This window comes from Cricetulus griseus, chromosome 2 (assembly GCF_003668045.3).
Source record: "Cricetulus griseus strain 17A/GY chromosome 2, alternate assembly CriGri-PICRH-1.0, whole genome shotgun sequence".
Taxonomy (NCBI): domain Eukaryota; kingdom Metazoa; phylum Chordata; class Mammalia; order Rodentia; family Cricetidae; genus Cricetulus; species Cricetulus griseus.
This window is the reverse complement of record NC_048595.1, coordinates 424,419,422-424,563,600: the sequence shown is the minus strand read 5'-3', so window position 1 is coordinate 424,563,600 and position 144,179 is coordinate 424,419,422. Positions and strand designations below refer to the sequence as shown.

At 39.0% G+C, this 144,179-nt stretch overlaps 1 protein-coding gene and 1 pseudogene across 2 annotated transcripts; one reads left to right on the top strand and one right to left on the bottom strand.

Annotated features, from left to right (window-relative positions):
• The first annotated feature begins 28,634 nt into the window (after nucleotides 1-28,634).
• On the top strand, nucleotides 28,635-93,912 carry Bard1 (BRCA1 associated RING domain 1). 2 transcript variants are annotated; one of them, XM_027397154.2, is made up of 11 exons: nucleotides 28,635-28,919; nucleotides 41,389-41,445; nucleotides 42,772-42,920; nucleotides 48,155-49,092; nucleotides 55,479-55,559; nucleotides 57,030-57,202; nucleotides 66,149-66,257; nucleotides 72,318-72,450; nucleotides 73,071-73,163; nucleotides 91,258-91,355; nucleotides 92,724-93,912. In XM_027397154.2, exons 1-11 carry the CDS (start codon nucleotides 28,780-28,782, stop codon nucleotides 93,054-93,056), a joined length of 2,304 nt encoding a protein of 767 aa, XP_027252955.1. In that variant the 5' UTR covers nucleotides 28,635-28,779; the 3' UTR covers nucleotides 93,057-93,912. The 2 variants fall into 2 exon arrangements, with proteins under 2 accessions (XP_027252955.1, XP_035296912.1); XM_035441021.1 differs by lacking the exon at nucleotides 91,258-91,355 and having other exon boundaries at nucleotides 92,724-92,876.
• A 679-nt stretch (nucleotides 93,913-94,591) lies between these two features.
• LOC118238205 lies at nucleotides 94,592-95,941 on the bottom strand (annotated as a pseudogene).
• Nucleotides 95,942-144,179: the final 48,238 nt, after the last annotated feature.

Sequence of the window (144,179 nt, the reverse complement as noted above, 5' to 3'; positions counted from 1 at the left end):
TCATTCAAAGTTATCTTTTAAATATTAGTTTATTCTTATTTTATGTAAGTGTTGGCTTGCATATATGTATGTGACCACATGGGTGCCTGGTACCCACACTGGCTAGAATAGAGTGTTGGTTCCTCTGGAACTGGAGTTATGGGCAGTTGTGAGCTTCTTTGTAGGTGTTGGAAGCTGAACCCAGATCCTCTGCAAGAGCAGCAAGTACTTTTAATCACTTGAGGCATTTCTCCAGTCCCTCTTTCAAAGTTATCTTAAGCACAGAAGAGTAATACATTTATAAACAAGCACAAATGCTCAGTAGACTGTAGAACTGGGAGCTCAGTGATTGTGTTAAGGCAGAAAAGAAAATAGGTTCATAGCTGTGTGGCAGAACACTGTGAAACATTATTGCATTTGGAAATATTTTGCTAGTAGAAAGATATATATACACATATGCACACACACATACATATGTATACATATATACATATAGAACTGGAAAGAACCTTGCATATACTTTGTGCTCAAGAAATATTTACTGAATGAATGCATGTATGTGAAAAACATGGAATAACTGTAAGCACATGTGATCATGAAGAAGGTAAGTAAGTATGGCCCACTATCTATAGCTGTTCTAATCTGCCTTAGTTATTAGATGGACCCATTCTGAACTGGAGCAAAACCTAGATCCACTTTGTGTGCATTATCTAACCTGGGACAGCCAAGCAAAACCGTCTGCATGAGCTAGACAAGACACAAGCGAGCAAAGGGACTGGAGGGATAGACTGAGGATCTGGTAACTGGACCCAGCATGCCACAGCTCTTGCTGTCTATCACCACAAAGGGGATGAGCAGGGACAGGGACTGGGTGTATAAATTGTGCTTTATTCAGAGGGACAGCGATCTAAGAAGGCAGCAGATTAACATCTTTTAAAAAAAAACATAATTCTTTATTGATTCTTTGGAAATTTCACAAATTGCATTCCAGTCTCTCCATATCGTCCCCAACCCCTGCAGTATGCCCCCCAAATTAATTTAAAACAACAACAAAAGTACCCCCCAAACACTTCATTCCTCCATCTTTCCAATACTTCTGCATTCATTCCAGTGGCATGAGGAGCTGGGGTGTGTCTTGAAGTATACCTACCCCTTTTGTCCAATCAGCCGCACTGGCAAAATGTTCATTGCAATGAGTCATTGTTGAATTCAAAACCTCTGGTTTCTGGTACACCAACACTGGTCTGGGCCATTGTCCCGCGCAATAGTCTCGCCGGCAAGAATCACACAGGACATTCGGATCCTTCTGCAGGAAAGCTTTAATTCATCTTGAGAGGAGAGCATAAGCTTACCAGAGCGGAGACCCCGAGCCAAGAATCCCGTCCCCTAATAAAGGCTGGCAGCCCCGCCTGGGACGTGTCACCCTATGATTGGCTTCAGCTCCTCAGGCCATATGAGCCACGGAATAGGCAGAGATCAAGGAAATGGAAAATTACCCAGCACCTGCGAAATAATTTACATTCAGTGCCTGCAGGCACCATCATTGTAATGGAGAATGCAGGGACGGCTCCCTACAGGCCATCCTCAAAACTCCTCTGGGATATCCTATTGTTGCCCTGAGTCATGGAGATCTTGTGATTATCATTTGTCAGGACCAGTCCCTTTGTGCACTCTAGCAAGTCAAAGATGGGCAGCTATTAGGGTGGGCCAATCCAAGACCCAGGACTTGGGTCTGGGTAGTCGTTGAGCTGGTGGGTCGGTAGGGGCTATTGGGACCACCCCCTCAGGTGAGGGGCAAAGCCAGCGCTCTTAGGCCCATGACATCTGGCCAGCTCTCCATGCCTATGGCGTGGCAAGGGGCCTTCTCTCCCGAGTGCTGGGGTCAGCTCTCCCATGGCGGAAGGGGACGTGTGTGCCTGCTTTCCTGCTATAGTGTCCAGAGAGGGGCAGGGCTAGTGGGGGACAGGCCCAACTCAGCATGCCCCTGGATTTTAACATGCATGGTTCCTATGATCCTCTGTGGCAACATGAGCCATGGGCATCAGCCCAGACCCTGGCTGCTGTTGGGTCATAGACCCAAACACTGAGTGGCAATATAGCCCTCAGACACCAGCATGGCCCCAGGATACAGCCTAGACCCCGGACATCAGATTAATATCTTAAAATTCTGTTCCACATCTCAATGTCTGCTAGCAAACTTTATAGGGAATGAGAACAAAGACAGGGGATCATCCCACAGCTGATTGTTGCCACTCTGGTCCAGGTGGTCTGCCTGTCCCTGATATTCATGGTGTGGGTTCTGTTTGCATCTGTTTGCATCATTTGCATCTGTGCACTTTGGCTTCATTATCATCACTTCTTGTGCCATTGGGGTTACATCCTAGAGCCATTGAACATCGTGTTTCTCCAGTAGGGACACTTGGCTAGAGGTTAAACCACAACAAATTTTTAACAGTGGGTGAAAGCTGGGCTATTTACATGGTGTGTATACAGATTCCCTTCTACAATATGAAGTAAAATGTGTCTTTATCATGAAAAAGTGTCCCTGTCTGTCCCCTATCATTACCAACAATGCTTGGTACTAGACATATGTCAGGTTATGGATTTTTTTCAGATTTTGAAATACAAATGCATGAGCTATCTTGGGGGTGGGACCCAAGTCTAAGCATAGAAATTCATTGGTTCCATATGTACCAGATTGTCATACAATTAATAAAAAAATGTGAACTGCATTTTGACTATATCTTTTATATGAGGTCAGGTGTGGAATTTCCTACTTATGATGGTTTGTTGGTACTCAAATTTTTCAAAATTTGGAGCCTTTGAATCACCAGATCAGGGATGCTTAATCTGTATTGGGAGTGGTGAGTACAGAACAAAGTAGAGGCCACTTGCTTGGTCTCAAAGGGCAGGTTATCCTCAGTTTTAGCAGACAACTGCTATCATGCAATGAAGAATCCTGCTATGAAAGGACAGGAAAAAACACATAACAAAAACCCTATTAAGCATGACTAGATCCAGAGGGTTTTCGTTGTGGCTTTTTTTTGTTTGTTTTTTTCACTTCATGGGGCAAATAAACATATTGATTAGAATCTGACTCTTGGACTCTTAATTTTGACCTGGAACTTAATCTTTCTGGGTTTCCAATCACATAAAGGCGTGGATGATATATCAATGGTGTGTAAAGTAAATGCCACTGTGTGAGTGGTTTATAACGTTTTTCATTACAGCCCCTTTAAGAATCTGCAAGTGTGAGTGCTTTCCTTAAATCTCCTCAGTGACAGCATTTGGGATAAAATTTCAGATTGTCCACTGGATACCTTAGGGTTGTTAATAAACTTTAAGAATCACATGGACCAAGTCGAAGACTCCCTGTCTTAGTCTACTACAAAATTAAAATATAACAACGCCTATCTTTTTCTAATTGCCAGGAATTTTCAACCAAAGTCTGGGCTCAATTATAATAAATAATTAAAAATTTTAAATGTCTACTTTTTAGTTTGTTTTTTTTCTCCTTGGCCTTGATCATGTATTTTATTTCTTCTATTCCCTTAAATCATAACCCTTTCATTCCATTTATTGTTTTCTCCTTTATTGCTTGCATTTTTCTGTAGTCAGACGTCCATCCAAAATTAGTTAAGCAATAAATAAGTGAATAAATGAATAAGAAATGACAGTAAATTGCAATACAAGTAATAAAAACGTATTCATATAATTTTGTACCAAATAAAAAATGAAAATAACATGAGCCAGAGAACAGTTTGTCTCTAGGGTCCTTGTACCTCTCTCTTCCCCTGTTATTTTCTCTGTGGGTTTTCTATTAGCCCTCCTAACTGCTCCCATGCTACCTTAGCTCCACAGAGCGTGCCATGGCTGTTCACAACTCAAGTGTGTTGTCTTGCGGCAGCGATCTAGGTCACAAATCCATGCTGGGCCAACTTTCTTAGCCCCTTGTTGATTTCTTTCTCTTTCAGCCGAATTTCAGAAGCCCTTGCTAACTGTATGCCTCATTTCTGACCCTTGATCACATTCTGCATTGTATTGTCACTGCTCCACAACATGACTGTGCCATGGTACTACACGAAGCTTTTGTGTGTGTGTGTGTGTGTGTGTGTGTGTGTGTGTGTGTGTGTGTGTGTGTATGTATGTATATATGTATATATGTGTTGTGTTTTTTGAGACAGGGTTTCTCGGTAGCTTTGGAGCCTGTCTTGGATCCTGCTTTGTTAGACCAGGCTGGCCTCGAGCTCACAGAGATCCATCTGCATCTGCCTCCTAAGTGCTGGGATTAAGGGCATGTGCCACCACTGCCCCTCATTTATAAGCTTCATGGCACCTAGCAAAGTGGCGAGGCTGGATAATGGCTTGGTAGGCATAGATTAAGTTTGATTGAACTGCTTCTCACTGGGAGCTTCCCAATTTTCCAAATTATTATAATTGTTTCAAATAGGGCAAATCGTTTGATATAAATGTCAGTTTTTTAAAAAGCTTACGCCTGGTGATGCAATAAGAACATGGGAACCTAAAGGTATAGGCAGATGAAAGACATTCCTTTCTGGGAGCTGTAAGGGCTCACACTGTAAGGATTTGAGTGGACTCCAGGCATGATGAAATGAATACAGAGCACCAGGAGCTGTAGATTAAAGAGGGAATATGCTCTTTAATATAGACTAGTAAGGTGGGAGCTTATGGCTTCTGATAATTTACCAACCCATTTTACATTTTTATTAAACCCGTGCTGTTGGAGTAGAAGTTTATTAGGCTTTGGGTGTAGCCTGCTATTCACTGCAAAGCATAGCCTTCAAGTAAATGCTAATATGGCTTCTAAAGGTTAACGTTGCCAGTGTCAGATTTTTCTAGGCAGCAGTTTAAAAGGCTTGACATTTGCTGAGTAGCCTCTGAGAAACTGCCTCTTATTAAAAGTGTGCCTCCTCTTACAAAGCAGCACTTCCCGGGGCTAGCCTTCCTTCAGCTAACACCCAGTGTCTACCATATATGAGGCATACGAGGATGGGAAGAAAGAAGTTCCTGCCTTTATGTCAGTAGAGACAGTGAGACTGGACCATTAAAAGACAAACGCTTGCCTCTCTTCTTTCCTGCTGTTTACTGAAGAAACAAAGGACAAGTGCCATGAAACTGTGAAGGAAGTGTCCATGCCCATGAGAGGATCTGACCCAGGCAGTTTTTCTGGAGGATAGACTTATGATGACTTTTTGTTTGTTTGCTTTTTCTTTCTTGTGAGAGGGATTCTAGTGATGGAAGTCAAGGTGTGGCATAAACTGAGCATGTGCTCCATTCCTGAGCTGTATCCTTAATCCTTACATCTGGTTTCATGTTCTGCATCAGCATCATCAATAAATAATAGTCTATTATTTATTATTTCTTAAATTTTTATTTCTCCCTGGAGCTGGGGTTCCAAGCACACACTACCACACCCAGCATTTTTAGTGGGTTCTGGTGATCACACTCAGGTTTCCTCCATGTGAGGAAAGTGTTTTACCAACCAAGCTGTCTGCCCAGATCCATATCCTGAGTTCCATCAGGATCTTCCTTCTAAAATAATTTACAGAACATAGATAAGTGCAAAAGGTGTTACACAAAGTCTGGAAAAAATAGCTACTCACTTGAAAAAGAAAAGTCAGTCTCTGTCTATCTGTTGTTTTCTCTCTCTCTCTCGATTTCAATCTTCCCACCCTGCATACATGTGCACTCACTTACACACACACACACACACACACACACACACACACACACACACACACACACACTTAAAATAGAATAATTTAAACGTTAAAATTTTAGCCAGTTGAACAAGGGAGAGCACATTGACCCCAGATGCTGTCGGCGAGGCCAGTACAAGACTGATCCAGATCCCTGAACATGGATGTCAATAAGGAGGCCTCTGTACTCCAGGGAGCCTCTGGTGGTGGATTAGTATTTTTCCCTGGTGCAAGAAGGGACTTTGAGAGCTCATCCCACGTGAAGGGTTACACTCTGGCCCTGGACACATGGGGAAGGGCGCAGGACAGCACAGGAAGATTTGGTGGACTTTACAGAGCCCCCGTTGAGGGCCCTACCCTGCCTGGGGAGTGGTGGGTGGATGGGGTGGTGGGTAGGTTGGGGGTGGGGAAGGAGGGATGGGGGTGAGGGGAGGGAGAGGGAGAAGGGACTTACATGTGAAACAAGCTTGTTCCCTAACTGGAACTAGTAAATAAATTTAAAAAAAATTTAGCCTGGCAGTGGTGGTGCACGCCTTTAATCCCAGCACTTGGGAGGCAGAGGCAGTGGATCTCTGTGAGTTCGAGACCAGCTTGGTCTACAAGAGCTGGTTCCTCCAAAGTCATAGAGAAACCCTGTCTCAAAAAACAAAACAAAAAAAGTTAAAATTTTATACTTTCAAGTTGTTTTAGATTAGTAGTTTGGGACAAGGCATGGAGTAAATATATTTTTTCTAATAATCTACTTGGTTAAGATTCAAATACCAAATTTGCTGTCATCAGAAAACATGCCATTAAAAGAAAATCACAGCCTGGACAGTTATTTTGAGCACAGAAACAATTCCACTCCAGTCTAGCTTGATGACCCAAGGAATCTATTGGGTTTATGTAGGTTCACAGGAGCAGGTGTTTTCCAGAGACCTGCCTCAAATGCAGCTGTATCATCAGTCATGCTTCTCCAATGCCAACATGAGTAAGCACCCACAAAAACTGCATCCCCAGATCTCTCCACTCAACTTGCAGGGGCCTCCACTGACAGCAGCATCTCCTCTCTTGCAGTAATTGTTCACCACAACGAAAGCTAAATCAGTCGATTTAACAAAAACTGCTTTTCTCTCATTTTTAATGATATCCATTCATTGTAGTGTTGGGTTTTATGTAGGTCATTTATTTCAATTACATCATATATTTCTTTGCTTTTAAATCATAATTTGTATTTTTCAGACAGCTGTATATTGCCTTTAGGATGTGATAAAAAATTTTCCCATTCCTAATCTGAAATCCCTACTTAAAATGTCTTCATTTTTAGGGGAAAAGAGTATTAATAATATCCAAAGTTTATGCTATACATAAAATCCCACCACATTACAATGTGATTGGTTTCTCTAGCCCTAGGATACATGATACATAATTTAGAATAAAATCACAAATCCATCAACATAGATTGAGTCCAACTTTTCTTAATCTAGTTTATCAGATCCATTAGAAGCAAGATCATATTACCTGACCTCAGGCTCCCATTTCTTTTGTCTGCCTAGCCTCGCAGCATTAGTGAGGAAGCTGGGATTTCTTAACATCAATGTCCAGGATCTTTCCCCATGTATCTTAAAAGTTTGGATTTCACATTTTATCCCAACAAATGTAAATTCTAGTGGCTAGTCAGCTCTTTAGCAATAAGAATGACAGAGCCTCCCCAATGGGTCTTTGAATAACAGAACAGGACATCATCCAGGTATTGAAGGGTGACAACTTTATTCTTAAGCCTCACTGGAAAGAGTGAGGTCTACCAACCTGTAGTTTCAGCTTGTATTTCTGGTGCAGGTCAGCTGCACACTGGCTACCAAGTTGGATGCATGCTGAGGAAACACAGATCTTTCCCAATGCTTCATTTGTTTTTCAGCACTTGAGGTTTTGCTTCCAACCACTCATTCTCTCTGCGGCACATCTTGTGTTCACGGCTTGCTTTTCAACTGGGTTTTTTCCTCCCGTGGCTCTGTTGTTCCTCTTTCCACACTGGCAGCATTTCACCCATGGGCAAACTCGTCATGCTGGTGGCACAGCTTTGCATCCTCCTGCAGGAACAGCAGGTACCAAGTGAACAACTCTCTGTAAGGCACTGGCACATGTCTGAATATGAATCTCCTTCTGGCTTCCTGGAGGATTGCTGGCTGTGGTACCTTGTTCATTTGGACACCCCCTGTGCCAATATAGAACAGCTAGACAGAAGAGCAAGGTATCTCATGATTTCCATACCCAAATGCTAAATATTTGTCATGGGTACCCATGACACCAGCTACCCCCAAATGGTCACCACAATGAAGATCTAGTCAACCCAGGTCTGCCAGCTGCTACCAGCTTCTCCTCCTAACAGTGTTTATATTCTATAATCATGACCAAGGTACACACTTTGGATTCTGTGTCCTAAGTCACTGTGGCCTATTAGGAGGTGGTGGAAACTTGAAAAAATAAGGTTTACAGAGAAGATAGGTTGTCAGGTTGATTCCTTTGAAGGAATATTTGGAAGCTGGCTCATTCCTGTCTTTCTTACTTTCTGGTTGCCTTGAGGTAAACAGGTTTCCTCTCCCACACTCCTCCTTGTGATGCACTATGCTATCTAGCCTGTGTTCACAGCAACACCATCGAGAGACCATGGGATGAAAATTCTAAACTGAGCACCAAAATTATCCTTTCTTCCCTGTAAGTTGACTGTCTTAGTTATTTCACTATGGTGGTGGAAAGCTGACTAACACATTGTAGAGAAATGATCCATTGGAAAGCATAGAGGAACAGAATACTCTTTGGGGAAATTGCACAAAACCTTCAAATCTAATTGTTTGTCAGTCTAATAGCTTTAGAATAAATTTGAAAGGAAACAGGTTTAATACTTCAATGTCGATTTAAATAAGTACAAACATAGGAATAATCATAAACTCCTTATAAATTAAAATAAATGTACAAATAAATTATTGAATTAATTATAAAGTATACAATGAATGGAACTTTAGAAGAATGTGTTACTAGTTTGTTAAAAATATATATAGGGTGCTGGAGAGATGGCTCAGAGGTTGAGATCACTGGTTGCTCTTCCAGAAGTTGTGAGTTCAATTCCCAGCAACCACGTGGTGGCTCACAACCACATATAGTGAGATCTGGTGCCCTTTTCTGCCCCAAAGGCATACACGCAGGCTAAACACTGTATGCTTAACAAACAGATAAATCTTAAAAAAAGAAACCTATATAATAGGCTAGAAGGATATAGACAGCCAGCTTTCACATTTGTGGTATAACCTCAGTAAAAATGACACAGAAAATGCCATTCATACTAGTAGTAGTAATTTCGAGAATTTGCTTGTGAGTCGAAGACAAAAAAAAAAAAATAACTCTCATGCTTCATCAAATTTTTGCCAAAGTAATCCCTGACTGTCATCTTGATGAGGTAAAACACCACGTATTGTACTTTCTCAATTCTTGGAGCCAGTAGTACAAAATCAGTTTGTCTGGGTTGAATATATATATTCCAATATGTGTTGCCTGTACTCACTGGAGAGCATGGTCAAACTCCCCATGGCCAGTCCCTTAAAGAAAAATGTATCCTTCCCACCCCCATCACCACCAGAAGGCATCAACTATGAAGAGCTACACTTAAGTATCCTTATCACAATTTTTTAAAGTTCTCTTCCATGGCTCCCTGCCTAGTCTCCCTTCTTCCCCCCTCTCTCCCTCCCCCCTCCCTCCCTCCCTCCCTCCCTTCCTCTCTCTCTCTCTCTCTCTCTCTCTCTCTTTCTCTCTCTCTCTCTCTCTGTGTGTGTGTAAGGGGAAGGGATTGTCACAGAAGCTGTCTAAGTCTCTCATTCTCAACTGTGAGTCACCAATATTACTGCAAAAGAAGTCAGCAGCATCTCGGATCATGAACTTCTACAGGGTTTTGGTGGCAGCATCTTTTAATCTCTTCTCACCTCGTAGGATCTACTTTATTCTGTGTTTGTGAACAAATTCCTATTTCCCTCTTACAAGGACACTTGTGGTTGCATTCAGGACTCACTTCAAGCAATCAAGATGATCTCGTCCTCTCCAAATTTTAATGTAATTGCATAGTTATAATACTTTAACTATGTAAAATGATACTCAGGCTCCAGAGGTGAGGACCTGGCTGATTATTGTTTGGAGGCCATAATCTCCCTGGATCTGTGGCTGCTATGGTAAAAGATTTTTGAGTCCAGTGTGTTTGTATGTTCACTAAATATTTCCCATGATCTTCTTTTCTTTCTTCCTTCTTGGTTTTCTCAAGACAGGGTTTCTATGTGAAACAGTCCTGGCTTCCCTGGAACTGGCTTTGTAGACCGGGCTGGCCTTGAACTCACAGATATCCACCTGCCTCTGTCTCCTAAGTTCTAGGATTAAAGGTGTGTGCCGCCATGTCCAGCAAGATTTTCAAAAGTTCTATTACTGAGAAATTGAGTTTAGTTTGCTTTACTTCAGTATATAAGATGTGACTACACCATCGACACCGTTTGATATTGTGTGATGCTAACTATGTTTGCCCTTTCAGTGATCCATCCATACTCATTTCAATTGATTTTCCCAACTATCACACTATTAGCAGGCACTCACACCTGGCCTGGCAGTTGCAGAGAAGCACTACCCATGAATCCAGTTATGCTTAAAAGACTTGATACAGGAATGTCTTTCAGAAGGTTCTCAACAGGGTAGGCAGTTCTCAGACATGTACAGTCTACTTGCCAGTTTAATGGCATAATCTCTTCAGCAAATGAAGAGTGGATTTTATGATTCTGATACTGTGGAATCAACAGGGTCATTATATAGTTTCCAATTGACAAGATGAAACCAGAGGAGAATGCTCCAATGTAACAAGGCTAAAAGTATTGCTGGATGTTTAGTTGGGTTGGATAGAGAAAAGCAGTCCAAGAGTTGTTATATCTTTACTGGTTTTCTTGTATAAGTTCCTTCCCTTTATAAGAAGCAGGAGTGGGCCTCAACATAATTCAAGTAAAAGGGAACAGTATAGGAAAGATCAGTTATGCAAACAAATTAACTTGAAATATAGCAGGTGAGGAAGTAGAATGGAAACTGAATTTATAGGTATTTAAACTTCTCTCGGAAGTGGGAGCCATCTGTAAAATCCCAGGATCTATACCCATCTTTCAGACTCATCACCACAATGTGATGTCTGTTAGGAACTTCACTGCATTAGAGAGATGGAAAAAAATGAGAGATGATGTTTTCAATACTTACAGAGATTATTAAGAGGAAATACATAGGAGTTACCATGGTCTCTCATTTCCATCATTGATGTTCACACTCTTCTCATAAATTTAAAAAACCTGTTTGGGATCATTTTTAATCGTTGGGTGATTTTTATGCACTGCTAAGTTTCTGGGAACTTACAAATGTTTGATATGCATAAATTAAACTTAGAATGTAGCTGAGTTTATTGATGAATTCAGTACAAAGCAAGACTAATGATAATTGAGAATCATTTTAAGGCAACCTTGTTATTAATATCAATCCCTTGGCTTATCTTCAATAATAACTCTTTTTTCATGTTCATTAGTTGGGAGGAAATGACTATTACATGTAGGACACAGGCTATTTTGCCCTTTCAATACATGAATGTCAAAACTCTCATAGCCACTGCCCTATGGGATTTGATGGACATCTTCTGATATTGCTAGAGCATATGTGTGGCAAATAATAATGAAAAAATAAAGTACAAAAAAACAGATAAATTTTAAGGAGTGTCTCCTCTAGTCAAAGCAAATACATTTAAATATATCATCAGAACTATGAATGAAAAATAAATAAAATACAGTGTTCCAAAAAGAACACAATATGGATCAAACCTTAGAATATGTAAGTACTAGTGATACCACACAGCAAGCTTGTCCTATTCATTCATTTAGCAATTCCCTATTGGGCAACAACAGCTTGACTCTTAACAAACGATACTTAATTATTCATTTAAAAGACCTAAATTCAGTTCACATTTTTATCATGTATGATGGTTTGAAAAAAATGGCTTTCAAAGGGAGTGACACTGTTAAGAGGTGTGGCCTTGTTGGAGGAAGTATGTTACTGTTGAGGCTGGCTTTGAGGTCAACTTTTGCTCAAACTTCCCTCAGTAGGACTGTCAGTTGAATTCCTGTTGCCTCTTAGTCAAGATGTAGGACTCTCAGCTCCAGCACCTGCCTGCATGCCACCATGATCCCTGCAATGATGATAATGGGCTGAACCTCTAACACTGTTAAGTGAGCCCTCAATGAAGTGTTTTCATTTTTAAGAGTTGCCATGTTCATGATGTCTCTTCACAACAATAAAAACACAAACTTAGACAGAAGTTGGTTCCAGGAATGGGGTATTGCTATGAAAGACCAGACCATGTGTTTGTTTGGAGGAATTTGGAAATTGGTGCTTTGGGTTACCAAAGTAGAGGAATGCTTTAAGCACTGCTTAATGGGCCGTGCTAGTAGGAACATGGAAGACAGAGGTGCTAAGAGTTATTTGAACCGTCAGGGGCTCACTCAAGAGATTTCAGAGAAGAATTTAATATGTTGCCAAGAGATCATTCTTGTGATATTTTGGTGAAAGAAGTGCCTACCTTTTGCCCTGGTCCAAAGAGTCTGCCTAAAGCTAAAATGAAGAGTTTTGGATTAATCCTATTGACAGAAGAAATCTCAAAACAGCCTAGTATAGACTCTGTCATGTAGATATTAGTGGTAACTAATGAAAGGGAGAAAGCTGAGCAAGGAAAAATATTTGAGGAGAAAAAGGGCACCAGAAAGTGGAGTGAAGCTAAATCCTCTGCTCAGGGAGATAAAACAGATTTGCATGGAAAACTTAGGAAATTAGAAGTTCTCTGAGAAGGCTTTGAATTTGGCTTCAATAGAGAACAGTAAACATTTAGAGTAATGGTGAATCAAAGAATAAGTCTGAGTCTCTTAAGGGAGGAAAATTGTGGAAATGTGAAGAAATGGGAGAGAAAAGCTAGTTAGTAAAGATTGTCACTGTGGTGGTTTAAATGAGAATATTCCCATAGTCTTGAACATTTGAACACTTGATCCCCAGTTTGTGGTGCTGTTGGTGTTGGAGAGGCTTAGGAACTGTGCCTTGCTAGGGGAAGTATGTCACTGGGTGGGCTGGGAGCTTTGAGAGTGGAAACCCTCATCTACTCTACTTGCTTTCTCTGCTTCATGCTTGTGAGCTCTCAGCGTTCTGCTGTAGCCACCATACTTAATGTTTGCTGCCATACCTCACCACCATGGTGGACATTCATCCCTCTAAAACCATGAGCCAAAATAAACTTTTCTATAAGTTGCTGTGGTCATGATGTTTTAGCACAGCTACACAAAAGTAACTAATACAGTCTTATGGTGCTGTTTCCAAATTGATAGAGTCTAAATTTGTTAGGAAAAGGAACACTGGTGCAGGTTTGCATTTCCAGCCCTCATGGAGGTTAGCTACATTGGGGAGATCTTGTCTCAAAAACAAGAGAAAGTTAATAAAAAATAACTATCCATAGTGATCAACAATTGTACTTTCTAGTAAAGAGGGGAAGAGGTTACTCCTTTTTCTTTAAGGCTTGCTCATTAGCCAGACAGGAGGACAGAGAGTTTCTCTTTAATGTGCTCTTCTTAACTGCCTACATATTAAAATCATTACACCAAAGGTATATTTTGTAGGGTGGTGTATACTGGCCTCAAATAACCACAAACATAATTGCATTTCTTTTTTCGAGAGACAGGGTTTCTCTGTGTAGCTTTGGAGCCTATCCTGGCACTCGCTCTGGAGACCAGGGTGGCCTCAAACTCACAGAGATCCACCTGGGTCTGCCTCGAGAGTGCTGGGATTAAAAGCGTGTATTGCCACCACCACTACTGTATATCTTGAGGTTAAATTTTGAGATGAGCGATTGACTCGAAAAGACTAAGAACATATCCCCCGAATTTGTGAATGTACCTGAAGAGGTAAGAGGACAACTCTTTCGGAGCCACTTACCTCCTGACACCCAGTGTGATTGATTGCCCGACCTCCTGTCATCAGCACTTCAAGCAAGTGCCACTACCTAACTGCAGAGCTGTTTTACCAACCCAAGAGCTCTCTTCTTAAAAGCTATTGCGATAAGGGAATGTATTTTTAAGCAGATTTATGCATGAATGCATGTATATAGTGTTTGTTGTTGTTTTTCTGACAAGGCCTCACTCTATACCCCAGGCTAGTCCCAAACTCATAGAGACACTTTGCCTCAATCTGGTGTTGGGATTACAGGCACAGGCCACCATACTCAGTTCACATTACTTGGTAAAAATGTACACTGCAGAAATTGTTGAAAGATACTTTCTGAACAAAACAAAATTCATTTTCTACATGAAAACCAAGTTTTAACAAATCAAACCTAGCACAACACACGAAACCCCAGGAGGACCCTACTGTATTATTATTTTCCTCTATGTAAAAACAAATCTCCTTCACTCTGGATTTGAAACTTAATCTCTTCCCTATCCAATGTGCTTTTTAAAGAAAATTCTAAGTATCGGAGACTCCCACTGCTTGAATAAATTTTGATGTCTTCCTGTACTGAGTAATTGAAAAGAGGATATGATTGAATGACCTTGTTTATTATGATTCAGCCAAGGCCATACATAAGTGAGGAACAAGCCATATTGGTGCATTTGTTCCCAGTACATTCTAATGAACCATGGGTAATAATCACTTGATTGTTTGGATACTTCTTGTTCAAGTGAGCACTGAGCACACGATTAGGTTGAAGTCCATTCTTAAGGGGCTATCTGTATTTTAGAGTATACTTTCAGACACCCTATGGCTGATCTTAATGGAATGCTGTGGCCAGTAACAAAGATTCACATACAAAATATAAAATGATTACTCTCTGTAGAAACATGTTTTCATAAAGGATTTTATTACATTTCACTGGAACAGTTACTAGGTAAAGTATGGACTACTGTTTGTGACTAATTTTTTTTAATCAATAATTTCATGATATTTTAAATTTCGCACATACAGAACACATGTTTTTGAAGAAAGAATATTACATCTCACTAAAGTCCTATTGGAAATGAATTCATAATTTAAAGTTTCTTCCCCTTTTCTTCCAGTTCTTTGAATTAAAATACTGATTTTCTACAGAAATCTTTTATGTGTTATGGTATTTAAATTGATATTAAACCTCATAAAATAATGAGTATGATGTTTTTATTCCACCTTTCTTCTAGACATTTCAACAAACAAGCCATGTATATGAGGCTCCTTATGAAAAATAAGACATGGAACAAAATGTATAACTTCAGTAAAAATCTACCTTGAACATGGTTGTATTCTCTTTCCCCAAAAAGGGTATTGCCATTTCTGATTGGCAATATCATATTACTTTCTTAATCAAGGTAATATTTTTGTTGCCTTGACAAGACACAGAATTCCTGATTCATGTGATATAGAATGAGAGCAGCACAGTATATCATAACACTATATCGAAGCTGTTTCACAAACTTTCTGTCCTATTATAAACTGATTTTAAAGTACCCATGCTCTATGAAGGCAAAGTGCTTAAATATTACATAAACCTTATTTAGTGGTCTTCCTCACATCCTTCTCACATGGTTTAGACTTTCAAAATGTCTGACTGTCTGTACTAATTTCCCGAGTAAGTGAAAAGCCTCCCATGTTGGTAGATTCTGTTCCTCATTAGCCTTATTGACTAATAATGAATCAATTTAAACTTATACCCTTCTATGGCCACACCACCCTGAAACATGCCTGATCTCGTCTAATCTTATACCCTGTAGTGATACATCTGAATTCTGTATTGTAATATTCATATGCATTATGTCTTTGTGTGATATAGTGGTTTTGTTCTGTCATTACAGTTGGAAACTTAGAGAACAATGGAGAAATGCATCCTGATGTGAACTTGACAGCTAAAATGAAGACAGACTTTGCTTTATGAAGATGATGCTCTAAAAGGTCTGTATTGGTAGACTTCGTTTTCTACAGTTAATGGTGATCAGTGAGATCATCAGAAATGTATCCCACTTCTGAAAATAGAGGAGTAAAGTATTCTCATTTGTTCTTCATGTTCAGCAATGGGATAGGAAGGAAATGATTATTTTCTTTGGGATATAGTTGGTGAAAGAAAAGCAAGGGATGTAAATTCTGTGAGAACTTGGTTGGGTTACTCTTTCACTTTTATATGTCTGGCACCCACAGTAACACCAAAAATAAAAGACCCAGAGACAGATATCGGGGTTCAATCTGAAGACCAGGGAAGCAAAGCAGTCAAGCTACCAGAGAGCTCTTACCTATAACAATGCTGGGGTGTTCCTGTTCTCAACGTGGCTGGAGAATGAAGGCCTGACACTGACAATTTGCTCCTGTCTTATATACCTCCCTAATGCTGGGATTAAAGGTGTGTGATCTTAGATGCTGAGATCATCTATGTGTGAGCTGTTTCTCTTTAGGACTGGATTAATCTTGTGTAGATCTGGGTGGCCTTGGACTCAAAAAGATCTGTCTACCTCCTAATTCTGAATCCTAGGAGTAAAGGTGTGTACCACCATTTCCTAGTTTATGGCTGCTGGGATTAACGGTGTGTACCTGGATTCTATGGCTTGTGGCTGACTTTGTTTTCTGAATCCCTCAATATCCACCAATGACGAATTTAACCAGGTCCCCTATCCCCTTGTCTCCCTTCTGGAGAGTTTGAGGAAAAAGTGTGAGGTTGAAACTCTGAGAACTTGGTTGGTTCTCCCCATTCTAGGGTTACAGGGGCTTTTCAAAAACGGCCTCATCTCATTGACATAAACTCAGGTGTGGTTGAAAGGGGCTTATTAAATAGCAAAGATCTGTCTTTTATCTTGAAGTCCTTCAAGAACTGTTTAAGACCAGTATTTTAACAAAGGATACTTATTGTTCCAATCATTTAGACAATGATAAGGGTTAGAAGAGCTGAGATAGGAATAGGGCAATCCCCTCAAATATCTGTTACACTGTCATCGCACCATTCCAAAACTGGTGTCTTTAAACCAAGTAATACTTGAAAGGCAAGAAATACTCATTTTAAGCAATGCTTAACCTTTTTGAATAATTATAAAGTACTCAACATAATTGAGTTCATCAAGATTGCGTGTCTTTAGGCATGTTCAAGCTCTAATTTCATGTAAAGAGACATAGTATATAAATACCAGAAGAGGACATTAAGCTGTGGTTCTGTTTGATTCAAATCTAAATTTACTCCCCAAATAAGCGGATAAAATGACTATTTTAATTCAATATTTTTAAAACTTATTTTTAGAGGTGGTTCTTTCACTACATTATACGAATGTTGTATAATAAAAAATTACCTAAAGTCTGAGGATATTTCTACTTAAATTACAGGGCTTTTTTTTTTTTTTTGTCTGCAGTTCACCTAGTAGGATAGAAATAGTTAGATTTTGTGACTCTTGCACAATGCTTCAACTGTTTGTTCTGGCACCCTATAATTCAAAAAAGGAAATTTAATTCCTACTTGGAAATGAAATATAGAAATTTCAGGGCAAGCCGCATTATCTATTGATCACAATGGGAGTTGCACAAAACCTCCAGAGGCTTTTAAAAGGAGATATTTTTTTCTGAAGGCAATTGTACGCTGACAATTGAAGTTAATAATTTTGTTTTAACTTCACAAAGGTGGGGCTGGCTGAGGGCTTCTTATTTTAAGTTCGAACAAAGGGCAGGATAATAATCATCTCTGACACATATGGTTTACAGATGGCTTTTATATAAGGGATTCCTATTTGATCTTCATAGCAACCCGATGGGAAGGCATTATTATTTTCTTTGTTTTAGAGTTAACGAAAGGAAAGCAGCAGCTATAAGCTCTGAGGACAGGGCTAACTCCTTGTCACTCATTCACCTCTGCCCTAGCACCTTAATTAGCAGTGTTTTGCTTTTCTTGTTGCTGTGATAAAATAGGCTGACAGAAGCAACTTGAGGAAGAATGGATTTCTTTGGGCTCACAAATTCAAGGCTATATAAATCATCATGGAGAGGAAGTTGCCGTGGCAAAAGCAGCCACTAGTTACACCGTACCTCTAGTCAGATGGAGGAGAATGAAGAACGCCTGAGATCAGCTCACTTTCTCCTTTTCCTTGAACAGTCCAGGACTCTAGTCCAGGGAATGGTGCCACCCACAGTGGGCAGGTTAATCTAATGAAGACAGTCTCCCACAGGTGGCCCAGAAGCCCATCTCCCATGTAATTCTGGATTTCATCAACTGACAATACAGATGAACCATCACTCCAAGATCATTTGAGGCATGAGACTAGTTGAAAAATTAAACATTAAATGGCTTAACCACGGCAACAAATACAGCATACAGATGGGGTATGAACACACATCTTAGAGCTCCAAGAACACAGTCATAGGCTTTCTTTTCCTGTTCTCCAGTAGCCGTCTCTTGTTCCCATCTCCTGACACCACCATTGATACTCATAGCGTTTTTTTATAATACATCTAAAAATGCATCTTTCATCTTAGCTTTAAATACTCTTCACCACTAAAGATGAGTTAGAAAACAAAAGGTATTTTCCCTTTTTCTGACAATTCCTTGTTTTGATGATTATTATCACAACATCCACCTTTACCTATAGCCCTAAGCCAGTAAGATGTGGCAACATTTGGCATGAAGTCACTGAGTGTGAAAAGAAAAGATAGCATGGTTTGAAAAACAATCAGGTCCTATAGCACAGGCACAGGACTGTCATTTCTTGCCTCTGGCAGGATGATGTTATGGTGTTTGGGATGGGGTGGGAGGTGTCCTGAGATCTGGATGATAGAAATCTAACCAGTTCCGGAGCCGGAGCCTTTGACCATCTTGTTTCCAGCTGGGATAGGGGAATACGTATATGTGTTTATAACAGCAACAGCAGGAACAGAAACATAGATGGGTATGGTAGTGCAGAAACCTGCAAAGTTAGCACTAGAAAGACAGAGGCTAGAGGATCTTTGTGAGTTAAAACCAGTTCTGCTTATTGAGTTCCAGGCCAATGAGCTACATAGTAAGACCCTGTATGAAAATCAAACCAAATAAATAAAATACTCACTTAAAAAACAACAACAAGAGGCCTTTCTTACCCAGTTCTACTCAGTGAAAGATTGGATTTCAACAAGACTCTCCCCCTCCCTTCTCCCTTCTCCTTTCCCTTCTCTTTCTTCCTTTTGTTTCTTTTCCTATTCACTCTTCCTCTGTCCTTCCTTCTCTCTGCAGTATCTTAATGATTTACTTACAATGTGTGCAGTTATTTCTGCTTACACAAAAGGACCTATTGGAATATGAATTTCTTCACCCTATACTCAGTTCCACAGTTTACATGGCATTTTCCAAGGAAATGTTCCAGGTCTCACAAGTCTATGGATTTCAGGTTTGTTTCCATGAAGTACTTACGTGCCTTTTAAAAAGCATTATGTAATGAAGGGATGCTCTCTTGACCTGGACACATGGGGAAGGGCCTAGGCCTGGCCCAGGATGATGTGGTAGACTTTGGGGAGCCCCTTTTGAGGGCCTTACCCTGCCTGGGGAGTGGAGGGGGGATGGCTAGGGGCAGGTGGGATGTTGGGGGGAGGAGAGGAAGAGGGAGAAGGGATTGACATTTGAAGCAAGCTTGTTCCTAATTTGAACTAATAAAATTAAAAAAAAGCATTGTGAAATGAAAACTTGTTGTTCTTGCAGTCCTTAGATGTCTAACTCCTGAACTTTTATCAGACTGTGTTTTTTCTTTTTGTTTTGTTTTTTGAGACAGGGTTTCTCTGTGGCTTTGGAGCCTGTCCTAGCTCTTGTAGACCAGGCTGGTCTCGAACTCACAGAGATCCACCTGCCTCTGCCTCCCAAGTGCTGGGATTAAAGGAGTGTGCCACCAATGCCTGGCTTTTTTTTTTTTTTTTTTTTTTTTTTTTTTTTGCAGACAGTGTTTTTTTCATTGCAAGACTCCTTTCTTACCCTTTTCTCTTCCTTTTTCTCATGCCCCCAAACTGACTTTTCTCTCCTGGAATCATGGAAAATAGTGTAAACATTGCCCTTTGATGCTTTGGATTTTGCTAATATTTTTCCCTTAACCACATCAAGAATTTTCTCATGCCATTGCATCAAAGAAATTTGTTCTGGAATGTTCAGAAAATGCATTGTTTGTTTTTTTGATGGTGGGTGTCCATTTATAACCCAGGATGACCTTGAAGTCTCTATGTAGCTCTGGCTGGACTCTAACTCCTGATTCTTCTGCTTCAACTTCTGATTGCTGAGCTTGCAGTCTTATGCTACAAGGCCTTTAAAAGAAATGTTAAGCTGAGAGCTGGTGGCACAGACCTTTAATGCCAGCAATGGGGTGGCAGAGGCAAGCGGATCTCTGTGAGTTCGAGACCAGCCTGGTCTACAAGAGCTAGTTCCAGGCCAGCCTCCAAAGCCTCGGAGAAACTCTGTCTTGAAAAACAAAACAAAAAAAAACCAAAATAACAAACAAACAAACAAACAAAAAATGTTTAAGGGCAGTGGAGGACAGTCTACACAATGAGTTCCAGGTCAGCTAGGGCTGCATAATGAGACCTATCTGCAAAAGCAAAAATAAAAACTAAAACCCAAACTACATATGAATAAATAAATAAATGATTATTTTGGATGTAGCAATGTTTATCTCCCATCTCAGATGTCCGTGAGCTATTTTAGTTCTTTAATTTTGCTCTCTTTCCTTTGATTTGACTAGGCAGTTTTCTCTGAATACCTAAGCACCGAATTACCAACTCTCTCTGAGGGTGATACCTGAACAGACAAAAGCCTCAGCCATTAGTTGCTGATTCCTGGGAGCCTTCTCTGTAAAGGTGATATTTTCAGTGATTTCTCCCCAAATTTTAGCAGTTCCCTAATGCAACTAGTTGTGTGCTTACTATGGCCAGTACTATCTAATATGAAGTAGACTGAACTAAATGGATTGCTATTGTCTGACTTTTTTGGATTGTGGGGGAAATAAAAGCAGTCTGTGCATCAATTAAGGGTCTTGGCTCTTCAGTAAAATGGATGTAATGTTTTCCTGTCCTTTGTCTGTGGGGATGCTCACAATTTTGCCCCTCTGAAATAATCCTCCTCCTTCTACTATTTCAAACCACTCTATTTTCCCGACTTAAGCTTCCACTACCCCTCTCCACAAAGCTACCCACCAATTGTCACACCAATCTTAAGGCAATTTTAAACAGTCTTTCCCTTGTGCTCTACTGATACTTATATGTTACCCACCCCCAACACACAACTGAACAATAATATTATGCCACATACTATTTCCATTGCTTCCTTTGTTAGCCTTGTCAGTAACTAGGCAGCCCATTTTCTGCAAGGAGAGACTGTAAAAGTTCTGAGATGCTTTGTCTTATGGCAGCTCGATATCAGAGGCCTGACCCTGTCTGTGTGACTACAGAGGAGGGGAGGGGAGAGGAGGGAGTAAGAGGGGAGGAGAGAAGAGAGGCTGCGGTCAGGATGCAAAATATATCAATAAATTAATAATAAAAATTATACTAAAAAAACAAAGAAGTTCTGTAATGTACAATGCACAACTGTCTGGGAATTAATGGGCACTCTTAGTATTTCAATTTGGCCTTAAATGGCATCCTTTGAAGTTGAACTGAATTCAAGCTAGGTTACCAAGGTCTTGAAAGTCTGGGCTTTGGAGTCAGGGAGACCTGGATCTAGTGGCTGTGCTGTGCTGCGTGTAGGTTGTGCATCCCTGTGAAACTCACTAATCACTTAGGACCCTGTTTCCCCATCTGCCAAGAGGGATGATGATGGTACCCACACTATAGAGCAATGGTTCTCAACCTTCCTAACACTTCAAGCCTTCAACACAGTTCCTCATGTGGTGATCTGCCACCATAAAATTATTTCATTGCTACTTCATAACTGTAATTTTGCGAATGCAATGAATCACAGTGTAAGTATCTGATAATACAGGATAGCTGATATGTGATTCCCCAAGGGGGTTGCAACCCACAGGTTGAGAGCCACTGCTTAGAGGGACATAATTCATAATGAATTATACAGATTCTTCCTAGGGATTAAAATCAGTGGAATATGTATGTGTAGTTATGTGTTTGAGACAGGGCTTCTCTATTGCCCGGGCTCATCTCAGAAGTGTGGTCCTCCCGACTCACCTTTCCCAGTGTTGGGACTAAGAATGTATGTGAGCCGCCTAGTCCAGCTTTGTTTTAGGTTGTTTTGAGGCAGGACCTTGGAACACAGGCTGGTCTAGAATACTCTATGTTTTCCACTTTGATCTTAAACTCTTGATTTCCATCGCTCATCCTCTAGAGTAGCTCGGACTAGAGGAGTGCACAACACAGTGACTTCCTTTTTCCTTTTCTTATTAATTATTAACTAACTTGTTTAGTTTTAAAGAAAATAATGGGCTCATTATTTTATAGTTCTTGAATCTCGGCTTTACTATAGGGTTCTAAGTGCTAGGATGTGTCAATAGCATTATGATGCCAGCACTGTGCATGGGCTTTGCCATCCACATGCTGGGGATGAGACATTTTCTATTATTCATATTTCATATGGAAAAATACACAAGGCAGCATTTGAGGCAGTGTGAAAAGTTACTAAATAAAGGCATATGCAATAAGATCAGGGTGAGATTTAATGATCTCAGAAACAGTGATGAGATTTTAGGTAACTAAATTTTAATTCAGCTGCCTTCTAAAGTCTAAGTGCATTGCCTAATGGCTTTTAAAGGGCTCTACCAACACTAATGAAATGAACCTAATACAAACACGGCATCATCCCCCATATAGTATATGGGGATGGGGAATAATAGAGCTGAAATACACTTTATAGTTGATCACAACTTTTATGATAATGGTATATAGTCTCCATCTCTTATATATGGAACATACATTGTTTATGAGGTATATTCGAATCTATTGGTTACTTCTCACTTGTCTTTTGAAAGAAATTTCAATCATTGCATGAATTTGATTAAATTGGCTATGGAATTTTGAAGTACAATGGAACCCCAAGTAGGGCCAGTGCTCATTTCCTAAATGAACATTTTATGTGCAAACAAACAGCTGCTGGACTCCAACAGAATTTTAAACAAGCTGTTTTTAAATTTTACTGACAGCTGGTTTTGGTGATTTTTGTCAACAGAATTTTCCAGCTTTGCATCACAGCACTCTTTTATTACAGTGTCCCTTCAAAGAATAACTTGCTCGCCTTAATCACGTTTACTGAGATTTATGACTTAATGCTTATTCAGTGGTGGGGCTCCTCAACACAAAATGTCAGTGAGCCTGTTATAAATTGCTTCTGGCATTGCTACTCTGTCTTTTATTTGGCTGGGAGTGTTTCCACCTGAAAGTGATAAATTCCTGCTATAACTGCTTTATGTGCTTCAGTAATTACACTGTACCGAAAAGGGGTGGGAATGGGGGTTTCTCTTGAGGTATTTCCTTAAAAATAGCAAGTAATAAAGTGCAGTGCAATGGGCCGAACTCTGACATCTGTTGAACAATAAGCAGTGACCAATGAGCTATGGGTGTCAGATGGAATTTGACAAGTAACCAGGAAGTACAGAAGATATAGGAAAGCCTATCAGAAGCCATTTCTAGAGGGGCCTATTGTTGTATTATGCCCTTAAACTAGCTGCTTTTGATCCTATGGCAAAAATGTGGGAGTGCCCACAAAGATGCTGTTTACATTCTTCCAAGACTATCTCAAAACACCGAACCGATGCTTCTAGAGCCTTGGGTAGCTTTTCACTGAATGCCAAGGTCTACATGACATTGAGACCTAATCTGTATGTACACTGTCAAAACAGTGCAGTTATGCAAACAGTCCACTGGAATCCCATATCTTGATCAACATATACAGGTACAACCAACCGGATCAAGGGGAGAGCCACATTAATCATTATGATACCCATGGGTGGTGGATATTGACTAATTTTTATCCTACTGGCCCGTGTGTGTGTTTGTGTGTGTGTGTGTGTGTGTGTGTGTGTGTGTGTGTGTGTGTGTGTGTGCATGTATGTTTTCATAAACTCTGTCTACTGTACTTAGGAAAAAATAGCATCAATTGCTGAGGATGTTTTTCCTCGTGAAGGAGCAACACAATGATATAAACAAAAGATGTCCAAATTAATTAAACAGTCATGAAGATTCTTATTACCAGGTCCTTATCACAAGCTAAGGAATCTTACGGATCTGGTAGCTGCTTTATTTAAGATGATACTAAAAGTGCTTCTGATCATTAAATAAGATTTCGCTTTCTTTTCATGGCTATTGAATCATTTTACAAAGGAATTGCTATGGGAAGAATCTTTCCTAATAGAAAGAATTGGATCTTGCATGGAATAATTATTCTTCCATAAAGGAATTTATAAGTATATATACCTGACTTTAGTTCAATTCAGCAATAATTCAACCTGTTCTAAACGTGGGGAAATATACTGACTCTTCATTTTGAATTAACTTTGAATGAGTTTAATTCTGTAATGTCCATGGTGATTGGGGCTCCGTTGACTCTGTTATACTGAGTTTCACATTCTGTGATTCCTTTCAACAACCCTATGAGTATGTAGTCAGTAGTTCTTTTTCCTCTGTTCTTTTCTTCCCCTTTCCCTCCCCTTCTCCAACTCCCCTTGTTCCTTCCTGTTCTTATGTCCTCTCCATGTCTCACCATCCTAAGTGAGACTTCATATTTGTGAAGTATGTACTTCTTCACTCAAATATATACCTGGCTCAGAGACTGATATAAAGTAATCCTAAATTTACAAAGGAGGAAGAGAAATCCTAAAATAGGCAAAACAATGGGCCCAAGGAGATAATCCTAGGAAATGGCAGGGCTTGGCTTCTAACACTGTTTTGTGGATCTCCAATCTCTGTGTACTTAATCATTCTGCCACATTGGATTCCAGGGAGAGAAAAGCCAGCATAAAGCGTATTACTTTAGCTTGTTTTAATAACATTTTTTTTTTCCTCAGGAAGGCTAGCTCGGTCAGATGTACACAGCAGACACCATGATCCTAAATTCTGTGGCTGTTTGTTCATTTCATTAATTAACATACTTGATTGCTCATAATCAATTGCTTTCAAATTGTATTTTTTTTAAAGCTCCAGATGTCATAAAAGTCTTCCCCTGCCCCCACAGCTGCTTCCTGTCCTGAAACAGGGTTTCTCTTGGTAGCTCTTGCTGTCTTGGAACTTTGTAGACTAGTTGGCTTCCAACTCAGAGGTCTGTCTCCCTTTGCCTTCCAGGTGCTGATTAAGGGCATGAGCCATTACTGCACAGGCAAAGAGAATGTCTTCTCAAAATATCAAAGTGGTTGAATCCATTGCATGATTCCATAATGGAAAGCCAGAGAAGACTGAGTGTGAGGGTAGGGATTCATAAAATATCCTCACTAATTTTTAAATTATCCATGGAGGAAAGTCTGTGGATTCCAATACCCATATATTCCGTTTTTTCTTGCTATATATGCTTATCTAAGTGGCTGTGAGAAAGCTTCACTGCTTAGAAAACCCTTCACAACATAGGCAAAGAAAAGGAATAATGAGACAATTTCCAACAAACCATACCGTGACATTATCCTGAAGATCAGGAGAGAGATCCGGACTGAAATGCCTTTGTGCACGGAGGCATTGCCAACGATAACAGAAGTCCTCTAGGGAAGGTGTGGGAGAGTGTGGGAACACAGGGTAGGTAAATAGGTTAAAGCAAGCAATTTGTATGCCTCCGAATCCTCCTAGGATCACAGTGTTAATTTGGGGGAGGATGAATAGTCTGAGAGTCTCAGGAACTTTGGAGTACTGCTTAGTTGGGGGATACACGCAAAGTGAAATGGAGCAACAAGCCTAACTTTTTGTGTGCACAGTTGCTCCTCATGAAGAAACTCTGAAAGGGGAATAGGGAGCCACTTAGCCCCTTTAAAGTGAGAAGTGTTGTAAACTGCAGCTTTAGCAATACCTTATTGGTGGATTGGGTTTTTTTTTTTTTTCTGTATAGATTTTTTTTCTTCCTCTGACAGAGTAATTCTAGTATTCATTCACGCCCTCCCCGTTTTGTTGGGGGTGGAACAGGTATTGTGAAGTGCTCTACCATCACTCAAGAATTCCGGTATTGTCAACATTATTGGTCACCTCATCCTAAAAAGGCTATCTATGTTACACGCACACACACACACACACACACACACACACACACACACACACACACGAGAAAGAATTGACTCTTGAAATTGAGCATTTATGGCTGAGGGGAGAAGCTGGCCCCTAGGTATAAAACCCATCTCCAGTAATAGCAGAGAGCTAGCAACTTGAGTGATAGCAGAGTGAGATGGAAGCCATGGGATGGGTGGGGTGTAGATAGGAGGATTACCTTGTTTATTCTTTTTAAGGCTACTATCATCACCATTACACAGCTGCTGAGGATGACATGAGCCCTGCATGGGCCATGGCAGAGGGAAAGAAACCAGGAAACTAGCAGAGAACTCATTGCATCGGCATCACAATTGCTTCAGCAGTATTGCAGAAATGGTCCAATTGCAATCATCCAGTCCCAAGAGTATTTTACAAAATGTGAAATTTTCATTTGCTCTGATCACAGTTAAATAGTGCCATCATTAAAAAAGCATTTGATAAATGTGTTTCATGTTCTTCTTTAATACGTATGGGATTGTCCTCACAGCTACCATTTCCACGATGCTTATCGCTATAGGTGATACTCCTGTGATAGTATCAAAAACCTATGTGAATTATTGTTCTCATTTTTTCACATAAAATTAATGCTCAGTGGCAGCAAGACAGACTTTTGATGACTTGAAGACCCCATGGGATAACAGTGGCATCTTTCCCAGTTTTGTATAGGCCATCTTATCAGATAGCATGGAAATACCTTCAGAGTTTAATTTTTATTTTTGGTTTTACAAGACAGGGTTTCTCTGTGTAGCCCTGGCTGTTTTGGAACTCTGTAGACCAGGCTGGCCTTGAACTGAGAGATCCACCTGCCTCTGCTTCTGGTGAGGGGAACTCCAGCACTGCAGGAGCTCCTTTCTAGACCCTGGATTAGAAACAATTCACACATAAACACCCGTTTTCCCAGAGAGTTCTTTTATTAAGGGGGGGAAAAGTTAAAGTGCCTGCTTTCGGACTGAGGCAGAAACAGCAGCAAATGACCTTGTAGGTGTAATTTTGAAGAGAAGGAAAAGAGGACATCTGTGTTAGAATGGGTCAGAGAACTGTCTAGGATGCTGTGGTAAAGGAGCTAGAGGATGAGGGAGAAGGGGAAGGGGACAAAGGAAAGGGGGAGGGGTACTTGTCCTGAGGGGACAAAGGACTGCCTCTAAATCGAGAGGAGACATATAGGCAAATGGACGTTTATAAAAGTAAATGGGGGAAACCTGTGTTAGGAAGAGGTGTTTAATTTTAATTGGTCAGGTTAATTAGGTGAACCAAAGGGGGCTTCTGATAGCAGGACCTTGGCAGTCAGCCTCAGGAGGAGGAAGTGGCCAACTGAGGGAGTAGACCTCGGTGGTTAACTTTAGGAATGTAATCTAATGGCAGAGGGAATGTGGAGAAGGGTAAGGCCTTCCAGGGCCATGTGTTCAAGTCTCTTCATCCGGAGTGTTGAGTTAAAAGGCATGTTGCCAGGGGCCTTGCTGACATTTAGAGTTTAATCAGGGTAGTGCCAAGATCAATTTTGTGTTTGACAATGTTTTAGATGGCTTTAGTGAGGCCTAAGGATTGGAGGAGACCTAGGCAGATGTGTGGATCCCAGAAAGAATGTATAGCAACAATTTTGGAGAAACATATGCAGCTGGACTGTTAAGCAGAGAGAGAAGTAGGTACATTAAAGTAGGGGGCAACTCAAGGATGTGTTCATGCCTTGGAAACTGAGGAGAGGCTCAGCTTTGCTTGCCTAGTGCTACTTTTAAATTATTCAGATCCCCAGGAGGGCTGGTAGAGTTCTTCTAGCATGAAGGTGACTCTAGGCTAAATTCAGCTCCAAAGAAACCAGGCATGGTGGTACCAATCTGTAATCCCATATGGATCATGAGGTGGAGGATCAGCATTTGAGATGTTCATACTTAGATACAGTTTAAGCAAGTTTGGAAAGCATCAGACCCTGCTTTAAAAAAAAAAAAAAAAAAAAAACCCGAGGAAGGGAGGCATTCTTTAGCAAACAAAAACATTTAATGCAATTTTCCATATTTTAAAAGTAAACAGGGCCGGGCATTCGTGGCACACGCCTTTAATCCCAGCACTCGGGAGGCAGAGGCAGAGGCAGGAGGAACTCTTGTGAGTTCGAGGCCAGCCTGGTCTCCAGAGCGAGTGCCAGGATAGACTCCAAAGCTACACAGAGAAACCCTCTCTCGAAAAACAAAAACAAAACAAAAAAGTAAACCGGAACTTCTAAGAAATGACTTTGATCGGATGTTTACAGCTTGTTAAAATTAGATTGAAACCTTTTTACCGGGTTATATCTTACAGCAAGGAGGAAAAAATTCTTATGTAGAGGGTAGTACTTTTATTGTCATGGGAAAAGCTTTTCCAAGCTCAACAGTTACGAAAATGCAACTTTCTGAGTCTGTGGTTGGACTACTAGGTAGGTACACAAGCCCTGCTCGGGAACGAAACCCACGAGGAGCCCCGCCCCTTGGCGTTGAGGGCGTGGCCTTGGGCCGCGCTCCTCTGATTCGCTCTCAGAAATTCGAGCGCGGTATGTCCCGCCTCCTAGGGCTTGAGGTCATGACCTCATCCCGGCGCCCAGGGATCTCCACTGCGTTTCCGCAATCGCGCACGCCACCCCTGAGGGCGTGGCCTCAAGCCTCGCCCCTCCGTTTCCGGAACTTTGACCGCCTCTCGGAAACTCCGCCCCCTAGCCTCTGAGGGCGTGGCCTCAAGCCTCGCCCCTCCCTCTCGGGGAATTTTACCGCGTTTCGGCAGCTCTGAAACTCCGCGCCCGGCGGGATCCGGCGGGGACCGGCGGTGGCCGGCGGGGTGCGGCACCCGAGCAAGCCTGACCTCCCACCCCCGCGTGGGGATGCCGCGCAGGCCGCCGACGGTCCGCTCCGGGAACAAGCCTTCTCCCGCGCCCGCCATGGAGCCGGCTGACGGCGGTCCCTGGGCCCACAGCCGCGCGGCGCTCGCCCGCCTGGAGAGGCTGCTGCGCTGCTCCCGCTGGTAAGCACCGGCCTGGCGACCTGCTGTCGCCTGCCCCTCCGTGACCCGTTCTCCTGTCTTTTTCTGAGTGGCTTTCCAGTCACTCGCGGCAAACTGGGTTCAAACGGCACTTTTCGAATTTTCGCGGGAGAACAGACTTGGGGGCGTGGTTTAAAAAACTCAGCTCTCTGGCTCCTCCCCGAAGGTGACGCTCGGAGCTGGGTGGATTGAGGCTTTTGGGGGGGTCATTAGGTCGGTGTTTCGGGAAGGTGGCCCCCTCGGGCAGGGCCAAGAAGGCGCCTTTGAGACTGACCTTTTGTAACTTTTCCTAGTAGCAGCCTCGGCGTCGGGGAGAACAGGCGGGAGAGATGGTGACCTGGTTAGGGGTAGTTTGACGACGGCAGTGTGAAGGGCGTCATCACGGTTTTTCCTTAGTTTGATGGAAAGATTGTGGCACTGTACCACTGATCACCACGCCCTATCAAAGATTTTATTCTGTCCAAAACACTCTGGTGAGTGGTACTTCCTTACCTGCAGCTGTTTGTCGAATACGACCCAGGAAGTGCCCCTCATTTCCCATTTTTCTCTTTGGCAGTAGTGAATGTTGAACCTTCAGCCTCTAGCAATCAGTTGTTGCAGTGTTAAACAGCAACTTTTTTTTTTTTTTTTAAGTCGGAAAGACTCAACTGACACCGAAGTTTGCACTTACATTATTATTATTTACAAAATCTTAGTATCTGAAAGAATGGCGATACAGTCCTTAAAAAACTGGGGATTTTGTTAACATGAAGACATTCTGAGCTGAATTTATGTTCTCTTGAAGATATGAGTCATCCTTCTGGGCAGAGACATTATCTGAAACTGTATTTCTAATTGCAGTTGCAGAAGTGAATGATGACTCACACTTGAAATAGTGAACCAAAGGTAGACACTAACATGGAAACAGCATTTCACTTAGGATGTGCTTTCAGCCACATCTTTGGTCCTCTCTACCTCAGAAACAATGATTTTTTTTTTTTTTTTGCTCACTCGTGTGTTATTTTGTTAATAATAAACAGTTATTGAACACGTAAGGCATGCCAGGCAGTGTTTTGAGTACGGAGAAGTCATCAGTAAGCTCCACCTCAGGGGTCCTAAACCAAAATATTTGGGAGAGAGAGGAAAAAAAAAAAAACCTAAATTATACCTGTAAATTGTTTCCTGTGGTGATTATCATATGGTTACAAAAAGGTGATGAAAAAGTGATTTAGTCTGTTTGCTGAATCATTTGGAAAAGACTAACTAGGTAAAGCATATTAATAATCTATAGATTGCCCTAAAATTAAACAGTTTCCCCTTTTACCATCTGCCAGCTATTTCTTTACCATCTAGATTAAGTGAGCTTACCATAAGAGTCAAGAGCCTGAAGACAGACAGCAGTAATTTTACCAGACTTTTAATATATTGCATCCAGTTGGCCAGAGAATATTGGATTTGTGTTTTTTTTTCCTCCCTTTTTAATTAGTATATGAGCCTCTGGTAGATGAACTAAATTTAACACTTAAAGGATATAATTTCATATAGGGCTTTGAGTTAATTTTTCCCTCTGAAGTATCAGCAAATATTACTTAGGTTTTGCAGCCACAAATAATCCATTTTCTTTAAAAAGGTTAAAACAGTGGGTGGCTCATGCTTTTAAGCTAAGATCTCTGGAGGCAGTTAGAATCAGATGGCTCTCTGAGTTTCTAGCCAGCCTTGTCTACATAAAGCTCCAGGCCAGCCAGGGCTACATAGTGCGACCCTGTCTCAAAAAACCAAGTCAAAACAAAATTATAAAAATGTCCTTTGTTTGAGGACTATAGAAAAGCAGGCTTGATTTGGATTAGGGATAACAACTTTCCAAACTTAGTTTTGTGTATATATATATACATATATATATATATATATATATATGTATATATATATATATGTATATGTATATAATTTTTTTTTCTGTTGATACAGTGACATGCTGTGTAGCCTAGACTAGCTTGGAAGATTTTATATACCCATGCCATCCTTACATTCAGTGATCTGTTGTTGACACCTTTGCTCCAGGATTGCAGATGTGTTCCTCCACGGTGTCCAGCTCCAGACTCAGTTTTAACAAAGGAAACTCTAGTTTAAAGACTCTTTAGGCAAACAGTTTTGCATTTCACAGGGAATGATTTATATCACATTGGGAGTGCTTTCCTTTTCCCCTTTTGCTGTCCTTCAAGCTCTCATTGCCTCTCCCCTCCCTCTTACTTGCTATAAAGGAGCAACCCAGGATGGTCTGCTGTCTGCTTCGGCTCATCATCATCCAGAGTGTCGAGTTCTTTGAAATCATGTATGTCCTTTTACAGAGCTTCAGAGTCCTCCCCAGTAGGCTGGTGATTACCCCGATTACCCTCACAATCAGCTTGCAGCTGTCATTTCTCTGGTGCTCCCAGCTGTCACCTGTCTTGTGTAGCACATTGGATCTGTTTTGTAGCAAGCAAGACTTGCTCTTGCAGTGGATTGGCTACATTACAGGTCATCCTTTCCCGACCTTTAACATAACTGTGGCTTTGAGGTGATGCTGGTGAAAGTGTTCAAGAGGCCAGGTGTGACATTTGTGTTAGGGCCAAGCCTCACAACCAAGCAGAAGCTATTTAAAGATTGGGGAAAAGGAGGCCAGCAGAAAGCAGAGTACTAGTGTGTTCCTAAAGAAGCAGGAAATGCATATAGGAGCTGTCCTGTCAATGCTCCGTGTGTCCCTGGTGCTCTTTTGTGAATTAAAATTAATTAGTTACTTCCTGGCATATTATTGGGGTGAGGAGGGTTGTCTGGGCCTTTGAGTTTTTTATATTTCTTTAGAGAAGATTAAAAAATAATCATAACTTTGAAGGTAGTTGGTTTTCTTTTGTCAAGGTATCCCTTATTTAAAAGACAAAAATTTATTTTACATCTAAGTGTATCTAGATATGTGGCGCTGGGATGTGTCTTTTGAGACATTCTAGCTTTGTGGTTCAGACTGTCTTGGTACTCACTGTGTAGCCCAGGGTGGCCTCAGACATGTTGTGATCCTCCTGACTCTGCCCAAATTTAGTGATTATAGATGTGAACTTGGCTTTCTTTTATGTCTTTTTTGGGAAGTTTTGAGGCATAGCATCTTGCTATGTAGTTCATGTGGGCTTTAAATTTGGAATCCTCCTGCCTTAGCCTTGAGAGTGCCAGGACCACAGCACTATACATGGATTCCAGGGGTTGGGTAGGTTGCTTAGTGGTTACAGTGTTTGCTGTTCAAGCATGAGGACCTGAATTCAGATCCCCAACTTCCACATAAAGTGGGGCTGACTGTGCATATCTGTAACCCCAAAGTGTCGGGTGGAGGGAAACACTCTGGCTGAAATGGTTATCTCCAGGTTAACTAAGATTGTCCTAAGAAAATTAGCTGAAATGATCGAGGAGATGATATCCTAGCATTAGCTCTGGCCTCTGTCTGCACTACCACATGTGTATACACCATAACTTAAAAGTATACATACTAATAAAAGGAGATGGGTAGACAACCACCGGCCCAGCTCAGCTTCAGATCCTGGATCAGTGGTACTCTTTGTTTATTCATTGTTTACTTAATGTTAATAAGATTGCCTGTTTTATACTAAATGGTATATGACTGTTCCTAAAATAAAGCACAGATTTCCTGACTCCAGCATTTAGCTTTCTTTAGGAGTTTAGAATCTTCAGAGTGATTCTTACAGGTCACTGAACCTTAACTAGGATGATTGCTCCCTCTTGTTTGCTGTGGTACTGGTTGGTTATTCATTAGAACAAGAAACTACCGAGGCATACTAGCACAATGCGTTTTCTACCTGTAAGGCATATGTGCTCAATTTCAAGGAGCGTAAGGGATACACAGTTCCGGGTAAGTGATGATGAAGGCCCAAGAGATGTAGAGGAGAGGACTTTGCTTAGGTCTGTGTGGCAGAGGAAAGGCACATGGGCTTTGCAGTTGTACCTTTGAGATGTGGGTAGATTTTTGGAACCATTAGTCACGGTGGTGGTGGTGAGATATTAGCAAACGATTGTGTGCTGAGAATGGGAGGATAAACAGCAGTGGCTGAGACGGTCTGGGACTTCAGACCAATTAGATCTTGAGGGATAAGAAGCCTAACAACGAAGAGTTCATTTAGTTACATAATTTATGTTCCAGTTTGTTTCCCTGTTGTTGGGATTAACACCTTGACCAAAAGCAAATTGGGAAGAAAAGGATTTACATCAGTTTATATTTCTAGGGGAGGGTCAGTCACCAAGGGAGACCGTGGCAGGAGCTCAAGACAGGGAACCTGAAGCTGGAACTGCAGCAGAAACTGTGGAATATGGCCTGCTCTCTAACCAGAGCTCAGCTGGCTTACTTATCCAGCCTAAGTCCAACTGCCTAGGGATGCTGCTGCCCACAGTGGCCTGGGCCCTCCACATCAATTGTCAATCAACATAATTAGCCAATCTGATAAGGCAGTTTTTCAATTGACATTGCCTTGACCTAATTAACTCTAGGTTGTATCTGATTGACAGTTAAAAAAAAAAAAAAAAGAACCAGCACAGCTAACTTCCTAAGGAAAGCTACTCAAGTGGCCTTCTAGAATTCTGGTATCCTTAGCTATCAAATGATGAACATAAATGAATTGGCTTTTAAAGCTGTCTCCCATGTACAGATTTCATAATTGGCAGCATTGTTTAAAGCTTTTAATAAACATTTAAAACATATGTAAAGAGGGGCACAGGTAGTGCCCAGCTTTTACTGTATTCTCCATTCTAGAATTCACTATTCATGTCATTTATTCATGTGTTATTTTACTCACATGCTTGATATCTGTCTCTGGTATAGTTCTCATAAAGACAGCTTCACATTTTTAGCCAAAGTGCCTGATGCAATGTTTCTTAGTGTTAAAATAATGAATGAAAAAATTAGGTCAAGTAGGTCCCAGTTTCAATACCAAGATGACCTACTTAATACACCAAGAGAACAAGAGACTCCTCCATTGGTTTCTAGTGTTAATTACCAAAACTGAGCAGTGGTTAAGGCCTCAAGGCAGCTGTACATGTAGGTCAGTCTGACTTCTGAGATTCGGAGTTAAACCTACCATATATGCAGTCCCATTATGGGTGAAGGCCCAGCTGGTGCTTCTAGAGAAATTTACCAGATACACGGGACACCTTTTATTTAATTTCAAGACAGAGTCTCATTATGTTGCTTAGGTTGCTCTCAAACTCACAGATTCTCACTCCTCAGCCCCCCTAGTGGTGGGATTGCCAGTGCATGCCACTGAGTGCAGCTGGATGCCCTTTTTTCTGTCCCTTATGCCACAAGTGAAGGTGTTACTGGTAAGCAGATCTGGGCTCAGAGGAGACATTAGAGAGGGACAATGGACACATGCAGGAGGTACTCACATGTGATTGAAGTCTATTTCTAGAAATGAGAAGGGAAAAAAGGAACGCCTAGGTGTGAGCCTTGAAATCCAGAATTCGAATGGCAGATGAAAGGGATGAACCTTTAAAAGGCAGTCAGAGAAGCAGTTGCTTAGATGTTGTTTTACTTTGGAGGAAAGGGGATAGAAGACAGGCATGACCCTGTTAGATCAGGTCTACCTGATAGTCACTGGGGCTTGTATAGCAGATTCTCTTAGGATAGGATCTGCTAATAATTAGTCATTACTATAATTCTGATGTGCATTTACTTTTGGGATAATTGTCTCATTTATTCAACATTTGCTGACACTAAGCAATTACATACAAATTTAAAGTTTTCCCATGTGATTTACCTGAATCTGACATCAAATCGTCATAAAGAGACTCTGGCCCGGGAAGCAAATCAGTGCCTTGCTCAACCATCATCAGAGAAGCTTCCTTTCTGTGTCAGATGCCAACAGATACAGAGACCCACAGCCAGGCAATATGCAAAGAGTAGACACCTTGGAACACTCAACCCAAAATGGGATGTCTTCATCAAATCCTTCCCTAGAGCTCAGGGACCCTGTGGAAGAGGAGGCAGAAAGAGTGTCAGAACTAGAGGGGATGGAGAACTCCAAGAAAACAAGGCCCCATGAATCAACATGAGTAAAACTCATATGAACTCACAGAGATGGGAGCAGCTTTCATCAGGCCTGCATGGGTCTGCACCTGGGTGCTTACATTATGCCTTTGAGCTTAGTGTTTTTAATGGGATTCTGAGCATGAATGTGTGGTCTATCGTTTAGTGTCTTCCTTGCACTATTTTTTGGGGTTCTGTCCCCTCTGGTTATTTGTTTTGTCCTATTCTGATACGTTAGTCTTTGTTTTATCTTGTTTTATTTTATCATCCCATAGAAGTCTCTTTGTCTCTAATGAGAGGCAGAAAGGGGGTGGATCGGGTGAGGGGTTTTGGTGGGAAAGAACTGGGAGGAGTAGAGGGAGGGCAAACTAATCAGGATGTATATATTATGTGAGAAATAAATCTCTTGAATAAAAGGAAAGAAATAGTTGTAAAGAGTAGTGTGCTTAGTTGGGCATGATGGCTCATGTCTATGATCACAGCACTTGAATGGTAGAAGCAAGAGCATTATAAGTTGAGATTAGCTTGAACTATATGGTAAAAATGTCTCAAACAAACGAACATAAAGCCCAAACCAAATGACTAAGGATGTTTTACCTTACTTACTAAAGACATAGCTTATTCCCTTAAAGGGAGATGTAACAAATTGCTTAATTGGCTTGGAAAATTTGTACAATTTCATGTTAAACACACTGATCTACAACTTAATACCTTGAGGATACCCTAACATGTAAAAGCACTGGAGTCCTTGTTCCATCTAATATTAACTAGCAGTTGGTACCTCATGGGAGTTTAGGGGAGCCTTTCAGTTAAATACTTCTGCTTCATTAGTATAATCTCAATTGAATTAGATTTTTCTTTTAAAGAACATTTTATCAGTAGGATTTTTTAGAATTTCTTGTTCTCATTGTTTAGGTTGTCTATAAGTTATAATGCATGGGTTGCACTGTTGTCAAACCCACTACATATAAAGTTAGAAATGTGAGTGTAGTTGAGAGTCATAAAGCTAAGTTTTTTTAAAGGATGGGGTTTTTTAAAGATCTCGTTATCAAGTAAGTGTCTTTTCTGTAGTTTTTCCTTTCTCATGTTATTTGTGTATCCTAGAAAATAGGGTAAATGTAGAGTGATGAATTTTTGCACAAAGTCTCCCCATCACTTTATCCACTAAGGATTATTGAAATCCATGCTAGGTGGGTGAAAGGGATTGGGGAGCTTTAAAAAAAACAAAACAAACAAACAAAACAAAAAACAACCAACCAAACAAAAAACAACAACAACAAAAGTCTCATGTGAAAGGCTACAGTCTATTTGGAGATAAGGAAATGAGAATCTGGCAGTTAAAATAAAAGTGTGTGTTTTCAGCATTAAATTCCAGAACCCCAATTAGATGCTGCTCTTTGGCACTTTAGAACATTTTATATCTCCCTTAAGTCTTACATTAATTTGTTTGTATAATATCCCACTAGATTGCAAACCCCTTAGGAAAAATGGCAGAGTCAGTTTAGGGTTCTTCACATGCCTGGTAATTGCTTGTAGTCTTTTGTAGTAACACTCAACTGGAGTGAGTATTTTTGCCATAATTTTAAAGGCTTATGCCTTAGCATAGTTGACAAAGGTAAAAGCCTGTGGTGAATACATTCTTTATCCCTCGTCACTTCTCAGGTATACAGTTTGGGTTCAATTCAATTTTTTACCTCTGGGTTTTCAAATAACACTTATAACCCCATTTCTAGGTGGTTATCTAGTTTAGATGCTATTTCCTTTCTTCTTACTCTTAAAGTTGAATTTTCTTATTCCATATTAACCTTGTACTGTAGAAGGTGCCTGGGAATAACATTCAAAGTCTGAAGTAATTTTCCATTATTAATTAAGTCCTCACTCCACTATTCTGTCACACCTCTTAGAACCTTTGAAAAGTCCTATGTGCCTATTTTTTTCTAAACAATATATATGACATTTTAATTGGATTGCCTTTTCATATTTTGAAATTTTCAAATAGCTTCATCATGGGTCCTTGAAGGCAGCAAAGACTTTTACTTTTTAAACATTTTTCTTTAGTTTTGAGGATTTCATACGTATGTACAATGAAATATGAGCATAGTTGTTCCCTATTTCCCCTCCAGTTCCTCCTATACTCTCTCAGCCTACCCTACTTCCAACATCATTACTTTAAACTTTTTTCTTTCAATCCATTAAGTTCCATTAGTGCTGCCCTTATGTGTATGGGTGTGGGGCCATCCACTGGAGCATGGGAAACCTACCAGTGGCCACACCCTCAAATGATTTCCTCTTCTCTCTCTCTCTCCCTCTCCCTCTCCCTCTCCCTCTCTCTCTCTCTCCCTCTTCCTCTCCCCCCCCTCTCTCTCTCTCTCTGTGTGTGTGTGTGTGTGTGTGTGTGTGTGTGTGTGTAAGTCTGTATAGCTCCTTAGTAAGGCTCCAGGCCTAGAGATCATCTACCTTCTCTGTGCTTTGGCTGTCTTGATCTTATGTTGGTTTAGTGTATTGTTTCTTAATCTCTGGAAGCTTTTAAAATCTTACCTAGATAATGCTTGGTGTTTTGAAGTTTTATTATTTACAAGTATCTATCAGACTCAGCAGAAATTCCTGTAGTTTAAGTAGTTGAGTTAAAGTTGGGTGCATCTAAGATTTTGGTTATTATCTCTTAGTTGAAGATAAAATTCTTTCACTCTTGGTATCTTAACCAAAAGTTTGGCTTTGACATAGATGAACTTCACCTCTGCAGTGTCTGCCTTGTATCTTCCCCTGAAGTTGGCCTTTTCTTCTCTCCATTTGGCCATCACATTTCTTTCCCTCATTGCTCTTTTCCCCAGAACCTACACAGAACTCACTCACATTGCCCATGTCTTTTCTCATTTGTTAAAGACCTTAAGAAAGCCAGTGTATCCCACTAATTACACTAGTTCCACTGATCAGTTATTCATAGATATTATACTAGTGCTAATTACATGGTAACATATCATTGCTAAAGGATAAGAACTATAGAAAAGGTTCAGAATTATTGTAGGAAGGAAATAGATTTAGAAACAGAATGCAGACATTGAGTTTACCTGTGCCGGAGAAGGCCAGGAGGCTGTGTACTGACTGCAGCATGGAGATCTGCTGACTTGGAGGGTGGGAAGAGAAGCAACTAGGGCAGTGCAGAAATAGGCAGGGAGAGGTACTGGAAGAAAATGAAGACTCAGTTGAAGGAGAGGTTCAGGAAGAAGATGAGGTCAGTGTAACTTCACAGGGAAGTCAGGGAGGAGAAAGAACCAAAGCATTCTGGAGAGCTTTGTTGAGGTGCGAGCCAGAGCTAAGATGGTTAGGATGGTCTTACTGGTAGAGCAATTAGTTCAGTTGGAGGAGATGGTAGAATGGGTGGCAGTGTCCAAATGAAGTGTTTTTTTTTTTTTTTTTTTTTTGTTAAAGGAGAGATTACTTGTGTTAAGGTTTCTGTTGCTGTGAAAAGACACCATGACAATGGCTACTCTTATAAAGGAAAGCATTTAATTGGGGTGACTTACACTTTCAGAGGTTTAGTCCATTGTCATCATGGGGGGTATGGCAGTATGCAGGCAGACGTGGTGCTGGAGAAGGAGCTAAGAGTTCTAGTCAACAGGAAGTGAACTGTGTCACTGGGTGTAGCTTGAGCATAGGAAGTCTTAAAGTCTACCACCACAGTGATGCACTTCCTCCAACAAGGAAATACCTACTCCAACAAAGCCACACCTCCTAATAGTGCCACTCCCTATGGGGGTCATTTTCTTTCAAAACACCACATTACCTGTATATGCTTACATGTGAGTGAAAGAAAGGTGATTCAAACAATGATGGCTATCAACTTTAACCAGGGAAGATATGGGAGCTTGAGAGCAGCCCATCTCAGGAATGAAGAGTACCCGGGGAAGGGCTTCTCCTCTGAGACTGAAGGAAGGAAGGGGTGAGGTTATGGAACAGGTAGCAGAGGTCTAGAAGGCCACAGGTTCACACACCATGTGAGGTACTTAGGAGCACAGGTAGCTTTGAATATTGGTCATTATTTAGCTTTTAATTTACTGATCGTCTGTCTCATCATTATAGAGATACAAAGGTTAGATAGATTAACTGCTTTTTAAAGACACAATTTTTCCTCTTTTTTCTTGATGTCTTATTTTGGATAGAGTCTTATTTTTCTAGGCCAAGATGGTTTGGAACTCATTATGTAGCTTAAGCCATCCTTAAACCTAGGATCCTCCTACTTCTGCTTTCAGAGTCTAGGAGTGTAGGGGAATTAGGTGTCCACTACCACGTCAGCCATCCTTCTGTCTTTTTTTTTTTTTTTTTTCTTTTGTTGTTGAGACAGGGTTTCTCTGTGTAGCTCTGGCTGTCATAGAACTCACTTTGTAGACCAGGTGGCCTAGAACTCACAGAGATCTGCTTGCCTCTGCCTCCTGAATACTGGGATTAAAGTCCTGCATTACCATCCTGGGCTTCCTTCTGTTGTTATTGTGGTATGCAAAGCTTGAAGGCAGAGGACCCTGAGGCCTGTCTTAGCATTCACAAATATCTTATGTCAGTAGCAAAAGTGGCTCTGAGTGGTTAAATCTTGTGGTCTGGGCTGAATACAGAATCCATTGAACTACAAGGATGGTCAGTATTCACTGTAGATTGAGATAGGCTTTGACTAGGTTGATGCTAGATACAGACAAGGTATAGGGAATCCATGTTGTAGGGGACCAAGTAGAATTTAGCCATAAATTATGAAAGAGGTAATTAGGCTTGGTAGTTCATATAATACAAATTACAGGAGCCATACACATACTGGTTGCAATCATCTTATTGCTAGAGTCACCAAACTCATGTTTGCTAATCTGTCCTATATAGTGTGATCAAAAAATGAGTTTTTGAAAGTAATGAGTTTTATAATGTCAGTGAGCAGCATTTTTAGTAGCTTGAGAAAACAGGGCTATGTACTCTCTTCTTAGCCTCTTCCTGAAAGCTCCATTTCACCTTAATGTTCATATCTATTAAAATGTGCAATGTGAAACGTTTGAACTTTCCAGAAATGCGGAGAACTGTGTTTTACTGATCTGTAGTTTGTGTTCAGAGGTAACTGGATAATAATGGTGGAAACACCTAAAGGTCTTGGGGTTGGTATAATAAGCCAAGTGCAGGAAGTGGTCATCCTTTATAGGCTTCTTGTGTGCTGGCTCTTGATGCATCACCATGCTGAGTGGCAAGGCTTAGCACATGTGTGTTAGGAAGAGCCTGTCCTTTCCTATGACTTCAGGGCAGCAGGCATTCTGAGGGACAGCCCTGGGGAGGTTTTCTTCTGCCTTCCTTCAATGTATTGAATCTCTTTCAGTCTGAAGACTGCCAGCTTTATTTGTGTCTGGAATTGTTTAAATAATCAACTAGCTGTAGACTGAAAGAATGATCATATTTGGCCAAAATGTAAATAATAGGTTTTTGTTTGTTGTTTTTAAATGGGAAGCCATGTATTATTATGATCAAGATATCCCAATGTCCTACTTTTCTGGGACAGTTCTGGTTTGTAGCCCTGGTTCCAACATTCTATTCATTTCAGCACCCCTCTTGACACTGAGAAATGTTTTCATTTGGATGACAGGCTACATTTTGAGATTTATGGGTTTCACTTCAACTCACTTGGGGAAGATGTGCCTTAGCTGTTGAAAGTTGAAGTTTAGAGGTGCTTGAACACTGATCCCTGATGGGAAATGTCCTTATGTGTATATGTTTGTCTTATTGGTTGTAAATAAAGCACTGTCGGCCAATAGAGAAGATAAGTGGGACTAGGAGTTGAGGAGGATCCTTGGAAATGTAGTAAAGAAGTCTTGTGATCCAGGCAGGAAGTGACATAGCAGGCAGACTCAGAATATAAGCAAGAACAAGCAGGGTTAAACCGCTCTCTTCCTCTTCCTCTTCCTCTCTTCTCTGGAGCCGCCATGTTAGTCTGACAAGAGAGGACGTATGTTGCTGGCGTCCTTGATCAGATAAGTCTTTATAAAATATATAGATTAATAATTATGGTTGATACTTAAGACAGAGATAGCAGATAGGAAATCCTAGTCATTGGCCAGCAGCATTGTAATTAATATAAGACTTTGTGTTATTTCAGGCGCCCACAGGGCAGCGGGGCTTGGGGAGGGGGCTAGTGGAAAGACTTATTGTTACAGATCCCTTTCCCTAATCTCTCAGCAAATGCATTATAAAAAGTACTAAAATTTGTCATGATGTTGACTTTGAATACAGCATGGGGTATATAGCTAGCAGAATTAAAGACTTTGCGATAAATGTATCCTTAATATTTTCTGCTTTGATAAAGAGAGAAACAAGATAATGTTAGGGCTTGGGTTTGTAACATATTGGGTATGAAATGTTCATGTAATAATGATGTATCTTCCTTTTTTCAATCAGCACTAATATTCTGAAGGAGCCAGTATGCTTAGGAGGGTGTGAGCACATCTTCTGTAGGTAAGTAGTTAGAGCCTGATGTGCACTCTGGTGTAATTGTGATGTCTGTCTCGATGTGTGTGTACTCTGGTGTAATACTGATGTCTGCCTTCATTTGTGTGCACTCTGGTGTAATAGTGGTGTCTGGGTATTATCTTGAGTTGTTCTTGTGAACTGTTTTCATTTACAAATAAGAAGTAAAGTCCAGAGGGGAAGTTCCAATGGAAGTAGCTCTGCTAAGGTTTTGGTAAGCAGCAATGCCTTTGGCATAATTCTGATATGTTCTCTTAAATATTAGTTTTGAATGACCGAGATAGTAATCTTTTAAAATTTATTGAAGTCTAATTCTCAAATTTCCAAGGTAGGGTGACTTAAAACGGGCATTTATTGTTGTGGGTCGGGGGCAGAAGGTCAACTTCTGATATACATTGGTAGACATTGTTCTCCCTGACGCCTGAAAGGAGTACTGTTCTTGCTTGGTTTCTTCTGGGCTGTTAGTGAGGTTTTTCCATTGTTGTGACAGGTTATCTGATTTAAGTAGTTGATGGGTGGATATTAGTCAACCTTTTTGTCACTGTTGACAGAATACCTGACATAAGTTACCTGAGGAAAGACTGGTTTGAGCTCAGGATCTCAGGTTTCAAGGATAGTGCTTGACTTTGGTGAGTTTGGTGCTTGAACACCAATTTTGCATCTTGGGGTTAGTGTAATAAGCCAAGTGCAGGGTGTGTTCATCCTTCAAAGGCCTTGTGAAAGAGGGCACTGAGGTGGTAGGAGCATCTGGAGGTAAATGTTCTGTCATGGCGGGTGGGACAGAAAAAGGGTTGGGGATTTGGCACTAAGTAGAACCTTCAAAGGCATAACTGTGTGACTTCTCTAGCTAGGCCCCACTTCCTAAAATTCCATCTACCTCCCCAAAGAGCACTTCATGGTTGAGGACCAAGTATTTGACAGTGAGTCTGTCAGGGACACTTGTAATGTTATGTTTGTATCATAGCCTCTAAAGTACACGTTTGAGATTCATATATAACGGGAGAGAAGGATTTATTTTGGTTCATAGGTTTAGAGGTTTTTGATTCATAGTCCTTAATATTGAGACTGTATTTGTTCACACCTATATAGCCTTACCCTTTAGGAGCCATAGATTTGTTTGATGGGACAAAATTAGATTGTCATGCTTAATAATGTCTCATCATAGTAAATTGATCAGAGACTTTACATATATATGCATATCATATTCTCAAAGCACACTGCTTTACCATTCTATGTAAAACAACTGCTGTTTTCCTTCTGTTCATCTCTCTAGTGTTTGGAGATTCTACTAAATTTTCTTTTAATGTTTTTAAGTGTGTGTATAAGTGATTGCGTTGGATCAGGATGTCCCGTGTGTTACACACCAGCCTGGATCCTAGACCTCAAGATAAACAGACAATTGGACAACATGATTCAGCTTTATAGGAAGCTTCAAAATTTGCTACATGACAATAAACTTTCAGGTGAGTAACATGCGGTCATTGTTTTGTTAAAGAGTGGACACATTAATAATGATAACGGTTACATGAAGAAAGAATGGATAAAGAATTCTGAATGATGTAGTTTAGATTTTAAGATTAGTAGGTTTTTTTTTAAAGTTATTTTGAGAAATGAGATAATTAAGTTTCAACTTTATAGATGAGGTACCAAGATCCAGAGAAGTGAAATGTTCTTGCCTGCAGTCACATGTATAGTTAATACAAGAAGCAAGAGAAATAGTGCTCATTTCTTGATGTCAGTCCAGAGAGTCTCACTTCGCACTGACGGCTTTTTGCAGTTGGGTTAATTTCTATAGTCTATGGATACTATAGTGATTTTATTTATAATAGTGCCTAAATCACTTAAGTCCCTGTTACAAGATACAATACAGTATTCTTGGAAGGATCACTTTTCTAGACTGAATTAATTAGGTATACATTTTGAAAGAGTGAAAATCTAACACTCATTTTCTTTTCTATTTAAATGGGGGTTAATGTTTTTCAAATTGTTCTTAGACTCTATGTATTAACTATATATCTTCCCATTGTGCTTTCTGCTGAGAACTAATTGGCTGTGAAAAGAAACTAAAGTGTTTTGAATTTTCATAATTGGATGTCGGATTTGTCTTTTCATTGACCAAATCATACCATTTTAGCATGTATTTATAAGCAAACCTGTCTGGATGCCATGAAAGATTGATAGGGATAATATAAAATTGTTGGCTCTTTTTCTGTTTTTAAGTCTTTTGTTCTTTGGATTCTGATGTAATAGTGTAACAGTCAACTACTAGTAAAGTTGATTGAACAAAATTAAGCAAGTCAAATGCTTTTAAGTATTATTGACAACAGGTCTGTATTTTTAAGAATGCAAGTCATAGTTAAGCCATGTTTACATTTAGTTATTTGGTCATTTGTTTGTTTGTTTGTTTTTTTAAGACGGGGTTTCTCTGTGTAGCCCTGGCTTTCCTGGAACTAGCTCTGTAGACCAGGATGGCCTTGAACTCATAGAGATCTGCCTGCCTCTGCCTCCTAGTGCTGGGATTAAAGGTGTGTGCCACCACCACCCATCTTAGACTCCATTTTTTTAATGATAAAATATGTTATCATAGTACTATGACTTACGGTATCCAGGTCTGTACATATATTTTGTAAAGTGCTTGCTTTAAAAAGTATTGTGGTTATAAGTCTTTTAATGTATTGAATACAAGGCTGACTACTCGGTATTGGATAACCACTTGGGGGACACTTCTGTAGCTCCCAACATTCATTAGTTTCCTGTAGTTCTTTATATAGGTTTGAGGCCTCATGAGGTTTTTCCCTTTTGTGCTATCATATCTGTGGGTGTCATTGGTTCTGGTCTTGTTTGGGCAACATATATTTGTGTATTAATTTATTATATAAATAATAACTGTGTATGTGTTTGTGTATAACAACAAACAAAAACAGGCCATGAATTTGAGAGAAAGCGGGGTGTGAGGATAATTAGGAGGGGCTGGAGGGAGAAAAGGGAAATAAGATACTTATGGCTATGATTATTGGCCAAGCGCTGAAATGTGGGATTCTACTTTTGAGATTGTCATATTTTAACTTTAGTCTTCTCTAATTGCTGTGTAGTAGTGTGCTAAGTTACAGCAGATGCTATAACAACATGTGACAAACTAGATGGCTTAAATAAAAGGAACTGTCTCAGTGCTGTAGGCTTGAAGTTTAGTTTCAGAATTGTCCTCTCTGAGATCCATGGCTTGTAATCATGGTCACCTCATGTCCTCATACTGCCTTAGGGCATTCATGCCAGTGCAGCTTCATCTTGGATAAGTCTGCCTAATGTAGACTTTAATTAAGATTACATTTGGGTAACAGGTATTAGTTATATTTTCCACATGTGGATTTAGAGAGTAAAAGTATAAATAAATAATTTTGACATTTTTAATGGTGATAAAATGGGAGGAGACTGGTATGGCCTTTGTAATCTAATTGCCATCTGCAGTGGCTCACTAGGGTGTTAGGTACCTTGGGGTACAAAAAGGAATAAGATTCCTAGATACTTGCTGTAGTGAAAGGTGCGTGAGCCATAGAATAGTTTTTGTATTTTGTGGACAGTGGAAAAAAATGAGTTTCAAGCAAGGTTCATTATGGGACCTGGGCCCTTTTAGAATATGTTATTATTTTCCTATTTTGAGCATTTGTTTGTTTGGTAGGTATTTGCTGAATTTGTTGAAATAAGTTGGATAGAAATCTGCAGTATGGGACTGGAGTTCATATCCCAGCACTCACACTGCAAGCTGAGCATGCTGTAAACACCTGTGACTGCAGCTCTGAGAGATCTAACAGCCTCCTCTGGCCTTCCTGCTTTACAGGTGTGAGCACTTGTACACACAGGCCCAGGCATGTCTGTGCTCTCTCTCTCTCTCTCTCTCTCTCTCTCTCTCTCTCTCACTCTCTCTCTCACTCTCACTCACACACACACACACACCACATAAGTAATCTAAAAGAAGAGAACAAAATCAGCAATGCACCTTTGCTACCTTGATAGGAAATCACAGAAATGCTAGAAAAATTTATTGAATATACCTGTTTTTATAGTACATTTTTTTTCTATTTTAAGTTGTATCACTATCAACTTTTCCCTAAGTCTTCTCAAGCCAGTTCTGAAGGGTGTTCCAGTTTTAAGTTCCCCTTCCAGTAGCTCCTTTTTTTTTTTTTTTTTTTTTTTTTAGTACATTTAGTATATGTAGTGAGGACCTGTGCTAGTAAGTATTTCTAAAACTAAATTTTAATGGTAGAAGGAACCAAGAATTGGGAACAAGTAAAAAAGTAAAAATTGCTCTTGTATGAAAATGATCTCACCTTAAAACAAGGACATCAGACTGATTGATTCCTGAAGCCTTAGCTAACTACAAATGTAACTGTTAAATGATCACATGTTAAAATGCTGAACTACGTAGAATGATTAAACAGCTTTCATGTTTGCACTATCTTTAAACAAAAAAACTGTAGTTCATAATTTATCTTTCAAATGAACCTTGTTACTTGCATTTACTACAAACTATGCAATTACTGTAATTAAGGTGGGTAATTAGGAAGAACTTGTCAGATCATGGACACAGTATATGATACACTAGCGATGAAGAACTCTGATTTATAGGAAGCGTGCAAAGATGAGCTTCTAAACATTTCAACATATTTTTTTTGGTTCAGTGTACTTTAAAGAGAAGAGGTTATCATATTTTCCTGATGGCCATTTATGGATCATTTTAGCTTATTCTTTATAACAATATGTTTTCTACTAATAGAGTTAAATTTAAAGTTTCTATTTTCCCCTTGAATCCATCATATTAAATCAGCCCTTGCAGGTGCTGGTAAAGTTCTGTGGAACGTGTTGGTGTTGGTGACATTAAAATAAAGAACGTTGATTGTGCTTTCATAGGATCACAATTTGCATTTCTCTTCACTAGTTTGGGGAAAAATGCCAGTTTTTCTAAAGTGATTACACAGTGTTTCATATATGCTGTGACTTTATAACAGACGGAGAGGAGTGTTTAGATAGCCATGTTGCTGTTGTTATTTTAAATAGACCTAAATACATCTTAACTTACAGAATAATTATTCTTCAGTGAAGGTGTTAATGTTACACAGATGGTAAACAGAGTGTTCACTTTTTTTTTTTAAATAAGGAACTAGCTAGTCAGATTTTTCAACTTCTGTTGTGTAACTTATAATAGAGAATAATTTGGAAAGCTCACAGTGTACATCATTACAATCCTTTGATATAGATTAATGATAGTGAGATCACATTTTCTAATTGCTTCTCTTTTCTATGCTTATTATTAAATTTTAAGGAAAAGAAAACATGGCTAAGCAACTCTTTAGTAACACATGTGTCACTGTTTCTTGATAATTTGTAGTATATTCTGAAATATTTAAATTCAGAGAATAAGACTCTTTTAAATGTCATCATTAAGAAATTTGCTATGCAGAGGAAGGACCAATGTTTTTCTTCCTGAAATGAATATGATAATTTATCAAGCTTAGACGCATTCACCCATAAAACAGTTGTAGCTGTTAATAACATGATTTATGTTGTAGCAACTGAGTTGTTTTGCTTTTTATCTTAGATATGCTGCATAAAATCCAGAATTTACAGTTATTGTTTGTGGTTATCCTTGCTTAATTAGACCAAGTGAGGTGATTAAAATCCCTGAGCAAAGGTGTCAGTACACCTTAGCCAGTAAAATGATTGTGTGCATATAAATTGCATGGTTGTGTACTCTCCTTTATAAGGTAGGAAACATGCTGCTGAAGTTGAAATTTATTTTCTTTAGCTTTGGAGGTTTTAGTCTATTGAATGTATTATCACTGCTCACATACCTTAATTTCCCTTTAGCTGCCCAGTTCTGCTCCTTATTAGTATTATAAACATTGAGAAATCAAGACTTGACTGTTTTTTAGTTGAAAATGTCATCATCCGAATTTAAAATAGTAAATTAAAACCCAATACAACTTTTCACAGGCTACTTGAGGATTAACCTTTAAGTCTTTGTAATCCTGGGGGCTTCTTAAGAAGTAATCCCTGGTAATATTTCATTTTGACCTTTCTTTAGACTTGAGATTGTATCAGAAGTGGCTGGGTTTCAAAATCTACTTATCACTGACGAAAAAAGGCCTTGTTGAATTTAGATGTGTAGTCTCTCTGTGAATGGCAACCTCATTCTCATTGTTTTGATTCCCAAGATTCCGTCTCAGGTACACTGCAGACTATGTATTGCTCAGCAAATCATTTTGATGGCTGTGGGGAATCTGCCCCTCATTCAGTTACATAGTTTTGCTTGTAGCTGGCCTTATCTGTTTACTGTGTCCCCATGTCACCAGGAAGAAGTGGTGGCCTCTTTTTTAGAGCATAGCCTGAATGCTGTTATTGTTAGGCTGGATTGTGTGTGACATTCTTTCAGGGTTAAAAACTAAAAATTACTTATTTATTAAAACACAGTATTTTCCATTTATTCTTCTCTACCTAGGGTGATTTTTACCTGGTGGATGCGTTTATAAGTTGGGAGGTGAAAAACAGACAAAATAATTCTAGGCACTTAAGAATTGGTAGTGTAGCAGTAGAGAAGTCAAAGGTGACTGTCCTTCAGAGAACTAAAAGTCAAATTCATCAGTAGGTCAAGATGGAGAAATTAATCCTCATAGCATGTTTCTTTCCTTTTTTTCCCTATCAGATCCAAAAGACAACACATCTAGGACAGGTTCATTTGATGATGCAGAAAGCAAGAAGAATTCAATAAAAATGTGGTTTAGTCCTCGAAGTAAGAAGGTTAGATGTGTTGTGAATAAAGTATCAGTGCCAACCCAGCCTCAAAAGACAAAAGATGACAAAGCCCAGGAAGCCTCCATATACGAATTTGTTTCCACAAGTCCCCCTGAAGTTGTTTCTAAGAGGGCTAAAACAGCTTCTAGAACATCTGCAAAAAAGCAGCAGAAGAAATCTTTAGCTGAGATCAACAAGAAGGGGAATTCAAGGCCAGAAACAGAAGATAGCAGGTTTGATTCTAAAGAGGAACTGAAAGAGGAGAGGGTTGTCTCCTGTAGCCAAATACCAGTTATGGAAAGTCCACAGGTAAATGGTGAAATAGACTTGTTAGCTAGTGGTTCTGTTGCAGAATCTGAATGTTCTGGAAGATTGACCGAAGTTTCTTTACCATTGGCTGAGCATATAGTATCTCCAGGCACTGTGAGCAAGAGTGAAGAGACTCCTGAGAAGAAAGTCTGTGTAAAAGATCTTCTTTCAGTAGGGCGTAATGAAAATCACAAATACTGTAGCAGGCCTCCTGATCCTACTTCTAAGAATTGTGAGAGAAGCATTCCGAGCACCAGCAGAGATGTCATTAAACCAACAGTGCTTGCAGAAAATATACTGTTGGTTGACTGTTCTTCACTGCCTTCAGACCAGCTTCAAGTTGATGTCACACTCAGGAGAAAGAGTAACATATCAGATAACTCCCTTAGCCTTTCACCAGGCACACCCCCACCACTGCTGAATAATTCAACTCCCAGACAAATGATGTCAAAACCCTCCATAGTGAAGCTGTCACCCAGCATTACCGCCAGGAAAAGAAACCACAGAGGAGAGACTCTGCTTCATATTGCTTCTATTAAGGTAGGCTGCCTACTCTGAACTGAATCTTGGAATGAGACCATATTAGTTTGCTGTTACAATAACAAATACTTGAGATAATAAGAGAAAAGATTTAATTTATCTCACAGTATTGTAAGTTTCTGTCCATACCCACAGGTTGTGTTGCTTTGAATTTGTCACGGTAGATGTGTGTTGTGGAACAAAGCTGTTCACCTCATCATCGAGAAGCAAGAGAGGGAATGAGGAAGGGGTGGAGATCCTGTTCTCTCTTCATGTCTGTGACTTGAAGACCTCAATGTAGAAGATAGTGGCAAGTGGTTGGGGGAAGGGAACCCTGCCATTAGTTACACTCTAGGGATCCCATACTCTTGGAACAACTCCAGTTTTTAGACTTAGTCTAGTTATGTTTCAGGTGATTTCTGCTAAGCCTGACTTATAAAATTAGTCTTTTATTAGTCATCTTATCACATTTATAAAACATCTTCATACATAAGCTATTGTGTTGTTAATGCTTCCTAGACATCGGTAGTTAATAATTATTATACTCCATCCAACTTTACAAGCTGTATTCTATGTATCAAATATCACCCTAGAGCAGAAATAGCCACAGCAACAAATAAACTAATAAAACCTGACAGGCACTTTCAGGTGGCTCACTCACAAACTGTAGATTATATTCTGTTGTTCTAGGCATGAAATAGCCACAATAGAATAGATAGGAAAAATAGTGGCATGATGGTGTCATGGTGGCTTTTCTTCATTGATATGTTCAGGATTACTTTGTGTAAGTTATCTCAATAAGACCATTTGCTTGAAAAGTCTTGCCCAGATTAAAGTTGCCTGTTTTGTTTTCTTTAGCCCAGTTATCAGATATTATTATTAGCTGAGTGATTTACTGTATATAAACATGCAATGATTTGTATTATTTTTTAAGCCGTTAACAATCATCTTTTAAAATTTTATTATGAGTTGAATGTGTATTTGATCTTTTTGCTTTTACAATTCTGGGAAACAAACACAGGGACTCACTCAAGCACTCTTACCAAGTCATTATGCTTTAACTTCTGTGTTTGACTTGATAGACATTGTCTAGGAAGAAAAAAAAATATCAGTGGGTTTATCAGCATAGTTTTCTTTTTAGAAATAATTTTTATTTATTTCTTACCTTAATTCACTCATTTTAGCAAAGAATGAATTGTCTAGCTATGTGAGGAAGCCAAATACTATAATTCTACTGTCTTATTTCAGCTGCATGCTCATCTTCAGAAAAAGATTTGAATGGGTCTTAATGTTAAAGCTACCATAAAGCAAGGAGCGGGAAGCGAGTTCATTTTGCACAGTGAATTCAGAGTTGATGACCTTTAAAGCAGCCAAAATAAAGAAGGGGAAGTAGCAGGTTTATGCAAGTCAAAAAGGAAGGCTTTCCAGGGTTTCTGCTGTGGTTGTTAACTTTTCCCTACAGCACATAGGTAGATTTGCAGTTTTCTTAGTTCTTGGTACTTGTGATGGTTAATCCTGATTGTTAGCCTTTTTGGAGCTGGGTCTGGTAGTTCACACCTGAGTTGTCAGGATTATTTATTTATGAAATTACTTTATTCCATAAATTCTAAAAAGCCAGAGAACTGTTTGCCATATTGTAGAACTCCATTCCCAAAGGTCATTTTGTTCTCTCTGTTTAAAATGACATCTAATTGCTGAATGGGGCAAAGTTTTATCTGGTCAGCCGGTTATATTAGCCGGAAAATGTTAGCTACGATGGGTAAATAATTTTTATTATACTTAATTGTAATGTGCTATAGTTTTTATGAAGATTTGTTTCTTAGTGGTGCTTTTGAAGAGCCAATCTTCTAATAGGGAAAAGGAATTTTGTTTGCATGCTTTTGGAGAGTTACTTTATATTGCTGGAATTGCACATATTCACAGTATATGAGACATGAAGAATCTTTCCTTTTACTGCAAAGTTGCAGAGACAGACATAAATTGACTTGGGCCCACACTCCTTTATGTTTATGCCTTTAAAGTATTACTTTAAGATTTCTTATAAGTTTTCATAAATACTTTCCTCAGATGATTTTCTTTCCAAGGCTTTAAGGAAATCACAATTATTCTTTTAAGTTGTAAGGAGTGAGAGAGTGCTTCTACTTAAAAAAAAATAATAATTGTGTTGGAGAAGAAAGTAATTTAAAGCGACAAGAAGCAGAAGTTAATTTATTTCCTGGAAACTTTGTATTGGTGCAAACTATCCAGTTACTGTGGACCCTTCCTAATTATCATAATTTTATTTATGTGCATGACATTAAATTTACATGAAGTAGAAAGATGAAAATAAGACAGACTTTTAAGTATTAGGGAGGAAAAAGCAGCTTTGGTCTAAAAAGCAGCAGTTTGCTAATCAGTGGTATGTTTTAGGGGTATACTATTAATAGAAGGCCTACCTTTGATGTATGTTTTAGGGGTATACTATTAATAGAAGGCCTACCTTTGATGTATGTTTTAGGAGTAGACTATTAATAGAAGGCCTCCCTTTGATGATACTCAAAAGTGACATGAAAGCAAAGCAGGGCATCTAGGAAATACTCTGCTCATGTCTCTAACACTGCCACTCATTTCCTGTTGGACTTTCACCTGAGGCTTCTGTTTCTCACTTGTTTCTAGTGTTTTCTGGGTTTCTTAGGTTATTCTGTTTTGAATGGTTTGTTTGTTAATAAAGAATTAAAGTAGAAGAAGTTTTGAGAATTTGTGTGTGTATACTTTTGTGGATGCTTTCTTGTTGAAGGCAGGGTAGATGTGGTTCTGGCAATTCATGTATACAGTATTCAGGGAAATTTAAACAAATTTAAACAATGTTGGTAGGGCTTCCTGAATTCATTTGGAACTTGAGTGTAGAACAAAAGTTGCTAAATTGTGTTAACTTGCACAGGAAGTATGGATTTTATACCATAGGGATTTGAGGCAAATATTTTAAAGTTCTAACTGGGCAGTCTTTTGTTTTTTCATATATTCATTATACATAGTTGTGAATTTCAGAATGACATTTCATACAGTATCTAACATACTTCAGCTGTTTCTCCGTGTTCTAATTTCTTTCCTGTTGCTGTGAACAACGTAACCAAAAGCAGCTCAGGGGAGGAAAGAGTTTGTTTCTATGGACACTCTGGGTCACTGTCCATGGTTGACTGCAGGGTAGGAACTCAGGCAGAAATCATGGAGGAATGATGCTTACTGGCTCACTTGCACTCTGGCACATGCTGAACTTTTACACAGCCCAGATCTATCTATCTGCCTTGGTTGGGATTTTGCTCAGGATTGTTTGGCTCTCCTTTGTCTTTGCTGGTTCCAGATGAATTTTAGGATTTTTTTCCTATTATTAAAGCAAGATTTGTTTGTGTGCATGTGTGTGCATGCGTTTGTGTGTGAGGGGAGTAGGAGTGCATGTTCCTGAAGAGGCCGGAAGAGGGGCATCCAATTACCTGGAGCTGTGAGCGTTCTGATGTGGGTGCTGGGAACCTAACTTATATTCTTTGCAAGAGCAGTAGGCACTCATAACAAATGCATAGGGTCTCTAGACCCCATTTTATTTTAATTTTATTTCCTTTCTAGTTCAATGAAGATTGTCATTGAAATTGTGGTGGGGATTACATTGAGAGTCTGTGAATCTCTTTTGGTAGTATGACCATTTCCAAAATATTCAACATTTCAATCAGTTGAAATGTATTTATAACTTTCTTTTAGGCTATTAAAATTTAGTCATTTGGTTAATTTAGAACATTTTAATAAATGTTGCACATGGATTAAAAAAAACAAAAACACTTTTAGCTACTATGTGAAGATGTTCTCTATTTGAAAAGTAGCCCCAAATATGGAACTAAAATTGTAAATTTTAGGGGCTGAAGATACAGATCAGTAGATCAAGTGCTTGCCTAGTATGCAGAGCTTAGGATCTCAGCATTGCAGAAAACCAGTTGTGGCTCTAGTGGCTGTATAAACAGCACTCCGTATGTACGTAGGGACAGGAGGATCAGAAGTTTAAGATTATTCTTGGCTGAATGGGGAACTCAAGGCTATCCTGGATTACATAGGACCTTGCCTCAAAAAAAGTTTTTAAAACACAAAATTTAGGGCCAGGTGAGTTGGTGCAAACGTTTAATCCCAACACTCAGGAGGCAGATATCTGAGTTCAAGGCCAGCCTGGTCTACATAGTGAGTTCCAGGACAGCAAGGACTGTATAGACTCTATATGTCATAGACTCAATCTCAAAGAAAAGAAAAAAATGAAAAGTAGAAAACCATGAGGCCAAGGCAAAAGTTATAGCTGGGGGAACTTAAATAACTTCTACACTCTTAACCCAGTAGATGTACAAGATATGCTTCAGAAGTAAATGGTCTGAGTTACAGTTGGATGGGAGTGAGAGACTATGGTATATGGTTGCACAGTAGGCTGCATATAGTGATGGTAGAATAATGGTGCTGTGGATTTACATTTCAGAAAGAAGATGCTAAATGGTCTCATGTTTGAGTTAAAGAGTAAATAGATGGTGCATGGGGGGGTTGGGAAATTGCAACTTTTCTTAAAGAAGGAATTGAATGCAACAAGTTTACAGTTTTACTTGTATGTAAATTTTATTGACTAGCATTTTCAAGTAGGATAAGTCTCTTATTTTACCTTTCTTTTTGCCATGAACTCAAGTCTTTTCTTCTTCTCCTCTTCCTCCTCCTCTTCTTCGTCTTCATTTCTCTGTGTAGCTTTGGAGTTTATCCTGGCACTTGCTCTGTAGACCAGGCTGACCTCAAACTCACAGAGATCCTCCTGCTTCTGCCTCCTGAGTGCTGGGATTAAAGGCGTGAGCCACCAACGCCTTGCTTTTTTCTTCTTCTTATGTTACCATAAAAGAGCTGGTTTTGTTTTGCTTGCCATGACTGATAATAATTTTAAGAGAGTTTTACAAACTTGGTCCCACTATATAAATGTTATTCCTTTTCCTAAAGCTTCATGTTGCTTTTAAGAGGGTGTGATATCTTTTAAAGCTAGAGATTTTTAAAAAAGGCTTTGAGGGTTGAGCAATACTTTGATTAAACAGGTAATCAAGTATGGCCGAGGATGCCATATCCTTCTGCCCACATTGAATAAGGAATGCATATGATAATGAGACTGCAGTGTTAATATAGTTTGGAGTTGTGTTTCTGGGGAAAGGGATAGAAAGGGTTGGAATGTTAGAAGGTGGCAGAGGGCATGCTTCAGAAGAGAGAATGCAAGCCTAATCCTCAGCCTTATCTCCTTTGTCAAGGCTCTCTTCTGTTAAAAGATAGCAACAGAGGCAATCTTATTGACCAACTATATTAGGGTGTAGTTAGATAGTGATACATAAGACACAAAAAGCTCCCTCCCTCCCTCCCTCCCTCCCTCCCTCCCTCCCTCCCCCCCCCTTCTTTCCTTCCTTCCTTCCTTCCTTCCTTCCTTCCTTCCTTCCTTCCTTCCTTCCATCTTTCTTTTTGAGACACGGTTTCTCTGTGAATATTGTTTGCTGGTCCTTTACTTCGTCTTAATACTCTTATTTTCAACATCTTGTTCATGTTGTTTGAAATTAGGATTTGATGCTACAATATTATTTCTCCTCTCTTCCTTCCGCCTTCCCTGTGTCAGTGAGCCATTGTTGAAAAGTTACTATGTGGATCTCTAGATTGCTGGTCTAGGAGGACAAGGAAGATAGACAACTGCACAGCTAGTGAGAAAGATACATTAGGAATAGTATGGATTTGATGGAAGCTGCATATCCTACCATTCAGTTAATTGATAATGGGTAGTGGTTTAGTTCCAAAGCAGAAAATAAAAATGTAATGCTAATTTTGTATGTCGTGTGCCTGTTTCTCTCAATCCCTTTCCTGGCATTTTAAACCGAGCAACTGCTTCTGCCATGAAGATACCTTTGGTGCAAATAAAGTGACTATAAACGAAATTAGTGACTCAGGGTAAATTGAGTAACTACCAATAAAGCAGGACTTTTTGGCAGTTTTAACACTGGTTTCATTGACTAGCTTGTTGGCTGTAAACAGTTTCGTTTATTTTAATGCTCAAAAATTATTTTCATGTATGTTCAAAATGATGTTTTTACAAATGAAATGATGACTTGAAATTTAGTGTAGTCTCTGGCTAGAGGTCTTCATTTTGTATTTTGAACTGAATTTTCAGTATGGATTGCTAGTAATATTCAAGTGTGGACGAAATGACTTGGCATCTCAGGACTTTAGAGACAGATAATATTTCTTGATTCATGAGCAACAGTCATGGTGTAAGGGAAAGATTCGTTGGCCTTGAAGAAGACAGAATCTTTAAAACAAAGCATCAGTAGCTTCATCTCATTCATGATATATTTTAATGTCCTTTAATTTTTTTTCTGTTATTCTACCAGGGCGATATACCTTCTGTTGAATACCTCTTGCAAAACGGAAACGACCCCAATGTTAAAGACCATGCTGGATGGACACCATTGGTAGTTTTCCTTTGTGTATCTTTGCAGTGTTGTGGATCTCTTTGTTTTTTTCATTCTTTGTATGCTTATGGTTCTAGTTTATGGTTTTGTGGTTGTTCATATATCATACTCTGCCACCTACACTCTTTAGTCTGAAGAATTTATGTTTTGACCAAGTATGAAAAGAAAGTTATTTTTCATCTAGCTCTTTTGGTTGTGACAGGAAAGTAATTGGTTACCTTTTGAGTACTTTTAGATATAGGAGTCCAGTTTCACTGCATTGTTGGAAGTCAGCTCATGTGTGTAACTGCTACCTATAGTGGACATCAGGCTGCATTGTACCTCATTGCATGCCACTGGAACCAGAGAGACTTTTGGTTTCATGAGGCAGAGTAGTTGGAAGGATGGAATGTGATGACCAGGGAATACTTGGATCTTGCCTCTTACTTTATCCATTTGCAAATTGAGGCAGTAGCAGTAGAAGTTTATCGTAAACATTTAAAAAGTCTGTTCATTATTGCTGTTATCAATTGCAATGTAAAGAATAGTCTGAAAAAAAGTGGAAAACACACTTTCAACATGGGCTATTGAAGACAGTAAGCATTGGGTTATAATGTAGCCCCAAAGCATCCATCCACAAGGGAGGTGGGTGCCTTTATCTTGTAAACTAGAATTTCAGCAGAGAAATGAGACTCATTAGGCCAGGTACAAAAAATGGCTTAAAGGTATAAAATATAAATATGTAATATTTCTATGTGTTAAAATTAGTGTGTAGCATATATAAAATAACTATTGACAAATTCTTAAGCCAAGAGGGCTTAATCAGGATTCAGTTCATCATGTGCCACAGGCTAGCTAACATGGTTTTTTAGGAAGGTTGGCTGTCTTATCTTTCCTAACTTTCTTGCTCTTTCCATTGTTACTAATTCCATCATTTTTGTCTTGTCAGAAAGCACATTTGAAAGCCACCCCTTGTTACTTCTGTTGTCACTGACACCAGATACCTAGTCCATCTTCAGAGAGAACGTATCTTGTAAATCATCCTAGAATGTCACTTTGCTGGGTGGTTATGTGTGAATGTTGATGTATAGTTTGGTACTTTGATCGAAGCACTGAATTCTCCTCAGCCTTGGAGAATCCCAGCTCTGCGTGTGATCTGGTTGTTGCACATTAAGAGCTTTTTTCTAACGTTCTAAAATTATTGTAGAAAAATTTCACAGCTGTAGTTGCTTTAAAGCACATTTTAAAAAGAAAAGCATGTGATCAAAGACTTGTCCTTTCTCATGAAGTACACAGATTTTCATCACTGTATATTTTACCATGAACATGGCGATTAATGGCTTTGGCTTTGTCAATAGCCTAAGGTTTGATAGTAGTTATATAGTAACTTCACTAATTTATTATTCTCATTAATTTTTCTAAAGTATATTTATTAATATATTTCCTTCCATTCTCTTCCTACTTCTCCCTTTAAAACTCATGTTTGATTAGCATGAAGCCTGCAGTCATGGGCACCTGAAGGTAGTGGAATTGCTGCTCCAGCATAACGCTTTGGTGAATACCACAGGCTATCAGAATGACACACCACTGCACGATGCAGTCAAGAACGGCCATGTGGATATAGTCAGGGTGTTACTGTCCAATGGCGCCTCCAGGAATGCTGTGTAAGTAGTTGCCTACAATTTTCTAAATGGATTTATGTTCCTGTGTGAAGGAATGTACTGAAGCAATAACTACCCATGTTGGCATTCTGATCTTGCGTCTTCCACAGGTAAAGTTAGATGTGGTAATCAGCATGCATGTTAGAGTCAGTACTCATGCTGTCTACCTCAAAACTCATGCATTTGAAGGAGATTTCTTCTCTTCAGAAACAATGTCAATTTCATTTAGAAACCTTGGTTTCATAGACAGATTCACTTAGTGGTTTATATTCTGTGGATTGAATCATACTTAATAAAAATTAGATGGTACTTAACTTTTTATACTTAATACAAATTAGATATTTAATTTTTTTGTAGTACTTAATACTTTAGGCTCATTTTAAATATTCTGTTAGCCCGTTCTACATATTAGTCCAACAAAAGTTAAAGTGTATAAGAATTCAGATATTGGGCAAGTGCAGTTGAATTATCTCCCAGATTTTTCACATTATTCAAATGAGACTCTGAGCAAATTGTTTTGCAGTGTCAGGGCACAGAAGAGCATCAGTGAATGCTGGCGGCTGCATCTTAAAACTGCTATTGTCAAGAGTATCACAAGCAAATGCCGTATGCAGATTTTTATATCTTTAATCTGGAACTTGGCTCCTGTCTCCCTATATGTTATTTTACTTTTCAGTTAATTAGGTAGTTGAAATGAAAATGCAAGAATTGCTTCTCTGTGCCCTCATTGCATTTGTAGGCTTCAAAAGAGCCCAACAAAAGCCTCACCCTTGGTAGAAAGATATGTAAGAACCACACCCTGTAGATCTTTTGACTTGTAATTTAAATAGGTAGCCACTTAACACAATTAAAAAATAAATTACTAATGAAGAATATAACATAACCTGGTGCTTCTAACTTCATTACGTGTGTCAGCCCTTCTTTGTTTCCCATCACAAACTGTATGGCATTTGGGTCAAATTCTGGGGGAAAATGTGTATGTATGTGTGTGTGTCTGTGTGTTTTGTTTTTCTGTCCATGTGTATTTGTATACAGGAATCTCATAGAGGTAATATATAACTATGTGAAGACCTTACAAATATGACCCTCCTGTGGATGTAGTAAGTCATTTGATAAAGCAAATGGTTGCTTGGGTCGGGTGAAACTGAGTAGCTTCCATCCCAGGGTTCTTAAATCAGCCATGACTACTTTAATGAATGGAGCACTGGTCATGGTGTTAGGGAATCCAGCTTTTATTTGTGACTCTATTATTGACTTTATAGCCGCAGGCAGGTTAATTTCTGTGCTTTGGTGTCCTCACCTATAAAACATGGGTGCTGCCTGCTGCTTTTCTATTTCTTCAGAGCATAGTGAGGATTAATGAGCCAAAACACAGAGCCTGTCTTGTGGTTTGTACACCATGATTCTTCACTGCACTGTGAGAACTCGTTAATATACAAGGAGTAGGCACGGGGCAGGGAATGAGTCTGCCTTCACAGGTGCTATCTCAGAGATCGGGTGCCTGCCATTTTGTAATAAGTGGTCTGCCCTAGCAAAGTGACACAATTAGATACAGTTAAGCACTGTCTGGTAGTAGACCTTTTCACATTAAAGGAAATGTTTATGTGTCAGTGTCTGGTATTGATGAGCCAGGAGCCATCTGCATCTTATAGACATTTGGAAACCACTACTCCAAAACAATCTTTAGAGGAGCTGAATTTTTATTAATTTAAATAGCACATGTGTCCAGTGCCTCCTGTGTTGGTCAGGTGGCTGGTACAGGGAGGACAATTGGGGAGGAGGATGTATTTGGGAACAGAAGTTGAGATTGATGTTGGATAAAGGTTAATAGGAAAGATTTATCCTTTGAGTTCATGCTGTTACCATAGAACTGTTTAGAATGTGTTGTGAGGAAGGCATGCTATCCCTCCTTTTCAAATGTGGAACCAGTGCTTCTTAGTCTGCTGTTGAGAACTTTTCCTTGGATGGACATTGCATTCTCAAGTAGAAAAATATTATATGGACCAATGGACCTATTAATTGTTTTCCTGCCTTAGTAAATTTTTAAAAGAATGAACCCTCTACAGAAAGGGTAACTGTTTTATGGCATTCAAAAACATGTTGCTCTTTTGAAAGATTGTACTTTTTGCCTTCTCACAGCAAGCAAAGAGATGTGAAAAATTAAGTCTTTGTGAATGCAGTTTTATAGTTGTTCATAAAGCATTCTATTCATCTACTCTCTTGACATTCTGTCATGCCCTGTAGATTTAGTTTTAGTAAAAATGCCTAGCTTATGTTTTTGCATGTTGGGTGATCTGCACGTGCAGACATAAATTTTCGTGTGCTCATTGCTCCTTAATTTTTCCTGTTGCTACAGTTGATTCAGGGCACAGCTGTAGGTAGGTGTCTGCCATGTTGCTCCTATATGGGAAAGGACATTAAAGAATTTTATTGTTGTTTGAACACTGCCTTTGGGATATAGCTGAAGCATTAAACACCTCAGCTTAACCCTTCAAGAAGTGAAGATCATCTTTGTAATCAGTCTTGATGGCAAGAAAGAATCTTGGCCAAGAAAAGGGTTTTCAGTCCCTGTCTCATACTCTTACCTTTAGATGGTACCACACAGAGAAATGAACATTTCTTATTTTCATTAAGAAAACATGCTTTGATATCTTTTCCCTTATTGATCATGCGATGTATCACCAAGTGGAGGAAAATATGATATGATTAGCACTCCAGACATAACCTACCGTGGTTTCTTATTCTTTTTTTTTTAATTGTGTAGTCTCCTAACAGTGCAAATTCAGCAGTATTTGCAGTCACTGAACTGGTAATATCTGCTAGGCATCATCTTAGGACTTTTGATGTATTAATTCATTTGGTCTTCCTAGTAGTCTTAGAAACAAGCTGTATCAGCCCCATTTTATAGGTGGAAAACTGGCACTAGAGGTTGAAGTAATTTGTGTAAGGCCACACAACGATCCTAGACCCAGAACTTGAATTAGGGCAGTGTTCCTCTGTAATCTGGCTCTAGCTATTATGCACGACCGTGCCATTCCTCCTCACACCTGTTTAGAGAGCTCTGCAGGGTCTTGTTACTGTAGGAGAAACATTCACCCTTTAACATTGTCCCTTTTTGTTTCACAATCAGGCCATCGCTCCACCTTCCCCTTCCTTCATCTGTTTCCTCCCTCCTTTCCTCATTTTCAGGATTGCGAATTTGCTAGACTATCACAACGGTGCCCGCACATCCTTCTCTCTGCTTCGAGTACTCTATAGTGGGAAATTACCAATACAGAGTCAGGTAGAAATATAAGGGTATTTAATAGGGAAAAGCTTTACTTACAGAGCGACCTAGCCAGCCGGCTGCCTCTGTACCTCTTTCTAGCTCTGGAAATTTTCAATAGACTTAGAAGTTCTCCCAGTGTGCTTCTCATTGAATTCTGTCAAGATGCAAACTACATTGGTTCCTTAGTGCCTAAAAGAGAGGGAAAACCCTCTCACCTTTTTGAATGAATGATTTTCAAACTGATTACATAGCAATGGTTATCACCTCTATGTGTGTATACGCATACTCTTTGTATGTAAACTACAGAAATGGTTGCTTATTTTATCACATAGACACATATGTGCTATTTGTTTTCATACAGTCTAATAGTGTGTTTTAATAGTACTGATTTTCCAGGGCTTTTTGTTCGTATGTTTACTACTTATTAGGTAGCAAAACACAGTAACTTGGGAACACTCAGATCTTCTGAGAAAGTTTGAAAATGTAAAATCCTTATCTTTGTCTTTAAAATTTTTAGATGAAATGTATTTTCCAAACTATGATTCAAATTCCAGAAAGAGCCAGGTATGGCGGCTCATACCTTTAATCCTATCACTTGGGAAGCAGAGGGAGGCTGATGTCTATCTGTTTTAGGTCAGCCAAGGCTACATGGTAAGACCTTGTCTCATAAAAATAAAGACCAAACAGAAGTAAGGAAAAGGGCCAATAAAATGGCTAGTGGCACTGGGGAAGGGCACTTGCCACTAGGCCTGATTAGTATGAGATCCATCCATAAGGCCCAGGTAGAGGAAGGAAAAGCCCAACTCCTGCCAGTTGTCTTCTGGTCTCCACAGAATCACACACACAAATAAATGAATCTAATAAAAAAAATCAAACTCTTAAAGTAAAATCACAGGGCAGTCAGTAGGGGAAGGCATACACTAGAGAAAATGAAATAGTAAAATCTGCTAATATACTGTGCTATAAACCAATAGACACAATTAATAAAAAGGATAGGGTTTTGGTCAATGATTGTATAATATGCTTCAGTAACCAGGAAAACAGCATTTTTAGAAGCATTTCTAATGCATGAAGAGTATTAACTATATGCTATCTCTTGGAGTTCACTGTCTTTTAGGAGATTTTCTTTGATATAAGGCATTAAAGGGATCGTTAGAAGTGACACATGTGGAAGTTATTAGTATATTGTCATATTGTCAGGAACCTGTATTCTGGAAATACCTTAATTATTGTTGCTGTTGCGCTGACCCAGACACACTTGCTTTTACATTTTCACAGTTGTGTCTCCTTCTCTAATGTTCACTGCCTTCTGCCTGACAATTATATCAGTTTCTTCTATTGTATTTACTCATCACCTATGCTCATACAGTGGGAAGAGTTCAGCTCCCTAGGAGTAGAAGGCTTTTTTCTATCTGGTGCATACATTTCAGCAGCCATATTGATTATTTCCTTCTCAGGCTCTTCACATTCATCTACCACATGTCAATTTCCAGTCTTAGCCCGTGGCCATTTCATTTACCAATGTATATTCTTTACCTACATTTTACCCCATTACTTACCTTTGGTATATACTTGATCAGTTTCATATTTATTTATTGAGTTAGTATTTGCTTTCAGTGGTGTGTGGCAAAGGGAAAGTTTGGTACACTCTATTCTAGATACTTGATGTGAGTGTTAAGGGTTATGCTTCATGCCAGAAAATAGAGAATGCTGAGTTTATATTTGGAGAAGAATCATTGTGCAATCTCTTTGTCTTTTTCAATAAAATAATAAATTGTCTATTTTGAGTTAATATGTTGTAATCTTAGTAAAACTTCCTTATACAATGATGGAGGATAATTAATTTACCTCTGTTCTGATTAGCAGTGCTAGTGACTAGCGTATGCAATAGTTTGTTACTTTTCCTTCAGATACCTACTTTACACAAAGGGAATAAATAATGTGAATATTTCAATTAATTATCATGCCTATAATCTGTGTTAATCCATTCAAATTTTATGGAAAGAGCATATTTTGTATGTGTCCACATAAGTGTGGAATATACCTCATGTTTTTTTGTTGTGGTTAAGTTTCTACTGATAAACCTTGTCTGTTTCCATATTTTTGTAGTTGACAACAAAACACAAAATTATGACAGTGCTGTAGGCCACATCTTCTATGGCTTAATCTTTCCAGTGCCTGTAGTATCTGTACCATGTCATTCTGTAATTTATAGATAATAAATATCTTATAAAACTGCTAGGCAGTTTGTGAAGAAATTCTTCAGAATACAAGAGTATTTGATTGCTCCAGACCATTCATTAATGTGGAAGTCTGTTATATCATGTTTGATATGTTGTGAAGTACTTTCATTTAGCATTTTTTCATGTTGTCATAGGGGATGTTTTACTTCTGCCATTGTAAATAACTATGCTGATGTCATCAGTTAGTGTGTTAAATTCACTCGACTAAGATTTTTCTTTGATGTCTGAAATCTTGTATTTGTTAGAAAGTCCTCATGTGTTAGAGCATATACATATTTTAAATAAAAACATATACTATGACTTTGTTTATGCATGTTTGCAGTTGGTTTAAGAATTAGAATCTTGATTCTTCAAATCAGGCTTCTATTTTGTGGTTGTCATTTATAGCATGTGTCTATGAGGAGGCATATTGTCGGCATGTAAGCAGTATGAATTTGAATATGAAATTGGGAAGTCTCCAGTAGAGTGGATGAGATCCTTTTGCAATGCTCTGACATTATTTGCTCTAACTGTATATAGTGGCTTGTGTCACATTATTGTAAATCAGGAACCTAAAATGCAGTTGCTTTTTACCTTGGCTGGAGAAAGAATGTTGTTTCTGAAAGGTGTATGGTGTGGACCTGGCCCTAAAGGGGAACCTGAAAATGCAGCCTTATCACTGTTTAGTCAGCACTGCTGAAAGAAGACAGCAACTGAGCCTGGTGTCATGAATAGCTGTCATGAGAGATTTGCTGTGGCTCATTTCTTATCTTAATCCACTAGCTCTCTTTTCCCAAGATGCCATTATAAGGTCATTGACTCTTAGAGGCTTAGATCGTTATGTGTATGACTTCTGTGACTCATCAAGCAAAGTTGACACTTCCTTCTTCTTCCCTTAATGTTTCATTCTTTTTCCTTTAAGGCATTTTTCTATACACTCAATTAAAGTTATAAAATTGGTATAGTACCTTGTTAATATTTTTGTTTCCCGTTTAACACACTGTGTCTTCACTTTTGTTTTTAGTGCTTGAGTCCTGTGCATGTTTGATATGCACTGAACCACAGAGCTTATACCAATGAACTTTAATGGAATATAGACATACCATTTCCTTCAAAACCATAAGAGATTACAAAAGAGAACTTCATTTTGAACGTTTAATACCACAGTATGGTATATTAAAATATATTCTGAAATATTCTTAAATTATAAAGAAGAGGAATGGTTGACCAAGTGTTGTAGCTTTAACAAATTATTTACCATGGACTTGTTAAGCATGGGCTATATTGAATGTTACTGAGAATACAAGCCAAATGTGACCTAAATATATGACTGGAACCTGTTGCAGTTTTATAGTCTATGAAATGATGGGGTTGTACTTTGATCTTTGAAATCTCTTCTAGTATATCACGTTGTATTTGTAAAGATGTATGTATGCATTCAGAAATCTGCATTAGGCTGTTCTCTGAATCACACTAGTTTGCTTTACAGTGGCCATGATTTATTTAGAATACACACATATGCAAACCCCCACACACATACATAATGATACACATGTATAAAGTAACATATCCATTATTTTATTATTTGTTATGTGATGTAGTTTTCCTTATAGTGGATCCCGATGGCTTTCCTATGGCTACATGTAAATTTGTATTTGTTTATATATAGACAACAGCACCTATAATAGCTCTAGTAAATTGGATTTATGTTTGCACATAAAAGCATCTGACCCATGGTGATTAATGACTAGAAAATATTAGGAAATAAAACTATGAATACAAAGAATACAGAATTGTGAAAAATTCACATGTAAGTTATATTCAGTTAATTATAAGATACTCCCTATAATTATTGGTATCAAAATGAAAATTTCCATTAAAATTAAATTTTGATTTAAAATATTTTTAGAGAATATATTTGATCATATTATTTTCCTTCCCCAGTTCCACCCAGAGTCGTACCTACCTCCCTATCCACTTAATTTTTAATGCATTGATTCTTTGTATTTGTTGTTGTTTCTGTTTCATTGGCTTCAGTCCTGGGCTTAATTAGCCCTTGCCCTCTGCTCTTAGGGTGTTAAGTTCTTGTTGTTTTAGAGCATTCAGGTGTGTTGCTAAGTTTCTAGTATAAGATCTCTTCAGATTTTTGATATAGGCACTTAGTGCTGTGAACTTGCCTCTTTGCCTTGCTTTTGTGTCCTATTGGTTTGGATGTTGTGTTTTCATTTTCATTCAGTCATTAAAAGTTTTAAAGTTTCTTCTTGATTTTTGGCTTGATCCATTTTTTTTTTTCATTCAGTAGGAAGTTGTTCAGCTTCCAAGAGTTTGTATACTTTTTGTGGTTTCTATGGTTGATACCCAGTTTTAACCTATGGTGGTCAGATAGTGTGCAGAGTGTTATTTCAACTTTCTTTTGTCCGTTAAGGTTTGCTTTGTGTCCTAATCTGTGGTCAATTTTGGAGAAAGTTTGTAGGCTGATGAGAAGAAAGTATATTCTTTAGTATGTGGGTAGAATGTCCATTTGATTTATGATGTTACTTAACTACAGTGTTAGTTTTATCTATCTATTGTCCTGAATGATAATATATGACCCGTCCATTGACAAGAGTGGGTATTCAAGTCTCCCAGTATCACTATGTTAGGGTTACAGCTCTAAGAGACCATAAAGATACTTTGACTTCTCCCTTTTCTGTTTGTGTCTCCTTGTTGTCTTTCCATTGTCAAGAGAACTTGTGAGACCTTGGGTCCACATTAAGTGGTCAAGTCCCTAGGGGATGGGAATGGACTGGGAGGAGGCTCTGAGTCCCAGCTATATGTGGTTGGCTGTGGAGTCCCTGGTAGAGAGTGATTCTTGGTCCTAGCCTTGGGGTCTCTAATGTCCTGTGGGTTGGAGGGGAGTCTCAGAGCAGTGGAGATGCAATAGAAGGAAAGGCTGAAAGGGGCCACAGGAAAGAACTAGGAGAACCTGGGTCTGCATTAGGAGGCCAAGCCCTTAGAGAGATGGAGGTGGCCTGAAAGGGGGCTCCTGTGGATAGGCTGCAGGGAGACTAAAGGGTAAACCGGGAGGGAACTTCATGGAGGACAGGGAGGAGGATTAAGGTGGTCTACCTAGTCCCACTGGTGTGGACACTGGGGATCTCTGGTAGAGTGTTTCTGTGGGTCCATGGCATCACAGAGGAATGGAGATGGGCTGGAAGGGAAGGGTGAAAGGGACTGCAGGAAAGAACTAGGAGACCCTGGGTCCTTAGCAGGAGGCTGAGTCCCTGGAGGATGGAGGTGGGCTGGGTTCCTTTGCTCCTTTGATAGTAGATCCCCATGACTAAGTGAGCTCTGAGTCACTTCTGTTACAATCGTGTGTTATTAAGGATGTTGAAAAATAGTTGTGGAAGTTCATCTATTTGTAAAGAAGGCAGTTATGCGTTTTATTTACTTAAACACATCTGTACTTGTTTTTACCAGTAACATATTTGGTGTACGGCCTGTGGATTATACAGACAATGAAAATATAAGATCATTATTGCTGCTACCAGAGAAGAGTGAATCATCCTCAACTAGCCAGTGTGCAGTTGTAAGTATGGATTTAGCTTTGGGACCGTTTATATCTTTTATTGAACTTGGTTATGAAAGGACCATAATAGGAAAGCTTCCAGTTAGCAGACAGCTTTCATTCACCAATTATTGTGCTCTTCTGGAGTACTGACTACTATGGATTCAAAGACATAATCAGAATACATCTATCAAGAAATATTTATTGAACCCTGTGTATTTTAGGCAGCATCCATATAAAAATGAATGTGACTAAAGCAACTCTTATTTCAGGGAACTTGCTTGCCAGTGAGAGGTAGAGGAAAAAATGGTCTGTGAATATGTAAATTGAGAATGCAATCATTTCAGAAGTGGGAACACAAGTGCCTTCAGGGTGGTTTTGTATTGTGTACCTGGGGGGACATGCTAGCCTCCTGAAGGACACTGTATTAGTGAGGGCCTTTTAAGAGTCAGTTTGAACTAAAACTTGAATTATGACGGGGAGGCAACCAGGTGGCCACATAAAAGACATTGTGTAATAGATGAAATGGGCATGCTTGGAGATTACAGAGTTAGTAATTGCTGGAGACAGTGAGAGTCTGAGAATAGAAACATTGAAAGGTTTCAGAGTGCAGGAGAGACAGGAGTTGAATTTTGTTCTGAGCATTTGCTCTTTTGATTTACAAAGGGAATCTGTGGAGTGTGTGCAAGAGTGGAAGAAATACCACTTAGGGTGGTGACAAGCAAGTGCCAACGTGACGCAAACTAAGTGAATAGCACTGAAGGTCTGTCAGAAAGAAATAGTGAAGTTCATCTTGCTTTTTCTATGACAAGTGGGGAATGAGTAGAGTTGGTATCACTGGAGCCATAAACTAGTTGGTGCCATTTGCTGGCACTGGAAAGGGGATCCTTCATCCTCTGTGCCAGTTTTATATCTATTGATGGAGCTGCCAAATAGTAGTTGGATATCTGAGCATGTGAATTAGATAAAAGGTACAAGCTGGAGACACAGTGGAAAACAGACCCATTCCCTGGGAACCCATAGCCAAATGGAAGATATAAATGTAAAGAAGTTTGTTATAAATTGTAAGCAATGAAGTGTAACATGTACAGTAGAATCAGGGAAGCTCACTTCAGAAACTGTCAGGAAGAACTTCTAGAAGGTGACACATGGTGTCTGAGGGAAAGAGCTGATGGCTGCTGGTGTGGAAAGTGACAGAAAACTCCTAATCACAAACATTTGACTGTTACAAAAATCATCCCATTGGCAGTTGTGACTGCACTGAGAACCCATGGTTTTTCCTTTACTTGCCATTCTTGATTTAGTGGCTCTAGTGTTACTTGTACGTCCTTGTGCCTGTAGGATGGTTGCTGCAATTCCACATTTGACAGGGGCCAGCTAGAAGAGGACATCAAAGCGTTTTCTTGGAGCCTTCACTGAGATCTTCCTTGTGTTTTATTGGTTAGAACTGGCTGCAAACTGTTTTTGATGTATCAAGGGAGAGGCAGATCTTGTAGGGACCTGCCTGAACAAAATGTGGCTTTTTAGTGTAGAAGATGGGAAAAGTGGGTTTTGTGTGGAAAGCCACCACTGCCTACTGCTACAGCTTCTGAGAGGAAAGGAAGCATACATAAAAAGCCCTGAGACATGTAAAGAACACAGGGCTTAGTGTGCAAGGAGCATGAGGGATACTAGAGTTTTAGGGTGAAAAGCTAGGTAGGGATCAGCCTAAGAAAGGACTTAGCTTCCTTAATAGGGAGTTTAGATTTAATGGGGCATCATCAGTGTGTTTATACCTGGAACAAGATGGCCTGCAGGATAGCTTGGAGTCAGAAGGAACTCAGGTTGAGTGGAGGCTGCTGTGATAAAGGCTAGGATTAATGGGGCCTGGAATTAGGGGTGATGGTAGTGAGATGAGGATGGAGAGGAGAGACAGACACAGGGAGCTCTCTATATTTTCATATGTATTCAAATGATGAGGGCTTTGCAACAGTATGACCAAACTTTCCTGTGTCTTAATGACTGATGTGGCTATAGAAGCTCATGATAATAAACACATCTGTGTAAGTGGAGGTAGTAGGCCATGTGCAATTGTTAAGAGGTAATTTACATCTGGGATGTGATACCTCTAACCATTACCACACTCGACTCACTCAACCCAGGCTGCTTTGCTGGCTCTCATCAGGATGCGATGAAGCCATGACTGTTCTGCAGAGCCCTTCTTGTCCAGAAAGGACAGTACAGTAGTGACTGATGCCATTGCTTAGTTACAGATCTAGCCTGAGGGCTTTATAATTTGATGTGGTCATAGGTGTTATCATGGGTAGTTACCTTTATACCCTGAGAACATTTATCTTTTGATTTAGACTGCAGTCTGATAAATGTATTCCAAATGATAGTTTGGGAATGAAAAGGACCTAGAAGTCAGCACTTTAATCTTCCTTTTAAAAATGGGAAAACTGAAAGGTCATGATTTGCCCAGGATTATTAACCAGACATTAAAACATTTTTTAATGGACAGTTAGAACTCAGATTTCTTAAGTCTTAGGTCAGCTCTCATTCAGTATCACCATACTTTATAGATTGGTACTTATTTTACTCATTTATACTTGAACTCCCTGCCAGAACATAGTATATTTAAGTTGTCATTGTAGATTATTTTTAAACGTGTCAGGAATATAGATACCTCTATGGTATACTTAGAGGTATTCTCTGATTATGATAATTACCTTGAGAAAAGGATTTTTATTTTGAAATCTAAGAAACCTACAGTTTCTGTGTGCCATGTGGCATTGACGTATTGTTATGTCCTTTTGTTGTTTTGAGATAGGCCTTCATTCATTATGTAGCCCAGGATAGCCTGGAACTTGCAACCTGCCTCTGCCTCAAAGGGTAAGAGGTCTACAACACCATGGCCAGTCTTATTTATTCTTAGTGATTGATACGTGGATAAGAAGGCTAATGGATGATAACTGAGTCTGTGTAAGTGGAGATGGTAGAATATATGCAGTTGTTAAGAGGTAAGGTCCAGGATGTGATGCCCCTGGACTTCACTTGCTCTGATGGCTTGCTGGGTCTGTAGTCTATCAAGTATGTTCCCTTTCAGGTCCTAAGCTTATCTATTTTCTCTGCCAAGTACAGATTTGAGGAGTCAGTATCCTTCTATCCCACTTCCGTACACCCTTCAGACCTAATTGTACCTGTGAACTATTTACTTATACTCCTAGGAGCTGGAACTAGAACCTTGTATTTGCTGGGTAAGGAGTCCTTCCCTGAGCTACATCCCCAGCTCTGAACCATTTATTAAAATTAGCAGTCTCTTAGTGCTGCTAACCTCACTCACCCCCTTATTCCCTTTTACCATACAGGTGAGAAATGGAATCATGCTTTTCCTCTAGTTTGTTTTTCTCGTCATTAGAATGTGAACTGTGTGGGGGCAGGGACTGGTTTACTACACCAGGTCTTTGCATGGACAACAGTGTGGCAAGTACTGAGTGCTCAGTTACATGTGTGTTGACTGTGAGCAAGCTTTCATGACTGAGAGTGGTGGGTGCCTTGTGCACTGGTCCTCACATAATGTGCACTTGCTTAGTGGTGGAGTCTAGAATACTTAAATTTATATTGCACGCTGTACTGAGTAGCTCCTTCAGGGAATGTGCAGATGGGTAAAGGTGATCAGTTGGTACAGTTTAATCTACCTGTTTCTCATTCAGAATTGTGTTTCAAGTAAGACTTGGTGGTCCTGCTTTGAGGCTGAGAAGCAACCTCTGGTCTTAACCAAAAGCTTCCTGCCATGTCCATTTAGTGGTGGGGGGGATGCCTTGATGTGCCATACCATATACACATGTAGAGGACAGAAGATGGGCAACAGGAATCACTCTCTCCTTCTACTGCTTGGGTCCTGGGGATCAAATTCAGGTTGTCAGGCCCGGCTGCAAGCTCCTCATCCCCTAGAGCCATCTCTTTAGCCTTCTTTTTAGATGCTTGATAAATTTATTAATAATAAAAATTTTATCTAAGAAAAATACCACATTGAATTTAAGCTTTGAGTTTATTTAAGCCAAGAAACATAATCTGTTAAGTCTCTATAATGTGAGGTTATTACCTTTGGGTTCTTTTGAGCATCATGACTTCAAGATGCCCTTTCTTGAATTAAACATGCAGTCCCTATGATGTACAATCAATCCCAAGTCGACATGTGACTTTGGCAGCTGTTTGTTTTATTATAGCATTCCTTAACTAATAAGAAATTAGTACCAGTTTTCTATTTTATGCAAATTAAAAAAGACTATGGTTGACCCACTTTGATACTTCTCTTGGTTGGCACAAATAGTATTGTATGCTATATTTAGAAATGATATATTTTCACTCTTATATTCTATACAAAGAACTACTTTAGCTAAAGTGGAGTCATGTAAATCAAGAAGCAATTTGTTCTCTGCAGATATTTTGATGGCACTTATTTAACAGAATAATTTTTAACAATTGATTTTTTAAAACTTTTTTTTAAATTTTAAAACAATCTTTTGTCATTTTACATACCAATTCCAGTTCCCACTCCCTCCCCTCCTCCTGCTCTCTCCATCTTTCCCCTGCCCACTCCCCATCTACTCCTCAGAGAGGGTAAGTCTTCTCATAAAATGTCAGTGAAGTCTGGCATATCACTTTGAGGCAGAACCAAGGCCCTCCCCCCTATATCTAGGCTAAGTAGGATATCCCTCCAAAGAGAACGGGCTCCAAAAAGCCAATTGAAGCACTAGGGATAAATCCCAGTCTGACTGCCAGTTGTCCCATAGACTGCCCAAGCTGCACAACTTTGACAATTGATTTCTAATATCATTGTAATTGAAAAATTATAAAAATATACTGAACTATTTTCATGTTTCAGAGTATTTACACTGTTTGGATTTGGCTTGGCTGTGTTTTCTTACAGAAAGAGTTAGGCATTTATATGGGAATGTGTTAATGTTTGTGTGTCTAATCAAACCTTTGTTATCAGAGCATAGGAAATAAATTTAGCTTGCTGAACTTAATTGCCAAGCTTTGTCATTAAAAAAAAAAAAACACGATATTTTTATGTACTGACGTACTATATAATAGATCTCATTTAATTTACTGTGTATGAATTGAGTTCAGCTGTCTCACATATAGTTTAGCTGTCATATGTATAGTGAGTCTGAATGAATTACCACTATTCTGATATGGGAAGTTAATGTTTAAATACTGGCTTCCTCTCACCTAGTTGCTGAACTGTGATGGTGCCTTTGCTATTTGTTCATGCTCTGCAGAACACCGAAAGCCCAGCCTTCCAGTGCATATTTGTACTCACTGCATGCGGAGGCCCAGTGTCTTGTGTTGTATGTGATGTCTTGTCCTTAGTACAGTAGTGCTGTCTTTGCATTTTCCTCTCTGGACCACTCCTCCTCCTTCACAGGCAGCTTTTGTCTATTCTAGTTCTATTTGTTCCATCTTCTGCAATGCTCCACCATGTCATTGTTCCTCTCACTCGTCTCTTCTCATCACACATGCTGTCCCCTAGTGCTGTTTGTCTCCTGTAAATGCTGAGTGGAGATGCTAAGCTGAAAGCATTAGTCTCTGTAAGCTAGCCTTTCTTTCTTATGAGCAACAGGGACTCCTTCCTGTTTGCGCATCTGCTTTCTACATTTTCCAGTTCACTTGCCCATGTTCATCTTTAGTGCTACATTTTCAAAATAATCTTAGCTTAAACTGAATTAACATAGTTTGGGTTTAACTCTTTGGAAGAGTGATGTGAAATTGGTCATTTTTAATGATTGTTTTAGGATATTGGGGGCAGAATGAAATTATGAACCTGTACAGAACTCCAGTTCAGCATCAGGAAAAGCTTGCCTGCATGAAGAGAGCTATTCCAGCTGATACTGACTTGGGAGGAAACTAATAAGAATAGTTATTCAAATGGAATGAGTATTAGAGCTATGATTACTTATTTGGTAGGAATTACTGGGGATTATTAGCTGGAGCAAGGCAACTCATAAAATAAATACCCTATGTGGTGGGTGTGTGCCTTCTCTCTTTGTTCCTTGTGTAATTTTACCATTGTGCTTCTCCACTTTTCACTAACAGGTGACTGCTGGACAGCGAAGAAATGGGCCTCTGGTGCTTATAGGCAGTGGGCTTTCTTCCCAACAGCAGAAAATGCTCAGCAAACTTGAGACAGTTCTCAAGGCTAAAAGATGTGCTGAGTTTGACAGTACAGGTGAGTCATTAGATTTCTCTTTCTGTCTCTTTCTCTCTTTTGGTAGAAAATAATTTTAAGTTAGTCTCTTTAAAGAGCAGCCTTTGATAATTTGTGTAAGTTTTAAGCATTGGGTTATGTTTAGATATTTTACATCTTGTAATCTAGAGTGTTTCTATACTTTATAGTTTTAATATACTTAGGAGTTATGAAGTGTTTATTTTGCTTATTTTGGGGTCCTGGGGGTAAAACCCAGGCTGTTCACATGCTAGTAGGCAAGTGCACTTCCACACAACTGCATCCTTAACAGGAACTGTAAAGTTATGCCTTATACATATTTTAGGATGGAACACTGCTAAAACACAGATTTGCGTTTTGTTAATAAAGTATAATGCAGTGTGATACTACAAATTATTTGAAAATAGCTGAAAAACTTATATTTGTTAATATGCTTTTGCGATCTATTTTGCATGGTGATGGCTAAGTTAAAAGGTACCAAGTAAAAGAAACATTATACTCAATATAAAAATTGCCTTTGATAACTTTGAAAACTTAAATGTAAGTTAATAAAGTAGACTTTACTGGTTATAAAAAGTAGGGAATTATTTTGTTTTTTCCTTACTGCTTTTTTTGTATCTTAGTAACTCATGTCATTGTTCCTGATGATGAAGCTCAAAGTACTCTGAAGTGTATGCTTGGGATTCTCAATGGGTGTTGGATCCTGAAGTTTGACTGTAAGTACTGATTTGGGAGGGCTACTAGACCAGTTAGTGTATGCCTGTTCCCTGAGACAGTCACTGTTTTGAAAATTATTCATGTATCATTGGTGCCATGCAGATATTTTTAATAAATGTGCATAAATACATTCTGATATAAGGTAGTCTTATTCTGCAATACCAAATATATTATTAAAGAATTAATGTAGTTTGTTGTTAACTTTGAAGTCTGAACAATCCACATTAATGTTAAATGGTGTATTTTGACAAAATATACTCATGTTTTAAATCCATTGCATGGTGTATCTATGAAGTGAAATTAATTTATTGGTTTCCATTTAAAATTTCTACAGTTTTACCTGAATAACATCCTTTTAATCTCATGGCTGACTCAATCCTTTTGGGCAGCTGTTGGGGAATTTACCATTTCCTTCTACCTGATCCAATTATAGCAGCCATTACCTCAGCCTCCATTGAAACTGTATCCCCATTTCTCTCTTGTTGTCAGTCAGATGCTATCACCCTCAGAGCTACCTGCTGCTGTATGCTGTTGCTGTATGCTTTTCTTAACACCCCCCCCTTCCTCCCTGTCATATCTCCCTTCCTCTTCCTAGCTATTTTCTATTCCTCGTACCTGAAGTATCTGCTATTTGGTATGATAGGCTAAACTATGATGGCAGATGCACCAGCTGTTACTAAGTATTTCTTTAGAAAGCTAAGTGGCTGCATAGGATTGACAAGGGAGGTCTTAGGATATTAGTTGAGAACCTTGATGTCGGTTATGCTCAAGAATGATGGAGGGCCAAAATTTCATCTGTGCACATGGAGTTGCTCTGTATTGTAATTTGCTAATCTTCTAGAGCTAGATGCTAACACTGGACACTGCAGTCTCCTGAAATGATAACTATACCAAATCTGAAAAATGAGCATATTGGTTTTAAGAAGCACATTGCATATTACAATTCATTAAAAATATTGGCTTTGTGCTTTGAAGGCCTTATGGTAGAGTGATTATCAAGATCTTAAGTTTGAAGTTGATTTGCTTTGAAGAGCAGTTCGATGTCAGCTGTCAGTATTCATGTCCTCCTAAAATTGGCTTCCACTTGTTCCCTGTGGTACTAGTCAGCTCTCTTGGGTGTGATATTCTGTGATGGGACACCATGCCATCTTTTCTCCTCATTCTCCATTGATAGTTGCTTCTAGTCAAAACCAGTTTGAGAAGCATGATAATTGATTGGCAGTCTGATTAGCAATATGTCTGTGCTTAAACTTTATTTTACCTTTCCTGTCTGTAATAAATCTCTTTGAGTCTCAGTATTTAAAAACTTCACATGCCTCCAGTGTTATGGCTTCTTTTGTACTATGCCTGGGTCAGAACCATTGCCAATGGTTAGAATGAGTCGATTTTCATACTAACAAGATCTTATTAATAAAGAAACCATGTGGACTTTGAATAATCTGACGCTTCTGAACTTTGAGTCTATTTCTTAAAAATTTGCTGAACTGGCATTTGGTTACATGTACAGGCTATGATCCATTTCCATAAAACCTACCTTCTGTAGGAAATGTGAGTTTTGTCACTTTAATGGCTTGGCCATGTCATTTTTATAGAATCACTGATGGGCTCAAGCTGACTTAATAGTGTGGTATTTGGTGATTCTCATAGTAGTGAGAATCCTCTAGTGCTGGTGGTTCTTTTAGGATAAAGGATGGATAGGATTTCTTATTGAAGTTCACATATTCGTATTTTCTAATATAGAGCCCAAAGAGAAATAAGTTCAAAGATTGAGACAAGTATTTAAGTAGTCATCTGATCACTGGGCAAATAAAAATAAGTATTATACTCTCAAGGTCTTTCTTTCCTAACCTAGATTCCTCAGTCTGTTTTTCAGTGTCAGGCATCTTAATTTTATTGGAAAATATTTCAGGACGATTTAAAACTGTCTGAAAATCATACATATTAGAGAAAAATGAAGGTGATTACTGCTTTCAAAATTAATGATAAAGATGCATGACTTACTAAGACTTCTTGTGTGCCATTCTGAGCATTAGTTTGTTGTTAGATAAAATTGTTAGTTGGAATGACTTATAAACTTAGTATATTTAGCTTTTTATGGTTCTCCCCATAAACCAAATGAATTGAAGAGGTTAGAGGTTGATGACAGGTGTCCTAGGCGCCCACCTATCTTTTTGTGACAGAGTCCTGGAGTTTCAGTGAACCAGGCACTCGAGAGATTAACTGGACAGGCTTACTGCCATCTGGAGAGCTGCATGTCTTTCGAACTGTTTCCTGCTTCTCTGTGCTAGGGTTATTCCAGACCAGTGGTTCTCAACCTTCCTAATGCCCTTAATACACTTACTCATGTTGTGGTGACCCCAACCATGAAATTATTTTTGTTGCTACTTCGTAACTCTAATTTTGCTACTGTTATGAGATGTAATTATCTGATATGCAGGATGGTCTTAAGTGACCCTGTGAAAGAGTTTTTCAACCCCCAAAAGGGGTCATGACCCACAGGTTGAGAACCACTGCTCTAGACTTTTATCTGTGAACTGAATAAGGAAGAGCAGGGAGGACACTCTTTGGTGTTGTTTTCTGATTGGTTGGTTGATCTGAGTGATAGACTCTAAAAGATAGCCACCGATAACCTCGTGATCAACTTAACAAAATCATTCTTTCCTATTAGAATTCTTTTCTAAAGACAACTTTTAAACATGCAGTTTTAAAGATTAATTCAATTTCTCTTTTGCTCAATAAACTTTGCCAACTAGTAAAATGTAAATAGATACCAAAACATTTCTGTAAGGTAAGACTGATTAGGAAAGTGTGTGTCCAGAAGTCTTATTGATGGAGCATGGTGGCATAGTCTGTAATGCCAGCATTTGGAAAGCAGAGGCAAGAGGAACAGAATTCAGAGCCATCCTTGGCTATAGAGAGATTACTGGGCCAACTGTTCTATACAGACATTCTACTAAACAAGGAAACAAAAAAAGTCTCCCATCAAAGATTCATTTAAAAAAAGATTTAAAAAAAGAATGAAAAAGATTATTTCATCAAAAAGGCCCATTTTTCTGGGCGGAGATGGTGTACACCTTTAATCACAGCAGAGGAAGGCAGAGGCAGGCAGGTCTCTGAGGGTAAGGCCAGTCTGGTCTACAGAGTGAGTTCCTGGACAACCAGAACTACACAGGAAAACCCTGTCTCAAAAAATTAAGGGGTGTGTGTGTGTGTGTGTGTGTGTGTGTGTGTGTGTGTGTGTGTGTGTGTGTGTGTGTGTGTGTAGCCCATTTTTGTGATAATTTGCCTGAAGTAGGTAATACCAGTGGAATGAAAACGCATCTGCACTACAGTAGAAAGAAGTGAAGAAGGGCCTGGGTAGGGGTAAAACAGTTGTGTCTTTTCTCATGACAATTGTCGGGAGGTTAGTGCACAAGAAATATGCATGGTGGGGCCTATAGCAGAGGATAGTTTTCCTGTTTTGAAATGGGCTTCCTGTATAATCCAGGCTGGCCTCTTACCTTGATTTTTCTTGCCTGTGCCTTGAGTACGAATGCTGGGATTATAGTCAGGGTGCCCATATTCTAATTCATTATTAATGGTTTTCAAAAGAAAACCTGGCTTCTGTATTAAATCTACATCCTCTAGCAATGAATTCAAACCTTCACGTTTTAATACCAATTAGAAAACAGTTTTTCATTTTTGTCTTTTCCAAAGATTAGACTACTCAGGACTTTGATATTAAAAAGAGAAATTAAAACCTGCATTTGTAATTGTTTCCCACCTACCACAATAGATCTTTTAAATTTATATTGCAAGTGTAGAAAGTTAAATATTTGACTGAAAGACACTGAATGTAAGTTTTCTAATTGTCAGAAGAATCTTTGGACATTAGACAATTTGTTCTTTAAAAAACAGATAGTTTTGATATTATTCACAGTACAGGTGTCAGTACTAATACCCAAGTTTTCTTTAAAAAAATTTTATATATACTAATATATTTTATGATAGGATTCGTTTTTTTATATGTGTTAAATAAAAGAAATTCAGCATTTTGTCTCAAGAAGTATATATTTATGCATAAATATACTTACATGTAGAATATTAGCTTGAAGTATAGGAAGGAAGTAAATGATTACTAAGTAATAGTTATGAGAAAATCTGCTGTCTTATGACAGTATTTTCAGTGATACTCCAAACTTGATGTTTATGATGGCATATGTGCTGGTTAGTTTTTTGTCACTTGGCATGCTAGGGTCATCTGGGAAGGGGGAATCTCAAGGGGGAATCTCAGCTGAGAAAATGCCTTCATTGGAGTAGTCTTTGGGCAAGTCAGTGGGACATTTCTTCATTAATGATTATAGTGGAAGAGCCCAGCTCACTGTCTGTGCTGTCTGTCACCCTTGGGTAGATGGGCCTGGGCCATATGAGGAAGGCAGTTGAGTAAGCCAGGGAGGGAAAGCCAGAGAACCACATTCCTCCATTGTGCTGCTTCAGTTCCTGCCCCAGATACTGGTAGTGTCATGCCCTGTGTTCCCCACCCTCACCCATGCCCTTAAGTGCAGGCCCTGACTTCTCTTAGTGATCAGTACGTGCAAGCCAAATAAACCTTTTCCTTCCCATGTTGCTTTTGGATCATGGCAACAGAGAAACTCACCTAGTTTAGCCTGAATGGAATGATAAGATTTCCTTTTTCACTTTCATCCTTCATTTCATCATGGCTTCACTCATTTCACACAGTGAGCTCATTTCTCTGATGCTTAACTGCCACCTCAAGAGATTGTGGTGACAGTGTACTTTGTTATTTTCCATTTTGTCTTTGTGTAAACACTGCGAGTTTCTTTTTTTTTTTTTTAAGTGTAGTCCAATCATAGTCTATTTGAATAAAAATTCTAATATAAACACATTTGCAAAGGAAGATGCCTTTGGTTTTACAGCCTGAGTGTTGATTTTTAACTGAATCAGACAGGAACTCCATGGATGTTTATTTATTGTCACTCTGAGTGACATAAATTCCTATTTTAGTTCTAATGCCATATCTATTCAGACTCTTGGTTTTGACATGGAGTGATGTTTATGTATTCTAACTTATGTATTCTAACTTTCTTAAAGCAAATTTGTTGACTGAGAATGATATTTAATTCCATGCTTTCCGTTAGGAAGAGCCAGGAGCCCCAGAACACTAGCAATTTGTTAAAACCCGTGAGTCTGTATTGCTCTAGCTTCTGGAAAGAGTGAAGACACTTTTTTGCTTCCTATGTAAAACAGGGCTTTTCTTCCTGTGGACACTATGGATTTATATCTTTAAGCCCTATTCATGTTGGTGTATTCTTTTTTTGTGTAGCTGTGGGTCTGTGATAGTTTGAATGTAATTGACTCCCATAATCTCATAGGGACTGGCACTATTAGGATATGTAGCTTTGTTGGAGTAGGTATGGCTTTGTTGGAAGAAGTGTGTTACTGTAGGAGTGGGCTTTGAGGTTCCCTATGCTCAGAATACTGTCCAGTGTCTCAGTCAACTTCCTGTGGCCTTCATAGAATATGTAGTCAGTACCACATCTGCCTGCATATTGCCATGCTCCCCATCATGATGATAATGGACTGAATCTCTGAAAGTATAAGTGAGCCATCCCAAATAAATGTTTTGTTTTTTTTTTTGTTTTGTTTTGTTTTGTTTTGTTTTTTAATAAGAGTTGCCGTGGTCCTGGTGTCTCTAAAAACCCTGAGTAAGATAGAGTCAATGGCACTCCTTTTTACTCTGTTTCCTTTGTTGTTCCCTTTCTCCCAAGCCTCAGGAAAATTATTGAGGTTCATATAAATTGATGAGTATCCATGTATCGACAATGAAGATTTATCTATAAATTATGTGTTTATGAGCTGGAAACAGGAATGGATGCTCACAGTTTAGAATAAAGGCATACTTTTCTCTGTAGTATGTCTCTTTTTTAAAAATACTGATGTAGCCCTGATAGTCATAAACTGTTTGGATATGCAAAGAACACCCACACTTTGCCAAGATGTCCAGAGCTACTCTAATGACTTCACATTAATGAGTTTGTAGTACTTTGGGAATTGTGCTTATCCTGCATACATGGAAAAATAATGCAATTTCCTGGCCAAAAGAAAACTAACATGAAATAGTAGGCATGGTCAGGAATCCATCTGGACTCAGGAAGTCTATCTGTACAGGTTATTTGTTCCCTTGTCCCTGCAAAGTGATAGATCCAGTTAAAATCTTAATAGAATATGTTCAAGGTAACAAAGATGAAATAAAGCATTCAGCATATAAGAATAGTGACTCAACACATTCCAAGTATATATGGTTATAGGAGATAAGGATATCTGTGTTTACATATATAGCTATCAAGTTAATCTAGTTTGAAAATTATTAGTGGAGAAAACAAACAAAACTATGATCTTGAATTTGCTTCTTTTTTCTATAAAAGGAAAAAATACAAGTATTTTTCTACCAAGATTTTAATAGCAAATGATAACGTAATGATGGGCTTTATTAAGCATTTATTATAAATGTAAAATAATTGAATTAACTTTTAAGAAGTAGCATTAAGTTGTTAGTAAATGACTTGATTTTAAACTAATGATATAAATATAGAAATTAGAATTATGGTATATATTATACTTTATATGAGTTAATGAATAGCAATGTTTTTAAGTTACCATATTTTAGAGTTAAAAAAAAAACTCCAAATGGGAAGTAGGTTAAGAATTCCTGTTGCCATTTGCCTGATTTCTGTGGAATAAGTAAAATTTTCAAATAGCCATTATTTTGGTTTGATAAGTAAGTAATATTTGGCTGATTGATTCTTTCATTTCATGGTGATATTACTGTGTCATTTAAATACTGTAAGTTTAGAGTATCTTATATATGTTCTTTTACTTGCTTAGTTGGTCAGTTTATTTGATTAATCTCAAAGAAGGCTCACAAGGATTGAAGTTTTGATTGTGGCAAATATCTACTGAATAGTGTGTCTCCCTTCTGAAACTTGGGGTACCAGTTTGACAGTGGCAGTTTGGGCATCAGATTAAATAAACTCCCTGACCCATTGAAGGCAATGATAATATTTGTAGTTCTCCATCCCTTCTTCCGTTAGAGTCCTCAGCACTTTTTTACCGTGCATTGTACTTTTGGGCTAATCTCAGAAATGACTGTTTAATCCTTAATAAATTGATCATGTGATTTACAGTAAGAGAAATAGAACATGTCAACTCTAAATAGAGATAGCTGTTGCTTCTTCAGGTGATCTTTTTTATATCCAAGAAAAAGAACTTAAGCTGATCAGGAGTTGGAGGTATCTGAGTTTTTAATCTCAGTTGTGTCACCAGGGAAACCATTTATACCTTTGAGGATTTCTGTAGTCTGTTTGACCTGACTAGGTACTGGAGTTGCCACCTTAGCAGTAGATGTCACTCAGCTTGCAAAACTTCCGAGGGTTTTCTGTGCCGAGATAGCAGCTTTATAAAAGGACTTTGTTATCATTCAAACAGTTCTAGACTTGAAATGTACTCAGTTTTCTTGGTGTATTTTTGGATAAGAAAATTATCAGAGGAATGTTGGTTTAGCTCAGTAGTTGTGACTAGAGCACTGAGCTTCTCTGCCTTTACAGTTGACTTACTGACTAGCACTGGGAGTCTCTTGTCTGAAGGATAGCCCAGCACACCTGTGGGTTAGCAGCACCAGTGGATCCACACTGTGGTCACAGTCCCTGTGCTGGTGCAGCCACCCTTTCCTGCTCTGTTTCTGCCTTTGCTCATACTAAGGCCAATCACCTAAATGAAGAATAGATTGCTGAATTTACGGCAGCTTTTTCTATCTGGTAAAGATGGCAACAACACCATCAAAACAAAGGAACTTGGGATTGTCATGAGGTCACTGTGTCAAAACCCAGTAGAAACTGTATTGCAGGGTATATTCAATGAAGTGTAGATCCTGTTGGGATTGGCAATATCCACTTCCTAAAATATTAGACCATGTTGGCTAGAAAAGTGAAAGATTCAGATAGCAAAAAAAAAAAAAACAAAAAAAAAACTGTGAAGTGTTTCAAGTCTTTGACAAGGGTGGTGATGGCTACATCACTCCAGCACAACTGTATGCATCATGACAAACTTATAAGAAAAATAACAGATGAAATGATCAGAAAAGCACGATTGGCATGGACAGTGTCGCTGGAAGATTTTAGGCATATGATGACTGCAAATAAAGATTTACTTTCAGCTACATTTCCCAATGTGTAACAACCACGCTGATTCTTTTACTTACCTCTTGCAAGGAAAGTGTCATTTCTGTTTTTACATAGCAAAAATTAATGTCAGAGAACCATCTGTCCATACATAAAATCTGCATGTATTACCTTGTGGTCCTGTTCCCTAAAAATCATGGTTCATATCAGTTTTACAGTATAAATACTTGGTCTGCTTCAGGATGGTGTGCAGAAAATGGTTGAAGGGTGAACTTGAAACACAGCCCTAGCTGTAGCATGGTCATCTTGTATTTCCATGTGTTTCAACCCCATGATGACAATGACACATCCTGGTAACTTGCCTCAGCATGTTATTTAGTTTTGTGTGCAGTGTACTTGAGTGAGGTGAATGTCAGGTTGTCACACAATGGTAGTAAGACATCCTTACCAGAGGGACTTCTCTGGACTCTGCTCTTACCCCTTTGCCCCCATACCATGAAGCCAGCAGAGTAAGCTGTAACTGTAGACTTCAACACAGCCATCAACTTCAGTCTTCAGGAATTAGGGTCTGTATTCACTCCAACTTGTAAACATTCCTCTGACATTTTCCAATTAAAACAATAACTTAAGTTTGCTTATCAACTGCTGCAGAACTGAAGAGTTTGTGAACAGGGCAGAAGCACTGCAGAAGCTCTGGTGTCTTCTGATAGGAAACCATGCTACATTTGTTAGACCCCCCAGAAAAACTCAGGTATCCGGGATCCCAGCCCATGACCGCTGTCACCCCAATCACCAGGCAGATTCGAGAGCTTGATGCAAACTGCATGAGGCTTTATTGTTTTTTAACGAGCTAACCCCATGTTAGCTAGGGTCTTTCACCCACCTGCCATGGAGGATGGCTAGCAAAGACCCCTCGAACCGGCTGCCGAGTGATCTTGTAGGGCAGCGTAAGGGGAGTGTCTAGGGGCTCAGGATTGGTGTGCCTCCAGGCTTGGTGGGCTTGCCCTGTGTTGATTGGCCAATTGGTTGTTATGGCCCATAGGCCCTCCCAGGGTAGTTGCTATGCTCAGCTGTGCGCTTGTCTGTAAAGCACACCCAGAGTTGTAAAGCATAGCACCACCAGCTAACTTCTGATTGGTTCCTTGTCACAAGGTAGGCACCTAACCTCTAGTGACTAAGGCAAGGTCATAGCAAGCACGTGTTACTGTCATGGCTGCCGAAATGGGGGGCTGGTTCCTTCACATTCTTAGTGGATGTTTTCCGTCTCACATCTCCCAGTGCTGTACTTAGCAAACTCTAGTCTACCCAGACTTAGTTTGTGTTCTCTTGACTGGCAATGGGACATTGTTAGATCCACAGATACCACTGTGCGAATTAACCCGCCAAATAAGCCCATCAGATAAAGCAGCCTCTGTAGGCACCATCCACCTTATTCTGTAATTGTCTGCTGGCCACTCTTGATACAGTAGGCATTGTTGCACTGGTATTCAGCTAAAGATTGTATTGCGCTGCAGATAAAATTAGGAGTGGATGTGTATATGTACATCAGTGATACAAAATGAAAATAATAGCTTAGATATAAAAGAATGAGTTTGTTGATGATTTCGCTAGAATGCTGATACCTTTTAGGTTCATATTTTGTATACTAACAGTATGTGGCCAGCATCCTGTGCATTCTTGCTAGGATAGTATTTTGACCTAGTCACAAATCTTGAGTAAACTCATTCCGGTAAATTTCATTCCATGTGTGCCGGGGTCTGGCCTGTATCAGTTCCACGCTACAGAGGCCATCTATTCTGGACTGATGTCTTTGGGGCTGCAGTCAGAACCAGCCAAACAGCCCCGGGTCCATCCCTGAGTGGGGGAATGTGGGTCGGGAAATTCCTAGCTACCCAATGTCATTAAGGATGAGACAGAGACATCTTGTCATCTGAGAAGGGCTCTCAGTCCATGCTGGAGTCCACAGTTTATTTAAGCATCCTCTTAAATAGTTTTCCAACAGTGGGGTGATAACAGAAGATATCTATTATCATGTATAAAGCTGATATCAAATATTTCTTTAATCCCAGAGACAGTCTTAGAACTGCTCACCCTCACCAGCCTCTCACCAGTCCCTAGGCACATACACAAGCCCTCAGACATTCCACAAGGGCCCCAGCCTTCTGGCGCCAGGCACATTTCACTAGCTCTCAGAATAGGTGTGGGCCCACCCAGGGCCTACATCTATTGTTACACAAACTAGGAACCAGTCCCCACCAAGGCCAGGCATCTGGAGGTAATCAGCAAGCATCTGAAAGACAATGGGAGATTCAAGCTCCTGTAATTGAGCTGAAGTTTGCACCCAAAATATCATAATCCATATTTTTGCCCCCCCAACATGCACTATCCTTTCTTTTTAAACAAGGTCTCACTCTTTAGCTGAAGCCAGTCTCAAACTCACAACTGTCCAGCCTCAGCCTCATCAGTGTTGAAATTCCAGATCTGAGCCATCATACCCAGCCAAAATTAATGTTAATATTAGCTACATTGGAAAGCATTTTAGCCATCAATTATTTAAAATAATGCTGTTTAAAATACTTTATTGAATGCCAAACAGCAATTTATAACTTGTAATAATAAGATTCAGGACTTTAGCTCTGCAAACTCAAACGATACAATCTTAAAAACTGGGGAAAAGATATTTAAACAACAAAAGCTAGGTGGTGGTGGTGTACACCTTTAATCCCAGCACTTGGGAGACAGAGACAGGTGGATCCTCAGTGAATTTGAGGCCAGCCTGGTCTACAAAGTGAATTCCAGCACAGCCAGAGAAACCCTGTCTCAAAAAAACCAAAACAAACAAACAAAAAACCCACAGGCAAACCCAACAAATTAATAATCATACAAATAGGGAATTGTGGGAAGTTTCTGAAGTGTTGAATTTTTAAGATGTATTTTCTTTTTATTTATGTGTGTGTATGAGTGTGTGTGCAGTGCCCACAGAGGCCAGAAGAGGCGTGGGAGCCCCCAGATGTGCAGCACAGGCAGTTGTGAGCTGCCTGATGTGGGTGTGGAATCTCACTCTTATCCTCTGCAAGAACAGCTAGGGCTCTAATCCTCTCTCTCTAGTCCCTGTCGTTGAATTTTAATGCACATTAACAATCCTAAATGGAGGGAAAAGTCTATTGACGGCTCTCAACTTTGGAGAAATGGGATATTCAGTTGCTAACATTTTCTTTTTTAATAATATGCAACTTCTTGGAACATTCAAAGCAGCTTAAAATCATTTGACATATTCACAATCACGCCTTTCAGAGTCCAAGGTTTAGCTTGCATACCAAAAAAATATATTTTTATGTAAAATGCACAGGCTTTAGAAAGCTCAGCAGTCTTGGGTTCAAATTCCCATTCTGCCACATATACTAGCTCAATGGCTTTGAGCCAGCTAACTGCAGTGTGCTTTAGTTCTCCATCTGAAACGGAAATAATGCACAGTAAATCCTATTGTTTGTGGATTCTCCATTTTTGAATTTGCTTTATATGCTAAAATTTTGTAATCCCCAAGTCAGTACTTAAAAAGCCTTTGTAGATATGTGGAGTATTGTAGGACCTGAGATGCAGATGAACATGCTCCCAGCTGAGATCAAGCTTGTGAGTCTTTGCCTTCACCATTCAGCTGCACACTGTAAACAGCACATTTCTCACATGTCCTTGTGTTGCTGAGTCCATGTTTAAATAGTCCTCAAGTATAGTGCTACAATGCTGTCCACCATTCCAGATACAAAAAGACATTTTTCTAGAGAAAACAGTTGGAGGGGGATCTTTATTCAGGTCCAGATTTTAATGTTGTTCCAATATTAATGAATGGTATGGTGGATTAGCTATGGCGATTCTAAGCACACACAGAACAAGAAGTCTCACAGGAGCTCAGCACTGCATTACCAAAGCAATCTTTGAGTATCTTCACACACAGTGTTCACAGCTTCTTTCTACAAGGGACTACTGCAGGCAAGGAACCACACCAATCTGGCTGAATACAGGGAATGGCACACAAAGTAAAACACAAGTGGGAGCTGCAATCCCTAATGGTTGTCAGAGTCTTTCATTGGAACACTTCGAGCATCACTGGTTAGAGAAATGGGAAGCAGGATGGCCTAGCAGGTATCAAGGCTGATGATCTGAGTTTGAGCCCTGGGCCCCACCCATGTGATAGAGAACAAGCTCCTGCTAGTTGTTCTCTGACTTCCACATGCACAAAGTAGACAAAAATAATTAAAATGAGGGCTGGAGAGATGCTCTTCCAGAGGACCTGAGTTCAATTCCCAGCAACCACATGGTGCCTCACAACCATCTGTAATGAGATCTGGTGTTCTCTTCTGGCCTGCAGGCCTATGTTCATGCAGAACACTGTGTCTATAATAAATAAATAAATCTTAAAAATAGTTAAAAAGATTTTAAAACAAAGTTAAGCTATTTAAAAAAGAAAATGTAACAGGACTTTGGTGACGCACGCCCTTAATCCCAGCATTCGGGAAGCAGAGGCAGTTGGATCTCTGTGAGTTACAGGCCAGCCTGGTCTCCAGAGCAAGTGCCAGAATAGGCTCCAAAGCTACACAGAGAAACCCTGTCTCGAAAAACAAAAAACAAAAAAATGTAATAAGTTGTGCTTGGTAGTGTTTTGTCTATTTTTCCTGTAATTTCATCAGTATGTAGTTGTAGCTCATTAAGAAATACATTTCTTTTAATGTTCTTTGGTTAGGCCCTGTGCTTATTAGTATTTTTAAATAGTGGGAATTAATATTTTTGGAGTATTAGACAGTGTTTATACATTTGGGTTATAACAATTCATCTGTTCCCTGGATGAATATCAGATTACATAGCATCCGTAGATTTCATAAAGTAATGTTGTTGTGATGGGCTTTCCACTAATGAAAGTGAATGAGAAGAGGTGTTGGAAAAGATTTACAGGTGTTAATAAAACAACACATAAGCAAGTACCTACTATTCACAGTCTACTCATGTATACCCAAGGAAGTAACAAAACCTTTTGATTTTTCCACATTTCCTTAATGATACTCTTAATTTTTCTCTTAACATTTAATATTTCATTTTTTATTTAGTACTAGAGATGAAAGAATTAAAACTCTAGTTGTGCACAATTTCCTACCTCACCACAAATTTTGCATTTTACTTCCCTACCACTGCCAAACCACTAATACTTCTAGAATATTTCAGCAGCAATTTAAAAAAAAAAAAAAGAGAGGTAAATTGGTCTAGAATTGTGTTTTAGAAATAAGTATGCATTCAAACATTTTTACTAAAAAAATCCAATTATTTTTGCTTTTAGTATATCTGAACTAAATGTGAAATGTAATGGCATTTTTTTTCTTTTAAATTACCTCTCTGTCAATCTGATATAACCTATTCTTCTGAAGGTTTGTAATTAGATTGGAGAGGGGAAAGGTGAATCTCAAAAGCAAGGATCTGCTTGTCTGACTGTATCCTTGACCAAGTTCCAGAACTGGCTTTGTAACACACAAATTCTATTGTTGTTGAGCTCTGTGAGTTTCTGAACAAGAGTAGAACCTTTCCTTCCCTTTGTCTTGATCATGTGTGCCTTGGCTTGAGCTGCCTGACATCCTATTGACATCCTTTATATCTTTGACACGTGTACCTGTGATGTTTTATAATGGATTATTTGTTGACAGACGAGAAAAGAGCTGTGAAATTACATTCATTTTAATTGAGTACTCAGTTTTAATGAAAGTTCAAGGTAAGTTTTGCAACAAAAATGTGTACAAAACTTTTTTATAAAGAGATTACTAGTTTAATTTGTAATAGTAGGTACTTAATAATAAAGCTACAGAAGGCTGTAAGGAGGAAGGCTGTGTCAGCAAGTGGGCAGCTTCTGCTTTCCTTTTTTTAATCAGTGATCTTGGCAAATCAAAGCACAAACTAAATTTATTTATTTATTTTGTAAAAGACGCCATGAGCTTCAGTTTTTTCCCTTTACTCCATGTTTGCAGGTTGACTCATAGACATTTTATCTCATTCTGGTTTGGAGTAAGAGAAAAGGAAGCTTAAAAAATAATTACCTCAAAGTCTAGGTCAGGCTAAGGTGAGCTGTCTCCCACTCTTGGGAAGTACAGATTGTCTTACATGTCACCTTTGTTCTGTCAACTTGGTCTTTCTTTTCTCATCCTCACAAAATTCTGTTTATTTCAAGAACAGTGTGGGATGGTTCTGGTGCTCGCAGCAGATTGACACTTGGTTCTGTGCCAGTCCTGCATGAGCCTTTTATGGCCCTCTGCAGAGTCCAGGCAGAGGTGTCACCCTTCATTGGCATTTTCCCCTGTTAGGATGTTAATATTTTCTGCCATATGTCTAATTTTCTAATATATATATATATATATTATATTTTTTTTTCTGGATAGATTATAGATAGCAGTGGTTGAGAGTATCACATTTTGATATCAAAACTACTTTAAAATAGCTAGGAATTTGAACTGTAACTCTGATTTTTTATTATTATTATTATTTTAATTGTTCCTACTGTTAGACACCCCCCCCCCCCCAAAACTCAGGTATCCAGGGTCCCAGGCCACGACCGAGGTCACCCCAATCACCAGGCTAATTCGAGAACTTGCTGCAAACTGCATGAGGCTTTATTGTAATTTAACGAGCTAACCCCATGTTAGCTGGGGTCTTTCACCCACCCGCCATGGCAGATGGCTTGCAAAAGATAGCTCGAACCGGCTGCAGAGAGAGATCTTGTAGGGGAGTGTCTGGGGGTACGCAGAGGCTCACGATTGGTGTGCCTCCAGGCTTGGAGGGCTTGCCCTGTGTTGACTGGCCAACTGGTTTTTATGGCCCATAGGCCCTCCCAGGGTGGTTGCTATGCTATGCTCCAGGAGTCATTGCTGTGTACTTGTCGTAAACCACACCCAGTGCGGTAAAGCATAGCGCCACCAGCTAATTTCTGATTGGTTCCTTGCCACAAGGCAGGGAGCTGACTTTCTAGTGACTAGAACAAGGTCAAACAAGCATGTGTTCAGCTGTCATGGCTGCCGACAGGGGCAGGCATCTGACCTTAGTGACTAAGACAAGGTCAGACAAGCTGTTATGGCTGCCGAAATGGGGAGCCGGTTCCTTCACTACTTTCCTGTTTTCTCAGTGATGGAACTGAGGTCATTGAGTGAAATAATTTCAAAGACCAATAGAAAATTGTCTAGAGATTTTGTTCTTATAATGAAGATAGTTTACTATAAGATCCATTTTGAGATCACTTTTCAGGCATTTAATAGACCCTTTATTTTATTTTATTTTATTTTATTTGTGTGTGTGAGAGACAGCCATCTATGTGGTAAGCAGTTGCTAAGAAGGCTGAGACTTCAAATACATTAAGAAGAGAAGGAAATACAATTCAGACAAACATGTAGATGAAAAAAAATAATCACACAGGTATAAAGAATAAAATGATGTTGTTAACAAATAATCATTTTTTACTAGCATGAGGAAATTAGTTAAATGGATTCATTGCACAAAGTATTTTTTTTGCAGATTTTTTTTATTTGAGTTAGAAGCAAGATTGTTTTACATTACAATCCCAGTTCCCTTGTCCCTCCCATCCTCCCCTACTACCTCCCCCCCCCCAACTAAAACCCTACCTTTCTGCTTCCACTGGATGGTGAGGCCTTTAGACCTTTTATTTTTAAGTTTATTATTTTTAATGTCTTTCATCAGAATTTAATTATATCAGTTCTTCTCTCCCTTCCTCCAGCCCCTTCTAGACAGTGTCCTCCAAATCCCTCCAATGCCCCCACTTTCAAGTTGATCATCTCATTTGCTTTTATAGCTGTTAAACACACACACACACACACACACACACACACACACACACACACACACATACATACACACACATGTTCGTACACAAAGAGCTATAAATAGAACCTGCTGTATCTTTGTTGTTTGTGTGTTTGTGGTTTCAAGTTGACCCATAAGGAGGCTCATCCCTAGGAGAGGTCGATTCTTCTCCCAGTAGGTAATCAATTGCCTGTAGTTCTATTACCCGTTCCTGCTATTCTTTACTAAGGGCCGCCCCTGTCTGAGGTCTCTTCATGCTTTTCTAGGATCTGTGGTTAATACATGTTGTCTACTCAGATCTGAGGAGTTGAGGCTAGGAACTACTGACAAGAGAGAACATGTGGTAATATGTCTTTCTGGGTCTGGGTTACCCCATTTCTTGCATTTTATGCATAGAAAATGAGACAGGTGGTATTGTTAGTTCTGTTTTTATTTCTTTCCACAGGCAACAGCACTAAGCCTCGTAAGTTTATATAATTATACCAAAGCACTAAGTCATTTGACTTTAAATCGCAAATCTAGTTTTACACATTAAACCCAGTACACACACACACACACACACACACACACACACACACACACACACACACACACACACACACACCACACACACCCTAATATGTTGCTGCTGCTTAGGTTGTATTCTTCTATGTGATTGTGGGCATGTTATTTTTAGGATGCAGTCAGCTTGATGGTGACTGTTTGCTAAGGTCCCTGCTTAGGGCTTTCCTACCCACTACACAATAGCTCTGCTTTTTAAGGTGATACTGTAACCACACTTGCCAGTCCATAGGAAGAATTCTTTCTCCAGAGAATATCAAGCACACTTCTCTCCAGGAATGGTGTCAGTTCCCAGGCATGTCATGGGCTATGCTCAGTATTTATTTTAATGGGTCCTGCTGAGCCCCTGTTGTGTGGCTAGCTGAGGAAGGAGCTCTACACAAAGGCACTTCCCTGACAGTGCAGCACTGGAATCTAACATGAAACCACATATGCTACTGGCAAAATGAGCACAGGTGTTAAATGCTCAGTTCAGACTCCAACTTACTTGTGATATTCTGTTTGTGATCTAACAAATAAAGCTTTCCTGAAGATCAGAGTGCACAGCTAGCCATACTAGTTAGCCATAGAGGCCAGGCCATGGTGGCCCATGCCTTTAATTCCAGCACTCTGGTGGCAGAGGCATGCAGATCTCTGTGAGTTCAAGGACACCCTTGGCTACACAAGATTGATCCAGTCTAAAACAGAAACAGAAAGAGGCTGTGGTGGCTCACACCTTTAATCCCAGTACTTGTGATTACACGCCTTTAATTCCAGCACTACGGGGGATGGAGACGTGATACAGCTGGGCGGACAGAGAAATACAAGGGGGGAGGAGACAGGAGCTCATTGCATTCATTCTGAGGATTTGTGGGGACAGGATCACCCCTTTGGTCTGAGGATTCAATAACAGTAAGAGATCTCTCTTATGGCTGGCTCCTTTACTTCTCTGACCTTTTGGCATTTACCCCGATATCTGACTCCAGGGTTTTATTATTAAGACCTGTTAGAATTTATGCTACACTTATTGCTTAAAATTTTCCATAGAAATTAAGGATTTCTTACATTTTTAAAGCATTTCTAGAAAGCTAACTTTAGCACATTTTCTTTCTCTTTTTCTGTGTGGTGCATGTGCATGTGTTGATGTCAGAGGCAGCTTTTAGGACTCTTCTGTCATCCTCTCTACCTATTTTTTGAGTCAGGGTCCCTCCTGGAAGCTGGAACTTACCATTTTGCCTAGGCTAGCTGACCCATGACCACTGGGGGATCTGCTTGCTCTCCACAACGGTAGTACTGACCATTACAGGTGCATGCTGCCACACTTGTTGGGGATCCAGACACAGTTCCTAAGGCTTGCATAGCACACTGTTCATCATCTCTCTAGCCATAGCCTTATTGTTTTCTTTTGGGATAATTGGAGTTTTAAGATCTCAGAATATTTGGGACATTTAGGGTAACCATGAAGAAGAGACCTGCTTAGCTCACAAATGCTTACTTGGTATTTGTTTGATTAGTCCTCATTTCTTGGCAGGGGTGAAAGCTTGTTTGCACAGCAAAGTACGTGAACAGGAAGAAAAGTACGAAGTTCCTGGAGGTCCGCAGAAGAGCAGGCTCAACAGAGAGCAGCTGGTATTTTTCTTTTACATACTACTTGCTTGTTCTTATGGCTTCACATCATTATCACCATTGGGCAAACTTTGCCCTTTCAGCCAGTACAGGTGACTGATTAAAATTTTAATTGTGCTTATTTCAAGCACTTGATTCTGAAAGATGATCACGGTGTGCAGTAAAATCCAGAAGGTAATAATTTCACACTGTTAATGGATTTTTGGCATCTTGAACATTCCCATAAAGCGTTCAGAATCTGAGGTAAATCTTAGATACAGGAAGTAGCTTGAAAGAAGACTTACAGCTGCTGCTCAGTTTTAGTTACCATATGTCTTTATTGCCACATATTGCAGTTTTAATGGGCAATATTCCAATATTCTGTGTGTGTGTGTGTGTGTGTGTGTGTGTGTGTGTGTGTGTGTGTGTGTGTGTGCCTATGATAGAAATGACAAAGACATTTTCTAATTGGATCTGTAGCCATGACTTCATAATCTGTTGCCTACAGACAATGCATCTCTGGAACCCTGAGGACACACTCCTACCATAACTGCCCAGGAGACCTTTGGTAGCATGTAGGGACCTGAATGTAGAGGGACAGAACTGAGCTGTCTGTGGGACAGTTCAAATCCAGCCTGATATCATTAATGCTTGCTTTGGATGTCTTAGAATTTGGGAGATTTAGATCCTAACCATGTATACAAGCATCCCGATGAAGAGTTGTATGTTTTTTTTTTTTGTTTGTTTGTTTTTTAAATTTTTGGGCAGGTTCTCACTATAGTACAGACTGACCTTGAACTTGCTATACTCTTTGTTGGTTAACCTTAGTGCTAGGATTATAGGTGTATACTACTATGCCTGGCTATAGGTTGGGTTTTTTTTGTTTGTTTGTTTGTTTTTTTACTACAAAGCACATCTGAAATTTTAGGAGAGTAAAAAAGGAATCAGGCAGTAGCTGAATATTAGATGCAAAAAAAAATCATAAATAAGAAACTCTTATTTTCATGGCTGGAGAGATGGCTCAACAGTTCAGAGCACTGGCTGTTCTTCCAGAGGACCTGGGCTCAATTCCTGGCACCTACATGGCAGTTCACAACTGTCTGTAACTCCAGTTCCAAGAAATCAGGAACCCTCATACAGACATACATGTAGGCAAAACACCAATGCCCATAAAATAAGAATAAATAAATCATGAAATAAAAGAAACATATTTTCTTAAGAATACTTTCCTGATCCAGTTTGTTGATTGAAATACAGCTTATGCCAGTAGCTCATTAGGATGCTTCTTACTGACTCATGACTATAGGTCTTGTGTCTTACATTCATATACAGTGTTTTAAAATATTTTGATCTACTTTTAACAATTGGTTTTTTTTTTTTTTGCTATTTCAGTTGCCAAAGCTATTTGATGGATGCTACTTCTTTTTGGGGGGAAACTTCAAACATCATCCAAAGAATGATCTCCTTAAGCTCATTACTGCAGCAGGAGGCAAGGTGCTCAGTAGAAAGCCCAAGCCAGACAGTGACGTGACTCAGACCATCAACACTGTTGCATACCATGCCAACCCTGACTCTGACCAGCGCTTCTGTACACAGTACATCGTCTATGAAGATCTGTTTAATTGTCGCCCAGAAAGGGTTCGGCAGGGCAAAGTCTGGATGGCTCCTTCCACTTGGCTTATCAGCTGTGTGATGGCCTTTGAATTGCTTCCTCTTGACAGCTGAATATCATACATTTTAAGTTGAACATGCATGGTTTATGAGAGTGAAGCCATTGTGATGTGTTTGATCATTCACACTTTTATAGATAGGCAGAGCCATTTATATTTTCCACCTTTGAATTGCAAAATAAAACAATTGATGCTAGAGGAGGAATTCATTTAGATACCTAAATTGCTTTTAAGTTTTTTAAGTTCTCTTGAGGTTGGGGCTATAACTCAGTGGTACAGTCTTCATTAACCATGCATGAGGCTTGGGGTTCCACTGGGAACTGGAAGGAAGTTTTTGTTTTACAAGTGGCCTGTGATTTTTGATTGATCATGTCTTTCAGTTTTATCAGAGTAGTAGTAAATGAGTAGCATCAGAACTACTTGTTAAATCTATAAGTAGCCCATCACTAATTTACCATCTTTTAGTAAACAGATTATCATCATACGATTTATTCTACCTTTGTTATAATGATAAGACAGCATCTGTCTAAGTATGACATTGTAGTTTAAAAGTTCTATTTGCAGTCACCTTTTTCTTACATTGTGTTTTAGTTTCTTATATTTTTCTTGGCCTTCAAGTTTATTCATTTTTAAAATGTGTGTACACATCAGGAAATCATGATTTGAACATTGGGTGTTAGTGGCAAAATCATCAGTATGCATGTGTGCAAGCTTTTTTTGTCCACATTTGCTATCTGGCTACTGTGCATTTGTGCATACCTCTGTTTTCTGTAACTTACTTTAGTGTCACTATTTCTTAGAAGGTCTTGCCAGTTTAAAAAACTGTCAAGTATCACTTCATTAGATCAGAAGCAGTATGTGTATTGACATACTTTCTGGGCATTACTAAAATAAATCTCTGTAAAGATCAATCCCCTCCCCATTCCTTTGTTTTTTTCTTTCTTCTTTCCCTCCCTTTCTCCTTTCCCTCTTTTTATTTTTGATGCTAGGTATGGAAGTCAGGATCTTTTGCATGCTAGGCAATTACCCTGCCATAGAACTATATCCCCAGCCCAGGTTTGATCTTGACCTTTTCTTTCTCTTTCTTTCTTTCTTTCTTTCTTTCTTTCTTTCTTTCTTTCTTTCTATCTTCCTTTCTTCCTTCCTTTCTTTTTTGTGGGTGAAGGGTTGAAGTGGGGGCCTTGCACATGCCAGGTAACTGAGCTACACTCCCAACCCTTTATTTATTTTGAGACCGTCTTAGTAAGTTAGCCAGGTTGGCCTTGAACTCACCGGTTTTAATTTCTTTATAAAGTTTTTAGGTTGCTGAATAAGCAAAAGTTGGGAATGGGTTGATTCATAACATTTTCACCATGTCCTACACATAGGTCCTTGCAGTAAATATGGAGGTATGAGTGAGAAAAGCTTCCTTGATATGGAAGCAGCCAAGGCAGTAAAGTAGGGAGAGCATTACTTGAGCATTTGCACACTGGCAGCTTATCCAGTCTAACCTGCATGTCCTCATTGGGAATGGATAGGACCTATATTGCTTCACTGGGTAGGATTAGGGTATAGAATATCGCAGACATAGTGTTTCCATAGGGTGGCTCTTCAATGTGCCAGGGGAGTGGGATGGAGGGGGTGCTGCTTAAGGGAAGTGAGGGCTGAGTACATGTAGGAGATATCTTTGGCCTGTTTGCTGGACTTAGAGTTAAAGTCACACAGCTGAGCCACCCACTCCCACTCAGTGACTAGGGATGACTCATAATGTTGTCTACGAAGACTTCTGCTGCCCTGTTGTTTGCTTTTGTAGCTGCTCATCCTGTTTCGAGTACCATCCTTCTAGCTCCTTTATTGCTTTTCTTTCCACAATGCTACTTGCTTCCAGGAATGGGCATCAAGGGTTTCCAGGCACTCTGTTTACTCTTCTCTCCATTTGCAGATACTTTTAGTCTCTGATTGCAGTAGATCCACTTCTGAAATAGCAGCATAACTGTCTGTTGGACCATTACTCTCCCAGTCGAATTCCCCATTCTTCACTCTATCAATAGCATCCAGAGTTGGTTTATTATGTTAAGCTTTAACACTTGAGGTTGTATTTCCTTCTATAGAAATGCTTATAATTTTTATTTTGTCCTAATGGATTTAAACTTTACTCTTATGTAGCATAATAATCTGTGTCTTCTGTAAAAATGGCCCATTTCCATATTGAAGAATGAGACTCAACATGACTTCTGAAGAAGTCTTCCAGCTGTGGTTTTTGTGTAGTTTCATAAAGCACAAGGTGCTGTATTAGTTTACTTTTCTCATTGCTTTTCTCTTACCTGACAATGTACGAGAGAAGATTCTTCTGGTTTTTGGTTTTTGGTTCTGGGTACAGCCCTTCCTGGTGGGGAAATCTGGGCAGCAAGAGTTTTAACCATGTGACATATCCATTGGTAGGAAGCAGAATCCTGAGTGCTGATGCTCTGTGTTCTCTCTCTCTCTCTCTTCCTCACTTCATCCAGTTGAAGCCCTCAGCCTGTGAAATGATGCCCTGGCACCCCCATTCAAGAAAGGCCTTTCTTTCCACCGCACTTAACCTTATTTAGACAGTCCCTCCCAGACATGTCCAGAGGCTTTTCTACTAGCTGATTCTGACCCTGTCACACTGACAGTGTTCACCTTCATAGGTGGCTTTTGGTGCCGGGAAACTTTTGATGACTTTTGGGAATTGAAGTCACTGGGTTATTCTGACCTGGCCAGGTTTATAGGATTCCTGACTAAGATGCAGCCCACAAGGAGGATCCTATACAGATTTTGAAGCCAGACTGTCTGATTTTACTGTTTGTTTTCTAGTTTATATACCTGAGCCCTCAGTTGCAGAGTTGGAGGTACACCTTCCTTTTCAAGAATCTCAACTGTTCTGAGCATACTCAGATCACCCTCAAGGACCACTGTGAGTTGATGGCTCAGAGACATCTCTACGTGCAGCTTAGGAAAAAGTAGCTATGGTAGCATAGCTTATCTCAGACTGGAATAGATGGCTATTCTTTTCTTCCCAGTTTGACTCCTGGCTGTCCTGTGCTTTACTGGAATAAGTCTTAACAACAAGAACCTGGCATGTCTGAATTCTCTTTATCCTATCCACACTGACCAACTACTCCCATCTGTAGCCTTTTCTTGCCCATTCCACTAAAGTTCTGTTGAGTTTTCATTCCTAAATGCAAGCATTATTGATAGCCAAACTGCATAGGCTTCCACACTGCAGTGATGGACCATAGGAAGGCCTGGCTCATCCATTTTGGGCATGATGCTACAAACAAAGCTGTCTCAACATGAGCCCTGGGTACCCTTGGATAACTTCACTCCATATATCAATTAAAGAAAAGAGTCCGAAGTGGAGCTTGTTTCTAACTTTAGTCCATACTTTATGAGACATACGAAGGAGGACTATTCATTTAACCTGCTGCCTAAAGTAATGTGACCTAGATGGTATGCTCTGAATGGAATGTGAAGGTCTTTTTCTGAGCTTAACTTAGCTTTTAATTTCTCAGAAACTGTTTATAAGTGCTAGATAATTACTGTAGAAATTTTGAAAAGAAAAATAAAAAAGATGGGGTGGGGGTGGAGAGACAGCTCAAGGGTTAAGCATTCTGGCTGCTCTTGCACAGGATCTGGGAACAATTCCCAGTACACACATGGAAGCTTACCGCTGCCTATAACTGCAATTCCATAGGCTCCATTGCCTGCTGGCCTCCACGGGCACTATACACACTGCACTCACGTGGTACACAGACGTATATTCAGGCAAACATTTATAAAAATAAATAAAATCTCTTAAAAATTTTAAGGAAAAAATGGTTTCAAATCTAGGATTTATAAACCAAGTTTTATGTTATAGCACTAAATATAACCTGACACTTTTATTTTTTTGTTTGTTTGTTCCTCTTACACCTACCTGCACCCTTGTGATGTCATCACAATGAGTCTAGTGTTGGTGACATGGCCCTAGAACATCCATAACCTGACATTGTTGAGAGGACCATGTACATAGTCCACTCACCACAATCCCGGCCACTCTAGTGTTTTTTGTTGTTGTTGTTGTTTGTTTGTTTTATTAGTTATTTTTTTACGTTCCAATCCCAGTTCCCCTCCCTCCTCTTTTCCTGCTCCCCCCACTTCCCCACACACACCTCCCATCTGATCCTTGGAGAGGGTAAGACTTCCCCTAGAAAGTCTAGTGTTTATTCTTTTTGTTAAGGTTTGGAAATGCAGAGTTAAGCCATTCCTTGGAAATAACAATTGCCACACCTGCTTTTTCCTGTTCTTTAAGCGTGCATGCACATGGTCTGCCCTCAGGATCACTGGGATTTGTTCCAAGAACCCCCTTAACTGAAACCTACAGGTGGTTAAGTACATTATAGAAAGCAATGTTAGGATGTAATGTTTGCATGTAACCTGTGTGTGTGCCTGTATGAATTACTTTGTCTTTAGCTACCGTGCCAATACAGTGCAAATACCATGAAAATACTATTTAGGAAATGATGGTAGGAGGGGAGGAAAAAATGTATAGAGCAGATGGAATGTTTTTCCTAAGTATTTTGGTATGTTAAGTTACGGATGCAGATCTCAAAAATGGAAAACTGACTGTAGCCTTTATACTTATGGGAATAACCTTATATATAGATTTATTTCCTATATTATTGCATATATAATTTCCTGTATCAATATTTAATCTGGTCTCTGTTATTGGCTATCTGGACTGTTTCTTTATAAATTGGTTAAAATACTTTATAGTCATTTTTTAAAATTAATTTATTTTTTTACATTCCAATTCCAGTTCCCCCTCTGTCCTCTCCTCCAGCTCCCTTTCTTCTGCCTCCCCCACCTCCCATCTGCTCCTTGGAGAGGGTAAGCCTCCCCCTCCAAGGAAGTCGACTAAGTCTGTCCCATCATCTTCTTGGCAGGACCAAGGTTCTTCTCCATCCCCACACCCCTGTGTCTAGGCTTATAGTCAGGTTTAATGGAGAAAGTATTTTCAGTATGTCAGAGTAAGTCAGTGCTTGTCATCTTTACAGAGCACACTGCACATCCTTCACATTTAAATTAGGTCCTGAAGTTAGGCTTAAAACATCAGAAGTAGAAAATGATCCCCTTTTTATTGCCATAATGTTACTAGTTGATTAGATTTGGGGTGTAAGGTACAAGACATTACAGTGAGTGGGTTCAGCCTTTTGGTAGTAATTTGAGATGACCAACCTTGTTTGTATAGAATGTGGGTTGAGGATGTAGGCATGGAACAACAGAGGCTTGCCCTATGTCATGCCACTCACTAGTGCCAGGATCTGCACAGCTCTCTATTAAAGTGTCATTTGCTATAGGAGTCTGTGGGCTGCCATATATTCCTGTGGACTTGCTGGACTAGGCTAAGACAATGAGAAGCAGGGATGGTGTTCTACTTTTGCTATAATCACCTCATCTACCTCAGCAGACATCAATCACCATGCTTTGATTTTGAGACCAAACCAATCTTAACACCTCTCTACTCTTTTTTTATACATCTGCAGTTAATTGGCCAAATTGGTTTATTAGCTTGAATCTAACCATCTAAAATAGTAATTCTCAGCTTTCCTTATGCTGGACCCTTTAATACAAGTTCCATATATTATGGTGACCCCCAACCATAGCTATTTTCGTTGCTACTTTGTAATTGTAATTTTGCAACTGTTCTGAATTACAAGTATCTGATATTCTAGCCCACAGGTTGAGAACTACTGATCTAAGCTAACCTATGCTAAACAAAATGAAACAGTACAACTGAAATAGTTCGGCTCCACATGGCCAGCATACAACATATTCATCTATAAAATCTTTTAAAAATAATTAAAATTTCTCTGGTATATGTTAACATTGATATACTTACTGCTTTCTTTACATTGAAATAAAAAATAAAAGACTGACAGCTAGTTGTGGTGCGTGCTTTTAATGCTATCGCTAAGATACAGGGTTGGGGGAGTCTCAGTCTCAGGCTAGCTGGGTTCACATAGTGAATTCCCCATCAGATAGGGTTGCATAGTGAGACCCTGTCTCAAAAGCAGAAAACAAACTAACAGCAACAGAATGCTCAGCAAGATGGCTCACTGGATGAAGCATTTGTCATGCAAGCCAGAGGGACATGATTTTGGTTCCTAGAATCCACATGGTGGAAGGAGAGAACCCTTCCCACTGGATGTGCATCATGGTAAGTGTGTGTACACATGCACAGCAAATGAAAACATAACCACAGTTAGAAGACAGTTGGAGTCAATTCCAAGTGCTCACTCAATTCAAACTGGGTCTTAACTGGGGGTTAGTGTCTCTAGTTGGGGTGGCAGGGTAATGTCTACATTACCTGTGCAAGTATGTACCCTCAAAACTTTTCAGAAGGGAACAGGAAGAAATGTAGTTTACAAAAGCTCCCCAGGTATTTTCTGTGCCTCTAATTTCCATAAAGTTGCATCTTTAGCACCATTTTTTTTTTGAATTACCTATAACATGGTTACACAATTTAGAGTCTGCGTTTGTTTTCATTTATGCACCTTTTGCAGGGCAAAGTTGTGTGTGTGTGTGCACATGCACACTCTTTACTCTGTACATAACCGTGTGTGTGTGTGTGTGTGTGTGTGTGTGTGTGTGTGTGTTTCCCCAGGACACACATTTCTGAGACAAGGCTCTGGAATATGCAGTAGAGGATAATGCTGTGCTTTCAAGTCTCCCATGGCAGCGTCTCCCTTTTCTTCCTGCTGAAGTTCTGAACCTGGTGGTAAATTCAGATTGTTTTTCTAGCCATGGAAGCACTGATTAGCACGTGATATTTAATTTCTGTTAAAAGAATGAATTCTAAAAAGGAAAGTCTACAGAGTTGTTTCTATTGCCCTTTTGCTCATCTGTGACAAAGAGTGAAGGGCAGGTAATTGACTTTCAGTAAGTACTCTTATTTATCTTGATGTGGAGATTCATGTGTGCATAAGCATTTTATCCTTTCTCTTAAAAATGTAGACCTGGGTTTTACATTTTAAAAGGAAACTGAACAAGAATCTGACACTGATTCACTGAATAATCCATTCATTGGTTCATTGAATATTTATTGAGCACCCATGGATATAGGGCTTTAAGTGATTCATGCCCACAACCATCGCTGGGTTCCTTGTATTATGGTATAGAGCCAAAGGAATCAGCTTGACTGTACAGATATTGCTCCTGGCAAGACACACTTTTGTCCTATGAAGAACACCTCAGAAATGCACACTTACTGTGGTGTTAGGACATCGTTAAACAACCCACCTTGCCACACATGCCTTAATTGGTAAAAGAATTAAGCAGTGACTGCTCTGGACATTTTCAGCTACTATTTGGAAAAGTACATAAGATGCACCATACAAACTTGCACAGTCACTGGAGACTTTGGGAAGCTGTGTCCATAGAATTTGTCTAAGAATTCAGAGGAAAATACTTTTGTTTGTTGCTTTTTAAAAATTCCCCTTGCAATGATACTTTAGTCTTTTGTAGAAGAGGAATTCAAGTCAGAAATGAGAAATGCTATTTGCTGAAACTATGAAATGAGTTGTTTTCTTTTTTCGGCTACCCATGTTTAATTTGCTAACTTAATGAATTTAATCTCAAGATAATTTAAACAGTAAAATCTATTCAGGTGCATCAAATCTAACTTAAAATGCTTTTAAATATTCATCCTGACTTTCTATGAATACAGATATAGTTATTAAATGGGAGGGTTGGCTTTTTATTTCCTAATGCCAGTTTTTTGTTTTTAATAGTATGTTGGCATTTGAAGAATTTATTTTGTAACAATGATTTTGTACACATTGGAAATGGTCTAAAAGCATTGTTGGATTTAGTTCCGGTGGTGGTGGTGGTGGTGGTGTGGCGGATACTAACAGGTTTAATCTAAAAACATGCTTCCTGTGCCTCTTGCAGTCTGTCTGTCCAAGAACAGTCACCTGCACTGTTTTGGTATTTACCTGCCATATGGGATGACTCCTGGGTTTTTGGAGTTGGCTGTTTTAGTTGGCCATTGATTTTCTATTCTAGTATACAATAGTCTGAAAACTCAGATTCCTTTACCTCATCTTCCTAACAGATCATTTCTATCTCTTTCCAGAGTTTTCAACAAAATCACTGGAATATTTATGTTTCAAGTTATTTGCAATGAATGCATGCCATTGAGGGGATAAACTTTAGTGTTTGTCTCAAACTTATTAATTAAAAAATCTGTTTAAAAACTCGGATCTGAATAATGTGGGAAATTACCAATATGGAGCCAGGCAAAAATACAAGGGAATTTAAAAGGGAAAAACCTTATTTACAGAGCCACCTAACCAGCCAGCGGGCAACAATCCGTACAGCAAGCCAAAGATGAAAACGAAAGCAGCCCACCATGTAAGCGTCCCTCACTCTACATCACCCTGATCACGCCCTCGCAGGCATGGTCAGGCACACCTGTAGCGAGCCCCTAACCAGGTGTGGCTACAGCATCCCCTACATCTCAATGGTTCATAATGTTTTACTTCTGTGTAAGAAGATAAAGCTGTTGCTGTAATATTCTAGATTTAGTTTGTCTCGGAAGTGGAATGGAGTCTTCTGAAGCCTTCTGTCCACTCCCATGCAGAGTGGTTGCTGGTGTGCTCATGCTGTGACCTCTTCCCTGATTTGGAAATTCCCATTGAATTTCCTGGCATCTGCTTTGCATATGGATTTTGTTGAAGTTTCTCCTCCAGTATCTTCATCAGAGTGTTATCAGTAAACATTTGATCTGCTAACATTTTCTGTTTTTATTTTGAGAATTTCATGTCTGAGCACTGTACTTTCATTCTGCTATCAGAACCTAACTGGTTTGGCCCCAGTAGTGCTTTGAGGCAGGTGCTTCCCTCCACAATCTGACTGGGGGGCTCTAATAGTGCTGTAGGGCAGCTGCTTCCCTCTGAGTTTTATGGGATGAATCAACCTGCTTTCTTATCTGTTGCTCTTGGCAGATATGGTTGAATGTCTCACATAAGTGACTGGTAACCCAGTAGATGTTATGTTGTTGATTGTACTATTTGTGTTTGTGTTTCCAGGTAAAGAGCAAGCAATGGCTTTGGTATCCATATTCCTTTTTTTTTTTTTTTTTTTAAACCTAAGTCGTAATCTTCTCTATATGTTTACTAGTGCTTTAGCATAATGCTGTTTAGGAATAAAGGCACAGCCTTGTCTTTTGAAAGTAATATTTGCAAAACCAAGCAAGTGGTCTGTGTGTCTTGGGATAACTTGCCTGCAAAACTTAGGAAACATCATTTTTTTATCCCCAAATGACACATGAGGCCATGAGTTTGAATTTCTTGGGTCATCTCCTGCCCAGAAAAGGCCAGCAATTCTCTCTGAAATATTCAGCATACCAAAATGTCAGCATCTCCAGGATTGCAGTTGTTAAGAGCAAGCCTTTCTGTCTCACGGTATTTGCTGGCCAGGCCCTTCCCTTTAGATAGTCCTGGTATACATAGCTGGATATTTCTTGTAATTATAATCTAGACAACATTCACAAGAGGTCTGCTAAAGTGCTAATACACACCCATCTAGGTGTCGGGACAGGATGGGGACTTAAAGGATAGAAGAACAGAAAGTTACCAGTTAAGAGTGATTCAGAGACAAGGCTGTTTCGGTTGGTGACCATGGCCATTTTAGGTAATGAAATATCAAGTAGGAGTTCAAAAGAAAAGGAGAATGTACTGAAGTAGACATATTGCTTTGTGTCTGATTGGATTACAGTTCCTCGGGGATCATCAGGTATGCCCTTCCTCTTACTCAAAGATGGGTTTGGGCTTCTGTATGTTTCCTCTAGGAAAATGTAGCCATTTAAATTTCATTATATGTCTGCATTGTGGGAGTTAAGAGCAATAAACCACTTCACCTGTTTTGAGTAGTAAATAATCCACAGAAGTAATGTTCAGGTGGTTACCCCTGAGGAATATTGTAAAAATTATACAGTAATTTTTGACAGAATCCACAGAGCAGAACAAGGAATTTAAGAGATGGGATCACTGTTGCTGAGATCACCAGCCTGTGGGGAGTGTAAGGAAATGGTGAATTACTCTTGATTTAGATTTTCCTTTCCCCTCCATCTTGTTCCTAGACATTTTCTTGCTTGCTTCGTCACAGGCACATTTATTGGAATTTTCCCTTTACACATGTTTCTGCCTCTGTCCTCATCCTACAAACTGAACAGAAGACTGGCTTTTTGTCTTTTGGCTTGTCACTTGTTTTTGTTTCTGTGAGACTTCCATTTACGCTGCTACAAGCACCTCTTTGCTGTTTGAAGCCCCTTTTGACTGTTAATAGTGTCTCACATTTTGAGTTTGCATACTCTTCAGTTCCTTTCTGGCTTTGCCAGCCCAGAGAAAAGCAGCGTTTCATTGGTTTCTTGGATTTCCTCACATTTAACCCCCCAGAAGGTCACCTGCCTTCAGAATGAAGCACACCTGTTCATTTGCCATTTATTAGGTCCCTTACTTTGTCTCCACTACCATCCAAATAGGTCTTCAACATTCAGTGTTGCTGGCAAAGTTACCAAAATTTGTGTTTGCAAGTTCTGGGGGAGAGTCAGTGGCCCTTTGGCTCTTTGTAAAACATCTGAGACTTAATAAGATGTACCCCATAAAGCAGGGACTGTATAGTGCTGACAGCAGTGAGTGCTGTCTTGATACATGCCTGCTGGATCAGACAGTGTTTTGTAATCTTATGTGCTATTCTTCTAGTCGCCTTCACTTCCCAGGGAACTACCTTTGGTCCACCCAGAAGATGAGAAAATGAGGCTCTAAGAGTTTGAATAACTTGACCAAGGGCATGAGCTACCCTTAGTCTTTCTGGGAGTTGAGCCTAGTCCCTCTGACTTGAGAGCTCTAAATATTAACCACCTCCTTTGCCATCCACAATAACTGCTGACCTATCAAAGAAGCTTGGGAGGACTGGAGGGAGGAAAAGCCCTGAAGATGGGAGCATACTGAAAGAAAACCCAGAGGAATGAGCTCTAAAGGGCAGCGTGGAAGAGGCAGGAAACACATATGCATGCCAGAGCGTTTTGGAGATGGGCTAGCTTTAACTTAAAGCTTGTCATTTGAATGATATTGGCGAGTAAGTTCATATCTGGCATTCAGGTTTCTCCTCTGTATAAGGATGGGAATGATACCTTGAGGGACTCTGAAGATTAAATGAGTACTTGGCATAGAGAGGACAATAAATAATATGGTACATATCTCAGGGGCCAGGCAATTGTGTGTGTTCTGAAGGATAACAGCCTAAACAGGAGAGGATTTTTCTTTTCTCTTACATAACTTGAAGTCTATAGAAAAGTGGTCCAGCATGGTACACTGCTTCCCCTTCCTCACGAGGCATCATTGGTACAGATGTGCATTAAAACTCTTACGTCTGCATTTTCGACCGAATGAGGGAAGGAGGGCAAAGGAGCTCTGACAGCCACGCCCAGCAATTGCTTTGTCTTAAGGCCCAGAAAGTCACATGAGCCCCACATCTGCCAAGTGTTGACTGACAATCAAATTAGCATGGAAGAAAGGCTGGCGTATGTGTTTGCACATGGTAATTAAACATGTATGTTAGATACCCAAAGAAGCAGCCCAACACACACAAAAACTGTGGCAGAAGAGTGGCCTACTGCCAGTAGCAAACCTGGACAGCAGCAGCTAATTAGTTCAGGTGGAGAGAGAGTGGCAAGGTGTGCCTGCTATATACAAAAATGTATAACTAATATAGGTAAAGAGAGCTTGGCCCTTTCAAAGTAATGACAGAATATTTTTTAAAGTATCACAGTCACATCTTATGTTGGTTGGAGTCATAGGGCAAGGTCCTGCCTTGGGATTGGGCTGCATAAGGGATTTGTCATCTGTTGCTTTATTCTTTCACCTGGATGAACCACATAAGTTAGACTTGATAATGAAGTGGATTTTTTTTTTCAACCTAGTCCCACAACTAAGGGAAAAGCAATCACAAACCATAGAATATTCACTGAATAGAAAATTCATACTCTTGGCAATCAATACAAGATCTAGTTTATGATGACAGACCACATGCCATTGGCTTAGAATATGGAAATCATTACAAGGAACTCATTTGCTAACCTGCAGCAGACTCGATCCTTTCTAGAACAACTGTTTAGAGGTCTCTAAACATTGGGATAATTTAGTGGCTTACTTGGCATTTACAAAGCAATTTATTTGTAATAAAAAATAGAATCAATGTACAGGCTTCATTGTTCTAACCAAGACTATGATCAAAGGTTAATTTAACCTGGAGTATATATATGATTGGATACATTTAGATACCATGTTGATGTCATTTTGTTTGGCTAAGTTGGCGCCATGTGAAGACAAATACACATAGTTTATTTCAAGTCTAGAATAAATAAGGGAATGACAGTTCTACATTGCAAGATGATTTTTTTAAAGTTACATGAAATCCTACTGTGGAATATTTAATAGCGAAAATGTTAATATCAGGTGAATGAATTGCAAAACTAGCTAGGGCTGGGGAGATGGCTCAGTAGACAGAGTTCTTACTACTGGAGTGCAAGCAGCTCAATCTGATGCCCAGAAGCCATGCTGTTGTTGGTTTTTGTTTCGTGTGGTTTGGTTTGGTTTTTCGAGACTGTATTGCTTTGGAGCCCGTCCTGGAACTCGATCTGTAGACCAGGCTTGGCTTCAAACTCTAAGAGATCCGCCTGCCTCTGGCTCCCGAGTGCTGGGATTAAAGGTGTGTGCCAAACGCCCGGCTTTGTTTTGTTTTTTTAAGATAAGTGTGGTTGCCCATACTTGGAATCCCCTTGAAGTGGAGATGAAGATAGATGAATCCCTATGTCTCCCTGGCCAGGCAATTTAGCCCAATAGTGAGTTTCTGGCTAGTGAGTGACCCTGTCTCAAACACACAGACAAACAAAACATGAAGTGGACATCCCCCTAGGAGCAATACCCAGGGTTGACATCATGATACTAAGTTCACCACTTATGGTAAATACTTTATAATGCTGGGGAATAGGTGGGTGAAAAAGGTATTTATGACTTCCTTTCTTTAAAACACTGTTATAACATAATTCCAATGTGTCAGATCTTAGTTTGGTATGGTGGTGCACAACATTAATCCTAGCACTTGGAAAGCACTGGAGGCCACCCTGGGTCTATAGCAAGTTCTTATCTCAAAAAGAAAGGAAGGGAAGGAGGGAGAGAGGGAAGGAGGGAAGGAAAGAAGGAAGGAGAAATAGAAATGCCTGATCCTAGTAAAGGACAATGATCTTTAGGGTCTTTGCTGTGTGATGCTAAATGGAACACCAAGGGTAAGCACATACACTTAGCAGTCCAGGGTCAGTACCAGTGTGTGCTCAAAGGTGTGCTTCAAGTCTGGTATTTTTATCATGTTTATAAGATTAGCATTTTCCTGCCTGTTAAAAGTTAACAAGAACAAAAATGCAGAAAAGAGTCCAAGATTTGTTTCATCAAATATAAAGCATCCAAAAATTTAGAGAACAATTTAAAGGCTGGGGTGCCTTTGGATTTTACCAGAAGCCCAGAACTGGTGCCTTGAAGGTTGCAGGGTCATGCTGCCTTTGTCCTTGGAGGAAGATAGGCACACTTGTGCCCTGCCATTCAGAGTGGAGCCCCTTTCACCGTGCAGTGATTGAGTGCTGGCTTTGGCTGCTGGGTTTTTGCCATTCTGAAGATAAGAGTCGATGCAGTCATCTTGAGCCTCTGATATTTATGTAGATGTGCTCTCCACGGCAGGGCGGATTGTGCGCTACCTAATTTCAAATCATAGCTAGGCATGATTGGGCCTGTACAATGTTTCTCAATTTCTTGGAGCTTTGCTACATATTTCTGCCACATAAAAGTCAAGGATATATTAAATTAAATCTCTGTCTCCTGATAATGAGATCTGTGGCTGCCACTCATATCAGAGCACATTCCCACATCTGAGACTTTGAGATGTCAAGTGTTTCTGTCTCTATCAGAATAAATTCAAGCATTTCTGAAGGAAGGTTGAAATTTCACATTTTGCCCGACATTTATATTTATTTTATCTATTTAGAGCTTGGCATTGAAAGCATCGTTTTGTTTTCCTCCTGCCTTGTGTGTCATTGCCAATGATGGTGACTCTGAAATCAGAGTTTAGTCAGCAACATTATTGATTCATGAGGCAGAATATTATGCGTTTTCCTCTTTTGTAGCAGTATTAGTTCAGTAGAGGAGGTAGTTGTAAAATATTTATTTTTCTGAGTAAACTAAGCAGACATGAATCGGGACACATGGGAAAGAAATATATGTTCTTCCAAAACAGGTTTTGCCAAGGTGTTTTATGACAATAACCACACTCCGTGTTCCTGTCCTTTACAATATTCTGAAATTTCTAATACAACATAAAATAAATTTACACTTCCTTCTTAAAGACAGCAGGTGTGGGTTGTGCTATCAATCTCTCAAGTTAAGGGGTATTGTGTGGTTGGAAGCAGAGTGACTCAGTAGCACATCAAACAGTGTCTGAAGTTCTAGGTTCAGGCCCACTAGTCTCACTCAAACCTTTTAGAGAGTTGTTCTCCACCGCTCCTCTGTGTGTGTGTGTGTGTGTGTGTGTGTGTGTGTAGTTGATAATATATTTGTTTTCTGAGACAGGGTCTCCCTATGTGAGACAGGGTCTACCTATGTAGTCTTGCATCGCCTGGACCACAGAGATCCTGCCTCTCTTCATTTTACAATTAAATGTGTAGAGAGGACAGGCTTGTGCCATCAAGCCTGACTTTTTTTTGGGGGGGGGGGCGCAGGTCTCTTGCTGAACCTGGAAATTGCCAATTTGTCTAGGCTGACTGGCCAGCAAGACCAAGGAATCCTCCTGCCTCTACTTCCCCAGTGCTGGGATTACAGACAGGCTTGCCGTGTCTGGATTTTGATGTATGTGTTGGCAGTCAAACTCAGATCCTCATCCTGGCACAGCAAGCATTTAATGACTGAGCTTTCTTCCTATCCTAAAGTGTCTTGCTTTCCTGATCCTTTTCTTATTAATAAGCATTTGATGCAGAAATATTATGAATTTTCTACAGTATCATTATTAGGTAATCATACTACCCACGAACAGTCCACAAAACTACCAGAGCTGTCCACCAAAGTTTACACTGATGAGGATAAGAAAATAAGCATTATAACTGAGATTTTTTTACTCCTTTGGAATTTTTTCCTATATCTTTGCTGTCTCCCTCCAAAGTTTTGATGTCCCAAATACTTTAGAATATTCCTTGCTATCTTTCCCCCACTTCATGAGTAATGGCCTTTAAATGGTCATATGTGGTGACTTTGGCCAGGTATGATGGATGACACACATGAAAATGGTTAGATTCTTCCATTAATGTAGGAGGAATTTGACATACTGTCCATTATAAATTTAGGGCTTATTCCAAGCAAGTTGGAAAAAAATCCAAAAACAAACAAATAAACAAACAAAAACCCAAACAACCATAGTGAATTGATGTACATGCTAAAGGCAGTCCAAATTCTTAGCTATTAAGAGAAATGGGGAAAAAATTGTCATCGCTGGTCTGATGTCTGACATCTTAGATGCAGGTAATCCTCTAGAAACTCACTGGACCAAAATGCAAGTTTTCAATAATCAGGATGATATTGTCAGAATATTCACAGTTTTTCTGTTGCATAGACATAGGTTAAATCAATAATATCTTTAATAAATACCTTAAACTCTATTAAAAACCATGGAATGTTTTTGTTGTATACAAAGTATTACAGGTCGATTATCTTCAGACTGTGTTTCCTCATGCTTTCATATGATTTCATGGAGGTAAGTAGTTTCTTGAGAGATTGTTTATATTCTTAAGGAGAAACTTAAATGTAGATTCTCTTTATCCTAAACTTTGTTATATTGTACTTCATAAAATACAGAGAATATTTTCTTGAGCTATTCCTCATAATCACATAATAGTATAAGAGAATCATGAGTTACAATCAAGATGAATCTTTGCATTAGATTTTCAGTCATGAGTAGATTTCTGAGCATCTTTATAAATTAGGAGGAGGGACTTTAAATGTCATAGACTATTAAGTTCATAAAGTAAACACATAAGAAAAACCCCAAAGCTGTCTACAGTCTGAGGTTTGTTGTTTTCAATGTGGTAAAAATATTTGAACTCCAAATTTGGCTCTGAACTTATAAACCTGCAAAATCTACACAATGGTACAGGAAATGTGTTTTGAAAAGTAGTCAGAAATCAAAGGTCAATTCAATATGACTAACAAAATGAGAGATTACCAAAAGTGGTTTGCTTTTTCTTGCTTTTTTTATTGAAGGAAAACATTTTATCTGTAAATGTCATTCCCTTCAAATGTTCAAAATAATTTCCAAAAGCATAAATATTTTATTGAAATTTTCACACTGCTTATCCAAAAGTCTTCATTCTTTATACCTCACTTACTTTTGACATTATAAATGTATATGTCTTGAAGAGCATCATGGTTTTCAATAAATATTTACATAATGGCTAGGTCTGGTATTAGTCAAGGCAGTGTGAATTCAAAGATGATTCAAGAGGAGAAATTGGTATTTCCCAATGATTTAATAAGCTTAAACATGATTATTTTAAGGTAACAAATTTTGTAAGTTAAAGTTGGAAGAAACCAGATGGCATTTTATCATACTCTATCATTGCAGTGTATGCATCTGATGTTATTCTGTAAGAAAGTTGTGTCTGAAATGTCTCACATTTTATGAATTTGTATCTTGACAAACTCAGCTGGATGGTTCTCCATGTGTCAGCTGGGGTGGTAAACATCTGCAGTCTTGACTGTGCTGTCATCCAGCAGAGTGCAGTCCTGTGGCCAGCAGTTGGCTGTGCATTCTCCTTGGATCTTGATTCTTCTCTGCATGGCCTCTCACTCTGGATTAGACTTCTAAGAATATGGCAGCTAGGTTCCAAAAGGACGTATTTCAAGTAGTGAAGGAAGAAACTATAAATTTCAGGCTTAGGCTCAGAGGTTATATAGTATTGTCTGTGCTGCAAAGTCAGATACGTTGTTAAGAAAGGAAATAGAGTTTTGTCAGAAGAGAAGAAAGGATGCAAAAATTGACAGCAATTGTCACCCAGGCACAGGAAGGAGATGTTCCATGTCTGGTGAGAAACTGTCACAGCCTTCTGTAAGTTGTGTCAGATTGTGCTAGTACTTATGGCTTGTCTTTTCCTACCAACATCCCTCATAACATAAAAAGATTTATACTAAATCTTTTATCTGTCACACAGTTTTGAAATAAAATGGATAGGTAAAAAGGCTGCCAAACAATTGCCATCATCACATAAAAATAGAAGAAAAAACAGTGTGTTCATTGCTTACCTGGTTTTGGTGGACCAACAGAAATTTGGAGATTATGGTACATACAGTTTGTAGAGATATCTAGATGTTGCCTCTTATTCCTCTTCTCTTTCTTAGTGGAAACTTGCAAGCTTGTAACTGAGCTAGCCTACTCTACTCCCTAGTATCTGCAGTAATTAGTGGTGGGACTAAGTGCTGGTAATTGACCATTAGGAGTAGGGGGGAATCTCTTTTCTCCCTCTTCCCTCACATTCCTGTTCAAAGTGGAGAACTATCAGGCAAGGGTCTGCCTGGATATGGAGTGGGAGAATGGAAGGATGAGTGTTCTCCATGACATTGGATCTCCTATGCCAAATCCTAGCTGCCAGCCTTGAGATCTCTTTTATGCGAAATAGGTGAGTTTCTGTCTCAATAAACCACTTTAATTGTAAACATTTATTATTTTAAAGAAACAGTCTAATCAATACTCATCCTCCTCAATCTATTTTTTTCATTCTGAACTTAAACCTTAAACTGAGGAAGGAACCAAGAATGGGGGAGGGGGAAGAAAGGCTCCTGCAAGCAAGTTAATGTTTATTCAATGAGTCCAAGGAAAACTAGCAATAATCAGCATTAGATATTGGGCTTTAACAACATCATAACAATTTGACAGAATTGTAAGACACAAAAGTACGTGGAGTAATCAATGGATCCCTAAGACCTGTGGTATAATGAGCCTGGACTAATGCATTCTTTAGGACAGCATCATTAGCCATACAGACATCTCGTAGTAGGAAAGGATGCTAGTCAGGAGTCCCAGGTTTGAGTGTAAGTCACCATTGCACCTGTCAGCCATGTTACTAGTTACATCTTGATGTGCTTGCTTATGAATTCATGACCTATGTGCTAGAGCTTTCACAATAAAGCAAGCACCCAGAGCTAGTGTACACATCAAAAATGTATTTTCTTGCAGTTCCTGAGGGTAAAAGTCTGAGATCAAAGTGTTGTAAAGGTTGCATTCTTCTAGAACCTTCTCCATGGCTTGCAGAGGTCATCTTCAATGCTATCACATGATGCTCCCTCTGCATACCTATGTCCTAATCTCCTATAAGAACAATGCCATATCATCTTCCATAAGTGAACCTAGATCTAAAAATAAAATACATCAAAGTCAAAGAGAGACGAGTTGAGGAGTGTCTGAAAGGGGACAAGAGAGGACACATTTGATCAAGGTGTATTACATGTCTGTGTGAAAATGTCTCAATGAAACCTATTATTTTGTGTAATATATCCATAAATTGTTGTTTTAAAGAACACCTGTCACATTGGAATAGGGCTTACCACATTTTAACTTAGTGCATTTTCCCCAAGCATCAATACTTAACTGATTGGGTTAGGATATAAAACAATGAGTTATTTTTAGATACATAAAAAATTTATATGTTATTTATTTAAAGGTGCTATTTCTATCAAGAGTCACTTTCTCAGGTGGGTTTTAATATTTGAATTGAAAGATAGGGGAAAGGTCTACAGCCTTACCACCCTGAACACACCCAATCTTGTCTGAAAGATAGGGGAAAGACACAATACAGCCCACAATAGTTTATGTATAGAAATGATTTCTTGATTATATAGTGGTTGAAACCAACCTCGAATTCTATATGACTCCCCTTTTCAAATGATTCAGTGGGGGTGTGGCTATGTGTAAGAAGAGCTAAGATGCTTCTTTGTAAGAAGATACTTAATAGGGTTATCAAGATGGAGATGGCTCAACAAATGCTTGCTACCAAGGCTCATGATTTGCATTCTATCCCTGGAATCATACATTGTGACAGGAGAGAACCAACTCCTAATCTGTTCTCTTATTACATTTGCATTCTGTGGCTCATGTACCCCCCCACACACACACATGTGGGTGCACACTCTATATTTAATAAATTTAATTTCAAGAAGGTGAAGATGATGATATTAGTAGTTTAGTGAGAAATCATGGAAATTCCAACTATTAAGGAGCCAGAACTGAATTCAAAGTTGGATCCTAGAAGAGAAGGAAAATATCTACTTGGAGTAACTTTGTCACTACAGAGAAGCTATAGATCAGCTGTCCAAGATGGTGGTCAATTGTGCATGCAGTTCCTCTGCCTTTTTTTTTTTTTTTTTTTTTTTTGGTTTTTCAAGACAGGGTTTCTCTGTAGCTTTGGAGGCCATCCTGGAACTAGCTCTTGTAGACCAGGCTGGTCTTGAACTCACATAGATCTGCCTGCCTCTGCCTCCCGAGTGCTGGGATTAAAGGTGTTCACTACCACTGCCTGGCTCCTCTCCCTTTTTATGAATCCCCATTAATATGATGATAAATGATTAAAGGTCTGTGGCATTCGGGGGCAGGGGTTGACTTTAGCAGAAGCGCTATTTCAGTACATTTTCAGAAGTGAAAAATCAGTTGAAATAATGTTGATCAATGGGAACAAAATGGTGGAAGATGTAACTTGGAGTTTAATTAAAACAAGACTCAGTACAATAAAAAGTTGTTCAAGAGCCTCAGACCTAAGACAATAAGCAAAAAACTATGTTATAGGCTTGTGTATACTACTGAGAAGTTGACTCTCATCACACACTGCTCTATTTCCCCTTACATTCCTTCACTAATAGATAGCTTATATTTCCCTCCATGGACAAAAGGAAAAGCACAGAAATCACTGCTAGCTTTGTTTAAGTGTGGGCATAATTAGAATGACTGTAGAGTATGTTGAGTATTGCCTAGTTGAGTTTGATGCTTGATGATAATAGATAGCTGTTTCAAGACATGTGAAAAAAGCCTGGTGTTACCAAAGCTCACCAACTCTCACTGTAAATATAAGATCACCAAAAGCTGTTAAAAATATTTAACATTGGAGATGAAAACAAATAAAGAGAAAGATTGACTGCAGATGAAACAGAACCCATTTTTTGTAATCTCAGAGATATTTCACGCATAAAACATGAACAGAATTTATAATATTTGGAAAAAGTGCCTAGGAATGAATTTTTTTCAAAATAAACTTTCAAATAGAAAAGTTGGAAATAAGGCAAGGAAATCTCCATAAGGTAGACAAATTCATAAAAATGGAGACTAAACCTACAAGTCCAAATATTTATGATCAAGATATCAACAACAGAAACACAAGAAGTGTGCAATGCCTGGGTGATATATGTATGTATGCATAACCCTAAGTTGAGATATTTAGGAAGAACCGGGGTTAGACACTGATCACTATAATCTTATAATTCTAGTGCAACTGCTAAAGACAACTGTTGGTACTTCAAAGGTTGCAAGGAAGTAAGTGTGGACTAGGTCAACCATAAATGGAGTTCTTAATTTCTCCAGATAATAAAAAGCTGGAGTCAGATATAAAGGGAAATGCTGAGAGATCAGAGAGAAGGAGCAAGCCACAGTACACCTTACCTCCTTAGCATCTCAGCAGACAAGAGAGCAATTTCCTGTTTATCCTCACTTATATCCTGTTTCTGCCCAGCTACCTCACTTCATGTCTGTCTGTATAGACTTCAAGACCTCTACAGTTAGCTATTGGCAAGCTCCATTCTCTGATGCCCAGACAGGCTTTATTTGTACAGGCAAGATACCACCACATATCCCCCTTTTTGTCTAAAATTAAAAATAAGGTTATAACTAATATAAGAAAAACTATATACAATAAGTAAAATAACCATATACAATATGTGCATGGCAATAAGTACATTGACAATGACTAGTCCATAAGCATATGACAAATTCCAAGAAAATACTCCATTATCTATTCTTTCTTAATGAATCCAAAGTCTTGTACCTCATTTACTTTCTAAACAAGATATCACCACAACAAGCTCTTCGTGTTCATTTCAAAAGGTTTTGTTTCCAGCTCTCCACTGTACAATTCAAGACAAGCTGTATTCATGGGGTAACACAAAACAGCTTCCATTTCACCTGCAGGGTGAATAGAAGAAAGCCAGTGTCCTTTAGAGTGCACACTTTGCTTTTCTGACATAGATCTCTGTGCTAAAGTACATGCTGAAGATTCAGAGTTCTGAGAAAAAGAGTTTTCAAGAAAATCAAAATGTTTTGAGGAGTTGGCCAGTGAGTCTACCTGGAACCACACAAGCACAAACCCATTATTACATATAACTGGTAATTTTGGATGGACCATTGCTTCTTTGCTAAGGAGTCAGTCCCTGTCAAGTTTACAGAACTCTTCCTCAAATCAAAAGTTTACTTTTTCACACCATGTCATGACCAGAAGGAAAAATAAATCAATTTTAAAAAATGTTTTCAATTATTTTTAAATACACGAGAAGACTGTGGAAAGCTAATGGCTAAATGTAGGTAGTTTTTTAAATATATGCATGAGAATACTAGACTCCAGATAATACTCATTGAAAAGTGTGTGAATATTTACACATACTTATCCACATATATACATATACATGTAAGCAGCTATATATGGGTCAATAATAACTGACAAATAATATACATAACAGTCAATGCTACTGAATACTTGGGGCTTGAACTTTCTAAGCATTTCAGAAGTGTCCTCTTTAATCTCACAGTAACCACATGAGGTCAAGTTTGTACTTGGGGCTTGAACTTTCTAAGCAGTTCAGATGAGGTCAAGTTTAAAAGATAAATATATTTTTATTAAAATTTATTTTAATAAAAGACATACTTATTGATAGATAAAGTAACTTCGCCATGCCTTTAAAGTTGGGTTCAGTGGCAGAACAAGGATTTGACTCTATGGCATCTGAATCTATCCTCTGAACCAGTAAACTCAGAACTACAAACTGATGCTAGAAATGGAGAACATGAATATATGTCAGCAAGGTGGCGGGCAGCCCAATCTTTGTAACTAGAAAAGATAAGAATAGAAAAATAGCAAGTTTATGTAATAGAGACAATAATCAGAATTTCAAATATATTGAGTGTCTTAGTTAATATTCTATTGGCCGAGGCAACTCTTATAAAAAAGAAAGCATTTAATTGGCTTTCTTACAGTTTTATAGCATTAGTCCATGATCATCTTGGCAGGAAGCAGGTAGGCATGGTGCTGGAAAAATAGCTGAGAGCTCATATCTGATCTGATAAAGTAGGCAGGGGCGGGGCAGTGACTAAGACTAGTGTGGGCTATTGAAACCTCAAAGCCAGTGACACACCTTCTTCAATGAAATCACATCTCCTAATTCTTCATAAAGAGCTCCACCAACTGGGGACTCACAATTTAAAAATATGAGCCTATAAGGGCTGTTCTCATTCAGACTGCCACACTGGGCTATAGCATGAAGAAAAATGGAGACAGTATACTGCAGAATTTATCAGGGAACTTCAAGATCTGAATACATGGTAATAGTAACACAGATTAATAATGCAAACAATTAGATGTAAAGATGATGAAGCGTGTTTCAAAATCTGTCATTTGGAGAAGTACATTCAGATATAAATTAATGGAAAACAAGAGCTTGGAGGAAGTAGGTGAAGATTATACAACTAACATGGCTAAGCTATCTCTAAGGTTTAATAAAAACTTTCAGTATAGTCATGAAGGATCTGTGCCTGTGTCTATGAGGAAGTAAAGGGCAGCAGAAGGATTACGGGCTCTGGCACTGCCCAGAACAAGGCACTAGTGCCCAATTCCAGGCACTTATTTGTCATAGTTATCTAATGCAAAATTACTTCATTTTCCTGAGCCTCATAAGAAAAAATGGCCCCATGGAAGGACTCAGCCTCCCTGGGGAGCAGAAAGGGGATGGGATAGAGGGTTGTTGGGGGACAGGGGAGGAGGGGGGGAGAGGGAACTGGTATTGACATGTAAAACAAGCTTGTTTCTAATTTAAATTTTAAAAAGGAAAAAAAGAACAAGTTTAAAAACAAGAAAAATGGAAACGGATTAGTACATGATATTATAATAACTAATTAAAATAGCATTTGGGGAAACCAGTACATCCATTAAATATTAGTTCTCTGTTGAACCTTTTCTCATTCTGAAAGTGAATATTTTAAATTGTTGGACTGTGTGTATTTGCTTTGTTTTTCTTCCATTGTCCATTCATTATGGGAAAGGAGAAAAATTCTGCTTTTGTTCCAATTGTTAAACAATTAGGAAAAATAAAGAATATTGAGGTGGTGAAACCATGATAGAAATCTTGGCAAAAGATCAGTCACAGTAGATCTACCTCTAACTATAAATTAGTCAACTTTCACTTGCATTTGTTTTTTCTTCTTATCCCAAACTTAACATCAGTACTAGGTATGTTCCTGAATAACCACCAGTTCAAAGAAAAAAATCACAAATAAATGATAATGGCTTTAATAAACATGAAGTTTTTAATGTATGAAACATACAGAATATAAATTTATCAAGTGCTTAGAGGGCAGAACTGTAATTTCCTATGTCCAAGAGAAGACAATGGTTCAATACATTAGCCATGTAGCTTTATAAAAATAAGTAATAAAAAAGCAAACAGCCAAATAATAAAAAAATTAAACAAACAAAAAACCCTTGGAGATAAGTGACAGAGGAAGCACAACCATGAGTAAAGAAACACAATGAAGAGAAAAATTGGCTCTTTGAAAGGATTTACAAAATCGGAAGCTTTTGCTTTGACTAAGAAAAGAAGAGACTAATATATTAAAATTAGGAATTGACATAAAGGCATTACTAAGGAGGATACAAGAAGATCAGTTGATAAGTGAACAGTGTGAGCAATTATTGACAGAAGTTTCCTAACATACATGAAATATACAAATTTCTAGAACGACTTAAATCTGAGAAACCGATTCAAGAAGGAAGTTTAACATCTGAGTAGAGTCTGAGATCATGGCTCAAATCTTTAATCCCAGCACTTAAGAGGCAGAGGGTTGTGGATCTGTGTAAGTTCAACAGAAGCCTGATGAACATGAATGAAAGAGATATCATAATAGAGAGAGAGCCACTATGGGCTTAGGGAGAAACCTGGCGCTAGAGTAACTAATAAGAGTCCACAAGGAGGAACTCAGCTAAGACTTCTAGCAATAGTAGAGAGGATTTCTGAACTGGCCTTCTTCTGTAATCTGATTGATGAATGCCCCATTATCATAGAGCCCTCATCCAGTAATGGATGGAACCAGATATAGAGATCCACAACCAAGAAAAGTAATTAAGTAATTCAGATCAAGGTGTGGCTTGAGGCACCACCTACTAGTCATATAAAGACTGTGAAAGACGTAGATTTGAAAGTTCTGGAATACTTTGTTATCTTACAATCCATTGATGTTGGAAAGGGTGAGAGACTATAGTAAATGAACAATCTTTTCAACAGAATGCCGAGGCAATTGGATATCCCCATGCCAAAGAACAAACAGAAGCAGGCACATGCCTGTAGTACCAGTACTTAGGATGTAGACTCGGGGAACTTTCAGAGTTAGGGGCCAGCTTGTATTCCGTGGTGACTTCCCTGACACTTCAAGCTGTTAACATAGCAAAACTTTGTCTCAAACAAACAAAACGAAGTGGGATTCCTTGGACCAAAATCAAAGGTTAACTCAATACAGATCATAGATTTAACTCCAAGACTCAAACCTATAAAATCCTCATAGAGGTATAAAATAGTCAACACCATGACTGTGGGATCAGCAATGATTTCATAGATATGATACCAAATCCATAATAGGTGGAAGGAAAAAACAGATGAATTAGACAACATCAGTATTTGAAAGGTTTTACTTCAAAGGAAGCTACTTAAAAAGTAGAAAAACAGCTCAAAGATGGGAAAAAATATCTGAAATATTGTATCTGTTAGAGAGCTTGTCTCCATGACAGGTAAAGAACTTGTATAACTCGACAATAAAGGGACAAATAACCCAAATAAAAATATATGAAGGCAACGAGTACATATTTCTCCACAGAAGATAAATGAGTAGCCTATAAGTATATGAATGGTGTTTGACATCATTAGTTATTAGGGAAACACAAAAGCATAACAAAATGCCATTTCACACCTATAAAGATGCCCAGAATGTAAAAGTGACAGTAATAGTTATGAAGGCTACAGAGAAATGAGAACACACGTCCACTGCTGCTGACAATGAAAAATGCTACAACCACTGTGTGAAACGGCCTGGCAGCTCCTAAAATGACAAAGTATAATATTACCATACACTTGTCTAACTCTTGGGTATAAATCCAAGAGAAATAAACACACATGTCTACACCAAACTTTTACATAGATATTTATAGTGACATTATTAATAATAGCCCAAACAAAGCATAATAATCCATGCTGTGGAAACCATTCAGCCATAGAAAGGAATGAAGTCCTTGGTAATACTGTAAAATAGAAGAAACTTGAAAGTATCATGTTAAGTGAAAGAAACAGGATGGAGAGGAGCAGCACAGTTCTCTTCATCTCACAGAAGGGAAACTCCACAGCAATTAAACAGCTTCCTGCTTCCACTTTTCCTAGTACCCTGCAAAAAGCATCCTACTTTCTGACTTTAAGCACTTATATGAACAGAGTCAGCACACAGAGTTTGTCTTTCTATTTCATCCCTACACCCGCACTCTACCCGGGTATACCAGACACTCTTCTCTGAATGCCGTTCCTTCACATTCCACTGAAGAAGGGGAGGTCCAAATCCATTCATTAATCTAAGCACCTTCTGTGAGGAAAGGGAATTCTCCAAGGATGCTTCATCTCTAATGAAGATGATGTGAGATCCCCTTGATTGCATCCTGCCCCTATTGACTCACTCAGAGCTTCATCATCAAGTGAAGTGGTGGAGCCTTGAGGCACTTCCTCTCCCTGCAGCTCCTGCCTCCCTTCTCAGGCAGCACTGTGTATTACCAGGCACAAGAAACCCCAGAAATTAGGTTTCACGGTTATAATGAGATCAGCAAAGTGTATAGTGAATCTGTATGAAAAATGAATTTTTGTATGCAGTTTCCTCTGTAATAACATTTCATATTTTCATTAATCTGATCCACAGAGAGAATCAACATAGTGACTCTGGGAGAAAAGAAATAATAAAAATTATTAATATACGATGACCTTGGTCTCCAAATTGATGTTTTATAATGACTCGGAATTACTACATTGAACAGTTCTTTACAGGTAGATATAAACACATGAAATTGAATTTTTTCCTTTTGCAGACACATACTAGCTTGCACTTATTAAGCCAGTAGTTGTTAAAAAGGATACCAAGCCATACATATGAAATAGGCTGTAAACCCAGGAACAGGCATTAGTCCTAACAAGAGTACTAGAGTTTTAAAAAGAGTTATCCTTTTGTGAAAAGTTAAGGTGGACACATCAGTATCTCTCACCAATTTTCTGGATTGGGAGGAAAAAGAAAGTTGAATTGTAATTAGTTTGCAAGGTAGAAGTTCTTCATAATTCAAAGCCTTCTCCCTGGAATACAGCTCTTATTAATGTGCTAGTAATTCCTTGGGGATTACAAATCATTTAAATTCCTGTAAGTTGCAATTTTAATTATTTTTTATTACTTAATTTTGCCAAATGGGCAAATTTATAATAAGGGAGAAATTAAGTACAAAGAACAGGTAAATAGAAAAATACATCTTACTTGTACATTATACTCACGGGACTATTTAAAAATGGGTTAGGTCCTAGTTATTTTCTTTTTCTTTTCTTTTTTGGGATGGAGGTGGGGGTCAGCAAAATCTGTATGAACATAGTGATGTGAACAGGATCCATCCTGTATTCTATATATTAAAACCAAAGCAAGTATGTATTGAGAGGCACTAGTGTAGATGAAATAATGAATGCCTAGGGATGTTTAAGATTATCTCTGGTGAGACACCTGAAACATTGGTGTTTAGGCAAATGCTATCTCATGTTGGCTAAATTCCCTAAAAAGTTAATTCACTTATCTCTACCAGGGAAAAGTAGTTATTAAAACAGTCTCTATCGTGCCAGGATAGGATCCAAAGCTACACAGAGAAACCCTGTCTCAAAAGACCAAAAAAAAAAAAAAAAAAAAAAAAAAAAACAGATACTAACATGTTTGTGGTAGTTGGAATAAGAATGGCCAAATAGGCTCATAGATTCAATTGCTTGGCTATTCAGGATCAGTACTACTTGACAGGGATTAGCAGGGATTAGGAGGTATAGCCTTGTTAGAGTAGGTGTGGTTTTGTTGGAGGAAGTGTGTAACAGGAGGTGTGTTTTGGAATTTCAAGCCCGGCCCATTGTCTTACTCTGCCTCCTGCCTGATGAAATGGATGTAGCACTCTCAGTTGGAAAGGTCTCCAGCCCCATCTTGGCCTGCGTGCTGCCTTGCTTCCCGCCATGATGATAATTGACTAAACCTCTGAATGTAAGCCAGCCCCAATTAAATGCTTTCTTTTATAACATTGCCATGGTCAAGACATCTCTTTGCAGCAATAGAACAAAGACACTGTGGAATGAGCAGATTATGTACTATTGTTATGTCTGAAGTTTAAAAATTTTGTTTAACACATAGTTTAACACATTTCCTTCCCAAATACAGGAAACTTCTCAAAGCCTTCTTGAACTTTCAGACGGTGTCAGCACATTCAGAAACTACACCCTATAGAGGAGAAACATAAAACACAACATATCTCCATTTATCCATGAATAGTGGAGGGAAAATTGTCTAAATTTCCCCCCTGAGAATCGAGTATAAAAAGATGTGGTCAGAGTTCTCGAATCCTCCGTCTAATAGGCATCTTTTGTTGCCTTCAGTTGACTGTGATTTTCACAACTTGACTAGTCTATTTCCACTTGGCCTATCAGGCATATTCCAATGGAGTAAATTTTTATTAACAAAAGCTTATTTGTGTGTGTGTGTGTGTGTGTGTGTGTGTGTGTGCGCGCGCGCCATGTGCCATATGTGGAAGTACCCAAGGAGGCAAGAAGAAGACTCTGGGCTCCCAAGTTACCAGTGGTTGTGTGTTGCCTGATGTGGGTTCTAGGAATTGAATTCAGATTCTTGGGAAGAGCAAGAATTCTTCTAAGCCTTCTCTCCAGCCCCTAAATTATTATATTTAGCCTGTGCCACAATCTCAGTGTTCTTTTTGCTAAACATTAATATAACCTCATGGCTCCTTCTTGTCTTTGCTCTTTTGCCTCCTGGACATATCTGCTCTATCACATTGCATTACTGTCTGGCCCACCACCGCATGTGCCAGTTTCATTGCTGTAATCATAGCTATTTCAATTATTGAATTGATAGGATTTAACTTGTTATCCAAATATCTAGAATAGTCACACTAAGCCCTCAATATTGCTGGTAGATAGCAGAGTTTTGCTGTTTGAGGGTCAGTCTTGGTTGGATTGAGAGGTAGCAAGAAGGTTTGTTAGACACACTCCCAGCTGTGACACCCCCCCCCCCAGGGTTAACAGAGACAGTCAGATCAAGAGAGCTCTCACCCAGTGAATGGCTTAATCCATTGAAGATTTAGGATTTGAATAGACTGCTTGGGGTGGGAGAACTGTGGAGAGTGAGGCATGGCTGGAGGTCACAGTTCACTGGGGCCATGTCTTTGGAACTATATGTTGTCCTGGCCCCTTCTTGTGACTGTGCTCTGCTTGCTGTCCAACAGCACCCGCACATCTCTGCCACGACTCCCCCTCCCCAATGGAATTACATCTCTGAGGCTGTAAAGAAAATAATTCCTTCCTCCTTTGGGTTGTTTGTGTCAGGTACCCAGTCACAGTGACAGGAAAAGTAACTGTTTGAAGTCATCTAAACAGTGAGTGAGGTCTTGCTTTTTAACAAATTCCCTTCCCACTAAACACCCTCCAGATATCAGCGCTGCCTAGCTAGGTATGCCCTTAGCAGTGGCCCCAGACTCTGAAACATGTAGCTTGCCCCTTTCCTATGTGGCTGTGGTTGGCACCTGCCTACTGATGCTGTCGTGATTGTTGCTTCGGATCTCTACAGTCAGGTTCATTCATCACTTCCTTAACTCTTCCCTGGACTCATTTGCTCTCTTCTTTTTCTCTTTCTGAAAAATAAAATAAAAGCCAGCATATGTCTTTCCTTATTGTGAGAGAATTAATCAAGTGCATGCCACTTTCTGTAGCATTCCTGTATATATGACTTTTGGTTTATGTTGTCTTTGGGCTTTACTGAGTTTAACTTGTTGGTTCTTCTCTCAGTTGCCCTGGCCTGGACACAGGGAGGCTGCTGCAAACTTCAGATGTCACACTGCAAATTCCAGTGTCTGAAAAGTGTTCCTTCTTGGTAAGAGCCCAGAAAACACTTGAGGAGAAGCCTAGCTTCTCCCAACACTTGGACACAGATTCTTCATGGAGTCAAAGTTCTACTAATGAAATATTCCAGGACAGGATTGGCTATCATGTAGATTAGCCAAATCTGCTGTAGAATTTAAGGCTATGCAAGAATAAAGCTCTGGTGGGTGAGCTTAGACCAACCATTTTGTTCCTGTTGTAGTTGTTAGTATAATGCTTCTTTATGGAGTAATCTGACAATTTAGAGTCACTCAGCTTATTCTTATGTATTATTTACCCAGCTGGATGATATGTAGATGAGTATTTTCGCAGAGAGAAATCAATAAAAATGCTGTTTAGGACTAGATCTAGAACCATACTTTTGAAGCATACTTTTGATCTCAGTTGCACTTATGGGCAGAAACTGGCCCTAAGCATCAGATAAAGTTTGCTGATTGGCCTTGCAGTCCTCTAAGCCAGAGGCTACAAATGACCACAGGTATCATGCATGTCACAGATGTACTATTTCAACACTATAATGATTTTGTTCAATTGAGTAGCTGCTATTGGTATTTAAAAGTTAGGATATACAGAACACGCTCTTTTCCAGCTTCCTTTGAAAAATTTTATTTGTGTGACCATTGTGCCCATACCCTACAGGGCAGTGATTTGGCCAGGGATACCCAGTACTGGCCTAGTAGAATGAAGTTTGTGCTCTTGTGACCTTCACTATGCTGCCCAGGACTTGTCTCTCCCTACACAAGAGTATTACATTCCTTGAAGGCACCTGTTGGGCTCTGTCTTATTTAAAAATGAGACTGACTTCAAATCAGTCTGTATTTCACCCCCATATTCAATGTTGACAACAGTCTTCACACTGTTTTTATTGCTTCTAGTTGTCTTTAAGCATTTCTAGCATCTTTAATAACATTTTGTGGGTGTAGAGATTCCCTGTGTCTACTGCATGCACTTCTTGCCATGTCCCAGTGACAACACATTTGTTTTTGTGACTTTAATCAGAAAACTTCCTTTATATGTAATATTTCTGTGCAAGTCTAAATAGTACCTGGCCCCCAAAGATATGTGTGCCCTAATCTTTGGAACCTGTGGTTATGTTATATGGCAAAGGTGATTTTGTAGTATTATTTAGTTAAGGATTTTTGGAATGGGATATTATTCTGTATTACTCAGTTGGTCACTCTATGACCAGAGAGCAGCCATGGAGATAAGGATATATTACAAAGTTAGTTGTAATATGAAAAATAAAGACCCAGAGACAGATATTGGGGTTCAAGCTTCAAGCTGAATATCAGAAAAGCAAAGCAGCTGGCCACTAGCTCTTACCTCTACCTCAGACTGAAAGGCAATCCTGGCTCCACCAAACCTCAGACTGTAATCCCAGACCTCTATGCTCTCCATCAATCTGGAGAATCCTGAGTCTTCAGTGTCTTCCTACCCTAATGTGGCTGGAGAATGAATCCTGAGACTGAGACCTTGCTCCTGTCCTATATACCTCCCTAATGCTGGGATTAAAGGCATGTGATCCCAGGTGCTGGAGATTAAAGGCATGAACTGTTCACTCTTCCCTCTTGTGTAGGCCATGGTGGCCTTGAACTAACAGACATCCATCTACCTCTTTATCCTGAGTCCTGGGATTAATGGTCTGTATCACCCCTGTCTGATCTCTATAGCTTGAGGTTGACTTTGCTTTCTGAATCCTCAGGCAAGTGTTAATAAATCATGAATAATGTATCACCACAGCTAATAGTGCCAAGGAGGTCTAGCAGCACAGCAGGACACAAAGCTTCAGAGGGAATGAACGCTTCTTGAGACAAACTCTAGACTTCCAGTCTTTAGAACTTGAATGTATTACATTTTGTATATCCTTAAGCCACAACTGTGGTAACTGCAACAAGAAAATCACTACAATTTCTATATATGGCATTTAAATGTAGCCTTTTCCTTGAAAAACTTCTTGGTCACCAACACAAGGCAGAGTCTCACTGACTCTAGGAGTATGCATAGATTGCAAAATTGTTGAGAACAGGCCACTTTCGAGTTAATGCTGTGTTTGTTGTAGGCCTTGTTAAGTGATTGAGTACAGTCAATAGTTGTAAAATGTGTGTTGAGTAAAAGGAAGACAGGACATAGGGAATCACAGTGGATATTGAAAACTAAAATGGCCATGGAGAGCAAGTGTGCCGAACTCTCCTGGGATGCTTGAATAGTGAGCATAGTATACTCAGCATTTTAGTGCATCTTGGGACTTACATTGACTTGATGAATCTGCAAGAAAGAACAGGGTAAAGAGGAAAGGATGGGGTATCCAGAGCAGTCCAATGGATATCCTTTCATCCTTGCAGGTGGAGTTGTGATGGACTATGAAAAACCTACACTGCTTTTTGAAGCAAATCATGTGGAGACTCCAGTAATCAAGATTTAAATTTTGCTGCTACTGAAATGTTCCTCCTCAATGCTATGGAGTATAGAATACTAAAGGCATGCTTTTGTTCTTGTGAGACCTTTGTTTCCAGAATGCTACTTCAGTCTAGAAATTGCAGATTCCCTTAGCAAATGAGGTCAAGATAATTTCTTCCTTGTTTTGTGGCACACATTAGAGTAGGTTACAGCTGTCTACATGGACAATGTGCTATTTCAGTGCAACTTAGACGTTGGCATCGAGGCAGAAAGTCTCCAGGGAAGGTTACACATTTGCATAATGTCACTGAAGGTTTGTGTTCCTGTTTAACTGACAGCGATGGGCAATGACAGGATGCCAGACAGCTGTGTTGATGACAGAGCCTCTGAAAATAGAGAGTGCATGTGTCTTCCAGATGACATCAGCCTTCAATTATGGGAAGATGAGAGGACATCCAAAGGAAGGAGAGTAGGAAAGGTGGGAGAAAAGCCACCTGGGAGTCAGGGTGACAGAGGGTGGCATTTGATCAAAGGAGAAAAGGAAGTGTTTAAATTATGTCAGATTCTGTGTAACAGAACGTGGAGCTTGGCACAAATGGCTTAAACATTTTGTATAGAGAGTTGATGGAAGCAGAGAGCAAATAGATTCAGATTAGGCTAGTATTATTTCTGTCATTTTCCCATCCCTCTGTATTGATTGCAAGCTGAACTCTTGTTTTATGTGCAACCAGAATGAAATGTGCCCTTATGCTCTGCTCCTCTATCAGACCACAGACCAACCTCCCTGCTCATGCATTGTGTCCATCGCAGTGAGGAGCTCAGCACTTGGTTCAATTTCTTAAAATTTTTGTGTGTGAACACCTTAGAGAGCCGCAGAAGCATCCTTAGTACTTAATGGATGATGTGTTTGCACCTTCACCTGTGTGTGTGTGTGTGTGTGTGTGTGTGTGTGTGTTTTCTATCACACAGATAACCCAGCAAACTGCTTTTTCCCAATAACTGCTATTATTTTTTTTTATTCTCAAACTCACCAAAACAAAGGATTTTCTGATGAACTTGACTCACATAGAGAGAGTCGTTTTCAATGTTTCTGCATCCCTTCAGCAGCTCACTGACTTGGTAGGAGTCCCCAAATGAAACTCCAAGATGAGGATGCTTACATACATAAATGATTTACTTAAGGCACTCCTGCCCCAGAGAGACTACAGAAGGAATGAAGAAGCAGAACACAGAATGGAAGGATCTGGTGGAGTCCTGAAGCACACCAGATCCTGTGAATGTTAAATAATCACAGTGGTTTGCATGCTCTACAGTGTTCATCACTTAGCAAGTGCGGGGCCAGGGTTATAGGTGTATATACTTGAGACTTTCTCCATGTACAGATATCGGACTCTAGTCACCAAGAGCAATCCCTCAAAGACGCGCTGCTTTGGCCTGAGATTTAGAGGTCTTGACTCCTTTGGAATACTTGCTTCCACTGATTCTAATCTGTACCTCACATAACTTTCTTATTATAGTTCTCTCTTTCACTCTTGTGTGTGTGTGTGTGTGTGTGTGTGTGGCTAGTTTTGGAGTGACACCTTGTCTAAGTGCTTCCTTTTCATGGTCTCTGCATTTTAGCTATTCTATATTTTAATAAGAGTAAACTTTACAGATAGTATTTACTCAGCGCTCTTCTGTGTCACACTGCTTAAAGACAGTTTCTCACATTGGGAACTACCTTCTTATGGATGGGGAAACTGAGGCTAAGTGGGAAACAAACAGAAATCAACCACAATTTCCCAATGATCTTCCGCTCCTTCATGGAGCAACAATGGTCTTTGTAAAACAAATCCCAGTACCTTTTCCTGTACTTTTCACTCAGCCCTGTCTCCCAGACATCTGGTGTTTGAGTTTTCTAAAACCATGGGAAATTAAAGGCAAATGCATGTTTGCGTTCTCCAAGTTCAGTCATAGTTGTCTTCTTTGGCGAGACCTGCTGTTGAATGAAAATCTATTCTGCAGTCCCTGTGGGCAGTCTGCTAACTAACAGCAAACCAGATAGCTGTTCTTTACTGAAACGTGGTTTTTCTTTCCTTCTTCTTTTTTTTTTTTTTGGGAATTGATGTTTTCTGTCCTCATTAGAGGCTCTTAGCATATCAAAAAGGTGTTTTAAAAATCACTCTGAGAATCAAAAGAGCAAACCCAAGCATATTTTGATGTATCCATAATGAGGCTAGCTACTCCAGTTAATAAACAGGCTGAAGCACTATGAACAGAAGCCTCCCTCCGGTGGTCCCCACAGATGAGTTTACCCTGGGAGCCTGCACTTCTGTATATTAAGACTAAACAGTATCGCGTGATAAGAGCCAGTGTCATCCCACTGGACTCAGGCTAGGCATCTTTTATTTTAGTCTAAAATTCTATATTAAACAAGCTCTAGATTGGTTTTATATACAAGTTATAACCTTGCCTGACTTTTGTATCATCTGTCTCAATGTTGGAACTCACTCTCACCCTCTGCTGATGGTCTTATCGGCTGCTGTGTAGCAAACTATTGAAAAACCTGGAGACTTGTGCGAACAAGTTTGGGTTTGGATAAGAACTGGATGTTGGGTGAGCTGCAGAATGAGCTCAAGTATTAGCAAGTGGAGAGCAGGTTGGGAAACTCTGTAGGAAAGTCTCAGACAAGGATTAAAAGTTGGAAAGGATGAAAACCAAAACAAAACAAGAAAAGATTTCAAGGGCAGAAGTAGAAAGGCCAATGTCCCTGCAGTACAAAACCCAGAAAGAAAAACAAATAAACATTAAAGGGCAGGAAACAACATTTGAATAAGTAGCGATGAGGGTAAGTTCAGCATACCAAAATCGGTGGCATGCTACCAGTTAGTAACACGGTAGAAACTAGAATAAAATAAATTATTCTTCCTAACAGCAATAGAAAATATAAAATGTTCGGGAATAAGCTTAACAGAAGATAGAAAAACAGAGAGAATTTTCATAAAACTATTATGGTTGGTAAAACGAAGATATAGATAGTCGAGAGATGTAGCATTTTTAAGACACGGTACCACCCCTAACCAAGACTCTATCTGTACTTGATACCTGCTGGGAAAGAGAAAATCAGTTTTCCTCCAATGGAGTGTCACTGGATATATCAACCATACTCTAGGGCAGGTCCCATGCCCAGCAGTAGTTGGCCAGCAGAAAATGGACTTCATGTTTATTCTCTCTATTTAGTTTATGTATTTTATTTTTTTGTGTGTATACACTTTTTGTTTTGTTTGGTAGTTTTTGTTTCTTTGTCTTTTAGTTTGTTTTGCTTTTGGCTTTGAGAGAGGAGGAGAGAACAGACATGAATTTGGGTGGGTAGGAAGGTGGGGGAGGATCTAGGAGTTGAGGAGGGGCAAGAAATATGATCAAAGCATATTGTGTGAAAACAACATTTTAAAAGTGAGATCACCTAATACAGGAAAGAGCTAATTTATTTCTCAAATAAATCTTGAATTTAACTCTATTCTAGTTAGAATTCTTGAAGGACTCTTTCATAACCTTTGTATGACCTTCTAAAATTCATATGGATAAATCATTGGCAAGTCTTTTATAAATAAATATAAACTTTAAAAAGTTCAGAAGGGCATGACATATCAACCTTATGATTTATTACAAAGAAGCAAAATCAGTGTAATGCTGGTGAGGAAAAGAGCCAGCTAAAGGACCAATATGAAGGCCCAGAAATGAAGTCACATGTTTGACCATTTGGCATATGACAGTCATGGCATTACAAATCAGCAGATGGCATTACAAATCATAGCATAGAATGTTAACACTAGTTGGAGAAATTATCCCTCCATGAAGAAGAAAAAATGTAATTGAATGATGGGTTAATGTTATATGAACCTTAAATGAATCAAAGGCTTAAATGCTCAAAATAGATTTGAAAGCTATGTGAAATAAAGCAGATAAGAGTCTCTTTTTGGATTTGGGTGGTAGAAAGACTAAACCAATTAGATACCCCAAGTATAAACCACCCAGCAAAACCCTCATGAACTTGACTTTCACCATGGTTTTTTGTTGTTCTTTTTTTTTCTTTTGTTTTTCTTCCTAACACTTTTTTATAACCATGTTAAGATGTGGTAAGAGCCGGGCAGTGGTGGCGCATGCTTTTAATGCCAGCACTTGGGAAACAGAGGCAGGTGGATTTGTGTGTTTGAGGCCAGCCTGGTCTAAAGAGCAAGTTCCAAAACAGGATCCAAAGCTACACAGAGAAACCCTGTCTCAAACAACAACAACAACAAAAAGATGTGGTGAGAGACTGGAGGAAGAATATTTGCATTGTATCTAAGATGTAACAAGACATTAAATATTGGAACTACAGAGGAAATATCATATGAACATGAAAGAAAGAAGGTGAATAGAAAACTGCACATAAATAACAAATGTGGGCAATTTAGAGAAGGGGAAAGTAAATGCTAAGATTGTATACAGAGGTATGCAGAAGAAATGCAAAGTAAATGTACAGATGCTGCTAACTTTGCCAGGTGTCCAAACAGGTAATCATGGTACAGATATGGAGGCTGTAAAGGAAGGAACCCTGAAGTATAGTCATCTGGGGAATGTCTTTGGTATTTAGTGACAACAATAAGGCTATAATACTCTCAGACTCCACTGGCCCACTCCATTGTATGAAAAACAGACGTAGATCCTAAGGCTAAGCAATGCCCGTTCTAGTGTCATTTAATGTAGGTGTACTCTTAGACCCTACTTAGCTCATTCTGTATGAAAAACTCAATCATAGACTCCCAAGGAGATGCGCTGGAGGAAAGAGTTGGTATGTGATAGGTGACCACCTCTTCTAGGAGATTCAGCACTCAAGCTGTTTTCTGAATGTAGTACTTCGCTGCCTCAGTATTAGCCAACTATGTTGAAAAACAGTAGTGTAACTAGAACTACAGATCAATGTTCAGTTATAAAAGAAAACCCCAGATAATAACTTAAAAATGTGATTCAAATTCAATATAATATAGTGCATAAAGTTTTATATCCTCCAATGTATGTTAATATTACATATCAACCTATGTACACAGATATGGTCATGTTGGGGTGTGTCACAAATGTCAACTAGAGGTAAGAAAGGGGCAATGGGAAGAAGAGAAAAAGAAGACAAAGGATCATAACATGAAAGTAAGTGTATAAGCTATAGGCAGTGGTCTCATTAACTTATTTCTGTGCACCTGAGATAGAGGAGATGAGTAGAGACAGAAAAAAGAGGGGGCAAGTGTGTGAAGGAAGCAGGGCCTTCTGGAGGTGGCCGACCTACCATCTGGACCAAATGACCAGCAGAACAAGCCACGAGTTTGCATTCCCTATGCTCTTTCACACACTTACACCATCACCTGATGCACAGAAAACTTCCCTCTGGAATTGTTTTGATGACAACAGTTGGGATGATGGCAGCAGTCAGACTCGGTAGAAACAGCCTAGGAAATATTGGAATGCAGGAAATAATCCAACACTCCCTTTTTAAAAGCCTCCCTCAAAAGGACACAGAGCTTCTGACCACATTACGAGAAAACTATTTTTTGAATTACATTTTTCCCTATAGTCATAGGCAGAAGCCTCTGTGCTTTAAATATTGTCTTGGTATAAATGTAAAAGTGATTGTGGGCCGGAAGCCAGGGAAGTTTCGTCGCTTCTGTGTTGTGAATGTTTCTTCGCTGCTGTTTACACCTGTCAGACCAGAAACCAACAAGACACTGGAGTGCGAAGTCACACCTAGTCTATATTTTCTCGTAATGACTCCGTTGTCACCTTGAATTTGGATTTTGGCTGACCTAAATGCCCAAAATCTATTCTGATGAAAGGCTGCTGGCAACTGCTTGGGGGTATGTCTGCCGATAGATTTCTAAGTAGGGAATGGGCATGGAGAATCAGTTGTGTTTGAGATTTAAAATGTCATAAAATTAAAAAACCAAAACCCATGAAATTATAGATGGCATGTCAAACTTCTAGTGATTTGTGTGTGTGTGTGTGTGTGTGTGTGTGTGTGTGTGTGTGTGTGTGTGTGTGTGTGTTGACTGCTTGGCAATACTGCTCCAAGGAAATCATTCTATTATAGAATGTAGTGAGAATTCTGGGTGTATTAAACTTATGGGATGATAAAAAGGGGAAGTTAACATTGTTCCTGAAATACTCAGATTTGTTATATGTAAGAGCAGAGGTTCAAGGATTGAGTGAAGACACCAGAAACATTTAATGTTCCTCGTTCCTGCAGGGAGGGTTCTTTTAATGCCTCACTTCTGCCTCCAGCAGGTATTGAGAAATTGTGAAGAGTGTCAGTTTTCTTATTGTGTCAAATAATGGAGAACTGAGTTCCACATGGGGAGAGAAAACACAAACCTCTCAGTTTTTTTGGTGATGGTTAATCTTAACTGACAACTTGGTGGAATTTAGAATTTCACCATGGAAACACATTTCTAGGCATGTTTGCGATTGGTTATCTAGATATTAGATTAACCGAGGCAGGGAGAGCACCTTAAATGTAGGCTGAGGTCCCACACTGAGTACAGGAGGGAGAATGAACTGAGCACCAGCTCCCTGCTTCTGGCTTGAAGATGGATTGTGATCAGTTGCCTTAAGCCCTTGCTGCTATAGCTTCCCCACCATGATGGACTGTAGTCCCTTGTACTGTGAGCCCAGTAATCCTTTCCTTCCATTGCCTCTATCGGGCATTTTGTCGTTTCCAAGAGGAAACTAATACACTATGCTTGGCTGTTTGTTTCTTTGGAATATGAACTAATTCTAAAAATGAATCTTCAGTTGTGCCTAAAGATTATATATTAAAAATGACCATCCAGTTACTTAAAAAATAAAACAAAACATCAATACATTTTATTTTCAATTTTGAAAAATGTATTATATATATATGCAAATACATATGCATGTATAAACAGCTTCCAACAGTTTATGTATATACTTATGTATGTATATATTTACATACACATATAAAGAACAGTTTGTAATTGTTAGATTTTGTTCATGTACTTGTAGGTATGAACACATACATCCTCTGTGTGTATATGCTCATGTTTGTGTAATTCATAGACATAAAATTTAACTCCTGCAATTTTATCAACCCATGTGGCCTGTTAAAATCCTAAAAATTTGAATTCTATTTTGTAATATCTTGTAGTTAGAGGAGAGGCAGGGGTGACTGCTTCAGTTGCTTTGGATCACAATTCTTTGTGTATTTATGTTGCTGCCCTTTCTGTTTGGTGGGCCAGTGCTCTTAAAAGTGTCCTGGAATGGTTGATATATTACACGGCTTCTCTGCTTTGGTCTCCTCCCCTTCGGTTTCCTACCATGTAGCATATTACATTGAAAACAAATCTTAAACTCCATATATTTTCGCCAAGTATAAAATTTGTGTTAGCAAGAAGGCACGAAAACAATGGCACCGTGTGCTCTGAAAGCTTGACAAGGGCCATGTCTTAGTCCTCACAGGCCTTCAGGCAATTTCTTGTCTAAAAGCCTTGTGAGACTTAAAGCATAAATAACTCTGAGAGTTCTCTTTAATAAAAAAAATTGCAATCCAAGATGATGAACACAACCCTAGCAATAAAAATGAATATTCATCTAGCAGGAGCAAAGGAAGAACAATAAGTCACACATCAGAGAATTGACAGATGGCATCTGACAAAAACCCCAAACGATAATATAATGTAACACCCTGGTCAGTGCTTGGACTTTTTTTTTTCTCAGTCTCCCTTTTTCCTTGGTTGCTTCTTGTTCATTTCTTCATGCAATGCGAAATTATAAATTATTTGTTACTATTTCACTTTGTCACTAGTATCTAACTTACTAGCTTGCTTTCAAAGAGTTTTCTTGGTTATTCTGTTTTAAGATTTATTTCTATTTATCTTGTGTATATGAGTTATTTGCCTACTTATATGTATGTGTTCTGAGGGTGTCAGTGCCCAAAGAGGCCAGAACTGGAGTTACAGACAATTTTGAGCCATCTTGTAGGTGCTGGGAATTGAACCTGGATCCTTTACAAGAGAAGCAAGTGCTTTTAAACACTGGGCATTCTCCCAGCCCATGGGCATTCTATTTACAATAGAGAGATTCTAAATATCACATGCCTTAATTGAAAAGCTATGGCTCTAGTGCTATGTATATTCATTTGTCTCTTCAGGTTTTTTTTTTTTTTTTTTTTTTTGCTATTTCTATCATTACATTTTCTCATATCTTATAACCTTCATGTCATTATTATAAAGTAATAGTGTCTTATTTTTTATTTCTGTTGTAACCCTTAAATTATTGTCTGACAATAATGTTACCATGTTTTTAACAGTTTTAATAAACTAAACTAATAGAAAATATAAGGTTGATATTATGCATATAATGGCTTCCTAGCTCTCTTCATTCTTAGGGTAAATTTTGGTTTTTTGGGGTAGTCTTTCAAACGAGCCAGATGAACTTCATCCAGCATTGATACTCACACAGAATGGTGGTAACACTTTTCTGTGTCTTCCTCTGTTTTGAAAGTCTTTACTTTGTCTTAATTTTGGAAATGTGTTTTCTATTGGATATAAAATTTCAGATTGATGTTTTATTCTTTAAACATATTAGTGTTATTGTCTTTGGCTTGAATTATTTCTCATGAGAAGTCACTGTATTTTTTCATTTTGCTTTCATGGAACATTGTTTTTTTTTTTTTTTTTTTTTTTTTTTTTTTTTTTTTTTTTTTTTTTTAGCATTGGCGTTTAATTATGCCACAGAATACATGAGCATTTTGAGCTTCTTTGGGTTTGTAGTTCTTATTAAACTTGAAAATCTAGGGTCAACACTCATGAATTTCAGTATTTTATTTCCATGTATGTTCTAGATGTTGACATTGCCCAATAAGTAAATGACAGTTTTGTTCAGAATTTTTCCACTCTTTATTCAGTTAAGATGGTTTCTTTTACCTTATCTTCATATCATTGTGGTGTACAATTTGAGAGAATTTGACATTCCTAACACTGCATTTTGTACTTCTAGAACTCTGAATTAGTCTTTTCTGTTAAGTCCCATGTCTTTCCTTGTTTTACTTTATTTCCCTTTGTTTTCTTTGTGACTGGTCACAATTTCCTCCTTTTCTGGATGTCTTTGATTTTTTTTTAATGGAATTTCAGACATAATCAAGAATCAGGATTTTGTATTTTCTAGAATTTAGAGTTTTATTTTGTCAGGCAGAGGCAATGACATGTTTGTTTTAGACTTGTTCTTGTAGTGTGAGTCATCCCAGACATCCACCTGCCTCTGCTTCCCAAGTGCTGGAATTAAAGGCGTGCACCACCACCTCCTGTCATGACTGAATTTTTTTTAAAGCTGGGCTGAGCTCTGCTATTGATAAGAAATTAAACCTAATGATATGATTATATCAGTTTATTTGTCTCAAGAGTTCAGTATATTCCCAATGCTGTTTCTAACATTGTGGTTTCAAAGGCATCTTCCTGCTTAAGCTACCCAAGTAACTGGAACTACAGGCATGTGTCACTATGCCTAAGTAATCAACTTTTATTTATTAATTTTTAATTAATGAATTAATGAATTCATTTCCTGCCCATATACAATGAATTGTGATCCCATTCATCTTCATTATTCTCTCCTTCCCCCTCCATTCCTGCTGACTCTTCCTTCCAGCTAGACACGCCTCTGCAACTTTCTTATGCACATAGCCACTGCTGCAGTGTGTTCATGAGCTGATCAGCTTTCAAGTGTCACGCATTATTAATAGCTATTAAATCCATGTTCTTGATGGACACTTCAAGTATTAACTAATAGCTCTCAGAATATTAGCTATCTCAGGATATAAGATAATGAAAACACTATATATATGCTGTAGCTTTGAAGTCTGTCCTGGAACTTGCTCTGTAGATCAGGCAGTCCTCAAACTCAGAGAGATCCACCTGTCTCTGCCTCCTGGGTGCTGGGATTAAAAGCATGCACCACCACCACCCAGTTAGAAATTTTATTTTATACATATGAGTGTTTGCCTCCTGTGTGTATGAGCGCTGTGTGTGTAGAGCCTACAGAGTCCAGAAGAGGGTGTTGGATGCTCTATAGCTGGAGTTATAGATGATTAGCTTCCTTAAGGGTGCTAAGAACCAAACCTGAGTCTTCTGTAAGAAAACCAAGTGCTATTAACCACTGAGCCCCTGAATTATTTTAAATAAAAACAGAGACAATACAACATTACAAAAGTTGTTGCTCTCTCAATCAGCTTCCTTACAGTTACTGCTGGTTTTAATTGCCTGTGCATATATAAATTCCATGCAAATAGTTAATTCCCCTTTGTCTCAATAACTATTGTATTTGTATATACTAAAATGCATCTTTGTATTATTTTAAGAAAAATTTCATGAACCAACATTATTTTAACAGTGGCTCAATATTGCATTGAATATACCATAATTTCTTTAAAGTATTTCATGTTTATGGATGTTTATTTTCTGCAGTTATTTGTCATTAAAGAGTACAATTAAGAGCTTTGCATGCATTGTGTTTCCATGTGCCACAAACTCATCATCCACTTGGGGCAAAGTACTAATAGAACATACCCCAGAATAGATAACATACAAATGATCTTTCAACACAAAGGTTCTTTAATACTGCACAATAATTGGATCGTTCCAATTTAAATGAGTATAGTAAGAAACTTTAGGCACAAAATTTACTCCAAGAGATTAACATGTTTGCAATCCACTGTCTCTTCACAGGGGCCTCACTGTGGTAATATGTGGTAATAAGTTAAAATCTTTTTTTTTAAAAAAGGTAATTATATCCTTATACTTCTTTGAACAGTGGGTTAGACAAAGAAAAACTTGAAATGTTGGCCTTTTTGTATATATAAAAGGAAAAACATACTTCCATAAATGAAAAGCTAGATTCAAGGGTGCTTCCCCTCATTTTTTAAAATCTAATCTACTGTGTAAACCATTAAATTGGCTGCTTGCATTCACCAGAGAATTGCTTTTGTCTTGCCTTTATTTTCTCATTAAGCTGTCTCAGGGCATCACTCCTAACTGAGGAAAGTCTTGTTGACTTTTTTTGTAAAATGCATAATAGCATCATGTTGATAGAATTAAGGCTACAGCAAGTCATTCCCGGCACGTGCATTCCTTCGTATGTTAAGAAAAAAAAAATTCAGCTTCACCAAAGAATAATTGTGAGTCCTTCAAATACCTTTCCTTCTCTCTAATTAACATCTTTGTGTATTGAAGAATTCCCAGTGGAAGCCTAAAGACATTACTGAAACAAAGCAGAAGCTTGGCTTTTGTAATGTAAAGATTCTTGATAGACACATGAGAGTCTGGACATGAAATAATTCTTAACTCCTTGCAATGAAAGGTCATTGTGTATGACACTGAACTTAAGGTTTTTCCCAAGGCTTTAATTGTTAATTGCTTTTTTTTCCTTATCAATGTCCAGAGGATTTCCTAATCTTGCTCATTCCATTGTGTTCCTTTTATAACAACCCCCAAACGTTCAGAATTCATAACCCGAGAAGTGTTTTGTGAGACAGGAAAATATTTTAGGACCAGATCTTTGGAGAGAGTCTATCAGAGTCCCAATCAGGTCACAGCATAGCAAATCCTGGTGATGGGGAGAAACAGATGTCTATATGAGGAAGAATGAGAAAAGGATCCCTAGAATATTTTTCTTTTCTTTTAGTCACAAATTTATGTAACACTTATTTGTTGATGAAAAAAATTTGTCTTACTTTGAGTCAGATTTGAGGCACAAAGTGAAATGACCATTTCCTCAAGCTAAATGACTTACAGAATAATTATTTTCCCCAAGTATGTCATTTCTTCCCTGCATGTAGTCATTTAAAATGATCTGTACAGTTGAGATACCCATTTAAAAATCAGATAAAATAAAATATATTAATTTTCACAATTAAAAGAATAGCACATTCTCAGTACAAATAGAAGAATTTTGGTTTAGGTCCAACATACCTGAAAGTCAACTCTATGGTAGAGTTGCTAAGCTGTGTCTCAAGTTTTTCTCCTCTAAAATGAGGATTAACTAAAGTCATATAATTAGCTGCTTGAATAGACTAGATGATAAACATTTTTCTTTTACATTTAATTGAATTGCTTTATTGTAATGAATTTACAAACAATCACATCACACAGCTAGATTATGATAGCCACTTAAACAAATACTTGCCCAGTCCCAAATGCTATAGATCTTCGTGAGCTTTTATACAATTATAAGGGCCACTCTGAAGCCAGGATAGAATAATGTTTAGAAAGGTGATCAAGAAAAAGTACTATTAGGTGATGAAGAATGAAATGTAGACAAAAGGACATGAATCATAAAGGAGATATAAAGCTAATTGTTTTTCTAGTTTCAGCTGGAAACTTTTTTCGTGGTGGATAATTTGCATTAAATGTAATTGACAGTGAAAATGTAAGAACCTGAGCTATTTTCTGTAACACCAATGGAATGATATATCTGTGGGAATAATAATAATAGCACTCCATGGACTGCATTGGTTGACAGCATACTTGCACCATGATGTCCTTAGAATCTGTGGTAAACACGGTTGACCAAAAGTCCTGAAACTTGGTCATGTGCCTTTGCAATGCCTCCCTCCTTCCCTTCCTTTTCCAGCCTCCCATCCCTAACCAACCACTGATATCAGCCTCGTGTTAATGTAGATTACTTTGTGTGCTTTAGAAAGACTTTCCTAACCTTAACCCTGTTGACTTTTGGGGACTAGTTAATTTCTTGTTATAACCTTTGCCCTGTTGATTGCCAAAGATTTATTACAATCTCTGATCTCCTTTCACCACCTGCCAGTCTTTCCTACCCCTGTCTTAAGAACTGAGAATGTTACCAGACATAAAAGATGTTACCTGGGAGGAAAATCTGGTCCTATCTGTGAAAGCACTGTTCTAGACTTTTATAGGAATGGAACTGTAGGGTATGTGTGCTTTACTGTGTGGCTCTGTTCCCTCAGCATGATTATTTGCACATTTGCACCATAGAGATTCTTCTCCTAAGCTATCTGCTCAGAAGAGTCCCTGAGAGTGCTTGGTTTGCCATCAAAGTAGGTATGCATCTATATCAGTTGTTCTCAACTGACCTCTTTGGGGGTTGCATATCAGATATCTTACATAATGGATATTTACAGTATGATTCCTAACAGTAGCAAAATTACAGTTATGAACTAGCAATGAAATAATTGTGTTTGGGGGTCACCACAACAGAAGGAACTGTATTAAAGGATCACAGCATTAGGAAAATGGAGAAACACTGGCCTAGATCATTGAACAGGCAGGGGTAGAAAAATCATGGGTTCTGAGTCTAATTTTTCTAGTTATTGGCAACTTTACACTATTGACATAAAAATATCTTGCTCGCTTTGTAAGGTTACCAGAAAGATCACATTTAAGCAATATAACATGAAAGTAATAGAATTCGTGCTAATGTTGCAGTATGAGAGAGTACAATGCTTGTGTCATATAGTTAACAGATATTTATAGAGTAGTCTAGGCAGCATGAAATTAAACTTAGCATATTCTCTAAGCCAAGTGAAAAATAAACATAGCACTATGATTGAGAGAAGGAAGAGAGAAAGGAATAGTGATAGGATCTGACAAAGTATTCATAAAGCTATGTCCCAGGATGGGCAAGAGCTGACCTTGATTTTGAAGGATAGGTAGGATCTTATAGGAAATTCTTCTGTAATGAGACCCATGGAAACAAAGAACACAAAATACCCTACTCTATTTTGGGAACTGTGAATGGATTCCTATTTTGATAGCATAAAATAATGGGAGATGAACAATAAATAAAAGACAACCATGAAGGATATATTTGGTTTTGCTAAATAATTTAGACTATTTGACATATAGTAAAAAACTAGTAAAGGATTTTAAAACAAGAAATGTAAACCAGTTAGTATTTCTGCAAAGACTGCTTTGTTGCCAGAGTGTGGAATTGATTTAAATGTCTGTTCTCATTACTGAAGCCTAGGGATTTTTATTTCATCAATATTTTATAGTATCATTGTCATAAATTAGCATCGATTTTTTAAAAATTAAGTTTCATTACTAATTGGCAAAAAATGACTTCTTAAGAAGGAAAAGAAGTCTTTTAACATAATTTTAATTTAGACAGCCAGGTAAGTAGAGACAGTAGGGTTTTTTTTGTTGTTTTTTTTTTGTTGTTGTTTTTTTTTGGCAGATGCTACCAAGTGTCATTTTTCCCCCTTTAAAAAAATTGCCTTTAGCCTTTGTATTTGAGATTGTAATTTTGTTACAACATTTCTCCCTTTTCTCCCTTCCCTTTCCTCTTCCCTCCTTCCCACCTGTCCCTCGTACCACTCACTCCTCACTCTCACTCTTCTTGTAATTTGTAGTATTGGGTTGTTTGTTTGTCTTTAATGAATTGTTATAACATTAGTAAATATCTTCCCATCCTGAGACATCATTCTACTAACACTTCATCAGGCCCCATCACTCTTCCTTTCTTGATTTTATATGTGTGTGTGTGTGTGTGTGTGTGTGTGTGTGTGTGTGTGTGTGTGTGTGTGTGTATTTACATACACATATACAAGTATACACACATGTATTCTTAAGTATAACCTATTCAGTCTTTCAGGCTGTATAATGCTACCTGTACTTATATTTTCAGATTTGACCATTTGGCATTGGATAACCAATTGGTGTGCTCTTTTTTGAGACAGACCCTCCCCTGTCTACAGCTTTCCTCAGTTGCCTATAGTTCCTTGTGTAGGGTTGAGGCCTTGTGGGCTTTTCCCAGTCTATTTTGGCATGTTCATTGGTGTCAGCCTTCTATAAGTCACTATTAATATGTTTTTAGTTCAGGAATGACAGTTTGAAATTACTACCTGCCTCCCTTAAAACACCATAATCCCTTTATGGCTGAAGGGAAACAGAGTGGGAGGAGGTGCTGGGATGGCTCCACACAGTGAACTCAGGGAACCTTCTCTTCCAGAGAGGGGTGAGAGGACAACAGCTCTTGAGAAATGAGCTGAACGGCTTCTTTGAAGCAAGAGAGAAGCGGGCTTTACAAGCCACGAACTTGACTCCATGTTTTCAGAGATGTAATGATCCCAAGCCACAGAGATTTTTAATGAGTCATTCTCCTGGACACATAAGGCTGCCATATGCTCTTGTCCTGTACAAACAGAGCCCATGTGCTTCCACAGGACATCTTGAGACCTCTTTCAAGTATACGCTCTTAGTGCCCCATCTTTTCTTTCAAGTAAGGCAGCCTGCCCTCTCCTAACCTATTAAATGCCATTAAATCTCATTTTCTTATCTAAATGCCATTGTCCACTTCCTTGCCTCGAGGCAGATTTGTGAGGGTCCTGGTAATATTCAATTTATCAACCAAATATCATCATATTGATGTTAGAATAGAGCATGCCATGGTTCCTGCCCTTCTTTCCTACTTTCTGTATTCAGGGTACTTTTGTTAAATAGTCTTGTTTTTATATTTTTGAGTTTGAAGTTGTTCCACAGCAGTACTGACTTAACCCACAGTATATGTGCTGGGTCCCTCATTGCCTGTAAAATGGAAACTAGGTACTAGAAGAAAACTCACAAAAGACAGGGAGGAGGGACATCAGAGTGACAGAAGAGCTGGGACAAAGACCACACCCTGGGGTGAGTTGTAGGGTTATTAGTTAAGATGTACTTAGACAGATGACATTTCTGTCAGTGGTCTCAGAGTAAATATTGGGCGCCAGATTGTATCATTTATTTTATTCATTGAGTGTATTACCACAGACTGAGAATGGGTAGGTGGAAAGGAAGCCATGAGGATAGAAATCATCCCAAGGAAATCTAAATGCAAACTTCTGTGTGTGTCAAAATCCTTCATTTGAGGAGAGGGGTGAGGATGACTGACACCTTTTCCGTGGGTGAACTTGTGGAATTAGAGATTATCCAGAAATGTTTACTTTTTCCCCCCACTATGAGAATCTGTTAAAGGATTTAGTGAGTCTCTAACCATGACCATGGCTACCTTCTATTAATCCTGTCACTATCCTGCTGAAAAACACATGCCATATTATATCATATTAGATCAATGTAAGTAAATGGTACTCAAAGACAGTGATACTCTTAAAGTAGGAGTATGATGAGGTGGGCTGTAGAGATTGCTCAGAGGTTAAGAGCACTGGCTGCTCTTCCAGAAGTCCTGAGTTCAATTTCCAGCACCCACATAGTAGCTCACAGCTATCTATAATGAGATCTGGTGCCCTTTTCTGGTGTGTAGGCATACATGCAGGTGGAACACTATATACATAACAAATAAATAAATCTTAATAAAAAGAAACATGATGAATTCCTTCAAATACATGACAGGGCACTATACACTAAAAGATCAGCTTGTTTTGTGTGGGCTCATGTTGTGGAATTAAAACTAGGAAAAAATTAGCAGGTAGGCATGATTGGTACATGCTAGTCATCCCGGTACTTTCAAGGCAAAGGCAAGATGTTTGAGAGTTTGATGGCAATCTGGCATATATAGTAAGATCCTTTCCCCAAAAAGGAAAGGAAGAAAAAGAAGGAGGAGGAGGATGAAGGGGAAGAAGGTGAGGAAGAGGGAGGTGTGAAGGAGAAGGGAATGAGTCAAGATAGGGAAGACTTAAGTGTGATAAACAATGTAATCTTTCCACAGGCAGCTCTTTGCTGGTCTCTGTCTTCAAATAGAGTTCTAGTCCAGTTAGATAATAGGAATGCTTTCAAACCTGAATCAAGATGCATGCATTCTATATGTCCATATTAATAGTCCAGAATGCAAATATGGTAAACTCAATGCCAGACTTGCATGATTTGTACAAACAAGATATCACCACAGACTTGTGAACTTTGCAGGCTATGTAACTTATGCTTTCTATTACTGGAGCTAAACAAGATAGTACTCACTTTCTGTTATGGATTCCTACAATATCCATTCCTCTTTTATGACTTCTGTCCTTTTTTTCTGAGATATGGCTTCATCAGCTGGTCTTGTGTTTTGATCCTCCTGCCTCAGCCCTCTTTAGGATGGAATTTCATTTGTATACCTGGCTCAGTTGGAAGATACTCAATTTGCCTCTCAATGTTCTTATTCATCATATCCTCTATCTAACACAGTGAACTCTCCACTTACACTAAAAACTCTAGTAAGTATTGAAAACTGAAAGTGTACCACATCTCTCTTGACCTCGAGAGGATGAGACAAGGCTTGGCATGTGATACATCAAATGTTAAATTAGTTATATACAACCTTAAAAGATAGTTATTCATTTATGCTGATATTACCAAGGCAGCATGAACCTGCAACAAAACCCCAAGTGTTAGATGAGATGACACTTGAGAGACATTTCTGAGTGTCATAGTTAAGTCATTCTCAGCCATTACTGGGCTATTGAACTTGTTGTCTCTGCTCACTCACTGCTTAAGGGAAACCTAGTTACCTAACCCAGTTATCTAACTTTGTTTTGGTCTTGATCCTCTACTCTGGAAAAGATAATTAAAGCTACACTGACCTTATGAGAGTTCTTATGTGCAATAGAAATGCTTGTATCTCTCTTGCCATATGCTTCTCATGCAATAGGAGCTCAACACTGAGACACTATTATATTGTGTCTTAGAAAAGGTTTCACCTGCTGGGTGCTGGTGGTGGCTGCTGGTGCATGCCTTTAATCCCAGCACTCAAGAGACAGAGCCAAGTGGATCTATGTGAGTTCAAGGCCACCCTGGTCAACAGAGTGCATTCCAGGGCAGCCAGCGCTACACAGAGAAACCCTGTCTGGAAACTGCCCCCTCTAAAGAAGGTTTTCCCCAAGATTATTAGAACTTTATCAGTCTTTGCACTGAGTTTTAATGCTTACACATCTGCTTCTTTCACTGAACTTGGAGGCTTTGAAAGGCCTGACTGTCTTTTTACTGTAACAACATCATAGTGCCATAGGCAAATGCTGCAAATCTTAATGTTTAAGTGACACAGCATGCCAATAAAGAAGATAATCTGGAAGGAAGTGACCATCCTGCAGGCTCCTGAAACCCCCAAATTTAACCAGCTTTCCCAAGGATCCAGAACATTAATAATCCCAGGGCAAATCAAGAGCTCTGTTTAGGAAACTCTGACCTTGCCTAATGCTGGACTCAGTACTTAAGAAGGAATAGCAACTTTTAAAAGAAAGCATTTAATATGGTGTTTATGGTGTCACAGGGTTAGAGTCCATGATGGAGGAGCAAAGGCATGACAGTAGGAATAGCTGAGTACTTACATCTTTCTCTTCAAGTAGGAGGAAGAGAGAGAGAGAGAGAGAGAGAGAGAGAGAGAGAGAGAGAGAGAGAGAGAGAGAGAGAGATCAGGAATGGTATGGGTCTTTAAAAATCTCACAGCCTACCTCTTAACCTACATTTCCTCCAACATGGTCACATCTCCTGATCCCTCCCAAATGTCTCTACCAACTGGCGTCCAAGTATCCACATATATTTGCCACATATATTCTCATTCAAACCACCACAGTATACTGTTGATTATTTTTGCCTTGAAAAGACTTCCATACCCAACTCCATTCTGGTACTCAAAAGTATAATACTTTGGCCCCCATTTCATTCTGACTTTTTAAATGTAAAGTGTGAAATGAAATCTTGAGCTCTTTTTCTTTCACTATCTCTCGTAAGACTCTATCATCTTTTATGCAGGGTGTATGGCTCACCTGGGAACTTGTTTAAGTGCTTTGGAGCTTCCAAGGTGGGCAGAACCTCATGCTGCTGCTTACTTACTGATTAATTGTATGTATGTTTGTGCCAATTTTTTCTTTCGTTTTCTTCAGACAGGGTTTCTCTGTGTAGCTTTGGAGCCTATCCTGGCACTCGCTCTGGAGACCAGGCTGGCCTCAAACTCACAGAGATCTGCCTGCCTCTGCCTCCCAAGTGCTGGGATTAAAGGCGTGTGCCACCAACGCCCAGCGTTTGTGCCAATTTTATAGTGGATCATTAGGCTCAAACAAGAATAAATCTAGGTACAAGTATCTAGCTGTTTTGTCTTAATTCCATGATAATTGTTATGGCTGAGGGGTTTATTTCTCTTTAGTTGGTGAAGTGGGTTTTCCTGAGATAATGTATCCCTCTTGTCAAAGCCAAGCCAACCTTTCTTCACTCTTCAAGGAAAAAGGCATATCAGAGTCT

Coding starts and splice junctions, on each gene's coding strand:
- Bard1 (XM_027397154.2), top strand. CDS start 28,780: ATGCCGCGCAGGCCGCCGACGGTCCGCTCCGGGAACAAGCCTTCTCCC. Junction 66,258..72,317: donor CAACTAGCCAGTGTGCAGTT/GTAAGTATGGAT, acceptor TTTCACTAACAG/GTGACTGCTGGACAGCGAAG. Junction 73,164..91,257: donor TTGGATCCTGAAGTTTGACT/GTAAGTACTGAT, acceptor ATTTCTTGGCAG/GGGTGAAAGCTTGTTTGCAC.